General features: G+C 43.6%; 3 protein-coding genes across 7 annotated transcripts; 1 reads left to right on the forward strand and 2 right to left on the reverse strand.

Annotated features, from left to right (window-relative positions):
* Positions 1–76,129: 76,129 nt before the first annotated feature.
* LOC120956462 (protein real-time) lies at positions 76,130–99,772 on the forward strand. Of its 5 annotated transcripts, none has more exons than XM_040377939.2 (10): positions 76,130–76,582; positions 76,969–77,260; positions 95,446–95,921; positions 95,992–96,475; positions 96,820–97,078; positions 97,152–97,273; positions 97,569–97,643; positions 98,280–98,538; positions 98,615–98,715; positions 98,798–99,772. In XM_040377939.2, exons 2-10 carry the CDS (start codon positions 77,198–77,200, stop codon positions 98,972–98,974), a joined length of 2,016 nt encoding a protein of 671 aa, XP_040233873.2. In that variant the 5' UTR covers positions 76,130–76,582; positions 76,969–77,197; the 3' UTR covers positions 98,975–99,772. The 5 variants fall into 5 exon arrangements, with proteins under 5 accessions (XP_040233873.2, XP_040233874.2, XP_040233872.2 ...); XM_040377940.2 differs by having other exon boundaries at positions 76,130–76,412; XM_040377938.2 differs by having other exon boundaries at positions 76,130–77,260.
* Positions 99,773–99,903: 131 nt separating this feature from the next.
* LOC120959192 (uncharacterized) lies at positions 99,904–105,615 on the reverse strand. Its single transcript, XM_040382417.2, has 3 exons — positions 103,965–105,615; positions 102,367–103,890; positions 99,904–102,301 (listed from the first exon to the last, which is right to left on the reverse strand). Exons 1-3 carry the CDS (start codon positions 103,989–103,991, stop codon positions 102,200–102,202), a joined length of 1,653 nt encoding a protein of 550 aa, XP_040238351.2. The 5' UTR covers positions 103,992–105,615; the 3' UTR covers positions 99,904–102,199.
* Positions 105,616–108,248: 2,633 nt separating this feature from the next.
* Positions 108,249–116,791, reverse strand: LOC120955833 (CCR4-NOT transcription complex subunit 3). Its single transcript, XM_040377020.2, has 12 exons — positions 115,649–116,791; positions 114,327–114,424; positions 114,112–114,246; positions 113,515–113,968; positions 113,197–113,402; positions 112,815–113,103; positions 112,135–112,657; positions 111,929–112,014; positions 111,024–111,712; positions 110,839–110,949; positions 109,524–109,733; positions 108,249–109,367 (listed from the first exon to the last, which is right to left on the reverse strand). The coding sequence occupies exons 1-12, from the start codon at positions 115,671–115,673 to the stop codon at positions 109,269–109,271; spliced, it is 2,925 nt and encodes a 974-aa protein (XP_040232954.2). The 5' UTR covers positions 115,674–116,791; the 3' UTR covers positions 108,249–109,268.
* Positions 116,792–118,632: the final 1,841 nt, after the last annotated feature.

The raw sequence follows: 118,632 nt of genomic DNA on the forward strand, positions 1-118,632 counted from the left end.
AATCGCTCGCGCTATTTTCAAGAAAAAGTTTAATAATTTTCGGGGTCGCAGATGGTCGCAGCTAATTTTAACGACAATGCGTAGGAAAATTGTTGATCTTTCCAATGATATACGACTCACGAGTGAAATCGAGTCGAATCATAAAAAAAATCACTCTCCAAAATAAAAATATCCAAAAATTCAGCAGTGATGTTTGGTTTTCAATCATTTATGAACTTTAAAAACAGGTTTTTGCAAAATATTAAGACATAACATCAAAGTATGACAAAAAACCCTTCCAACGACACATTGATTATCAAAATCTAACCATCATATACTAAAATATGATGGTTTATGTTCGGTCGAAAAATAGCTCAAAGTTGGGACAAAAAACCCAAAGTTTACACTTTGATGGCCTATATCTCAGTAAGTTTAAGACAAAAATGTGAAATATTTTGGTTTCAACTAAGTTGAAGTATCTATTTTAAGAAAATGATTATGGTGTAAACCTGCGATGAAGTTGGTTTCTCGATTTTCATACAGGCGTTTGCCCAATGTGCAATGCCACCACCTCGAGGAGCGTTCGAGGTTCCGTGGGCAAACCACGATCGTTCGACTGTGTTATACACCCATTACTCCCGCACAATGAATCAAAAGGTGGACACGCTCGTTGCTGTTGGTGTAAGTATAAATGAAATCCGCAAACCGCAAACCACCGAAAAAATGTGCCCACAGAACCGGCTTTTGAACCCCCAAAACAGACGAATAACGTTAGAAAACGCGATAATTACTACTTTGAATCGCGAGGTGGACTGATTGATGCTTTGGAGGCGTTACGGCGTTCTTATTAATTTATGTTCAATTCCATTGCCTCCAGTTTGCATGTTTGCGCGTCTGTCTAACAGCAGTGTGAATAACTGAACGAATTATTTAGGCCTTTTGAGCTTTGTTAGTGTTGCACACAAACAAATGTGATTCTGAAACAATTCTGATATACAGTGTAAGTTTCTTCAGTCCATCACGATCGCAGAAAGGAATGTAAGAAATGCTCATCCATGCAAGAAACAATTTTACAGTCTTGGAAGGATTTAGAATGGCCTCGCCCACCACGATATAAAGCAAGATTTTTGGGGCAAGATAGTGTAATCTGTCCGCCCAATCGGTATCATTCTTTGGTTCACTGTTTCTGCATCATAAACTGCAACTGCTGCGCATGATGAAACGTGCCTTCCTGTATAGTGTTTATGTTTAGAGACTCCTCTATAACATACTTTAATGAATTTGTATTAAATGCTTTTAACAGTTTTTTTTTATAAATTAGTAATAAAAAAGTAGCTTTTCCTACACTATTATCCAACATTGTCCGGAACATGTTTGCCTACATTACCACTTCTACAACTGACCCAACGATTGATCATTCCTATGTTTTATTCACATCGATTTGCCCATCAGCAGCAGCAGCAACAACAAAAACACAAAACTGTTCCAACTCGCCCCCGAAACAATTATTACACTACCGCCACCAACATGAGCTATGATTAATTACGCTTAATTTTACCTTTCCCGATGAAGGATGAGCGTACCCGTGCGGGGACGTAAAGCGAACGTGGACGCGTACAGCACGATTAGACATTTGCTCTTGCGTTAGCGCCCGCAGCAGCGCATTCGGTAGAATTATTATTTCTTCTAAGTGCCACCAACCACTGATATCAATTGATCGGTTTGTGATGTATATTGCACCGCAGGGCCATCCGGCCGAACTGCAGCCGAACGAACGAACGAACCAACGAACGAACGAATGCTCATTTTTCATGCACTCCCTTAGGTCCTGGGGGGTAAATCGTCTCGAGCGAATAAATTAAAAAACGGCACTCATACTCTTAAAGCTTAAGACAAGCAACACGGCTTAGGTTGTTCGTGCTGCTTGGGGGCAAACGAGTTGGTAGTGAAAGATTCTGTAGCTTAGCTTACAAGCCCCTTGATTATTCAGAATTTATCACTGTGCAGAAGGCAAATGGAAGAATGAATGGGAGGTTTGATTTTCTAATCGAATAAAATATTCAACTGAATCGAAATCGCAAGCTGATGAATGAAATATGGAAAAAAAAGTTTTAACTATTTATCTATTCGAATGAAGCTTTCTAGAATTCTCTTATTGTTACACAAATATTGTATCAAGTTTTATTATTTTTAAACTGAAATATTTATTTTCAAATAAGAATGCAACATGCCTAAGTTAATTAATAGTTCATGTGAGAAAGGGGAATCAGATCAGATACGAGATTGGCGTAGGTACTGTATCGGTTCTTGGATAGGGATAGGTTTGCGCATAATTCAATGACTAAGATAGATTCAAGAGTAGTTTTTGCACCACAATAAAAAAGGGAATAGATTCAAGACCAATACGAGTTCAGGTTTAGTTCCAGGAATGTTTTAGGTACGGTATCAGTTTCTGGAACGATGTGGGTTCAGAATAAATTCCAGAATCCGCATTAGTTTAGCATCATTAGAATCTAATCATTAGAGGTTTGGGCTGAGAATCAATTAGGTGGTATCGGTTCCTGGACTGGTATGAGTTTGGCATATGTTCCAGGATTGTTATGGATTCACTATCAATTTCCATCAAGTATGATCATGATCAAGGATCAGTATGGATTCAAGATCAGTTACAGAACCAGTTTGGTTTGTAGTCGGTTCCAAGGCCGGATGGGTTAGGGATCAGTTTCAGGGTGGGTATGGGTTCAGGACCAGTTTCAGTACCAGTTATCAACTACTTACTTACTTACTTACTTCTCCGGCGCTACAACCGCTTTGCGGTCTTGGCCTCCCTTAGGAGTGTCCGAAAACGCTCACGGTCTCGCGCCTTCGTCTGCCAGTCCGTTATCCCGGCCTTAATGGCGGGCGTCTCCACGCCATCTTGTCACCTCAATTTGGGCCTACCACGCCGGCCGGTCTTTATGGGCTGAGTCGTCCGTTTCTATGCGTACAACATGGCCAGCCCACCGGAGCCTGGCGAGCTTGATACGCTGTAGGACAGTGAGGTCGCCGTACATCTCGTATAGCTCGTCATTATAGCTGCTCCTCGATTGTCCTTCCACACATACGGGGCCAAGTATCCTTCTGAGCATCTTCATCTCGAACGCGGCTAAGAGGGTTTCATCAGATTTGGACAGTGTCCATGTCTCAGAGGCGTATGTGAGTACTGGTACTATATAGGTACTATATAGTCCCAGCTTCGTCCGTCGCGACAGGTTCTTTGCGGTGAACTGCTTTTTCAGGCTGTAGAATGACCGATTGGCAGCCAGCATCCTTGCGCGCAACTCAGCTTCCATGCTATTGTCGTTGCTAACCTTTGACCCAAGATAGGTGAATTGTGGGACGACTTCAAAAGTGCGTTCACCTATCTGTACGTCACGCCTACGTAGATTCTGATTATTTATTGGTAGGCCCGCTGATGTTGCCACCATCAGTTTCGTCTTTGCCTCGTTTATCTGCAATCCGAGGCTCTCTGCCGCCTGCTCGATCCCTTGGTAGGCTTCTGCTACATAGGAGAGCAGCAAACCAATGATGTCTAAATCATCAGCGTATGCCAGGATCTGGGTTGACCTATATAAGATGGTTCCCGTAGTCTCCACCCTCGAGTTACGGATGGCCCTCTCCAGGTTGAATAGGAGACAAGCAAGCCCGTCCCCCTGGCGCAGACCCTTGGTGGTAGCAAAAGGTACTGAGTGTTTTCCATCCACCCTTACCTGGCAAAACCTGCAGTTATCAACTAGGTTACGTTTTGCATGCTTTCCAGCAGTGTTCCGTCATATTTGATATAAAACATTGAGTATAATCATCTGAACATCATTGTATTACTCTGCTTTTCTGCTTTAGACGAAGTGAAACACGTTTAATACATTGTTAAATCATTGTTAAACCATGCGGATGGATTAATTCTGTTCTGAAGATCTTCGATGATGAATGATCGGGATCGCGAAACAGTATAACACTTCAATAATTGAGATCTACATCATGGCGTAGAGGTTTACTTATTTATTTATTGATTTATTTAAAAAATAATCTGTGTGCAATGTTGTGTACCAAATTCACCCCATCTAATCGATAACGACGTCGCAGAAACAATGGTGCACAAATGAAACACAAAAACCTGCCTCTCAGTCCACCATGAAAACCATAAGCCTCTGCCAAACCATTTACACACAGCCTAACAAATCAAGCAGATCTGCTCACCAAGCCAGTCTGATAAGCACGACATGTACTGAAGTTATGAAGTTCTAGACATAACCCAAATCATAACTCATTACATTTCGATCACCATCGTGCAACGCTTCTGCACCTGAGCATTTTCCAATTCCATTCAGAGAGAGAGAGAGAGAGCGATAGAGAGCGTTGCGCCAGAGATTAGACGTTCAAAAAGGGGGGGGGTTTGTTATTGTGTGCTGCGTGATAAACATCATTCGTCTGTTCCGAAACCAAAACTAGGAGGAGAGAAAGTTTTGGCCACCGCAAGCGCCACCAAGCAAGATGCGCACGGACAAGAAATCGTCGCACGAAATCCGCACGGCCAGTGAAAGAGGATAACCCTCTGTCGACATAAATTTCGAAACTTGTGCCTGTCCAGTCCGTTTGCTCGACGTGCATTGGTGCAGGAGGAGGCGTGCTGGCAGGGTGTGTGAAGGCAACGATCGAAAAATCCATAATTTGATAATATATTGAAGCAAACTTATACAGTAATTTATAATCTACAAGTTATTCCCGTCCGGCTTCATAAAATATTCTCACTTGAATGACTCATTGGGAAAACTTAATACACCACCAACACCACCACTCTGGGCTTGCGACCCGTGTGCAAGCAAATGAAGGTATTTAGTGCCAACGTTACAAAACCGCACAAGACAGCACCGCGTTCACAGCCAATCTTACTCTACCCTGAGACCCTTGATCGTAGAGATTCTTCATTCCACCACGGCAAATGCTGTGTGTTGTGGTAACACGTAAAGAACGCACCACTTCCTGGATTGACTGCCCCTGGAGCAGAGAGAGAGAAAGGACGGAAGGAAGGAAGGAAGGAAATTCTTACCCGTAACACACAGACAACGATGTGTTGCCATACCGGGGCGACACGGGTCCGGTCGAAAGTTTTGCAATCCCAAGTCGTTCCGGACGTCCGGACAGTGCACACTGTGTCACCGTGCACTGGACACATGCATGCAAATATTCACGCACGCAATCCTTCCCAACCATCCCCAACGTCTACCAAAATGAGTCTATGGTAAGGAAGGAGAAAGTATAAACGCAATGAAGATGCTTCCCACGATGATCCCTTCTCCGGTTTGGAGTCTTTCCACACAAGGAAGCAGTGTGCCTCCAGCAGTGTGCAGTAATGCAGTCTTGTTCCTTGAGTTGAGAGAATCATGAAAGACGCCTACCGATCTACCTACCTTCCCACGCCTGCTTGTGTGCATTCTTTGCGGATATGTTCACATTTTCACTACATACACATAAGCCATACACCGACTTCCATTAGTCGGAGAATGTACAGAAAGTCTTCGAGTAGAATGAGGAACCGGTTCGACGAGTTAAGATTGCAGAAGAAGAGAGCCCCGAAGAAAATGCTTTTCTTCTTCGATAATAATAATTTACTACTGTTGCGACGACTTTTGACCAGTACATACACACACACGTGCTTATAATAGTGAATGTAAAGTATTTCATGGGGAAATACTTTACGCTACGCCTCTCGGACAGAGAACATGCGACAATTAGAGGTTGTTTTTTTCCTCTTTTCAATGTAAGTGATCATTTTTACATGTTTACTCATAATTCAATTCCAATGTTTTGTACAAGAATTCAGACTATTCCACTCTATTATCGTTCCTCATCTCCCTATTCCGCAAGCAGTCCGCATCCTTGTTTGTCTGAAGTAATGGAAAATCAAACGCTTTTCGATCGCGCCGGACACGAATGATTGCATTAATTGAAAATAACCAATCAATGCCAGTAGCAACTGGAGCCAAAAGTTCGTTCAAAACATTTACTGCCGCTCGACCTGTTACTGATTTCAATTATCTCCCGATCTTACAAACGGCTGCATGCAGAGTGCTCCAAGAGAGTGTGCCACTCACTGCTTCAATCGCCGTATCTTACCGTTCAATGGTCAATTGTTACGCTAAAAGTGCCTGCTACCCTTTCCCGCAAGCTTCCCACAAAGCAGCAACCCTTTTTGGGCCAGCTCACACACTGATGAAGAATGCAGATAGCTGCTGCTTCAGCTGCTTGCAGAAAACCCCTTTTCGGTGGCTAATACATCGCCAATACATCCGCCTGTCTATCGGGGTGGAAAGGCAGCAAAAGTTGAAAGAACATCCCAAGCTCCCACCTCCCAAATGTCCGAGACGTTCCAAACCATATGCGGCATATCAACGATACAATCAAAGCATTTCGATTTGATTTCGAGAAATTGCATCTTCCGCAAAACCCAAGCGACCGCTCAGTGACCGCACCGGTTTGCGCCGGAACCAAGACGGTGGCAAGGAATGATTTTCCCATGCTCGGTACGGTTCGATCTGTTTGCGCTGTAGCAAACCCCCTACTGGTTCCGAACCCCCTTCCGGCTTTTGTGGCGAGAAAATCGAGAAAACATTCTGATTATAATAAACATTCTTGACCGGGTCTTATCAAACCGCTGAAGCGTGAGTAAAGCTTTCATTCCATTTCGATATCTTTGTCGACGGGCTGCAGCAGCAGCAGCAGCACTCCAGCGCAGGCCATCATTACCGCCAGGTTGCTCTCCACTATTAGCCGGGTTTTGCAGATGATGACCACGTAGCGTGGTCTGACCACCAACACACCACCAGTACGAACTACTGAGGAGTTTAGCCATTTGATTTAGCCTTCACCGTGATGCCCGGTGCTGCCGCTCTTCGCCGCCCTTGCCACGGTTTTGCCAGTACAATGGTACTCACAGTACGATGCTTCGTGGTAAGGACACGGGAAGAAACGCGACGAAATTTGGGGAATAAATGCAAGGTGAGCCACAGCCACCTTTCCCCATGCTGCGTTTGTGCGGGCAGGGAGCAGATGCTAGAAATGCGGGATAATAATCTCTTCCGAAGCATCTTTCCCAAATCGAGAGCACGACGAGTGAAGAAGATATTCTGCTCGTAATGAACCAATCTTTTCCAGAAGTCAATTTTCTCCGATCGAATCCTTTTTTTCCCTACCCGCCCTGCCTTTCCATGCTATTCTTCTCCATGGCCCCAACGCTTTCATCACTATTTGCCACCTCATACACACACATGCCCACTGACACGGAAGAACGGGAAGGAACCCACGACAGCTCTTTATCCATGCAATGGGGGAGGAAAACGCTGTTTATGTTGGTGCTGCCCTATGATTCTACTGCTGCTGCTGCTGCTGCTGCTACTGGGTAGAATTTGTTTCGCTTGCTTTGAGGAAAATCAAACGCTCAAGCCCGTCGATGGGATAAAGGTAAATAATAAACTTTTATTCATTTGCAGAATTTCAATTTCATCGACAACGGCAACAACCATATACCATGCTGCAGCGCCATTTTCGATGCGAAGCCGGTTTGGTGTAGCAGCGAAATAGATCCTTTGAATGGTATGGAACAGTTTGCCTGTAACTGATTAACATGATGGGATGTTAATTAACCAACCTACAGGAACTTTCTTTCCCTCTCTCTCTCTCTCTCTCTCTCTCTCTCTCTCTCTCTCTCTCTCTCTCTCTCTCTCTCTCTCTCTCTCTCTCTCTCTCTTCTACCGTCTCAAGCAGGACTTTCCGCCTTTTGCTCAGTTTTGTTTTCTTTTCCAATCTGATTATTTAACAATGGAAGATCAAAGAAAAACTCACATGGTGTACGCTATTTTTGCACATTCCAAGTGTATTCTCGAACGTAAACCAATCTTTTTAGCTATTTTCATCTATAAAACTATTTCAACCGTATGCAGTAAATGAATGCTTTTACTTCTGTTTACCATTTCTGTCAAAATGCTTAGCTAAATTCCAATCAGAAACTAAATTCGGATGCTTTTAGTGTAAATCAGTTCTTAAACTGTAATACTTTATTTATACAGGCGACATTCAACATATCACCAAGCACAAGTAACTTGACATTGATATTAAAAATCTCTTAAGTGAGATAATGCTACAATATGATACAGGAGCAGATAGTTAAGATTATAAAATATATATAATAAGATAGGATATATAATATAATCCAAGAAGTTATCCCAAGTATGTTCAAAGATTATCACAGCACTGTGACGGGCATTATGAAACAATAATGGTTATTCAGAGTTTTACTTTGAGGAGAACTGGAAAGAATGGAATTATATTCAATTATAAAAGATTACTAACAGAATGTTTTCCGAAAGTGTACCAAAAATGTCAATAAGAAGAGAGCCATGATCACAAGCCTTTTTTGTGATCTTATACATCTATATGGACTCTCTTCAATATACAAAGTTGTGAAATAGCAATTTGTACAATTCATACATTAACAGAGTTTTTGGTTACTTCCCACGATTTTTTAGGCGTTTCTCAGAATTTTTTAGTTCAAATATGTTGATGTCTCATCGGACGATACCAATAAATCGTGGAAACGATCCAAACAACTATGGCATACGATGAATAAATCGTGAGATGAGCCCAAAAACTTGGAACTCATGAACCGCGTACCTCGGGAGCAAACTGTACTTTTATTCAAAGGAGCATGAAGTTCAAATGATCTATCTCTTCAGTTCTGTTCGATCAATTGATCAAGTACTAACAGATCCAGTGAGATGAAGGGTCACAGAGGCCATGCTTACTTACAAACGTCACAAACGAAAGTTTTGTTGAGAAAAGGTTTGAAAAGAAAATGAATTTGTAGTAGACTTTAATATGGTAATCGACCACATAGATGGTGCAGGAAAGCCAAACAAAGTACAATAGTGCTCTTGAAAGGATAATACTGAGAGAAAAATTAGGCTTTATGGGTGCAAATGATTAATTCTTACTATTTAATCTTCACCAGTGATACATGAGTATAAATTTGAATATATAATTATTGAATGGTTAAATTATGCATACCTTGAAATAAGGTCGTTTAATTCATTTAATTCATTTAATTCATTCATTTCATCCACAGTATGCCTTTAAGGTAAAACTGACTATCTTAGTCTAGCTTAAATAACTTAAATAATAACTTCAATATTTCAACGATGTGAATAAGTAGAATATAAAAAAATATATAGAAAGAGTGAAAAAATCGTAAACTACGAAAAACCAAGATAAAGTTGAAGAAAGTATGAAGAGAAATTAGGAGGATGGTTGAAAGGAAAGAGCAAGAGAAACGAAAGCATTTAACGAAGAGTTAAAGTCAAAAAGATCATGATAGTAGTTAAACCATCTGAGACAGGACAGAAAGGGATCATTATAACAATACAATGTATGTCGTGTAGGAGGAGGACGGTCATCTTTGGTTAATTGATCATTTAAAAGACACCTTTTGCAACTAGTTGCATAGGTTTGCTATTATAACATGAATTTTAGAATCCAATTTAACTGAAATCCCAACAATTCGATACATTTTAAAATCCTTAATATGAGTTTATATATAAAAAATAAAATAAATAAGTCACTTTACACATCAATAATAGTCTACATGTACTTCAATCAATTTTACCTCAAATTAACCAATAAACATGAACAAAAACACAGCCACGAAAATTCACCCACGAAAATTGACTCCTCACTTAACACTTACACAAACATGTGGCACAGCGATTTGCATTGCGCACTGTAGTATCACTATGTTGCCTTTTGCCGATTGACAGTGATTAAGATTTCATGCACAACCCGTTTCCCTATTCATGGGCCTCCCAGAACACCAGCAAGCAAACCCAAAATTGCACCAGAATTCAATGATCAAAAAGTCATTTCTGTCACGGTCGCCACACGCTGTAGCAATTTGCCTTTCGCAACAATCGGCCCTCCACCCTCGCCACAGGGGGCCACTCTTGGGGCGAAGGATCATCACCATGCAAAATCAATCTGCCGAATTTATCGCCCAAAGCCGCATCGAAGCATCGTGAACCGTTTTTTTTTTTGGTTCCGTTCGGCAGAGGGCAGAACACACGGCCAGAATACAAATCGAGCCATCGGTCGGGCCTCCATGAATAATTGATCAACTAAATCAACGACCTGATCACATTTAGACGCTGTGCCAGGCTATGGTGCTAGTCCCGGCAAATGCTACCGGCTGGCGGTACAAATCCGTACCGCGATTTTTAGCGCACTCGCGCACTCCGCGCCCCAACTTTTTGACACATCTGCATACATATGTCGCCAGCGAGGTGAGTTTGTTTTTTTGTTCCTTCCTCCATTTAGGAGCATCGTTGGTGATCCTTTCAAACGACTACAAACGTACAGCCCGAAGGAAAAGCCCCTCCCCCTAGGGGAGGATGGGGACTATAGGAAAAAGTGCCACAACCATGGCACGATGTTTTACTAATGTATTGACTACTTTGCCAACGACTACAACGACCCGCGGACGTAATGTTGTCACCTTTTTTCTGGACACCGGATAAACCCATCAGCAGCCGCGCCAGGAGGGGCAGAGGCTAGTGCGAAGGGATGGGGATTATTTTAGGACCATCACATCACACATTCCGGCACCAAAACCACACCAAACACATCACCGCAAATGGTGGTGAGAGAGAGAGAGGTAGTTGGAGGGGTTGGTCGTAAAAATACATGAATACACACACCAATGGCTAGAGAGAGAGAAGGAGAGATCTCCCGCCCGAAAAACATCTGTAAGGCATTTGGGTAACATCCGCCGTGGTGGCCGAAAAAGGATGAGTCCACCGTCCTGGATCTGCAGAAGCACACAAAACCCGCTAACCGCGGTGCTATCGTCTTATTGAAGGGTCTTTTTGCGCCCCGCGGTATGTACTGTCACTTCAATAAGTAAAGTGCCGAATTTGGATTAAGCTTCACCTGCCGAAAGCACTTGCGGCGCAGGTTTGGAAGAGTGTTAGTTTCTTTTTCTTTCTTTTTTATCTTCGACACTTTTGCTCACATCACATACGGGTCGGTTTTAACAAAACAAGTCAGGCTCTGACTGAAAAAAAAGACTGGAACCAGCGGTACCGTTTTCTTAAAATAAAACAATAACATGAAAGCAACATAGGTGAGCCAAATGTGCTCTCCTACCAGTACCGCGGGTAAGACTAGCAGTTGTGAAACCGTTGCTGTCCTCACCGTCCACCATGTGTGTGCATGTGTGTGCGAAGAGTGAATGTGAAAAGTTTGCAATTTTCCTTCAGCTGGAGCGTGGCGTAATAACGCTCGAAAAGATGCTTCACTTTTGCTGCTCATCGACACGGTCGCCATAGATGGCTGGCAACGCAAACCCAACCCCGCAACCCACACGGCTCCACACATTCGAAACGGATACGGAGTTTACTTTGTATGGAAATTTTTAGCGCGAAGTGAAATGAAGAAAGACACTTTCGCCCGGTGAATATGTTAATTCTTTTTCCCCTTCCCCTTGCCGACCACATCTCACCGCGTCCGACACCTCCACCTCAAGAGGCGAACGCCTGACGAAGACGCCTGCTTCGGTCGTTCATTCTTGACTTTTCCTCGCTCAACGAACCAAATCGCGGTGGAAGGAAGTCGCGAAATGGCAACTTTTACCAACAAAAGCGAGATCGAAGGAGCCGCTGAAGATGGTGAAGCGAAGTGTGCGAAGTTTGCGCAAAACGGGAAGCAGGGGAATTGCTTTGCGTCATTTGATGCCTGCTGCGCACACCTGAGCTGGAGGGGGAAGGAAGGCAGGGCAGGACAGGGAGGGATGGTAAATTGTATTCAAAGAGTCACTGTATGTGTAGGTGTGCGTGTGTATGAACTGCGACAACGACCGACCGCAGGATGACACTAATTTCGTTTCGTTCCATCATCGTCGGCGCGTCTGCGGTTCTTCGCCGCGTTATGCGCGAAAAGACGACTGACAACATTATGCTCCTTTTTCTTTTTACCTTCGCATAACTTTTCACGCATTAGCGATAGAGAGAGAGAGGTGTTGAGCCACGGAACAATCGTTTATGGAAATGCATTAGTCCAAAGCAGCACTCAAGTGTGTAGAATATATGGGAGAAAAAGACACCTGCTGGCTTGGGGTTGGGCAGAATATTCTCTCCAATTCTGACTACGAGCTAGATAGAAGGTTTAGTAATTAAATTTTACAAAATCCCAAAACAGCAGAATCGAAGCCAAAATTGGCATTAAAATTAGCAAAAATCCAATCAAATCTTTCGGAAACAATTCCAATCGGAAACTGCAAATCGAACTGCGCTCAATTGCAACAACTGGACACTCTTGTGTCCGTTTGGTTGACCATTTGAGCTGGTAATTAAAGATTTTTGCTCATTTTCTATAAAAAAAGGAAACACATATTCAAAGCTGCTTTACTTTGCATTCATATACAGACACAAATACACCAAAAAAAGCAACTCTGCAACACCTATCTGCCAAAGGCAAACCGGCCAATTCCAATTCCACCCAAGCATAAGCATTGTAATAGAGATAATTTTTCACAATTAGCAACTAATTGAAAATTTAGCTCAACGTCACCCACTTCAGCGAAGCGCGCTACAACCCCGAAAATGCTGTAGCGCACCAAACATGCAAACACATTTTCCTTCACGAAACGGTTGCAGAAACACGGGGACTTTTGTTACTAACAAACGAAGTAAATAGAAAGCAAGAAAAAAACTGTATACGCTTGTGGTATACATGCAGAAACAGTTAAAAACGGGAAAAGGAAATTGAAATACAGAAAATACACACTCACTCACACCCGCACCCGGTGGCGCATTTTTTGGTACAGGCGTTCCCGCTGGCGCTAAGGAGAGCAAACCGTATCACCGTTTGCACATTTACCTCCCCGCAGCGAAAGCGACAACGATCATTTCTCCCCAAATAGTCGTAATGACCGAAAATTGTAATTTTTGAATTTTCCACCAACCGAAACACATACACCCTTGTGCCCGTTCCCCCGTTTGCCAGCCCGTTCACTGCGGCGTGCCACCACCACGGAGTGGATAAGCAACAGGACACGACGAAATGCTTCGAAATGTATTCGATTTGAGATTTCCCTCCCTGTGTGTGTGTTTCCCTGAACCCCACCCCGCTCTGTGTACAAGCCAATGTCCTGGTGCTGGTGCCCGTTCTCGGCACTATCTGCTGCCGATGAATTTTGGAAGGCATTGCCTTCGCTTACGCCCGCAACCCGAAAGCGCATCGTAAAGTAATACTTAGTGCTGTATTATTAAAATTCTAATTTGCCAAACAAAATACCGCCTTGGGCGAAATATTTCGTGACAACAATTAAAGTCTTCAACCAATTACGCCGGGAGTTTATTTTTATTTCGCCCGCACCGCTCTCAGCAGCAACGGCAGCAACAGCCGCATCATTCGAGCAGAGGTAAAAGTCGGTGGCAAGTAGCAATTTGGTCATTTGACTGTTGATTTTACTTCCATCGCTTCTCGATTGGCAATTGCAGCCGTTACAGTGCAGGGAAGCGGCACAACAGCGGTCCATGATCCGATTACCGATTGTTGCTGTGTTCAGATGCAATTACCGAAGTCGCCTATTCATTGGATGTGTTTTGCTTGCGACTGTTTGATTGCATTCCGGGCTGGCTGGTGACCGGTGACCGTTGGAGAACGTCCGTTGAAAATGAATTGAAATTTCACTGTGCGGTTAATGTTAGGTGAAATGTTTTAGACATTAACAGCTATATTTGATTGCTGAAGCAAAACCTAACAGTACAAGACTCGTTGAAATAAGACAAATAAGTACTACTTTCCCCTTCTGTACTCGTAGTAGTGTAAGGTGGGCTAATAATATTTTCTAAAGTGCTATAAATGTCAATGTCTTTTTGAGGAGTTGCGTTTCAATATATCTTTATACTTTTGGGACTCTTCAATCTATTCCTTCTGCTATTTGGTGTAGTAACCAACATGATCATGGCGGCCTATACCTATATAGGCTTACGAGTTTTATTCAATATCCATCAACCGGATAATCAGGCCTTGCTACGAAGGAGGGAGGTCCAATGTAGACTTGAACCCATGCCTGGCATGTTATTGAGTCGGTCTAGTTGACGACTGTACCACGGAGCCCTCTCCTATCTATTTAAAGCTAATTTTTACTCTTATTTGTCTGTTGTTTCATTTATTTTCCCTTTCATTCAGTTATTTTCTCGATATGTTTCCTTTTATTTGATAATACAAACAAGGGGGTAGTCCCGTGGTACAGTCGTCAACTCGTACGACTCAATAGCATGCTCGCCATGGGCTCAAGCCTAGAATAGACCATCTTCCCGTAGTAAGGATTGACTATCCGGCTGCGTGGAAATGAATAAAGTCCCGAAAGCCAAGATAAGCATGTCCGCGTAGGACGTTACGCCAAATAGAAGAAGAAGACAAGCAAGGAAAAATAAAGAGCAAAGGAGAAAAGAATAATAATCAAGACCCGATGGTTGATTCTTTTCAGCTTCTATTCTTACGTGACATTTGTATTTTTTTAACTTTTAAAGAACTTCGCATAGTTTACTTTGTCATGACTTTCGTTTACGTGATTATTTTCTCTTCTTTATTACTTTCATTGGTTAGTTTTGATTAGGCACATGTACTTGTTTTATGCTTTGTTACACTTTATTAAATTTCCTTTTGGATGTTGAAATAATTTACTTCACTTCATTTATATTTAATCATATTTATTGAAAACAAATATTTGGAAATGTTTTGAATAACATTTTTTAATGACTAAAATATGTTCGCAAGTGTTCGTGGTTCTTCTATCTATTTTCTTACTTTCAATGTTTAACGATTATATTGTTGTTGATGTGAATTAATTATATTAGTGTTTTGTATTCATAGTTTTCCTTTCATTTTTACAGTAAAATTTCATTTTAAATGTTTCGTAGTCAATTGTGTGCTACTGTCACTTCCTGCGCCTCTTATAATGCTCTTGGAATTTGATCTAAATCTATTCAGCTTTAATTTAATCTGTTTAAGCGTAACATGACATGAGAAAACATCTTACGACTGCGTAATCATAACTTTGTACTTACAAAAAAACAACACTAAACGCTTCTTCACAAAACCCACCAAACATGTAATTTAATGCACATTACTTATCAACCGTGTCAGCTCGTAAACCCCACCATAACCACCACCACCATCACCATACACATTATACGCTGCTCATCGTGCGTCTAAAACAATACACACACCGCACATAACCCCCCAGCCACAACAACAACGACGATTCTTACGATTGCTTACTGCGCTCTCTAGGCATCACAACATCCACTCCCCCCCACATCCACCATCAACGTGCTGCATTGGGGTGACAATAAAGTAGAATAATCGGCAAATCTATGAGTATTTTCGCTGCGGCATTTCGGCCCAAAAAGCTACCACCGACACAAGGGAAGGCATTTCATTCAGGCCCACACTTCGGAGGGATCCGAAATTCTGCAGCAGTAGATTAGTGCCAACCTCCGGGGCACCATACCACCTCTTCCCTTCCCCGTGCAAACTAAATTGGCACTCTACGAGTGTCATCCAAAGTGTTCGACGTCGTCGTCGATAGATTCGTCGCTTCACGCACCGACCACCCCAACCACCACGGTCCCCAGCTTTGGTACGGCCAACGCCACCAAATAGCAAAGGTATCGAAAACGGTTCCGGACGGGGAACGACGAAAGATTTCGTCGATATCCCATCGACACTCGTCGGCATGAAATGCTTCCCTTGTACTCGCTTCCAGCTCCCGTCCAGGCCGTGCGGAACGATACTGCCTTTTGCTTTGGGCGGTTTTTGTCGCGCTCAGCAGTACCGGGGGAGTTTTTGCGTGATGTGATCATCTCATCGGTAAGCATTATTTTTCCATCAGTAGAACTGTAATAAAGACAAAATCGTGACTTTCATTTTCAATCTTCCTAATCATAAGAATTACCCCCACACACGTATACTGATACGTTAGAAAACAAAGCCGCCTTGTTTTGCGGCAAAGGAAAGCAAAGTCTCACACCACGCCAGAACACACACAGTCCCAAGAACTTAAATAACTTGTCTCCTTCCTCCCTCGAATCTCGTATCTGGGGAGCTCGAAGTGTGTGACAGCAGCAACCCCAAACATTGTGCAAAATGTGCACGCAAGCTCCAAAACTCAATCCAATTGCGGTGACGCAGCGACCGGGCGGAATAAAATGTGATTGCGAAGTTCATCGACGTTTGTTGGTGGGCGGGGGGGACGGGGGACGGAAAGAAATATGATTTCAATTAACGACTTCGACATCCGGTTACCAATCAGTGAATATCCGCGGCCGAAGAGCTGGAGAGTCCTTTCGAGGTTCCTTTCCGCCACCAGTACTTCCTTCCTCAAGCCCTTCACGCCTGTCGGGTGCGATAATGCTGATAAATGAGCTGCTGCTGCTGCTTTCGCTTATAATTTACTCCAAACGGGACAATGTTTCCGAAATGCTTCTCTGAATTTTGAATGTCCCCCTTTCGTTCAGAGCCTGAGGAAAGACAGGGGAAATGTCAGTGAAAGTTTCACCATCACATAAAATGTATCCAACAAACAACAAAAAACAAAAGGGAAAGCCCCAGTACAGAACAAATCTTATTACGAACGCGCAATCAGAGCTGCGTTCCGGGATTGCTGTTTCGAGCCGAAGCGAAATGCGAATTTATGCACTCGTATGCACCATGCACCGATTACCCGAACCCCTGCCAGCACCATCCCCCCCCCCTCCCTTGTGACCACTTGTACACAAATAAATCCCACCGGGCCACGGCTCACCAACCAGCAGCAGCAGCACGATCGTAATTCACTCGGGATCAATTAAAAATTTTCTCCTTTGCGAAACTTGCGCCACTTTTTAATAAGCTGATGGAAAACCAGCAACGCAACTCGGACAAAACATGAAACACACGCGGTCCTGATGAATGCGCAATGCCCAAATGTGGAGGATGGAAGGGGTAGAGATGGCCCCCAAAAAATTGCGGAAGGAGTAAGCGGTAGGGGGGAAAGACAACAGCAACAGAATCAGAAAAGTGCATATAAATTAATAATAAATTAAATTTACTTTTTTGAAGTACCGTACCGCTGAGCTGAGCTTCTGGCTGGCTGAGCGCTCCAAGCCCCTTTCCCTCTTGCCCTCAATTTTACCCTCAGCTGTGTGTGTGTGTGTGTGTTGAGAAAGTGCCACAAAATGAGAGTCACGTTTTTGTGATTCAATCTGGTTCCCACCGTTCCAGGCCCGTGTTCCCCGTCCGCCAGCAAACGCGCCGAGTGTCTTTTGAAGGGTCCAAACTTATTTACGCTTCATTTACGGGGGGACAAAGGTTGGGTTCGAAGGCGTGGGGTGTAGAGCTGATATCCACTTTTTTCCTCCTGTTTTCCCATTGATTGACACAAAAACCCCCCACAGAAACTACCCTTTTTTGTACGTCAGTGTGTTGTGCCTGCGTTGGCCATACCATTTCGAGCGACATTGCCACAGTTTCAATTTGCAGATTAAAATATAACAAAATAATATAAATCCCTCCCATTTTCGAGCATCACCCGCCAGTGGACCCCTTCATCCTTTCTCATTTATTCACTCTCTCTCTATTTCTCTCACACACAAAACACGCATACTGCTCAGTGTCAAGGAAACGGGCTAAGCACACTTTGTTACGCACGGCCCCAGGATGGGCTTACTAATTTTCGGCGACCATCATCATGGGCATGTTTTCGTCAACGCGGAGCACCAAAAAACCCATCCCGCCCCGACGAGGTAGTGGGGCATTAACACATAAACAACTCTTGCTTTCCTCATTGTGCTCCATTCTCCTGTGATCCTCATCTCTAGACGTGGCATGGCTGCCCTCACGAACACGCTGTCCCACTGGATAATTGCGGGCGGCCATTTGTACTGCCGCATGCGAACCAATGGTGAAATTTTCGAAGGTTTTGGAAGAGAGAGAGAGAGAGAGAGAGAGAAAGAGATGGAAGAGTGGTCTGGCCATATCTGACTTTTACGTCAACGAGCAAAATCATCAACTCGCTGCTCGAAGCCAAACAAACCCCGACACGCTTTCCAACGACTTAGCACCTTTTTCCCGCGCATACGAATCCCTTTTTCTCGGGATTGGATTGCGGCAAACGGCAGCGAACGAACGAAACGGTGGTGACGCGGTTGGTGCGCAAAACTAGCAAAAGGAATGGGAAAAGCAGACAGAGCAAGAGGGCAAGAGCGACATAGAGAGAGAGAGAGGGAATTAGTGAGAGTGAGATGAAGTTTAAATTATTTTATCCCAAGTTTCCTTCATTTACAGCAAAATTCAATTACTTCAACTGTGAAAACACTGTGTGCACACAATTGTACAACAACCTTCCCCACAGCTCGAGGAGTGGGGGAAGCAACGATTGGGCGGCGACTACTGACGCCGGGATGGAATTATTTTAATGCTGAAGGGGGTTTTCGGAACGAGCAGACCCTTTTTGAGTGAGGAACTCAACGGATGGACAGAGCCGGTCCCGCGGAGCCTGCATGGGTGAAACAGTCCGACCGAACCCGTCTGGCCAGGGCCACTGTGAGCGAGCGAGTGAATTAGGGTGAGACGGGTGAGCGACTTTTTTGGGTGGCTTCTGCTTTTTGCAGGCAAAATGACTTTTATGAAATATGATGATGAGTTTGTATCGCATTTTCTTCTGGCCCTGGGTGCTGCTTCGGTGCTGGGCCTGGATGGTTTGTGGTGGCCGACGACTGCGCCACTGCCGACGACTGCTCGGGAGCCGCTCCGACAATTCGCCACTTTTCTTTTGCACATTTACACACACACACAGCCAGCCACAGCAAAATGCTACTTTTGCAAACATTCATCTGGCATGCTATGCTTGCTGTGTGCTTCTTGTCGGTGCAGCATTTTAATTTCATTTATGCACTTCCGGCCAGACAGACGCGACGCGAAGAAATGTTGCCCAACGAGCTCCTAAGATGCGCAGCGGAAGCGATGGAGGCGCACGGTTATTTATGAAATTGATAGCTTCTGGAGTTGAAAGGCGAATGAATGGTTTTGTTAGATTTTTTTTTTGTTGGTGAGGGTGCCTTGAGAAATTGCATGGAAATCTAATAGAAAAGCAAGGCAACCATGTGGTTTTGAGTTTTATTTTGGAAAGTATTGCAACAATAACTGAATACAGGAAAAGTTGTAACTAGTGTCTTAACACTAGAACCGCCGATGGGACTTTTTTGTCCCATCGCAATCGAAAAAGGTGTGTTATTCCGCTTGCCGTCGTGACAAACCATTGATATTTTCAGACTTTTATTTATTTTGAACGATCTTTTGAATGCTCTAATAAAAATAATTGTATTCCATATGGTTCTTTAAAAAAATCATTTTTATCCTAGAACCGCCATATGGGACATTTTTGTCCCATAAGCAAATGTTATTGTGATGGCTGGCATCCCTGCTGTCAACGAGTGTGGGGTGTGCTTCTGCAAGTCTGGCAGCACTGGCGTGTACGCATTTTGTGACAAGGCATGTCAATACGAATAGAACAATAAAAGTGCGCGAAAGTATTTAACTACATACGTGCTTTTACTCTTGCTTACTACGTGCTTATGTTTTCGTTATATTCAATCGGCTAGTCCATAAAAGCATTCTACCGTACACTCTAGTGCAATTTTATTAGTAGCACTGGTTCGTCGTCTTATAAAGATTTATTATACCTAATTATGGAGTTTATTAATTATTTTACCACATGAAACCCTTAGGAAATAATAAACATGTCTAAATATGTACTCATAACGAATGGGACAAAATTGTCCCATATGGCGGTTTTAGTAAGGTTGAAAAGTCCGGCGGTTCTAGTGTTAAGCCTTAAGTCATCGTACGCTGACAAAATAGCAAAAAAGGATAATTGGAACAAAATCACTCAGATTTTGAAAGTTTAAAAGCAGTTCATTCGTTTCCAGGTTGTTAATTAATCATTAATTTCTTCGAAAACTTAATAAATGGTTATTTGGCGCATCAACCTTGGTCGATCTAGGGTCGATCGCTGTCTTAGATCGGCAAAGTGTGGATCGCGAGCCGCATGCAGCTCTTTGATGGTGGCTTTTAACAGTTTATACATTTCATAGAACTTTCACGCATTTTTGCTCTTGGTTTAACAATTTGGCTCTTAACGTGAAACTCTACGAACATAATTGTAGATTTTGGCTCTTTCGGTGGTAAAGTTTTCCGACCGCTGGCCTAAAACGCTGTGTAGTATACTCATGAACAGAATAGTCCGTCCTGTATATAGAGGCTCGGTACATAGAGGGTTTCCCACGACTTATTGGTTAGTTCCCATCAATTTTTGGTTTGTTCCCATATTTTTTTGGTGCGTTCCCACGATTTTTTAACCGTTTCCCAGATTTTTTGGTTTATTTTTATTGATATCCAATTGTACGATACCAATAAATTATGGGAACGAACCAAAAATCTATGGGATACAATGAAAACATCGTGGGAACGCACCAAAAAATCATGGGAACTGACCAATAAATCGTTGGAAATCCTATAAGGGACTTGAACTTTTCATGAACATGTTATTACAGGGTTTCCACGATTTATTAATTAGTTCCCGTAATTTTTTGGGTTCGTTTCACGATTTATTCACCTTATCCCATTTAAAAAAAATATATAAGGATTAAAAATTATTCCAAAATATATGTGGTGACAACTAATCAATCATGGGAACAATCCACTAAAATAAAGAAATCATCAAAAAAATTAGAAATCAATAAAAAAGCCATGCAAAACCCTGCTAGTCGAGCGTGTTGACGTCAATACAAAGGAACCGGGGCAAGCAATAAAGGAATTGCACCATTATATTGAAACAACAGTTTTCCCAGATCTGTTGAAGATTTCATAGAATTTGGAATTGTATCTTGGTCTTTCATATCAACGCAACGGAATTAGTCCTATCAACCTGAAACTCACATACAGCTCTTAGGGGGTGCCGATTGTCGAATGATCAATAAATTGTCATTTTTTTCTAACTGTGTGAATGCAACATCAACAAAATCCGCCAGTAAATTGTACTAAATTAAAAATGTACACAAATTTCTTAATAATAGAGGTTATTTCTGTACAGAATTCGATTCAATTCGATACGAGAACATGAACTCCAACCAGCGGCGGATCCAAAGGTAGGCGAACTAGGTGGTTCGCCTGGGGCCTCGTCGATTAAAGGGCCACGTAGATCGATGGTCTATAGTAGGCAGTAGGTATGAAAGTTGACAGAATAGTATGTACTAGGACCTTTGAAGGATGGACGTTGGGGCCCCGAAACTAGCGAATCATTGCCCCCCCCCCCCCCCCCTTTCACCTTTTTAGTAGGGCCTGTGGCTGATGATCGTTGGGTCCCAATGGCTGTCACTCCATGAGCAACCCCCTTCTCTCCCCCGTCATAGTTACAGTAGACTGTTCAATCTCCCAACCGCGCTCACAATCTACAGGGGGCCTCGAATCCTTAAATCCGCCACTGACTCCAACGTTCATTTGTCTATATAAAACCTAAACAACAATCATCTTGTGGTATTAAACCTTCCAAAACTATGTCATGTTTTCTTCAATATGCCTAATAATCCTGAAGAGGTCTTGAACTCAAAAACAGTCCACAATTTAATGTCCTAAAAGGGGTTGAAGAATGCTTCATTTGGTTCTAAGACAACTATTAAGCACGATTAGGTTGATAGACAAAGAAGTATTCCTAAATACACATAGCTAAATCCCCAATAAACTAGAAAGAATAAGTCATTTCAAAATTACTTTGTTGATATATTTAGGCACAATTTGGAGTAAATCTTAAGAACGAAAAGCACATAACACATCACAGTATAGTTTTTTCGCTGACCCATTGTGACGCTTTGCTAGAGTTAAACTATTCTGCTACAAAGTAGAAAGACAACCCATATCTTCAAAAGTTGAACACCTAATCTCAAGCGACTCATTAGTATCACTCACTAAAGTAAACCATCCCGAAGCTTCACCGCCACCGGCACCCAAACCCGCGCCATTTTCTTCTTCCAATTTTAAAACATAACATAAATCATGCACGAAGACCCGTAGCATTCCATTACACATGCCTCAACCGGGGAGGCCTCGACTCATTATGAATTAGGACATAATGTTCGAAACATACGCACCTGGCAGGTAACATTTTAAACAGTTTATCACCCCAAAGCGCGGCGCGGCCGGGCAGGCGTATCCGTGTGCCTGGTTTGACGTGACGGCATACCTTCCGGTGACGCCAAAAATGGGTAACGGTAGGAGAGGTAGCTCCGGTAGCACGCTAACCGCAAAGTACGTTTCAATGTATTTTTGCACCATCTACACAAACCATCACCCACCATCATCATCGTCGCCATCATCATAAAGCGCGCGGGCAGGCAAGCGGGAAGACAGCAGCAAACAGCTGCATTACACATATCACGCATCACAACGGCGTGGGCATGAAACAATGCCCGACAGACACATCTTGTGTGTCACAGGCGTTCTCGCACGCAAAATCCACCCAAAAGAACCACCACCCCGTTCCACCGTAGCGGAACGACATACGGAGCCCACGTGCGAACATGAGCCTAAGGACCAAATCATCCCCCGAGAATGGGCCCCCACCCCACCGGCCAGGGTTCACCATCTCTGGCCTGGTCAGAAGAATGGCAAGATTCCACCGGCGAAAAAGGGGCTTTCCAAAAACCGGCCCCACCACGCGCTGCTCAACTTCTTCCCTCAAACCCACGACGAGCGTTTCTTGTCCTCACACCCCCCAAAAATGATGCTTTTGGGGTGGAAGAACGGGGTGAAAGAAGGTATTGTAATTCAGCCTGAGCTACCCGATGGAAAATGTGACACCGTTCGAAATGTAAAACCTTCCCGTGAATCGCACGTTATGTACACAAATAAAGGTTGTAAAAATGAAATTTACAAGAGCCAGCGAAACAACAACGGATAAAACCCGTAACCGTTCCCCCGTCCCCCCCGGTGTGTGCTACCGTTGTTGCGAGATTGTAGGTCGTGCTGAGGGGGTACACAGGGTACCACACACAAACGCGCCCGGGTTGACACGTGGTCGAGAGGTGAATGAAATCTTCCAATACTCCCAGGGACCCGGCATCGACGATAAACATATTTTGCCCTCGTGAAGGTGACTCGCTGGGATGACAATAGACGAGGGAAGGAATGGGGATGGTGTTGACGGAATCGGGGATTGAGCTCTCATCCAACTCCGCACACACACACACACACACACATGGGGTAAAAAGGGGTTGGAAGTCAATTTAAACTCATACAAGTGCCGTTTGAGCTAGTGGAAGAAAAGAAAACCGGTGCGCTTTCGGTGTCGAGTTTAGATCGAGGGACACGAGACACAGCGATAGGGGATTTGGATGCTGTGGTTGGGCGGACCGGTTTGACCGGCTTTTCATCCCGGGCACTGTGCGCGACCGTAAGAGGGGGAGTTTTTGATATTGTTCCAGGGGATAGTAGTAGCAGTAGCAGTAGTAGAGATAGAGCTCGCAGAGGCAGCGAGAAAAGGAAAATTATGAGTAGTTTGGGATAAACACAGAGGACCTTCGCTACCCCCCCACGCCCGAATTGCTACCCCCTAAATCCCTTACGCGGTGACAAATTTTGAGCTTAAGACGCCTTTCATGCTATCTGCGAGCACTTGAGTACGGCTCGGGGAGCCCATCATGCCCCGTCACGGGCAGGTTTGCTGTGCTTTTGTCCGGGCGAGAGTGTGCAAAAGTATTAGAAAAGGACGCAGCATATCGCATGGCAAAAAAATGAACATATTCTACTTGAAAAGTCATTTAAATTTTGAAAGAAACTTGTTTCTAAGGCTCCCCTCATTGAGTTATTTTTATAGTTCTTACTATCATTTGCACATTTGTTTGCATACATTTAGGAGCTTTCCCCGAGGCAAGACGTGAGCGTTTCGGTAAGTCACCGTTTCAAGATCGCCACTAGCCACTGACTGGATCGTGGATCGACAAGTAGTCCCCCCGTCCCAACTCCTAACATAAACAAAAATACCTCAAATGAATATTTAAACAGCTCGCTTCATCGGCCACCACCACGCAGCGGTACGATTTGCGTATTTGCTCGCAGTCGCATCGACGCGTACACGCGCACGTGGTACGCACGTTTGCGTACTGTCGCCGGATCGCAGCAGGCCACGAACGGGCACGAACAAACGGTGCACATAGCACAGATTCTAATGCTCGCGCCTTGTGACCTGGGTGGGAGCTGTGGTGGAAGTGAACCAGCGAGGGGCCCACCATTTTCGATTCATAGATTCATGAAAACTGAGCCACCCCCGAGGGCACAGAGACACCGGGGGCGACCACACGGGCGCAAAAGAAAATCAAATCCTCCACTCAAAAGACTTCAACGGGGTATAGACGGGAGGAATAGGGGGCCTTTCAGAACATGTATCTTCTCACGGGCACGGGGTGTTCTTCTACTATCGTCTGAAAATTCCCCTTTGCCGTCCATTGACAGCGCTGGGATGGAATGGGGCAGCACGCACTAGGACAGTTTGCGCACAAAAACACGCACAAGGTGCTGCACAGCACCGCTACGGACACCTTACCGCCCTCCCGCAGAACAATGGCAACAATCATAATCACTAATTTATTGGTGTGGAAAGGGAATGCGGCTCCGATGCCGTTTGCCCGCCGTTTTCAGCATTGAGGCAGCGCCTCCCCGAAATGTATGCTAAAAGATCCATTAGAGAGAAATTTACGACACTATCGAGAAGGGAAAGTGTGACTCGTGTTGCTTGTAGTGTTTTGCCCGTAGTGTAGTGCTGAGCTCCCTTGAGCTCGGGTCGAGTCTAGAATCTTTCGTTTGATCTGCGCCCACCAGAAGCAGTACCAGGCCACCTCCGGTCTCAGTAAACATGCAGCCGGTAAGAGAACCTGGTACCGAGATCACCCCCGGACAGTTTTTGTATCACCTCGGTTCATTTCCACATGCCCCCAGGAGAGCGAGGGGGGGGGGGAAATGAAGAACAACAACAACAGCGGTCCCTATTTCACCGCCACCACCACCACCATCACCGGCAAGCGCTCCAGGACGCGTTCTTGAAGGCTTCGGCAGCGTAAAATGTAGGCCCTCTGGGAAGGTGTGTGGATGAGTGTACCCGCGCCGTGTGCCTTGTGAAATTGGTGTGGAAAGTGTGGAGAGAGCGAGAGAAAAAAAAAGTATCACTCTGCCCCTGCCCAAGGCCCGAGCTTATTGAACCTTTCTTGAACCAACACGGTTTGGTAGTATCAAACAGAATTCATAATTAAATCTAAAATTGAAATTTTCCTTTACCGTGTCTGCCAGCCTGCCTGCCTGCGAGGCTGCCCCGGAGGAGGTCTTCGGGGTGGCATTATTGTCCTTTCGAGCAACAGTGATAGCGAGCCAAACGGAACATGTCCAGCCAGTTCCTGCCACCATTCCACCGTTCCTATTTAAAGCACTTTGGAGCTTAGAAGGAGGAGGACCTTTTGCTCATTTATTTTCCACCTCTCCTGCTAAGTCCCGTACGGGCGGCATACGCCGCCTCCGCCGAGGGCCAATTGGGTGCTGAATCCCCTCGGACAAGACGAGCCTTACCCAGTAGTCCGTTGATTAGTATTAAGAACTAAAACTCGCTCGCTCTGCGGGTAAAACAGGGCAACTACAATCTTGCGTAACATTTTTCAATTATTGATAAATCTGGGATAAAGTTTGCGTACTAGGGATGTATACACACACACACATACCCAACGCAAGCAATGCAAGGAGGAAATTACGAGCCGATGAAGCCTCTCCCTTGGCCAACCTGTTCCAGCTTTCCTCCATTCTTCAGTTGCATTTAAAGAAAGTATAAGGATTTTTTCTTTTTTCGTTTTAAATTTCTCCTTCCACTCGCCATTAACGTGGCACATATTTTCACCTCAACGATTGGATAGGATTTTTTAGCTTCTCATTAAATTACCTTCCCGCACACAAACTCCCCCTTCCCTTAATTTGCCTCTCGACAGCTGCCCCCCCATGCTCTGCAGGAAAGCCAGAAAGGGAAAGGGCAAATATAATAATAATGTTCCGTTGGTCCGCCGGGTGGATTAAAACCGAACGGCATTGCAGTTTCGGGGCAAAGAAACCGTGTACCCACTCCCCGGAGCCACCCCCCCCTCCCCCCCCCAGTAATCGACCAAAACCTGTGGAAAGGTTGTTAGTGCGGTTATGAATTATTAAATGAAAATCAGGCACCTTTTCGTCGGTCGTGTGCGCTCCGCAACAAAAAAATGAGAGAAAACAACCGACAATCTTTGCCCCCCCCCCCGCTTCGAAAAAGCTTACAGCCGCTCAGCGCTCCTTCACCACACTTCGCTGTGCTTTTCTAGCGTGAGCCAGCCCCCGTCTGCATACTGATTTCCATGCAGACATAACTACTTACACACGTACATCTTGGATTAGAGAGAGCCTGGGATGGGATGGGGAAAAAGCCGTACAGTACAGCACAGCACACAAGTGTACGCTGCAAAATGGAAACCGACAGAAAACAAAAGGTATTTTGCAGCATAAAATATGAAAATCCCAAGGTGAAAGCATCAACAAAACATCATGATATCGTAGAGAATTATAAAATCAAATTAAAAATGCATGAATGCGAATGCAAAAACCAGTTGCCAGGCAGTTTCCAGTTTCCAGGGCATGGGCCAAGGCAAATGATACTTGGGGGCGGTGCAGTGCACGGTGGCCGCTTGTGAACGGATGAAAGAGAGCATACGTTGCTTCAATGCGTACGTTCATATGGGGACTATGTATCGGATGCTCCCACACACGGGGTTGGGATGGTGATTGCACTCGAAGGATGTGATGAGTTTTTCAAAATAATACATACAATTGTACAGATGAAAATGAAACAATTAGTGTTTCAAGTACTGAACATGTACACCTTAGCAAGTGATAAACGATGTGCATTATCAACTAACTATGCACCATTGCGGTACTGAACTAATGCTGAACTAAAGACAAATTTAACCTTAATACATTTTTGTATTTCGCAGATGAGATTCGAACTGAGGCACGAAATTCAATAAAAGAGTAAAATAAAAATTAATTAACATCATAATAGCACCCAAATGCCTTGAAGTATACAATCTAGTTTTCAGTAACAAATTATTATAATGATTACGTTTAAAAAAAAAATCCTTCTTTTTCGTTCCTCGAATGTTTGTTTAGTCTCGTATTAAATAATAAATATCTCTATCAATTCTACGTTTTAGTTATTTATTTAGTATTTTTATTAATAATTGGTGATAGTTAACTTTGTGATAACTTAATCTATACACATGGTTTCCTTCGATTTAGTTGCGTTTTTTTGGTTCGTCGATACATGAAGGAATTGGGGACAATATCCAAAAAAAGCTCAGAAATCAACCAAAATCCATGAGAAACCCTATAAACTGATGGAAACATCTAATTTATTCCAAGATTTTACCGCAAGGCCAGACGAGGTGAAATATACCGCGAAATGAACTATTTGACTGGTGAAATTTCTGTATTTCAAATAAATATTCAGCAATAACAAATACAATGTAAAGTGTACAAAATCGCAACTAAATCTATTAAAAACTTCAATATCAAGTATAGGTTAATTTTCAGTCAACATTTCATAAATTCTTCCCATTTATAAATGTTCCGCTTAAGAAGATACTCCTTTGAAGTGATTTTCGAAAGCGGATGTTGTATCTGCCCCAACCCTTTAGCTTTACCCGTCAAATATTACGCTTGTCAAATAGTTCATTTCGCTGTATACTTCACCTCGTCTGGCCGCACGGTAATAGAAGAGTCAAACATAAAGTATTGTGAAGCCTACTTCTATTTTACTTTGTCATCAATACAGGGTTTCGCATCATATAATGGACTACTTGATCCACTCGGTGGAATGTTTCAAATGGTTAGGGGATGTATGCAACGTTGCTATGGAGGTTTGCAAGCATATAGGGGAATTTGTCAAACGCTTAGGAGAAGTGTGCAAAACAGCTATGGAGTTTTGCATCTAGCTATGGAGCGCTCAGTTGTAGCGCTGTAAAAATTAATCCTAGATTTTTTTTCAAATGCACCGCGTGATGATTTAAGAGTTTGGGGTGATTAAACACACGTTTTAGGATCATTGGAAGAAAAAAGTGGTTAATCCGTAATTATATTTATTCGGACCAAATTTTTAATACGCCCTATCCGATTGAACATCCTATTCTACTATTTCTTTACATCATCAACATTTTCACAAGAATTTAAACATGATGATTATTGAGGGTATTGTCAAAGTTTTAAAAGAGATCGTTTGACATAGGCTTTAGTATTTTCTGGAATTTCAGGCTGGTTCTTAGTTGGTTCTAAATTTAACGCGAGTGATTAAAGAAGGGGGATAATTTGATTACTAGGTGGGAGGACTATGATGAACATTACTTGAATATGCCTGTTTAAATATGAGGAAAAATGTTGCCGCAAAGAAGAAATAGTAGAGTAGAGAATGTAATAAATAATATTGTTTAAATAGCAAATTCGATTTAAAATTTAATTATTATGTTGCATGACAATACCAGAAACATATGTTTAGTCACCCGAAACATTTAAATCATCACGAGGTGCTTTTTAAAAAAATCTAGGATTAATTTCTACAACGCTATAACCGAGCGCTCCATAGCTAGATGCAAAACTCCATAGCTGTTTTGCACACTTCTCCTAAGCGTTTGACAAATTCCCCTATATGCTTGCAAACCTCCATAGCAACGTTGCATACATCCCCTAACCATTTGAAACATTCCACCGAGTGGATCAAGTAGTCCATTATATGATTCGAAACCCTGTATCGTGCCGAAGTATAGCTGTCTACTTGCACGACTTAACGATATGCCCGTGATGAGTTCAAGACCCGTGTAAATCAAACCACCAATACACAGGATTCGTTAACCAGAAATCTGAACTACGAACTAATCCTTTCGTTTAACATTTAAAAACAATGTGGATTATACTTTAATACCAGCTTAACATTTTAATCACTTTTTTTTCTTGCAAGTATTAAAATTCTCCAAAATGTTAATAAAACCCACTCAATTGCGATACATTTTCTCCATTAAACAAATCACAGTACAGATACCTTTGTACCCGCAAACACTTTAAAAAATATGGAAAGAGGGATTCTGCCCAAACTGAAACATAAACAATGTGCTTTATGATTTTTTTCGTTCCATCTCATCTCCTCCCAATCAACCCTTTTTTGCCACCCTTTTTTCCCCGTGACACTATCTAACCATCAGCCGAAGAAGAACGCGGAATGCATATTTTAAGACGCTTTGCTAATCTCGCATATCGCTCAAACACGCCAAAATCCGGAATCTATTTTAAGCATAATTACACAAGAAAACACACACACAAGAAACACACCCGCACACGGAAAGTACACGGAAGCCTTTGCCTTTTTCGTCCCGGAAAGCGTCCGGAAACGCATGACTTGACTTTTAAAAACCATCTTCCGTAATCTTTGCAGGTGCTCCTTGTTCTTCTGTGTGGGGTTGTATTTTTTTTTATTATTCGCTCGTTTTGTATTTGTTGCCTCATACGTATAAGCCCAAAAGATGTCTGTTGTGCTCAGCTGCTGTGGCATGGGGAAATTCAGGTAGAGAACGAGAGCTTCCACTTAATTCAGCTCCGATTCCCACGAAAGATTTTAAGCAAAATTTCGCTATTTCGCCCTTCCTTTCTCTCTTTTTTTATATTTTTGGCTGTATTCTTGACTTTTACCTTTCATTCTCAATCTACCGCCAATGATAAGCAGCAAAACGCCGACGCTGAAAGAAGCAGACGAACTCATGCACAAAGATTGTACGATGAGACTGAGTTTGCTTTTCCACCACCGCAAGGATAAGCAAAAAAAAGAAAGAAAGACGGCACCACACCACCGAAAAGATGAGTCCTATTCCGCGGAAATAAATGGAATCCCTCAGCCACGGAAAAATACCACACCCTTCTCCTGCCAATAGCGAAAACACACGCGCGCACACACCCCGGTGTTTTGAACGGGAGGAAGGAGCGGACGCGTGCAGATCGAAAACTTTCCCCCCCGAAAAACGTTCTAGCGTAGCCCACTAAACCTTCCTACTTTACGACAGGTTCGTGAAACGGTGGATCTCTTTCCAACCATTTTTGATTCGCTACCGAATGCCCGTACCGAATTGGAGCGCCATGGAGGAGGAAGCGCCACGAGTTTTTAAGCCCTCGCGAGTGCGCGGCACGCATGGGGAGAGGTTGGAAACTTCCCGGTGGGTGGTCTAATTAAACCCAAACTAAGTTAGACGCCATTTGCCGGGTGCCAATAATCGCCGCATTCGCACTTCACTTCCCGGGCCCGCACGACAGATAGGTTGTGTCGGTGCCACGGGCCAAGGTGACGTGCGATGTAACGGGTGTGAGGGGAGGGAGGGGGGATGTAGCACCGAAACGCTTCCGACGATGAGGAGGACGACGCCGACGACCTGAATATATATGATCGCGATAATAAAACGCAAACCGTAAATAATGCCACCGACCCGGAATCCTTTAAGCTACCGTGGTTGGAAATCACTGCAACTCCGGTCCCTATCGGTGGGACAGGCGGTGCGCGAGGTCTGCAATCGCATCCCAACCCATCACACTATCACCGGCACTGGATCGAAAGTTTCGGTTCCAGACTCCATTCGCAACAGCGACGCATCAGACATTGTGCAGACAGGCTTCACCAGCAACGCCCAGGCAGGCATCACTGGCATCAGCCAGCCCTCGGGTCGGATGCGAACTCTGGCCGCATGATCCAAAATTTACATTTGACAATAACTTATCATTGATACACGAAATTGCATTTGATTTCGCACGCACACGGTCGCAAGTCAAAACTCAACTGGACGAGTCAATGCAAAAAGCACGGCACGGCAAACAAAACCCGGGACCGGGATCCCCGACCGAACGTTGCTCGGATGGCGAACGGAGGCGTGAAAACGGTCAACCCGGCCCTCGATGAAGGGTGCTAAATCCACTTGCATTTGCAACCGGGATTTCAATATTTATGGACACGGAGTGGAGTCCGGAACCTGGCAAAACCTGGGTGTATTGCCTGTGCACGGCAGTGCCGGGGATTATTTGTAGGATTTAGATCGTTCGAACTTTCACACTCTTGCTTTACCAACACGCCCCTCTGGCTCAGCCTCCGCCTCGTTGTTCGAACGATTGCAAAATCAAATTTTCAAATACCGGTTAATTTGGACCGACAGTGTAAATCATTATTTTCGGTCGATGTTTCGGGCGGAGGAAGCAGTATGAAAGTGCGTGTGTTTAGAAGAGGAATAATCGCACCGGGCGAGGCTGCTTAAGCTTGCCGGTCTAGTCCGTCTAAATTACGACAGCTTTGAGCCGGTTTGTGGACTGTGCGTTTGCGAAAGTGTCTGCTCAAATTTACAACCTAATGTGGAAGTTTTCATTGCAGCAGCTACTTTACATGAAGCTGTGTTTAAGGTGTTTCACTTCAACCCTCATAAAATCCCTGCGCAAACCACTGAAAAAATCATGTACATCGGTTTTTAAATTTTCATTTCTTTCCTTCTTCTTTCAGTGTGATTTTTACCCTTTCTTTGTCAAATCTATCCCACATGAGAATCCTTTCTTGAAATCATTCAACTTTCATACGATGTCATATTGTCGTGTCTCCCCGTTTTTTTAGGGAACCTCCCTCAGGGACCGCACACCATCGGACGACCGCACAAAATCAATCCATATCAATCCACATGCCGTAAGTAACCCTTAACCCTCCCCCCTGGACAAATCCAACCCGATCCAATGATCAGAGCAAGTGAAAGTTGTTTGCTGCTGCTTTCTTTGCCCCGACAAATCGACAGAAAACCACGTCAAACCTTTCACTAAGAACTGTCTCCAGTGCGTAGAGCTGTGTTGATCCCTAGGGGGACGCATGATTTGAGAACCTTTTTCGAGCTCACTTCGGACGGACGATGATAGGGATATAAATTTGACTTTGACATTTCGACTGTTTTTCCTTTTTTTATGACGACACCTTTCTGCTTTCTAGAAGTTTGGACTCTCTAGCCGCACCTCAAAACTGGCGTGCGACAGTGCGAAAGTATCAAGCGTGTTTGACTTCGCATCACCTCATCGTACACACGCCACACGAGCATGTGTGAATTATTGATGGATGAAAGGGAATAATATTCACCCTGTCACCCTATTTGCTGGTAGGGAAAAAGAACTGTAATCCACCGAAAAATCTTACTCTTTTCACAGTTTGGCAGTGGTGGTGGACGTAAATAAAGGCCACCCTGCTAGACACATCACGCTGTCGTAACCCTTTCAATCACACATAAACCACAACGGATGGATACCAAACACTTCAATAAGGTGCCAAATCGAGGGTAGATTTACACATTTGAAGGCTTCATTTAGTGTGGTTTGGTGAGTAAAATTGTTTGATTGCAATAGAATGATTTTCAATTGAGTTATCAAAGGTACAAGGTACAAACAAAGTAAAATAAATACGAAAAAACGGTTTGTTTTTCAAGCAAAACGCACAACAAATCATCTCTGCAATTCACTTCATACCGGTTGACTCGCATACACAGATTTATGCGATAAGCCACTTAGATTGCGGTGTTTCGTATTTGTACAACCTTTTAACCCGCGTTTGCCAACAACACCACCCCTGATGACCATGTAAAGATGGCAGCATCGCTTAAGAAACCAACAATCTGCTGCTGCTACTAATGCTTGCAGCAACATTGCGCCGATTGCACGGTGAACAGCACACGTCGGGCAAAAACAGGGCCACAAAACACACACACATTAGACCCGATCGGTCGATCGTTTTGGACCGCATCGTGCTGCATCCAGTGACCAGGGCACGGGCCGAACCGGACCGGGCTTGCACACAAGACGAATGGGATATAAATAAATAAAATAAACAGCCTGCCCTTCAGGTATTTTATCATTTCCAACTTAATTTATAACAAATATATGTAAATCGGTGTACGGGACTGTGGTGCTGAGGGGGGCTATACAACCGGACTAATGGGCGTAGCATCTAGCAACGTGGTGGGAAAGGGAAGACCGACCTTCACAGCAAAAGGGATATAGGGCGCAGGGGGGGGGGGGTGAAGCTGCCCCGGCAATACCAATATTTATTGTCTTCACTGGACCAGCATAAATCTAAGATGTATGTTTTTCTGCGGCAGAAATATGTATGGCAAATGCATAGACACATACACAAACACAAACACCCGACATGCAACTTGCTTCAACTTGATACTTCATAGCATCAAACATTACAATTAAATTAGCCAAAACTAAGAGCACAGGCTTGAGCAATTAATTCAATCTTAATTTATTCAAGATTTAATTCTTATGATTTAATGGTGTAGACATGGGTTAAAGAAAAATACCCTTTTCTTGCCTCACAGCTGTTACAAATTATATGTAAAATAAAATGAAATGAAATGTATGGCTATTTGTTTACAAAACCTGTTGCTACAGGTTCATTTCACACATTATCTGATTCAGTTAGCATACTTTCTAGAAACTTAGAAGTCGTTCATGCTTTGTTTTTGACATTCAAACAGTTTTTGATCAAACTCGATCGATGAGAAACGGTAGCTTCAGTTGCTTAGATATCCATTGCTTTGGTTTGGAATGTGGAAAATTGATATTAAAAACATCCAAGAAACCCATTATTTTATTTTATATTTCTTAAATCATTTTGATCGAGTATGGAACATTGTCTGATCGAGTATAGAGCACTGTCATGATTGTGGGTTCCACATTATGATTGTCATAATGTCTTCAAGTAATGTTTAAAATCTTGTTAATCTATTGTACAATTTTTGATAACGATTTCATCGAGAGTTTCCTCCGCCATACCATTTTAAAATTTACTTCAAAACAATTTAACAGGACAAACGAAGATCATCATCGCAACTAGTAGCTACAATCCGTAGCCACTTTCCCAAACTCGATCGAAGAGGAACGATAGTTGCAGTTGCCTAGATACAACCGTGGCTTCAATTAATTCCATGACACTCCTGCGTGCAGTAATGCGTACAATAAAGCTAAATGATCTTAAAACATCGAAGTAAACCACAATTTTATGTCATTTTTGACAATCGCTTCGATCGTTCTCGCTTTGATCGCGTTCAGGAAAGATACTGAATATGTTAAGTTCTTTTCATTTAGCTTGAAAAAAAATAGAATTTAAGAATGCAGCAGAGATTAACGATCTATTTTTTAAAAAATATCAAAAAAAAACACAGCATAAGTTGAACCTTTCTTCTATAATGCTAAGAAATGACGAAGATGAAGAGACTTATTGAATAGAACTGTTTGCGCTATCGACAACGAACCTATGGAAGAAAACCTATATCCTTAACCTCAATCCCACATTGTTAAAAAATGCTTTAAATCATAATACGTAACTAGATTTGTTTCAAAATACAGAGACCTTCACCAACATGTAACAAACATCGCGAAAATTCTGTATATATATCACTACATAAGTTCTGTTAACGCTTTATTGCTTAATACAACACTAATACTCTTCTAATTCAATGGTTAATTGCAGACCCTCTTGCTGGCTTAACCCACATATTGTCTCATTTTCATCTCTAACCGATAAAGCGTTCCGATTCATAAACTCTCATAATGTCACCTTCATCGTGAAGAAGTAATGAACTTCCTTCGAAGCCAAACAGGACACACATAAAAAAGAACTCCCCCCCGCCACAAAAGAAAAGGGTGAGTGTGGCAAGGGATGTGTAAGTGTGTGCCAGTGGGGCTATCGAATGGTCATCAAAGCTCTTAGGTCACCTCAGCCTCTTCTAATCAACGACCTGCGAATCGGGTTGGGGCTGCTACCAAATAACCGGCACCGCACCGGGGAATAATACACCATTACTTCTGATATCGTACATCTTTCAGGGATAAATATTTTGTCCATGTCCAATATCAATAAAGTCTCATTTTCAGTCGCCGAAATCTTTCGGCGTTAGATTGGAAAAAATGGAATCGAATCTAACGGGTCATCTCGCTCAAATCCCGACCATTCATATTACGACTACGACTTACGTTCGACATCCGACAACCCTCCAAATGGGGAGGGGAAGGGTGGGTTAAGGTGGCAAACTATGGCTCAAAACCACCAACTGCTAAGCGTTGGCTGGACCAACGAAGGGTGGCAGCTGGAGATGGAAATGGAACTTCTCAGATGCTACCACCCGGGAGCCTCGTTACAGTGGGGAGGCCATGTGGGTGCCGAAACTAGAACCTGCCGAAGAATTGGACAAGCTTTCGGACCTTCATTTCGGGGTGGATAGTTCCTTGGGGGCTGTTCCGTAAAAGTCGTTGCCGGTGTCAAGCTCACATTCGATTGCAGCACACGTGTGAGTGCCGTAGTTTAGCTTGCTGACCGAATGGTGACTATCTACGATCTAACCGTCAGGTTGCCAAAAATGGGACTCCCCGACAAAACAGGGTGCATAAAAAACCAGAAACACCACTTCGGTGTACCTCGTGCCTTTTCCATCGTCATCGCCGTCCCAGGCCATCGGAAAACCAACGAAACAGAACAGATATTCACACACCAAAGCGAGGCAAAAAGAAAGGAGTGGAAAAAATACACATACACAACACATAGCATCATGGTGCGCTTGGTTCCGTCCCGAATCACTTTCCCTTCCTTCGGTACAGCTATTCAATTCCCTCCCATTGCCAGTCTCCCTGTTTTGTCCACTCCGAAAACGGTCCAATGGTCTACTTTCAATCTGCCTGGTCAGCGACATACAGCCCCACCTCCCCTCACCTTGCCACACCACGCTATCGGGTGAAGAAAAGCCATACAGGAACCTGCTTATTTATGAACCAAGCATGTCGATATCCTTTTGGCAGTGGCTTTTCTTAGGGGTTCCTTTTCCTTCTGAAGTGAAAGTTATGTCCAGCACTTGGGGCTTTGCAGGAGGCTAACACACGGACCCACCCGAACTTTCGATCACCGGTTAGCTAGCTGGCACGAGCTGTGGCCAACTCGAGCTGTTTTTAGTTAAGGCAGAACTTATGAGGACAGTTTTTAATTCACGGTTATTAAGCGAAGTGAATATAATATAATACCACCTTCAATTTTCCACCCGCCAAAGGGGTGTGATATTACGTTTACGAAGCTCCTTGACTCGCTTTGGACTGTAGTTTATCCTTTTGTATCCCAATTTTGCTGAGCTTAAGGTAAGATGTTTATATCGGCAATCAGCGCACACCGAATAGTGATGGATTGTGATGAAATCTTCTGGCACCAAGCTCCGTGTATCGATGGAGCAAACTTCCATTACCAATAAACTTTCCCCGTTTTGGGCTGGGAAGCTCCGCCTTAGATCTGCCAATAATTTACGAATGTCCCATCGGTCCTCCCTCCCCACCGTGCGGTTTGTCAAGCCGCATAACCAGCAGAGACCAGGTTCGATCTGGTTGATAGACAAAGAAGATCGTGCGCCGGATCCGACCGGACAAAGTCACTTCGGTCGGCGACCATTTCAATAAATTTAAACTGCCGAATTGAGGTCATTATTTAGGTGGTACCTTTTCAAACTTATGACAGCGAGCCACTATATTTTATCAATATTTCGATAATTAAATTGATATACGACGCTAATTAAGAAGAAAGGGGTACATTTACAAAAGGACCGCTTGGGCGTGCGAACGTGAGCAAAACCCCCGTTTGGGATGGTGCAGGCGCTTCAAGTTTGAGAGCTTGTGCCGCGACGCGTCGTCGTTTTGAAATGGCCCCATCTCATCTCATTGGTCGACGTTCTATCGATATTGGCTGTACGTGCTAGAGGGTGGGAACATAACCGCTGCCAAAGCGCTGCTGCGTGGTTGAACAATGATATTGTGTTGGAGATCAGCGGTAGGTGGAGCGTTCATTACGTTAATTAGTGTAGTGCTTGATATTCCTTCTTATGATGTCACAATTAGAATAATTTTATAATATTATTTTCGTGTTTCTCGTGTCTTTCATTTGTAGTTAAAGGGATTGAAGTATAGGGATTATAAGTTAACATAATACTTAATCATTCATTAGAGCATTTGTAGCAGAAAAGCATTCTGAACTGTAGCTGAAACTATTTACATTACAACACTTGTGAGATGTTTTTCAACAGAACAGCTATTACAAATATTACACAGCTGTTGAAAAACATCTGACAATCAGTGAATATAAATAATGATGTTTCGATTGCAACTTAGCTCCACAAACAATCTACTCAACATTTTCATTTTTTTATTGTATTATTTTAGGCTTTTGTTTTCAAGTTGATGAAGATGATGATGATCAAGTTGAAAGAAACATTTCATGATATTCAAATGATTTAACGTACAATTCAAAAATAACCGCCTCCTTCGGCTTTACGCTGTCGATGTTTGTCGGTGTGTCAAATCCAACAAACAAACAATCCAAAGAAAAACTACTAATAATTATTTGGAACATATTTCTGTCCTTGTTCAACACCAAAATCGTTCCAAAACACGTTTAATACATTTTGGACAAATAACAAAACCCTACAAAACATTCCAAACGCCCACAGCCATTGCGCTCTGCAGTAGAGAAACAATTCCAACACACACAACACTGCCGCAGCTCTATCGCATGTATATGATCCATTCTACTGCATTCTACTTACGATTAGTCGTATCTATCAGTAAGCGATTACTGTAACTGCTCCCTTAAGAAACATATTTATGTACACCACCAGCCCGGTACGACTGCTATCGTACCATCTCCAGCAGCACACATATCGAGAGCAGCAGCAGTCGTCTACCGAAATCCCAGCTCCTAGTCGCTGGCCAACCAGTGTCAACCGGGCATCATCAACATGTGATTGCAAATCTCGGCCCAACCCTTTGCGATAAGAGGTATGCTGCTCGGTGGCTGATGTGCTGACCCCTGCGGAAGCCACAACGCTCGGCACCCTATCAGGAAAGAAAAGATCAAATTAACCTGCTACAGTCCATGCGCCAGAACGCGCGCATACATGCAAAAGCTTTCACAGTGACGAGGCGATGGTAAAAGACTTCAAGCGTACCTGCCATGCCATCTGGGTACGCGGTGTACAGCTCGATAATTACAGCTACAGGGGTGAATATTCCGAACTCCCGAAACTGCATCCAAATTAATCCAAAAAACGATTGCGGCACGATACCTTCACGATTAACATTTCATCAGTGGAAAAGGTGGAAATGGTATTGCCGAGAGGCAATTGAATGCCGTCGATAAGGTATTAAACTGATTCTGGTAATAAAATAGTGAAACTAGAAGGTTCTAATTATGAGCGTCCTTTCCCTAAAGCTCCAACATGGCGCTCATGAAGATATGAAACACAATTTGTCTTCCACAGGGTGTGCCAGGAAATAATTTGAGCAAACATTTACTCCACAAATTGATCATTCCACTTTCTTTAAAATTCATAGGCCATTGTTCAAATCTATCCATCTCACAGCTTTCCCCTTCCCCATTGTCCTTGCGGCCAACAACAACATCACTCGAGTTTATCTCATCTTTACCAGATCTTGCCACAGCCGCCCAAGCCTAAGATCCGAGCCTCTGGCTGTGTGCTATGATCTATTCATTGTACAACCGTATGCAACACGCCCAACGATGCACTCTCCTGCACCGCTTGGACCTGAACCTTCCCCAGTAAGTGGACGCTCCCATTGTCTGGCTAGAAGCCCAGTGCAAACAACGGCAACAACCGGTTGCTCGAGCTAGCATGAAATTTTATTTACAAACTGTATTAAGCGTTAAATTATGTTGCTACAAGTAAATAATGCTCATACGAATTGAGTCGGAGCGTTTTAGAAACGATAGTGTCCATGAAAACCGAAGCGCCAGTGTAAAAGTACCAAGCAAGTACTAAGTAGTAGGAGCCCCACCACCACCTTGAAGCTGAAGCAAGAAGAAGGCAATATTTTTCCGACCAAGATTCTTCAGTGGTTTACCGGGTTTACGTGTCCTCCGAGCCTCCGAGAGTGCTGCACACTGGATGCTGCTGCTGCTTCGCCCTCTTGCGGCGTGCGTGCTGTGTGATTGTTTAGTTGCGGTTTGAAGGTCTTTATGGGTTTTGGATTGGTGCAGGCAATGTCCGGCGAACCGATGCATACGGCCACGGGAGGTGCATGTAAACGGGTCGGGACGGGAAAAGGGTTTTCTTAGAAACTTTACTGCCAGTGGATTAAATTGTTAGCTTAGCCGGGAGAGTGTACGAGATGGTTGGTGTGTTTGTTTGAGTAAGGGTTTTTTTGCTTCTTTTCTGTAACCAATTAAACACCCGGCACGATTCAATCGTTAATTTTAAAACACCACTTCTGGCTGATGTCAAATAAATCTTCCGTGCATCATATTTATAATAATTGAAAAGGAAAACTGATAATTGGGTGCTTTTTGATGTTATGTTATAAGAAAAAACAATATAAATGTATAAAACTACATTCCCTACATAACGTGCACTTAGTTGGTAAATCAATAGAAATACATGTTCTTGACCATCTGTCATACCGTCTGGAATTTTGAGATTTGTTTTAAGATTGTTTGACTTCCACTGTTGATGTTTTTAATCATTTATTTTTGAGAAAAAACTGGTAAAAGTAATATAATTTTTCAATTTTAATACATAATCTAAGTAAAGCAAGGATGACATCAACAATCTAAGTCTAATTTTAGAACTGGTTTTAGAAAGTTGGAAGTACCATCAATTCAGTGTGCCAATGCATGTCAGCATTAGCATTAGAGACAATTTATAAAATGCACCTTTTCTCCATTTATGCAAAGCAAAACAAGATGTGCTATAATTCGTTCCCTAAACACTCTAATCCTGTTTAAAAACCGTACTAAATTGAAACAAAACAGTAAAATCATTTAAATTCCAAATGTAGTATCCCTTCCCTTGGCACCCTAAACCATCACAGCTCTAAACTTCTATTGGTTGTTATAATCACTTGCAACATAAGCACACAGCGCCCTCTGCCTGTTTGTAGCAAGCTCCAACTGCCGTGATCCAACCCCCCCACCAGCACCAACAACAATGAGCTTGATAATTGACTTTGAGTAACATTAACCGCACAATGAAGATCCTAAACCAAAACAAAAACACACGTACACACTCACCTGTCTGCCAGCCTGCACAGCACGATCCCGAACTGGAGCAACCACGGAACACAATTCACCGCATGCTATGTTGATTTTAACCAGCCAGCTTCTAAACTCCCAAAACCACCCATGGGTGTATGTGTGTTTGTGTGAGTGATTCGAGCTTGTGCGTGCCATTGGAGAGAGAGGGAGAAGAGTGAAAGAGAGAGAGAGAGAGAAAGCTCGGCCAGGCTAATCCAACGCTACTTAATATAAGAAAATTAAAACCTCCGCCCCGCGTTTGTTACATATTTGCCTTACATTTTACATACAGCGCAGCGCGGCACCTCCGCCGGCATATTGGCTGTAATCCAAAAGCCCTCACTGGAAAAGGGTATTAAAACTACCTGTGTACGAAATATATTTCCCTATATGTGTGCTCGGTAGGAGAAGATGACAATGGAAATGTTTTTGCATTCTAATGCATGCATCTGGCTGAGCCCCCGGTATCAGCAGCGGACGATTTAACTCCAAATTATGTTCCATTGTGTTGTAGTGAGTGTGTGCAGAGATTAAAAATCAGTTTGCCAGGCAGGCAGGCAGGCGACAGTCTACCCTGAAAGCTTGTATTGTCATTTGAATTGAATCTATCGCTCGTGTAATCTTTATTTGCATAAACGAAAGGTACGATTTCTTTCCTAAAGGGGAACTGGGAGAAAACCAATCATTCGAAACGATGGCAAGTAATTATCGTTGAACAACATGCTAAAACTTGGACCAAGTAAGCTTGGGATATAGCTAAACAATTTAAAGATACCGTAATGCAAAAGGATCTTATTTTGCTTGATAAATACATTATTAGCTTAGCCAGTAGATAGTTCAACCAACAGCGCATACATAAATCATCCAAAGTGTCATTAAAACAAGAAGTGATATTCATATTAAATTTAATATTTTTAGATAACTTTAACACGCATATCTATTACATGAAAAGGGGCGCTCATGCCTGCATGTTATTACCAACACAAACCAATGTCCCTAGGCAATTGTTTTCAAAAAAAAGCAGCCGAAGAAAAGCCTTTATTTCGATCATGCTGCATTCCTCGTTACATCCGCCCTGTAACCGCGCGGTGGTGATGTAGAATCAAATGCTTGCACAAGCGAACAAACAGGTACAGGTAGCGCGAGTTGGTGCAACAACAAGCGAACAAGACAAACAGTATGCGCAGCAACCCTGGAATCAACCCGGGATGTGCACATGCACACCGCCCAATAGATAATACAACGTAGCAGGCCGCTGCCATACCATTCTTGCGCACACGCTATCGCGTTTGCACTTCTGCTGCTGCTGCGCATCCCATTCCCGTACCGCGACTGCTTAACAATCTTCCTCATTTTCGTAGCAACCACCTCGTCCGTCCCGTTTCCCACCACCCAACCGGGCAAGCATAATGAATTCTTTAGCCCGGGCGGCTGCAGAGCAACATACATTCATCCCAGTAATAACAATACCGGTTGGTGCAAATTTATCTAATAAATAATAATTCCCGGAAAATTATTAGCACACCGTGCCGTTCCGTTGGCGCGTCGCGCGCGTTTGTTGTGTTTGTTTTTCTTGTAGGAGATTTTTCCCCCACACCACCGCCACCGCTCCTGGTACCGTTGATCCCTGACCAAACCCCCTGCATGGCGCTGGAAAGGCCCGTTGTTAGGCGCGTGCACCACTACTACTTCCCATTCCCCCATTAGGGCTGTGACTTGTGACTTAAAATCGCTCCACCGAATGGCTGCCCCACTGCTGCGACTGCTGCTCCCAGTCTGCAGTATTTGCTTTCCTATTTTCAAATGCATCCGGTGGGCCACGGGGGGACGGGGGAAGGAGTTTGCAAAAATGAATTTCCCCGTTTTGCTACAGCTTTATTGTGCCGCATTTGCGCAGTTTTGCGATGAAGCGCAAAAGATCATTTCGTTTATTAAAAAGATAAACACGGTAAAGTATAATTATAGTAATTTGAAATTATTCTTCACGCTTATAACACATTTCTTTTCTTTCTTTCACTCCTCCCTCTTTCGTGTGCCGTCGTGTCTTTTCTTGTTCCTAGGAGGATGTAAGCGATATCTTTGGTTATGGTCAGAGAGTGTCAGGAAGAGCAAAATGGATGCATCTGCTAGGAAGAAGTATGAATTCATTTCGAGAAAAATATAAATCGTCTCTATGAGGAAAGCTTAGTGAAAATTTTTTTTTCCAAACAAGTGGGTTTTCCATTTCAGAAACCTTCAAGCTCAAAATTAAATAAAACATAGTAAAAGCTATTAAACATTTGATTGAAGATGGTAGATATCATCATTCCATTACAAAAAAATCGATCAGACTATCGTTGCATATTGCAGGTCAAAGGTCAAATCCAAGAGGTCAAAGGTCAAAGCTAAGAGGTCAAAGGGTAAAGAGGTTGTTAAACAAAACTTACTTAATAAAAAAAAAAAGAAAGAAACATCTATTAACAGTTTCAGCTGTAAAACTTATTATTACAAACTGCTAGGTTCGTATTTTAGTATAGAGTTTTTTTACATTTTTAATGTTGTTTCTATGAAAATTATTTATTTGATCACTTAATTGTCTTTAATATTTGTGCTACGGCAACATATTAAACTATCTAACAATTAAAATTGTATCTTCAGTCAGAATTCAATAGTTTAACGCTTTTTAGTTGATATGTTTTTTAGTGGAACGCTCGATAGTTGGCTGACAGTTCAATTAAACAGCATGCGTTTGTACGGAAAACCGGTTTTATTTGAAAAAATCACAAAAAATACAAAAATCACAAACACTGAATTCAGACTGCAATCTCTAGATCAACGTCTAATATTACTGTTGGAAACTTTATAAGGTCTGAACTGTCAGTTATGTTTTCCAAGCGATGTTTTTAATACTAAGCCAAGCCGTCTTGTATACCGCTAACTATTGGGCAAATAACAGCATCAAGGCTATTAGTAAAACCATAGTCAAGTGGATCAGTATTGAATTGCGAAGATGTAAAGCTAGCACGAATAAAACTAATTTTTGGCACTACGTTCAACGCCTAAAGAATTTGGTTATATTCATTTGTTAGAGTTTCTAACCGAAACTGATAAGTAATAAATGGTTCGTTTTACACGAAGCAGCCGAGAGGATAAAATAAAAATGATCAATCCAGTCGTTAAATTGCCTTGCCATTGAAAGTACGGGATCGTTAGTTCCATTTATAGCGTGCGTCGTGGTACAGTATTAAGTAAACTGTACGATCGAACGGATCTAGCAGGTGCAAAAGTGTTAAGCTTTCCTAGTTGGGAAGATACATCCAATTCTTTCTATATTCTAATAAATAAACTATAGTAATTTAAACGCCTTGCAGACAATTATTAGAAGATGATTTGTTATCGTTTTCTGCAGGTCGCCGACTTCTGGAATTATGTCAGTGCCCGAAATTGTTATCGACTCTAAGTACTTTATGTTCTTCTCTTCATTTTCTTTGATCCTAACTACCTTTTTGAGCGGTCCTAAGCTTAAATTTTAGCTTAAGCTTATCTTACGTCATAAGATCACTAGTTATTTGCTTTATTTGAATGTTGGTACCTTTAAAGTTGTTAGTTTACATCAAAAACGCAAGGTATTCATCAATTGTTCTCAATCCGAAGTGCGAATTTTGCTAATTTTCTGCTCACTGCACCTCGACATTTTTTATTTAAATTCACATTAAAAAAAAAGTTTAATTATCTTTTTTGACAACTAATACGTTGTTTCATTATTAAAAACTTAAAACTGAAATTAAAATGGAATCATTTGAAACTCTTCTATCGCATAAATCGGGAACAGAAATCAAACTATTTACACCCGTTTCTGAAACAAAGCTACACTAAAACAAAAAAGCTCTAAATCTCAAACTCCCCGCAAAGCTTATTTATAGTACTAGTAATAATGCTTGTTTTTACAGATTGCTCACATAAATTGTGGCTGTGTTTGCGTGTCGCATATTTTGGTCTAAGCGGCCGCCGTTTTACCCCCGCTGCATATATCTTCATTTGTTTACTCCGCGGTATATGTTTGTGTGTCAACGGCAGTGCAAACTTGAGCTATTCATCTTTACATACTGTAAAGAGTGCTACTATAAATTGTAGCTAGCAAAAGGATTTAACCATATTTACATATTTCACTACTACTTTTCAGACCTTTCAGACCTTTTCCCTCAGGCTACGGCACCAGGCGCGCACCATTATGATGGAAGGCAAAACTCTCTCTCGCTCTCTCAAATTTATACTTTACCCTTACTCCTTCCCTTTCCTCTGCCCTGTACACATTTTCACGCTTTGAAAACTACGGAAGCAGAATGGAAAATATAAATAAAAACGAGAGAATGGAGAGAGAAAAAATAAAATACACACACAATTTGAGGCTATGGCAGCACAATTCGCGCTAAGCATCGACGCTAAAAAGCGCAACTGCAGCGCTTTTGATGACAGATACCCCTCGTCGTCGTCGTCGTCGCCGTCGACTTAACCGTTGCTGGCTGACTGCTATTTGCTGCACAGGATCACAACATTGCATATTGGAGGGGTACCATTTGTGGTCTATTTTGTGTGTGTGTGTGTGTGTGTGTGTGTGTGTGTGTGCGCCCCACAGCCCAAGAACATATCGTCGGCCATTAGCGCGATTTCTGGAACGTTCATTTTGAGGCAAAGCAGCTGAAGCAGGCCAATATGCAGGCCCGGGCAGCAGTAGAAGCAGTCACGAAAGGAGGGAGATGGATCTTTTACGGTGGTTCTATTACATGCCACAGTGCTGTATACCACCAAACCGGGCGCCTGTTCTTCCTCCGCTATGGCCCGCGCACACTCGTGTACAACTAACACCGAGCCCCTTCGAGCGGGATGGGTATCGCGGAACCGACCCGAAAATGGTTAGATTTACTGATAAAGTTTTTAAATACATTTTGTATTATTTATATGATGTATGAACGCTTATGTTCGCTCGGTTGTAACACTGTCGGGGTCGCAGATCGTACAACTACCACTACTACTACTACTACTACAATGGCCACTAGCACCACCTCTTGGCCGCCATCAGCGCCAACTGCGCGGTGCAGTTAGTTTTCGAAAAAGCTCAATGTTTGGACGCATTTGGACGGCCCTCTCCCCCCGAAAAAGGACTTCTTCGGCGATTCCGCCAATGAAAGATGGAGAAAACAGGGGACACACAAAACCAGGCGACCAGAGGATGAGGCCGAGGGCGCACCCCACACATTCTCGGGAAGGGAGAAGAAGGGAACCGACACCGGGAGAGCTGGTGCGAATCCGGGAGAGACACTAAGACCGGAGTAATTTATTACCCCTTTTGCCTTCGTTTGATAAATGCCAGAAAGTGGTTACACCATGCGGAGACAAAAGGGATCCCGATGCTGATGAACGCGGTGCCAGGGATAGCCATGGCCAGGCGGATGAGAGGGGAGAGTAGAACACACCTCGAAAAACCTTCCCTCTTTGCCTTCCATCAGTAGTATTAGCAGCAGTGGCAGCAGTGCCACCATCACCGCCACCGATACCGCCTCGCCAGCACAGAAGTGACAGAAACGGACGGATTTTCTTTATTTATGACACATTTTTGCGTTTCCTCTAGCGCCATCACTTCTCCCGCCATGCCAGTCCCCGTACTCCTTCTGCTCATCGAGTGCCGGAACGTTCGGAAAAGAACGAAATCGCTCCAACGGCACAGTTTTCGGAGACAAAGTTTTTAATCCAAACCTCAGAGCAGCTTTCCAACACATACATTTATATATATTTCGCTTTTACGACGGCGGGTCGAACATCAACAGGAAAACTGTCGTAGCTGACCAGGCGTCTCCTTTTCGTGCGGCGTGTCCCCGATGGTCAAATGACCAATGAAGTTGTAGGGCGGGGGAGAGAAAGAAAAAAACCCATTTACCTTCCCCCGAACCAGCGGATTGATCATGGTTTTCAGCTTCAGCAATAGGAATCGGATAAGCCGGTTCACAAATCAGCGTGGTGTGTGGTTTTATATTTTGCATTTAATCTTGCTCGGGGAGAGAAAGCATTGCATTGGTCTTAGGATGAAGTGGCAAACAATTAACGTAATGAGGAGTGTGGTAAACAGAACCATATTTTGTAGGACGCTTGAAACTCAATTCAGGTCAGTCCTGTGATTTTACTTTGATGAGGAATTTAAGTTTACCCGAATATCATTAAGTATTTTAAATACCTTCTACTTGTCTTTTGTAATCATTACACGGAGCTAGAATCTGAGCAATGAGAAACTGATTAATTCATTTACTGCTCTATTCTTGCAAATTAGTTGAATTAAACTATCTAATATGCAATTTTAAGTATTAGTACTAGGCTTTCAAGTAGTTTAATAATTAAGCCTCTCTTTTACACTATAAGCTACAACAGGAACAATTAGCATTAGTACACAGTGTTTGCGATGCAATTCAAGACTGTGGGGGCCTTCACGATTCTAGTTAGTTTTTTGTATGGAGTTTGACAGTTGGAGGCTGAAATCATGTAAACAATCCATACAAAACCACACAAAAAACTAGCCTGCGATTTTCAGTCTAGAAAATTTTAGCCTAAAAGCTAGAATTAGTTTCGAGTACCTGCTCGAAAACACAGGTTTGTTTACATTTATCCCAAGGTTCATTAAAGAGATCAGGTGGTGGAATCTGGAATCAAAGTGTATGTAGTCCAGATGGTCTCATAACATTTTTTCAAAACCATATATACAATGCAAACAGCTGACAGGCTGAAATTTCAGCCTACGAACTTCAAACGGAAAGGGCCCCTGTGTTGGAGATTCGTTATACGTCAATTATATGGCAGCGGCACGATACTTCAATTCGTTGACGATACTCCAGACTGCATATTTTGATTGCATTCTGCAATACACTTTCGCTTAACCAAACGACAGCAGTAGTAGTTTACATACCCAATTGACAAGGCTATGACCCCGTGGTACGATCGCCAACTTGCACAACTTAAGCACATGCTCAACATATGTTCATATGCCCCATATGGATCGACCCACCGTACACAGAACGGACACATCCTGCTATAAGGACACCAACAAGTCACAGCTTACCAAGCTCATTAGCGGCTTTGGGCAAGGTCTAGATCGGTTAAGTGTCTTTTCTCCAATGATTAAATTAAAATAAATAAACATGCAACGAATCCGTATTTGTTTACATGTTTTCAGACTAAAATAATATGGACTGAAACCCTAAGATATCTTTTAAAGGGTTACTTGCAAACAAATCTACAATCTTTACCAGTTTCCCAGGTACTATTTCACTGTTTAGCCGGTTGCATCAACCTCCCGGCCAAGTGGACGTAGCAATGAAGTAACTTTTCCCTCAGTCTTCATTTCCAGCATCATTCGGCAGCTTCAGTCTCGTTGGTCATTCGAAACTGGACTTCCTTTCAATACTCTGATTGTTGTCTAATTTTGTCAAGATGTTGTGGATGCCGGAGCAGACTTATACGACGTCCACAAACTACCGCACGAAGTCTTAGACGAGCATTTTAGACGCTACGAAGTGCAGTTCTTCGATCGCACACGCTTCTGGACGAAGTTGCTTCATTTTTGCTTTTGCTGCTGTTGCTGCCATCACAATTAGAATTCCACTGATAGAGATGTCAGATCTTTTCTACAAACTCATCGAATACTATTATTGAAAATGCAATCAACGTTTAGCTAGTGCAGATGTAGATAAACAACTTAAAAACCGACAATTTTTATTCATTTTTTTATGTAAACGTTAGTTTGTCGTGTATGAAATTATGCAATAATTTCAGCCATCAACAGTCAAACTTGAGTCCATTTTCAAAACTAACTGGTATCGTGAAAGGTAAAAGAAGTAGTTTTACCGTTATGCTTCAAATTACGGACAGCTTCAAATTCCGGACATTCGGCATGTTTTATTGAATTGCTTCATATCTATTCCCTTGCCATACCGCTTTTCAATTTTATATAACGGCCATGATATGCTAGAATATATAAAAAAATGTGTATGACCCTTTAGTAGGCCCTGATGCTACAGTAAATAAATATTTTCTCTCGGTCAGTTCACCACCAGAGGCTTTCTTCGCAGTTTTGCTTCAAACCCACACCAGTGTTATTTCTTCGATAATTCCTATTAATCGCATCCACGTGCATTGAAATACATCGAAATTCATTGTGAAAGTAGCTGTCAGCGTAAAAACAATAGTGTTTTCTCATATTGTGCTCTGAATTTCACCAAAACACGTATTTAACACAGTCCGGAATTAGGAGCAATATTGTTTATCTCGATTTTAATTCCGGACAGCCGAAGTAAATTGTGATTAATTGCGTAAAAATACGTCTTTTGACAGTGATAATGACAAGAACAAAGATTCAGTGATAATAATAAAACAACGATATTTGAAGGTAGATGTGCCCAATGCCTTAATGGCCGTACAGGAAAGATCTTCGAATCGCACAGCAGTACTTCGGTTCAATGCAAGAGGAAAACCGCACGCAAACCCCATTGTCAGTAAGACCGTGGTCCTGTCGCCCCAGGCAGACAGTAACCCTCAAAATGTGTTGTCCGGACGTAAATATAAGCTAAAAACAAGAAAAGGTGTAGTGTGTGTGTTAATATGAAGATTATAAATGACATTTTGAAGCTGTCTCATACTCCGGATCAAAACGTCCGTAATTCGTAACAGGAACTCGAGACTGTCCGAAATATGAATCAAAATATCGTTGCAGTTTTATGAGTTTTTGCAGTGTTTCGAGCAGCATTATTTCCGGTCTGGTGGTACAGTCGTCAACTCGTACGACGTAACATACCCGTCATGGGTTCAAGTCCCGAATAGACCGTGCCCCCATACGTAGGACTGACTATCCTGCTATGGTAACAATAAGTCACTGAAAGCCAAGCTCACTTCACTAGTGGATACAGGCAGGCCTTGACCGACAGTGGTTGTTGTGCCAAAGAAAGAAGAACAAGAAGGTTTGCTTCAGTAAAATGAGTTATGCTGGGGTATTACGAATTAAATATGAATAAGTGAGAAATTGTTACGTTCCAAAAATGCCTTATGTGTCCGTAGTTCGAAGCAGTACGATATGTGGGTTGCATTGTGCTGATTTAGTTGTTCCAAAATTTGTTCCAATCAATTAGGTTATAGGTTAAGAAAGCTTTTCTTTTAAATATATCTCTTTATAGCCATAATTTTAACGCAAAAGTATAATATGACCGCGCAAACCAAATGCATCCTTTACCAAATCTCCAATCAACCCAACCACCAACACGCTACGACAGTAAAAGCTTCAACCCTACAGTAAATGAAGCAATAAGTGAGAAACCGTACCGCCAGTACCTTTTACCTACTGGGGTCTCTCCCCCCTTGGAGGCAGCTGGCAGCTCCCCGAAGCATTCTTGAGCGCAACCCGTCCAGCGACGCCGCTGCGCCCAAGCGACCATCGTAAAAACGGAAGGAATTTTTATTTCCTTCCCGCAGCGTCTTGGACGCTGAGCCCATTCCCCCTGCAGCCAGTCTCACCAAACACACCTCAGCCATCGGAAAACGGTGCAGGCAAACACCGGCAAAGTAAAGCCCGGTTACACAAAAATGTATGTGGCCATGTGGCTGTGTAGAAATTCCGCCCGTTCCTGTGGTCACAAATCTTGGATTAACGTGTCCCTAGGTGATGTTCTTGGGAGCAAATAATTAGTCTCACTTTCTCTTTGCCATCGCGCCACCACGCCCCACACCTTACAGAAGGTACGAAGTGCCGGTAGTGCCTTGGCCACAGTGTTTGTTCTCCCAGGTTCGCTTGCTCTGTTTATAATAGAGTTCGAGTTTTACCATCATGTCAAATTTTTGCACCAGGTCCTTTTTTGTGTTCTTTCTTTCTTCATTTACGCTTTTTTTCTATTCTATATCCCCTTTTTATTCATTCTCGCCGCAGACAAGCAAGCAAGCGAGCCCTCGTCTATTGGGAGGGTCATTTTGTTTGTTAGCGGTAGCGTTTGCTTTCTTTGCCCGCTCAGTACACTTTTCAAACTCGAGTGTTTTATAATAATCCTTATATATTGCACTAGTCGTCTTCCTACCACAACTATTTCCTTTCCTTTTGCCGGGCCTGTCGTCCCATTCCTTTGCTTACTCTCGTCATCTTTTCCGCCCTGCTTGAGCTTCTTGCAATTTCAACTGCTTTCGAGCTACTGCTCGTGGACGCTCTCTCTCTCTCTATCTCCCTCCCGCTGAATGGTGCAACTTCATCAAGTCTCAAGTGTCCCACACAGAGGGAGCTACTAAAAATGTAAAGTTTTTTCATAATTTTCTTCATTATCATAAAAATATATGAATTATAGATAAACTAAATGAGCAACTTACTCTTGGTTGCGCGCACCGGGCACCCCCGTCAGACCTCACGCCACAGGCCACGCCATCCCGACCCATTTGGACACAGTGGACATTTGGCAAGTCGTGGTGAGCGCGTTATCGGTAAACCACAACGCGCGCGCAAAAGTGAGGCAGTTACTGAGGGGGATGGAGGAAAGAGCCATTGCCAAGCACTTGGGGGAAAACAGAGCGTAAAAGTGAATAGTTTTCAACCATTTTGCAAGTCCACTCCAGTGTTCCAATGGAAGGGAACGGTGTGTGCAATAGAGAGCAGCAGAGAGAGCAAAAAGAGAGCGTGAAACTTCTCAACTATGATTAATTAATAAGATGTGGCAAATTACTCGCACCTCGGCTTCCCTCGGCACTTTTGGCGCAAAAGATTGATCTGGCGCCCGGTGGTTGTTAGCCAGGGTGGGAAACAGTGGTGCGGTTGTGCGGTGTTGGTAAGTGGTCAAGTTTTGCGCCTTTCGCTTAGCACTAATCCTGGGGCAATTTCTTTATCGCTTGAACCAGCCAAAGTGCATTTAAAGTTGGCGCTCGGCGTGGGCCAGATGGGGGAAATGGGAGATCGTAAAACTAAAAATGGTGTCTTTATAAAAAAGAAGGATTTGATGAGGAATAATCACGTCCATTTGTTGGTTACAAACTATCCGCGAGGGGGTTTTAATTTAAATTTTGAACTAAAAAATAATGGCTGCGTGAAACGATTCTTACAGGGTTTTCCAGGAATTCTCATAGCTGTGGGACACTTCATTGACTCTTTCTTGTGTGAAATGAACTTAATGTAATGGGGATTGGACTATATAGAATCCTGTAGGAATTTCCAAGGAGCTTGTCATAAAATGGTGCCATAGGGTCCAATTTCCATCATATGAAGTTCACTTCTTATAACTAAGAGTCAAGAAAGAGTCAACCTGTCCATCACAACTATGAGAAACCCTGGAAAACCCTGTAACGAGTTCATAATGATTTTTGGATATTTCCCAAACTTTTTGGAATAATTTATTTCAATAATCATGTGACGAGGTCAATAAATCATAGGTCTAATACAAAAACAATAAGCAAAACATCCAAAAATGCTTCAGAATCAACCAAAAAACCTTGGATAAGTTCTGTAAATGATTAAATATTCAAATTAGAATAGCAGTTTTTGATAATTCTGTAGGTTTCTAGAGCATTAAGTGTTGCTTCTTATGCAATTCTAATAACAATCCTACTATACATTCGATTTCCTCAACAACTGAGCTCATCATACAACATTTCATGCTCCATAATGCTCAAAGCGATAGCGTCACTCAAGCAACACACCATTCTTTTAACCAAAATTTTCTCTTCCAACATCGGCATCTTTGCTAAGCAGCACACCGTTCAAATACGTTCCCATTTTTTACACATATAAATTTGTTTACCGTCGTAATCCAATCCCATCCCAACCAGATGCTGCTACAAACTATGTGTCACATTCACTCACACACACACACACACACACAAATCTCGTCCCTGGCGTGCATACAACAACCGACATCAGCATTCACCGACATTAGTAGTAGTTTCGCCATCCGTCCGCCCGACAGGGATAACCGTTAAGTGCAGGCTCCTGGTGTGGGGCGGAAACGGGAGGCAACGAGAGCAAAAGGGCCACGGGGGGGGGGGGGGTGATGGTGTGGCCGGAGAGAGAAAAACATCTCATCTACATTCACGCTCGCTCGGCGAATGAGATGTAAATATTTTTCCCTTCATATCCTTGATAAAATCTAAAGCATATCAGCCCGGCCCCGCGCCCGCGGAACACTAACAACCCACTGCTGCCTCCCGTGCTCAGCGTAAAGCTGCAAAGAAGCATTAGCTTCGCTCTACGTTTCACATTTCTGCTACATATTTTTCACGTTCCCCCGCTCCAGTTCCAGTTCCAGCTCCTGGCCTTCGCCTTCTGGTTTGAAATGGGCGAGGGGTACGCCTTGTTCGTGCGCGATCGTCAGCGTAGCTTGTCCTTTTGGAGAGATTTTTTTTATCCCTAAACCATCAACCAACCATCACACATACCTACACACATACACACACGTGTAGCTCCCCCTCCATGCTTGCAAACTTCAACGATGGGAAACGGGAGACGGGGAGAGACAAGACAACGAATGAAGCAGCTGACATGCACGTTTATTTTCCACTCACCCGGACGAGACTCATCATCACATGGCGAAGAACCTTGGCGTTTTCCCATCTGATATGGCTTCGGTTGGGCATATGAGAAAGAGAAAGAGAGAAAGAGAGAGTGAGAAAGAGAGAGAGGACACGGAGGGGGGGACAAAAAACTGGCAGCAACAGCAGCACAAATGGATCCTGTGCCTGACGAAGCCTCGTGTGGAGACAAGAGCCCATAACACTACTGCCAGCAGAACAGAGCAAGACAACGATCGGAGTGAGAGAGAGAGCGCGTAAAAGAAGACTAAAACTGTGGGGCGAGAGGGAAGCAAAATGGAAGATTGTTGGATTTGCGCCTTCAGGGTGATGGGTGATGGGATCAGGGCCCCGGCCACGAGTGCGGACGAGTGCAGTAAATTTTGAAGTTGGCTTGAAGCTTTTTGCATTTCAAAAACATCGCCGTAAAGTGTACGTCGCAAAGGCGCAAGGGCCTGGGTGCAATCGTGCCACGAGCGTAGGAAGGGGGAAGAGGGATGGAAAACGGTGAAAAACACACATATCAAACAACTTCAGCATGAAGCAGGAGACGGTGGAAAGCTCAACAGCGGAGTGTGAGAGAGAGAGAGAGAAAAACGCAGTACGATCGTTGACGATGAGTGGTGAAAAACGGAAACCTAGGTCCTAGACACGGTGGAGGAGAAGCAATAGCGCAAGCTGTGGCAAGTTTGTTGAGAGCAAAACTAAAAAAAGCAGCGTGAATGTGGAGCTCGGTGGCAAGAAAAAATACGGGACGGTACCGTTTGAAAGATTAAATAGAGATAGAAGGTCTCGGAAGTGATGGAAGCACTGCTAAGATTGGATAGCAAATGTGTGGAAGAAATCTTGATAGAACCACACACACACACACACACATATATATAGGGAAGGGAAGGGAAAAAGGGTTGCAGAAAAAGCACACAAAACGATCGTCAACAACGAACTGTCAGTCGGGCGAGATGCGCACGCTGGAGCGATGTGCGCCTTCTGTTGAGTGGAGAGCGAACCGTGCGACCACCAACGAACCAACCAACACAGTAGCCGTTGGAAACTAACGCAGTGGAAAACTGGGCAGTGGAAAAAACACAAACAAACAAACAAACTTCTACACGGCGTATGAGAGTGTGTATCAGCAGCAAAACAACGGAAAATGCTCATCACATTGCACCAGAATTCTTTACTTTCGTGTGTTTTTTGCTTTTTTCTCCCACTTCCATTTCCAAACCGTACAAGGACAAGACGGATAAAAACCCGGAAAGGATCCATCCACGAATCAGCCCGTCCGTGTGCAGCCGTCCGTGCTGGAAGGGAATAAATATTAAAGCAAACTGCATTTTAAAACTGAAATTATACATAAAATCAAATGTATGGCTGTTTCTTTGAGGAGTTTTTTTTACGCTTTTGGAAAGATAGACAGAGGGAAAATTGTGAAGAGTAAGTTTTGTACTTTATTATTGCGAGCTCGATACTGCGCTTCGTCTCTCGGTGGGCATCCCGTTCTGTCTATAATAAAGAACGAACAGAACACGACCGTTCGTTACATCTGGCAAGTGTCTCGACGGTAATCAGCCTGGAAGGCAGTTGACATTTTTGTTGCGAAAATAGCGTACAGAGCTTGACAATATTAAAGTTATTTCTATGTATAATAATTTGGAATTTGGAATTGCTACTATCATGACAGTCAATGTCAAGTAATGAGTAATTTGATATTTTTTTTAACATTTCAGAGCAATTCTGATAGAATAAGTAGTAATTGAAGACATTTTTCTGTATTATGTTAACTTTACTACTTAAATTGCATGCTTTAAATCTCGTCTAAGTTCAATTGTTATCAACTTCATGTATCTTGAAGCATTTTTGAACATTACTTTTAATTTCTTGAAATGTTACATACACACAAAATATGTAATATTTCCTGAAATGCACACAACTACCTACACTCAAAGCCGTCATGTAACGAACGACACACACATACGGTCCCGCATGCAACTGTCACGTTTCACTCGAAGCTGAAGCTTTTCCTGGAATCGGCTAGAACTCCCGTCTCCATCTGGAAACCATCTGGCTGCTGAGCATCTCTATTAGCCCCTCTCTCTTTCACTCTCTCTCACACATACACCTCCCCATCGCGTTCATACGTGCCCCCATCGCGAAACCGGAAACTCATCCACTATATCCCGTTCCCATTGCAACTTCAACGCTCCAAAAACCGAAACGGAATCAGTTTGCCAGTAACACGCCAACACGGCGGGCAGGGAGAGAGAGAGCGCAAGGGAATGCATCCAACCGCCCGGCATGCGACAGTCGCATTCGGGACGATTAAGAAATATGTTAAAAGTTTACGGCAAGATTTATTTCCAACCAGTCGCTCGAATCATTTTCGGTGCGCTGATCTTCGGTCCGCTTTTCCATCATTCTTCCACTCATTGCTGCATTCGTCGTACGTATCTCCCCTGCTGGAGACACACTGCTGTGGACTGTCGTGGTGAAACTATTTCCTTCAATTATATACCCCCGCCGGTCGTTCCGCGCTTCCCAGTTGGTGCCACGTTTCAGTCTGAAGGGACTGAGAGATTCTGTCCTTCGCCACTCCACCCGAGCGGCGGGATCGACGGCAACGGGAGCCATATTGATCGACACACAGACACAAACAGCCACACTGTCGACGGAATGGCACTGCAATCTTACCCATTTGTGGACCAAGTCCACACATTCGCAATTGCGCTGCAACCCTTGAGTCTGACTCTGGTTTTCATGTGACGCTCTGGCTCCTCCTCTTGGTAAAAACTCCGAACCCGGACCGGAATGCTCCATGATCGGTGCAAATCGGGAGCGAGTCGGGATAGTTTTGCTCCCCATCAATCCCGGGCAAAACTCCATCGTGGATCCCGTTGGATGGGAGGTTCCTTGAAGTGTGGAAAACTAACTTATGATTGGATTTAGATAGTTTCATCGATCGTTTGCCAGGCGGAATGGCTGTGTGTGAGTTGTGTGTGTGTGTGGAATGAATCACAACATTGCGATGGATTCGGTGGAGTTGGGTAGAGCTCCGTTTAATGGATTGAAATGTTTAACTTTGTCTTTCAAACGCGCTTTAAAAACAAAGGAAAATTGTTCCATAAATCTTGTCCCGTTAAATTCAATGGATTTTAAACATGGAATTGGTGGAATATTGTTAAGTTTGAAATCTAAATATAATCATTCCTCCATCAATTATACTCATCTCATAAGTTTTCCTTGTACCTCATTTTTTTTTAAATGATTAAACCAACCATGCGATCCTTTAACGCTGTGCTGCGTGAATTGGGATTTATATTTTAAGGGTTTTTTTACCTCACACACACACAATACCCTCCCAAAAGTGCTTCAGAGACATTCACTCGTTCCAATCCCGAAGCAGACCCTAATTATCGTGCATGAAATCCATTTGTGGAATGCTTTTTTCTCCGGTTCTTCCTCCCCGACTGGTGAAGCAGGGTGAAAATTTCCAATTGTCTCATCCAATCGTTAGTTCTGTCTGTCTCGTTTCGTGGAACAACAAATTTTGGATATAAAAAAAACACACACACACACAGACACTCATACAAAATATCAACGAAAAAAAAAGCGGAAAATTCTACCCTTTTTATCAGGCTCCCTTCCTCACAGTCACTTCCACCCACCAGCACAACAACGGACTCAACCCGCTTCATTCCGCAGGTGTCATTCCCAAGAGGAAAAGCGAAGAGAAAGCGTTTCAAACCGAACCAGCCGAGCCACCAGCCACTGGGCCCCGTTTTCCAGTGCGACAGAAATTATGATTATGATTTCTAAAGATGTCGTTTAATTTATGATTTATTGCATTAGCCATCCGAAACGGGGCCGATGCCGATCGGGCATACGGGGGTAGGGTATGACGGGAAAGGGGGAATGAGTAGGTTGGGTGCCGTGAAGAGGGATGTTGCATAAATTTTTCGGGACCCCGGAAACGGCACGAAACAGTGAAGGGGAGGTGGTGGTGGCGCACCGAGGAGGATGATGACGAGGATCATGGAAGGATTTTTCCCCGGGAGCGGAAACATTTCACCGTAGTAGCGTGGGGCAAAGCGCAATGCATTCATACCAACAAACTAACCCATGTAGGGGGGGGAGAGGGAGGGGAGGGTTAGAGAAAGAGGAAACCATTCCGAATAGGTTTGCAAGGACGGCGTAGTGGTAGTAGTGGATGGACTGGGGTGAGGTAGTTTTGGGGATGATATTTTTACGGGTACGATTGAAAACTACGAACAGATACGGTCGAACAGTGAGCACCGACGCACTGAGCAGGGAAAGTTGGCAAATAAGCACAAAATCCGACCTGCCTCCCATTAAACAAACACAAATACCAGTGGAATGTGAAAACACTACTCGGTGATGAATGTTGCGATGAGTAATCACACAATTGGTGTTTGTGAGCGAAACCGTGGCGAAAGTTGTTGTGGGACATTTCGATAAATTTTGAGGACGAATTTTGAATATAATTTTCTTTGAAATTTCTCCTTTAACTCACAGTTAGTTGCACATAAAAGCATGTTTTATGAACTAAATATTATGCTTTAGAACTTTTCTCTAAGTTTTCATATGCTTTAATCATACAAAGTGTGGATCAGGTGTTACAGACCCAGAATGTTGGTGAGATTGACGATAGATTGTTAGCTTACTCCTTCATATTTACTTCCTCCATGGTTAGAGAGCAGGCTCATTTCGGTAAGTTTGAAGTGTAGTCATTGAACTAAGCAGCTCTATACGAAACTGTATACAGTAGTTTAGTGTTCTTATTAAACAATGATAACATTCAGTTAAGGTCTAAATCACAACGCCTATAGCAATTTTAACATGGCACATAAACTTCCAAGGTACTTTCACAATTATGCATCCTAAAAATGCTTTAAAGTATCTGTGAGTGAGCCAAAAAAAGTTGAAATTATTTGATGCTAGTTGTATTTGACTTAGAAATAACAAATTTAACTACTTCGATTAGGTTATTTGTTACCAAACAGGAAAATATAAATAGGAAAACAAGCCTTATGATGCTGAGAGCGGTGAATACAACGGAACACCCTAAGCTAAGTGCTTAACTGTATTCACATGCTACAATGTAATTACCATTTACCATTTAATGCCTTTTGATTCAGTCTCTTATAGAATCTGGAGCTTTAACATAAAGGAAGTCAAGTTAGTCTCCCATCTGAAGTGTGTTATTGTGTGCTTTAAATTTGATTACTATTCTTAGTATTAGTTTATCCAAATTTTTAAAATGCAATCAAATTTCTCGTATTTTCACGTATTTTCATATAAGATTTACATTTATTTTTACAGGATTATCTACGATTTTTTGGGGCATGTCCCAGTATTTTTTGGTTCAATTCTATTGATATTCAATCGGACGATACCAATAAATTGAAGAAACGAACCAAAAATCTATGGGATACGATGAATAAATCGTGAGACGAGTCTAAAAAAACATGGGAACCGACCAATAAATCGTAGGAAACCCTGCAAGCAGATATATTTCACGATAAGAAAACTTTATTACGCCAGGAACACTAATGTCCTCTAAAGACATCGTTTAAGGTGAGAAAGTGCTTATGGCAATGGCAAAAAATGTATAATTGATCATCATATTGCATAACTTAAGGCGCTTAGCAACACCGGGCAAGGGATAATGTTTAGGGATAGCGGGGCAAAATGGGCATGTGGGGCAAAATGGGCAGTTACGCTTTTGACATGCTTTTGACATACGGCGCTTGGTGAGGCTATGGTGTTGTATCTGTCGCCTCAATAATGGTAACAGGCACAGCTTCAAAAAAATCGATTTTGTAGATTAAAACGTGTAAAAACTGTGTTCATTTTGATACCATATTTTTGGAAGAGTTTTAAGGCCTTTCCTGACCAGCAAAACAAAAAATAGAACGAAAATACATTTCACGAAACGTGCGCAAAAGCATAGACCATTACCTAAGCGCAGTTGTTGTGGTCCATTTTGCCCCAGTGTTTTGTCATTTCACAGTTTGTTTACATATGCCCATTTTGCCCCAGACCTATGCCCATTTTACCCCGCGTGTCAAAATAGCTTCTCGTAAAACATCAACTTTTATTTTACACTGTTTTCATGATTTTAAGTTGTTTTCATTATATGTGGCAATTTTAACCCATTGATAAAGGGTGGAGGCATACAATAATGAAAGAAAAATTGTGTTTTGTGGCATATTCAAAGGAATGTTCAGCAAACTGCTTAACATGGCCAAATTGCCCCGCTTTCCCCTACTTATGAAATTTGTTTCTTCTTTACATTTTATTCGTCATCGCGCTACTAAAATGCTTCAAATTTACAGTGGAAATCAAACAAAGTAAAATTTGTTAAACATTTTAGATCATTTCTTACCTCATCACAGAATGGTGACGTCCGATTTCGAACCTTTTCAGTGCAACGATCTACTTTCATTGCGTTATATTTGTCATAAGATGAGTCTTCTCGAAACAATGCTTTGAGGGGTTTAGAAATTCAAGCACAAATAAACATACAAAAGTATTTAAGCAAAAGGTATTCCACGAAATAGGGAGCAATTAAAACAAATCAAAGAAAGTTCAAAGCAAAATTCAATCCAGTATCAATAAAAGTTACAAACAACAAACCCCCAAAGACAACCCAAATTTATCGATATTAGCTTTTAAGCAAATACAGCAAACTTTGCATAAATTATTGCTTTTAATTTCTTCCCCAGCAAACTAATTAGCTGCCTCCCTCCGCACCCCTGCCCCGGCTCCGAGTGACACAGGTACATCACTCCAGCGCAAGGAAGGCAAACGCTATTCATTTCCAATCGTCCGTGCAATAACTCTGAAAGTAAACAACCAAACAATATACATAAAGTTTGATGGTTTTCCCCTTACCTGGCTATCATGAGCCCTCCCTACCTCCATCCCCCCGTCTCTCCCCCTGTCCTCTCTCTCTCTCACTGCACTTTATGATCGTATCTTCTTGATTAGGAAATACATACGAAGACATTGTAAATTTCAACCCCTCAATAAGCGTCAATAAAACCGTGTCCTTAGCTTTTCCACGTGCACGGCGGGGGCTCCGAGGAGCGAGGGAGCGACGTAGAAAACAACTTTCACTCACAGACAATAACCATTACTCACTAATGGCTTCTCCCGCCGTTTTCGTTAAGTACTTCTTGTGGCTCCACTCCCGTTACTTTCTTCCAACACAAGTCACCCATTATCACCGAAACGCAGTCGCAGTCCACCCAAACGCTTCTGCTGATTAATAGCAATTCATACACACACATACACAGCCACGTACATTCACGCACCCTCAGCAAAGACAAAACGGAAAGAAATGCGCAAAAAGGACGACCGACAACAGAAACAAACAAACAAATGCACGCACCAAAACTACGCAGAAGCCAATCAAACTAATATCAACGGTCCAATAAATCTGCCATCATTCAAACCAGTAGTCATCGACCCTTCGAGGTTTGGCCGCGGGGTTCATGCGCAAAAAAAAAAAGAAAACAAGCATACAAACAACGAAGTCCAGAGTCCTCATCATATTGATTCCTTGGCACTTTTACTTTACCACTGACCTGAGCATCGTTGCTCTTTACAGTTTTCCCCTGGCTGCCGTCTTTATATTGAGCTGCACAACGGCATGTAGCGTGCGCCTGGAGCCTGGATTGGCTGGGTCGGGAACTGGGTGTTTCTTCCCTTCTAAAAGAGGGGATAGAGAGAGAGCAGGAGAGCGAGCAGCAGAAAAAAGGCGTCCAACATCAGCAGCGGCCGGAATCGATTACGCCGGACGCGGACATAAAAATAAATATGAAAATCATACCGAAAAAGGAAATTAGCTTTGCGTTCGCAAATTTACGATCGAACCAATGCGGAACAAAACACTTTCTTTGCTAGGTGGGTGGGTTTTGGGGGGGGGGAGGATTTTTTGCACCCAACACTCCTCACTCTCCTGTTGCTCTGTATACCCACCTGTTTCAGCGGCTCGGCTCGGCCTGCCTAGATCACCCTGTTCAACCTTTTAACCGTCGTTTCGGTTTCTATGGCGACTTTCTCAGCGGAGGTGCTGGGTCGAGGGGAGGCGAATAAAAGCGGGAATTTATGCGCTCGAACGCAAGCGGTGTTCAATTTTCCTGCCCAAACAACCAACAACAGCAAAACACCGAAGGCCGAAATCAAGCGAAACCGAACACGCCGGGGCATATCATCATTAACGGTGCGCGCCGGGTGAAAACGGACCAAACGTCCCGTCCCGTGTTCCGTCCATCACCGTTAAAGGGCAGATCCTTTTTTTCTATAGTGTAGCCGTTTTTCTACTCCTTTTCAAGAAAGATCTCCCTTCCCATACAACCCGCTCATCAGTTTTGGGGCTATGGTAAGTTCATGTTTTTGCCCTTCCTTGTTCCCCAATCCCAGCCAGAGCAGCGTAGATTCATTTTGCTATTTTTCTCCCCCTCCCCCCACCATAGCCACCCCCACTTGCCCTTCACTCCACTCTCGAAAGTCATCATCTTCATCAACAACCCGGCGCCCGGAACCCGGAAACATCTCGCCTAGAAAACGACCACACCGAGCAGGGTAGGAAAAGTGATGGTGGTGATGGTGGTGTGCGGCTTTGCTAGGAGAAGAAAGCAGCAAAATCCACCCCAAAAATAAGGATCGCGCCCACACACACACACACGCACCCAACACCACACACAAACCGACAATCCGCCCGCCGCAGGCCATTTTTGACGTGAAATATATTTTTTGAAGCCTTATTGTCGAATTCAAATCAAATCAAAATGAAGAAAAGGAAACTTTGGTTATAATCGTAAATATATCGCCCCCATCGCCCCCGCTCCGATCACTTCCCTCCCCATTTCAAGCACAGACCGGCTCGCCGCAGCGGAAAAACACGCAGAGTCGAAGGATACGCTTGGGATATCCGGGAAAAGCGGTAAGGCGGCGGTTTTTATCCATCCCGAGACGTGTCGGGATCTGTTCTCATAACTTTCCCCAACCCGCCACTGTTCGCTTTTTCCCTTTTTGCCGCTATCGCTTATCGCGTCCCCGTGCCGCAACGAGGGCGAATAAACGGACGGGCGTCGTTGTGTGTTTTTCCTTTTTTTCCCCGCAAAATTCCAGTGGATTTTGGGATGATGTGAGGAGGGAAATCGAGGGGTTGTGGGGGATGCCCAAAGGGGAGCAGAAACTTCCAGCGCCTCGCGCAACTTGAGCGAATCGCTCAAAAGCGAGCCGCTGCGGATGGTTGTTTGTCCCGCTGAAGGATGGAACCGATGGGACCTATAAGAAAAATATATACCTATAAGACCTATAAGAAGAGGCCTGCGATGCCGGATGCTGCTTATGCAAAGGGTAGGAATCGTATTGTTGAAGCCCGGAGTCCACGGGGTTATATTTGGCGCTGCTTTTTGAATGACAGCAGCAAAAGGTATGGACAATATTTTGAGCACGCTTATTTTACATAACAGAGTGCGTGTGTGAACGATTTTCCACCGCCCACTGTGATGGAAAACCTTAAACAAAGCCCCGGTTACGCAGTGAGACGGCGTGGAAGGAATTTTGCCCCACCCCCCTTTTTTCCCAAACCCATGGTTCATTTCGCGGATTAACTCAATGTTTATGAAACAGGAAAAATCCACTAAAATCCACCATCAACATTTACCATTTTTTCCCATCCATTGCTACAGCCAAGGCATGCTGCTAGCTGCTGCTACAACCAACCAACCAACCAACCCACCCGTTCGTCATGTGGTGGTGCGCATGGAGCGAACAATATCCATTCGGCAGCGAATATTTTCCCTTATTTTCCTTTTTTTTTTTTGTTTTGCTGGATTTGATGGAAAGAAAATTGCTCGAGGAAACTCACAGCAGCAGCAGCGTGCTCTAACACCCGCCTACTATATACGGACGAACCAACCGAACCACTTTGCCGCTTCGTCCTTCCGTGCTGCCCCCTTCCACTCCCCCCCCTTCCGTCAACCCATCACAAACTACCCATCAGTCAACTCAAACACACAGACACACAGAAAGAGAGGGTCGGATGAGGGGGGGTTCGTTGCTTCACCAATATCTAAATAGCAGGCGTCTCTTTCCTTTTCGTTTGCATTCGCTCTCTCCATCTCAGTTTTTTTGCTCTCCTGAGTACGATTGCGCTCTTTTGCGCAAAACTCTCGAGCATAAACTTTCCGTCATCCTGTGTTCATCCCCCATCGCCCCCCCCCCCCCTCCGCAGCCACATCACTCAAACCCCCGTCCCAACTGGAACAAGGAAGCTTATTTGACGTACCGTGGAGAAAGCAGCATCCAAGCAATCGCACTATATACACACAGACACACACACAGACACACACACAGTACGATTGCTGAGCAAAGACCGAAGACGGGCCCCGGCAGTGCCGGCATGGCAACCAAAATGAAGCCCACCACTACTACACAACCATCACACGAACACGACGAAGACGTGATGTGATGTGATGTGATCCGGTTTCGCCTCCTTCCCTCCCCCCGATACCACTGTGTTCATGAAAAACAACCACCCCTCGCGGCCCTTCCCCACATACCCTCACACCTCACTCCAACGCCCTCTCCCAAAGCGTTAGGAACCAATGTTTGTTCGCATACACACGCACACACGGAGCACGAACCGACGGATGAGTTTTTGCTGCTATTCCTGCATCCATCACAGCGCAAAACCCTCCCACCCGGCGGGCGGACGAAACGGGGCAAGGACGAGCAAGGACGAAAGCGCACCCCTTACCACCACCACCCATTCACCATCTGTATCAAGTGAGCCAAGGATTTTCCTTGCTCGATTTGCCGTACCACACACACACACACACACATAAACACTCCACTCCCTTTCCCCCCTTGCTTTGCGCCACATCAAGTAAGAAAGAGAAAGCGCACCACGACCCAACGGCCGCCACGGGGAAAAAAGGGGAAAGGGAAAGTGCCGGGGGATGGGAGGGTTTGTGGATTTGTGAGATGAAAACTGAAACGGAAAAACAAATAACGACTCGTGGCTTCGTGGGGGGAGGGAGGGGTTTGAAGTGATAAGGGAGTGGAAGAAAGAGAGAGAGAGGGAAATTTGCCGAAGCGCAGTGGCAGAGTACGCTCTTTCCCTTTGCGTCGATCTCATCTCTCAGTCAAAAAAGAGGGACGACGCTTCGGATGTTTCGGGGGACGACGCTGACAAAACGCGAACATCTCGTCTTGTGTCTTGTGCGCCATCAGCGGCATCATCAGCGAATGCTTTCTGCTATCCTGCTTGCACACCGCGATGTACAACACCGCGCTTTCCATGGGGCTTTTTAGTCATTTTCCAAGTGGCGCGACCACTTTTGCCGCGTCACAATGTAGACACAAGCAGACAACCAACCCGCGCGAAGACGGACGAATTAATATTTTCACAAACACACACTACCCATATAAGGAGCACACACACGCACACACACACATGCTGAAATTGGTGGAACTGCGGGTTTAAAATTTACACCGCCTACTGGCGTGTGTCAAAACGCGCACCAAGCACTCATCAGCGTCCTGTCAGCTTCCTGTGACAGCCGTCAGTAGGATGGGTGGGTGGAGGAAGGTGTATGGGGTATCTTCATCACCAAGGAAGTCCTTTTCTCAGCCTACTCCTTTACATGCTAGGCTTGAAAACGAATAAAACGGCAGAAAAACGGCAACGATATCATATCAAGGCAACAACAAAAAAAGACAAAAGCAAGATGAATTAATACGACAAGTAAGTGTCCCCTTGCGCAAAACACACACACACAAAGGGAAAGAAATTACGATGGCGCATGTTTTTCTCTGCCCGCGTTCACACGTGCTCTCACCCCGAGCCGTACGCGACCCTTTCAAAATGACGTTCGTCGGGTTCGTCGCCGAGGCGGGTTTTTTTTTTGGTTGCCGTCATTTTCACTTGACGGAGGGATACAGGATTTTGCACATTAATCTTAATGCGTTTGTGTGGTTGTGTGTGTGTGTGTGTGTGCGTGTGTGTGTGTGTGTATGTAAAAAAATAAATAAAAAGGGGAATCAGTGCCTCATCGTTCAGGCTTATGGCTGGTGAGCCATTTTTGTTTCCTTCTTTTCGCCATAAACTGCAATTATCAAATCGTACAAATGTCGTACCGAACAGTCACATTAAAACATCCTTGTCACACATTTCAATCAGAGCCCGATCGAAGCAGGCAACGCCAACAATGCGTTGCCAACTGATCAGAATCGCGAAGGCAAATTCGTTTTTGTTCGAGTGCCGATTCGGGGTCCCTCGCTTATCTTGAGCGCCATTTCCTGTCCTGTCCAATTCGTCCAGCAAGCGCATCAATCTTCGCGGAAGGCGTAAATTATTATCGTTCTGCGTAAAAAAAAACCCCCACAGCCCATAACATTCGTCGTCCATCCCGCGGGCGGCTTCATCACTTTTCCCAATTCGAAGCGCTGTCCATTACCTTGAAATTTTATACTCCACCAGCGAGCCATCGAGCGGGCGGCAGCGCAGGGGGGTTTTTTGGGTGCCTTTTTTCCCCGCTCTCTGCTCAAGGCTCTTCAACCCCAACCGCCGGTAATTACCGGCTAATGGTCCGAGAGTTGGTGTTAAATCAAATAAATTACATTTAATGATCATGCCGCTGCCAGCAGAACTAATTTTCGCAACCCTCTCGCACGCGCGCACTACCATTGGGCACCACTTGGTCGACAGGGCACGTGCTATCTCTGTCTCGCTCTCACTTTTCCCTCCCCCCCCCCCCCCGACTGAAACCACCTTGTCGGAAAAACCGATTGTCGCTGACACATCCTACCAGCGAGGAGGCCGCCTTTGCCTCCCAACTCCCTGGCTAGATCGCCCCTTTAGATATTTGGGAAATGATGTGTCTTGTGCCCACGCTATGTGTGTGCTTGTGTGTACCAATCCGTTTCAGGGTCCTTCTTCTTTTTTTTCGAGCTGCCTGCTGCTACTCCTTGCGAATAGAAATACATATTTTATCGCCGTCTGCGTGGTGGGAGAAAGCGAAAAACCCCACGGTGAAGTCACGGTGACGGAAGCTGTTTCTGCTGGAAAACTTTTCCATCGGCGCGTCAAAACGCGCACCCGCCCAACAGTCCCCTCTTCCGCTCATGGCCAGTCTTGTGTGTGTGTGTGTGGCGTGGCTGGGTCGTAAATTTTGAGCCACCAGTCTTATCTTTTAATCAAATATAAGAACGGCGTTTGCCCGCGTGCTGCGGAGGGCCGTACAGGGGAAAACCGTCGACCGACAGTCAGCTGGCGGTGTCAGATGTATCGAAACGAATATTGAAGTTGAAGCGGAAATTTTTGCGGGCTGAAGATTAATGGGACGAACCGAAAGGATTGACTGGGCCGCGCGGAAGGTTGGAAAAGTTGGAGCAATTTGCACCGAACATCGTTTAAATCTGGATTTGTTCGGTGAAGGTGAGAATTGCCTATTAGCTGAGTGGCAATTATGTTAGGATGGAAGAATAAATATTAAAATAATTTCTCGCAAAACGAATACATTTTAAAAAGGTTTTTTTCTTCTTCCATATTTTATATAAACGAAATAAACATAAAATATGCAACCACCCAACGACGGGTGTAAATTGGTCTAGCTCATCCCACCCACCCCCCCCCCCGGGAGACTAAAGGGATGCTGTACGATAAGCCTGCGGTGTACGAAGGAGCCTCCGAAGGACGACGCATGGTTGAAATTTAAGACCCTCATGTTATTATTCAACAATTATGATCCACCATCCTTCCCCGGTCCCAAGCAGCCCATTACCACTTGCCCGGCGCCAAATTCCTACAATCATTAGAGCAGTAGGCGATGGTGGAAAGAGCTCGCGAAAGAGAGAGAGAGAGAGAGAGAGAGAGAGAGAGCGAGAAGGCAAGATAAAGTACCGAACAAAAATCTACCTTCCCCGAGTCCGAGCATCAAGTCGAAGACGCGCGTCTCCTTTTGCCCCCGGTGTGCTGCTCATAGCGCTCAGTCTTCGACCCTCGTCAATCTCGTGCCCCCCTCTCTCCACCACTTTCACTCCCACCACCTCTTACAATCCCATTGCTCCATGCTCTCGCACCGTCACATCACCGACGACCGAACACCGAAACATCATCGAAGCAGGCGCAGCAGCAGCAGCAGCAATAGCAACAGCAGCCGAGTTTTCCCTTCGCATTAGACATCATTTCCATCTCAGTCCCTCCGGGTTTATGCTTTTTTCCGTCTAATTTATATTCGAAATTTATGTCCGCTTACAATATCACCATGGCGCTCTGTCCGCCCTGTGCACCACCACCAACACCACCGGACGGACGAAACAGGACGAAGACGAGTACGAGGACTAATACAAGCTGCCGTTTCGTTTTTCCCTACTCATAACTTGTGTCCCCCTGCTTGTACTGTTCTCTCCTCCAGCCTCCCCCACCCCCCATTGCAGGCTTATCACCGGCATATTCAGCGAAACGGAAACCACCACCCATCAAACCCACCCCCGTTTGAGCATCCTTCCCCCGACGGAGAGAGGGAGTGAGAGTGAGATGGTAGGGTGGGGTGAGAGAGAAAGATGGCGGCCGTCTCGCTGTTTTCTAACCCGTCAGGCGTCCATCAGAGTGGGCTTCGCTTCTTCCATTTCGAGTTTGTTTGACACTTTGTTTCGTTTTTCTTCTCGGGTGCTTTCTGGTAGGGGAGAGCGGGGCGAAAGGGTCATCTGCTTTATTGGCAAATAAACAATGTCAAGGTGCTTTTGAACATTGTTCAACTATAAGAAACATGTGACGGCTAACTGATGCCTTTCTGAACATTGTTCAATCGCAACTATACATTTGCTTTACCCAACTTTAACGTACATTTACATTACCCGGGTTCGTTTCTTCGATGTTCAAGTTATTCTAATTAAATTGTTTGAAACTTCATTTTAATTTATTTTGTACGAATTTAATAGTCGTTTATGTTTTTTTGAACATATCAGGATAAATTGTCGGCAAATAAATTCAAACTGTTTTTGTATCTGAAGGCCCTCAACAAAAATCTAAATCCCATAGAACAAACAGATCAACTTATCATTTGTTAAGTTTCGATTCAACAATGTTCAGAAAGGCTTCAGAATTTCAGTTGGCCGTCACATGTTTACTTATGTTATTAACACTGTTTATTTTGGCTCGAAAACGGTGTAACACGTTTAAAATGACTTTTGATAATAGAAAAACATCAAATACAATGTAAGATATACAACATTTCAAAATAAATCAAAAGATTTATAAAATAATAGTTATTTATTTAACATAAAATAATTGTTCAAAACGATGTTATTTTGACCGTTTCTAAAATAAGCTTTCATACGAATTTAGCAAATAAATATAGAAAATAGGATGTATATCCAGGCGCATTACATTTATCTAAAATTAACGTAAAAAATAAGCATTTTAATTCAATATAAAGTTTTTTTTAAATTAATGTTTGTGAAATGTATCGTTTGGGGCAAAATGGTCGTTCCAGCTAAGGGCAAAATGGTCGGAATGTTTTAACAGCAGCAAAATGATGACGCTGTTGTGTAAACAAAGGTCGCTACAATATATTTGTTTTACATAAATAAAACTATGCTGTTTGTATACTCTATGAATATAAAAGATCACTTCCAACACGAGCATTATTAAAATAAAAATATAAAATTTTAATCTCTACCCTTACAATTCTACTTAGGATGCCACCAGATGTCCAATGTTGTGGTTCATTTTGCCCCTTTGTTTTGATATGTTTTAACATTTTGTGTGTAAACAGTTTTGCCCCATAGTGAGACCACAGTACATAACATTTCCATGACTTTTGCTGTTGATTTTTAAATTTCATTTTACACATTTTAATTTGTTGTAAATTTATCTGCTTCTAGCTGTTTTTCATGAATTAGACGTTGAAGCATCGATTGCCGTCAAAATATCAGTGTAAACTAGTTTACCTAATGAGATACAGAGTAAACATTTACCTTAACAGTGCCATTTTGCCTCGCTTTCCCCTACACCGGTTTGCGTTTCCCCCAAGAACAAAAAAACCCTCGCCCGAAATGTGTCCTTTCGTTGTAAATGCAAAAATAAGAACAAACAAAACAAAAAGGAGTCATTCCAGCATTTCGAGTGAAGATCGTGATGCAGCAGCAGCAGAAAGGAAAGAAATTTTGCGAAAAGGAACAAACCCGCACACAAAATCACCTTTCGCTCGATTTCATTTGTTTTTGCTGCTGCTACTGCTGCTGCTGTTGTCATTGTTTATGCGGCCATTTCCACAGCACCTACACCTTTTGGGCCATCGGCCCATTCGGCCAAAGGAAAGTAGAGAAACGCTTGGAAAGGGAATTTTAGCTTTCTTTAGTAAAGAAGCGCTACAATCGCTCGCCGTACGCGGAGCCCTCCCATGCAAACCAAACCGTGCCGTGGGGCGTGACGAACCGTGCCGCAATGGCATCTCGCAGCATCTCCACACTTCAAACGGGGGGAAGAAGCATTTGTGACAGGCGGTTTTGTTTCCGATTGACCGGCATTTGATGGGGAATGTTTTGCAAACGCGCGCGCGCGCGGGTGTATGACAAACAGTGAGTAAATGGTTTGACGCTTTTCACACCAAGAGCACATTAGTTTATTCGGTACCGATTGTACATTAGAATGGTTAGGGTGGGTCTGTCTCCCTCCTCGTCCATCGCTTTGGCTGGTTAAGGAAGGTGTCGCTTCTGGTTTTTTGGTGCAATAAAATTTAGCGTGACACAGTTTGACGCACTTCATGGCGAACGGTTTTATTCGACTGAATAGAAATCGTGCTTGAAATTTAACATGAGCCCAATTTGTAAATAAAGAACATTATTTTATTATTTGCTGTTTTCTTTAACAAATGGCTTATTTTAGTTAAAAATGCCCAACAATAATGGTGAATTTAACAAACAATTGCTAGTTATTGTGCATGCGATATACTCTATTTCATAAGCTCAAGTTTGATTAATTTTTCTGTTGCAGAACGAATATTTTGTTATTGCTGGGCTAAAAGATGTTTGGAAAAGATTTGAAACGTTTGTTCCAAACAGGTTTTTGTTGATTCATTCCGGTTAAATACGTTAAAAAATTTTCACGCTCAAACCATCAAAAAGTCCAATCAAGTGTTTTTGTGGGCTCCATTTAAGTATAAAACCATTATGAGGTAATCTTAATGTTGTATTGCTGTAACACACTTTCAAACTATTTTCCGGGTCAGTTTCTAATGTTAACGGCATTATAAAACAATTGCGTGAGATTTTTGCAATAGCTCAACAGTCACAAATAATGACAGCTGTTGAAAAACATCTTGAAAGTTTTGAATATTGCTGTTCCCATTGAAACCTGACCCGGAAAACAGCGTTTTCCATTGATTATGTCATGAAGCATTTTCAGAGTGTTGCTATGCATAATTTCCCATCTTTTACTCCTTCTTCTTCTTCTTTGGCACAACAACCGTTATCGGTCAAGGCCTGCTTGTACCACTATTTTATTACCATAGCAGGATAGTGAGGTATGAGAGTTCGGTCCATTCGGGGCTTGAACCCATAGCGGGCATGTTGAGAGACCGGCTGAGATAATTTCTCATCAAAAAGTGTAATATTCAATGGTCATGACTCTATATCTATCTTGAGGCGGTCCCGTGGTACAGTCGTCAACACAAACAACTCAGTAACATGCCCTTCATGGGTTCAAGCCTCGAATGGACCGGCCACCCGGAGCAAGGTTTTGACTATCCGGTTGCGTGGTACAAAACTAGTCTCGAAAACATGTATAGGCCGGCTTGTCTGCGTAGGACGTTACGGCAAATAGGAGAAAACTCTATATAATGTGTGATTATCATATGTTATTAAGTACATTCAAAGCACATAAATGGTCTTATGTTATCAAGTAATAAATGCTGTAATAATAATAATAAAGTAAATAATATATTAAATAATAAAAATCAAGTAATAAACTCAATCAAGTAGTAAATCAAGTATTGGTATGCTGATTGTAAGTTATTTTGAATAATTTGTATTGAAAAATGGAGTAAATGGTAAATAAATTTTTAATTTATGATGGAAATTGCTTAACTACCTATATTTCTGTCTATCGTTATTTTAAAAACTTATTTATTTGGTCTGATGTATCGAGTTTATAAATACTGATTTCAACGTTAAAGAATAGTACTCCAATTGTTCTAAGTATATTGTTTTACTGTTTTGACTATTTTTACCGATAATTTCCATCTCCAGAGAAAGTAATGAATAATTTTTAAAAGATATGTGATATTAAACACATTAGTAAACTAATCAAAACCATTTACAATAAAATTCCCGCTTCTTACATTCTCAAATTTGTTTCAAAAATCATCAATTTCGTTGTTTTCTTAAAAGTGATAAAAAAAATGAAAAACACATCTATACTACCATTCAACAGCATCATCCGCTGATGAACAGTAACGAAAATGCTGTAGCAAGGCTCCGTCCATCCATTGGAAATCGTTGCGTTCCCTCAAATCGTCATGATTCCATCACCCCTTTCGTGCCAAACCGCACACACACACACACGCACACCACCAAAACCACCGAAAATTCCACCAGTCCCCCATTCTCGAAACATTCTTTTTATGAGCCATGGCAAATTTATTGCAAATAAGTTTTGCTAACGGCTCATCGGTGTGTCACAATTCACACTGCCGCCTATCAGACACTGCCAGAGTTCCGTCATCTCGAGGCCGGGCCCCTTTGTCGAGCGTTTTGACGGAGAGCATACACTTCTCGGCAGGACCGGCATTGAATTTGATGGCGAGATTCGGCCCATACCAGGGAGGCAATTTTGTCGATAGGAACTATTGTTGTACGGTGAAAGAGGGGGAATTTGTGCTGCTATTTTTAGTAGTGTGTGAGGTGAGAATTGATGTCCTTTAAGAACATTTACACCCTTGGTTTAAAACATGATTTTTTTCATATCAACTCGATGGTGGGAAGATGAGAACTTTCTATTAGAAGGAAAAGAATGGAGTTTGCTTAAGAACAGAATCAATCTCACGTACAGAAATTATCTGATAAAGTTCGATCACGAATGATTTAAACTTAAACGCACTTTTGGAATTAATCATAATTTAAATCTTTGCCTAGAAGCTTGAAAGTTAACATGTATGTTTTCGTTCCGAGTATCACTTGATCCATAGTCCAGGATTAAGTTTACAGGGCATTGGGAACGACAATTCTGGTTTTTTTTTCATGACCCTAGGTAGAACTCCTTGTTGAAGGTATGTCCTAAGGACACGTCAGAAATATGAAATTTAGCGCTAAATATTATACAGTGGACGTGTTCGAAACTAAGACACCCTTCCTCAACTATCTGCTATAAAAAGTAACCCCTGTAGCTTGCATACTAGCGTGTAGCTTGCATACTAGATTGTAGCGTACTTGTATGCAATTGGACACTGGAAGAAGAGTTTAACTCTAGAAGGTCATTTTTTTTAATATTTTAATGAAAATGTTTTAATGTTCTCTTTGATTACAATATGGCAACATGTATCTAAAATATTCAAGCTTGGCCCAAGTGCCACAAATCCACTAGACTAGTGGTCTGCAACCTATGGTCCACGGACCACTTGGCGTTACCAGAAGTGGAATGTATTTTTGATAAAGAATGAATGTATTTTTGCCGCGAATGTATTTTTGATAAAGAAGAACGCGTTACTATACATCTCAATGTGGCCAGGGTTTTCTTTTCAAAAAACGTTTCCAAGCAGAAGAATTCCACTCTAATGCGATGGCTGAAATATGACCCTATCATGACGTGTAAACTGTTAAATTTATCCAGTATATTGTGTAAAAGGGAATAAAAGTCTAATATCAATCAGAGCTCCATAGCCGGTCTCGTAGTACAGTCGTCAACTCGTACGACTTAACAACATGCCCGTCATGGGTTCAATCCCCAAATAGACCGCGTCCCCATACGTAGGACTGACTATCCTGCTATGGGGGGTAATCAAATAGTCACTGAAAGCCAAGCCCACAAGCACAAGTGGGTACAGGCAGGCCTTGACCGACTTCGGTTGTTGAGCCAAAGAAGAAGAAGAAGAAGAAGATCCAATCAGAGCTCCACTATATTGCAATTAAAAATAGTAAACAATGAAAATAAATAATAATAAAATAATAATAATACTATGCAAGACTATACATATCGTGTAATTGTTTTCCCACAATTAAGATTAAATTTTCAACATGCTTGTCTAAGATTTAACCATATTTTTCATCAAAAACTTTGAATTAAGTCTTCCAAATGGATGCCCTCAATGGATGTGGGCTGCGGCAAAAAAAAATGAAGCAATGATCGTAAGCTTCCGCTCTGACCGGTTGACCGCCTCGGGCTTATTATCTTTGCTTCCTTAAAGTACATGAACAATCGCAGTACTTTCTTACAACATGCCACCCCTAAAAATTACAACAGAGGACATATTCCCCAAAAACACAAATTATAATTGCTGAATGTTATTTTTCTAATATTATCCACATTACAGAGGCGCAATACTTCCAATTTAGCTCTATAGTTATTTCCGAATTGGGCTCTTTATGGTTTATCGCTGTTCTACTCGCCAAAAGTATAACCCCTACAAGACCGAACGGAATCAATTCCCATCCAGACCAGCAAAAAAGACCGTAGTGATAGATATGTTCCTACGAAGTCGCAAATAATTTGAATGACGGCATCCAGATGAAATCGGCTAAATCTAGACAAGATGATTTGCCGAGATGACCTATCCAGGCTTATGAATAAAAATGAGATATCCAACCTGTAGTAGGGTATGACTACCAAACGGTGGATTTTGCCTCAGCAGAATTTTGCTTCCTAGGCATAATAGCCTATGCCTTCTTTAGTAATAAATTAGTTAGTAAATTAGTTAACCACCAAACGAGCAAGTTGGCTTTTATTTGCTCTCCGTTTGAACTGTAACACAACCATTAATTTTAAAGGCATCTATACTGAGATTTCTTAGTCATCCAGATTCCTCGGGAGACGTTCGGAGTCATCCAGAAACTCATTATTCGTTTTCAATTCGTTTTCAATTCGATCAGATTCGTATAAATTCGTCAATTTCGACTGTTTCGTAATTGGGAACTCACCCCTGATCTCGATTAGGAGTCAAATACAATTTTCCCTGGTGTAGCTAGAGTGGATCCTCGACTCTATTCCGAATCCCACATCCCTGCTACCTGCTACGTTGTAGCAAACTATCTATGGCACGTGGAAGCGTTAGAGATTGATATTACAATTCATTCTTGTAATAATAAAAATTTACGCAGCGATGTATGCAGCGTATTTTTACAAACTTCGCCTTGTAAAAAGTCATGCAGCGTTGTATCTTCGCTGCAGTATCGCTACTTACAGCTTTGATCCGTTTGAGTATTCAAGGGTATATTTTGACTGATACTTTCGAAGCTTTTGCAACAATTGATACAATATATTCCTAAATAATCAACTGATGCACGATAATTGCAGAATATTTGAAAGTAATTATCTTCTTTCGATTATTCCGGCTGTTGGGTGTAGCTGCTCGAATACCATTAACCGCACTTTTGAAGGGCAAACTGTATTTCGAGTTCAATTCTGCGGAACATGTGTGTGCGCGCATACTCTTTTCTACCATAGAAACACAAACGAATGCATGTGTGCGTAGCAGTAACGCAACCCAAACAGATTACGTTTCACACACACACACACATACTTACCATGAAACGTCAAACACAAAATATGAAAGGCAAACAGTGCACAAAACGCCCTTGCGCATTAGTGCAACCAGGTCTGCAATAGATTTCAAGCGGAAAGGGCGATATTTACTCCAGCATGGTCTTGAAGACACGTTCTCTCTCTCTCTCACACACTCTGTTTCTCCCAAAAGAGAACAACATCGACTCGCATGAGTTGAAATTATGGAGAAACCATTTATGCAGGGTTCGAAGTACGGTTTCACATCAGCATAAAGTAATTTGATATGTTTAAGTTCATATGCTAATTAGACGATGGAAAGTACTGTCATCCTCGTTTGGCATTTTCTTATCAAACTCAGGCTGTGACACAAGAAATCCTGCCGTAAATGTTATAAGACAGGCGAATTATTGTGTCAGTTTTCACATTTTTCAGCCAATTCATTGATTTACTGAGCTTTATTACAAGCAATTAAAAATTGTTCATCATTCACGTTGTTTTGATACATTGCCACCACAATACACCTACAATAAATTAAAATACTTCTATCAACTTTTATAGAAAAAATCCACTCCGATATAAATTGGAAATGAGCATATCAATTATAAATAACAGACATCTTATGTCATTCATTTATGAAAAGGAGACAAAATGCTGAATATAATTGTTTATTCAATGTTGAAATAACATTTTAATACTTTTTAATCAACGCTGCATGTGGAATTGAGTCCTTTTTCCTGGTCTCTCTTCTTCGTTCTTCTTCGTTTACGGGCGGTCCCCGAGATGCACGAATAATAGGGACCAAAACCGGCCGCAAAATACCGCGTACCTCGAATTTCCGTCGAATCTCGTGATTTCCATCCAAAATATCACTAATTTTCGTAGAATTCTGCAAGTAAGGGGTGGTTTCGAGCCATAAATTAATTATTTGATATTATTCTGACTGAATGTAATAGTTTTTAAAGCTTTTGAAATGGTTTTTAACATTCGATCAAATTGGGAAAATATTTTTTGTTTTTAAACTGGTATGTTCTATCAGTTCAATTTGCTCAAAGAACTGTCTAATTTAGAAAACAGCATATCTCTGAATCCGATGAGAGGTAACGTGCATACTTTTTTCTTATTTATATAAGTATGTATAAGTATATACTCCGTGTATACTTATTTCTCAGTAGACAGTAAAAAAAACTATGTTGAAATTCTAAAATATATATTTTTTATCAAAAAAATAGTCAACCATTATTGAAGTTGTTCTACTAAAATAAACTCAAACAAGCACGCTAAATAAACTTGTAACAAAAACAATTGTGCAAAAAAATTGTAATCATCATTTAAAACATTTAAAAATAATGTATAAAATCTCCGCAAAACCCCTGCAATAGCTATTTCTGTCTAACGATCCCTTTCCGTATAAAAACCATTCCGCTCTCTCGCTCTTTCTCACTCTCTCTACAGTATACCATCGCTTAATCGCTCATTTACACAGAGAGAGAGAGCACACAACCGTGGTCCGTGTTTTCGTTTGATAGCAGAATTTTTAACCGTGCGACTCAGGTCATTTTCCTTTTACAGTCGCTTGCAGACGGGACGGCAAATCGGACCATGTGTTAATCTGCACCTAAAACAACTGGAGTGCTGTGTGTGTATGTGTGTGTGCGCGCGCGCCCGTGTGTGTCTCTCTGTCTGTGTGCGTGTGTGTCTTTTCGTGTGCATTTCAAAGTTTTCCCTCCTGCCATTTTCACCCAGCTCTGTGAGGTCTAACTCGGAGGTCTACTTACAACGGTACTTACATCTTGCTGTTTTCGCGGGCGGTAGAAAAGGTCTTGCAGGTCTGTACGGTTGGTACATCGTGTGCATGTGTGTGTAAGTGTTTGCTTTATTATCCACCGAGCTGTGAAACACGGTGTGCTAACGTGTCAACAACAATTGCCAAAACCGCGCCGCTTTTAAAGGTAAATTGTTGTACCATTTCTCGTGAATGGTTTAAAGTGCTGTTCGCCACCACCACCAAATAGCAATCCAAGAGCTCCGTGGTTTTTTTTTATAATTCACGCCCGGTACATTGCGCTTTTCCTCTCCCTGGGTCTTTATTGGGCGCTGTGTGCGTGCGTGCGCCTGTGTATCCAAGTAAGCGTGAAAGAGTGAAACGGAAGATTTGTTGTGTTTACCGTTGAGGGTAGGCGCAGCGAAGAAAAGGAAACAAAAAAAAAGTCTCAATCGAAACCCATCAAAGGGTTGCTGCTGCTGCTGGGAGCCGTGAACCAAGCAAAACCGGTTCCGAGCAGGGCGGAAGTGAAGCAAAATAGAATCATTCCCTTCGTTTGTTGTTGCCTGCTAGGGAAGCGAAAGTGTTTCGAGTTGCAACGGTGGTGCGTGTGAGCGCAAGAGCGAGAGAGAAAGAAAAAGGAGCGGAAGTGGATAATACGCCTTAAGCAGGAACAACCAGCGAGAGTTTTACTTGTAGAACGAAAAGAAAACACCCCAAAAGAACGTGAACGAGAGCGTGCGCAAGCATCCAGCAGCATTCGGTGTCAACAAAAGCGACTACTAAAAGAGCTCCAAAAGCAATGGTGCAAAAGTATGAATCTCCCGTCCGGATCTACAAGTATCCCTTCGAGCTGGTCGTGGCGGTAAGTGCAATGATTTCGTTCGCCATGCTAAACTGTACTCCCCTTTGCAAACCTGTAGCTTTAGTTGGGCGGTCATATACGCTGACGTTCCCGGTTTACACGTGCAACCAACAAGCGATCGAAGAGCGATAATTATAACGGCAAATTGACCACCACCACCACCAACACCAACCTGTAACCGATCGTGTGTGGTCATGTGCAAACGCTTGAACGCTGAAGGACACTTAGCGGCAGTATCGCAAAACTGGCTGGCCGGCAGTGGGCGGCTGATGCGACATGGTGCAACAATAGCCGATGACCTGTTTATTTTTGTATTTCGTGCCCGCCACGGGAAAGGTGTGACCGATCGACCGATCGACCGAGCGACCGACGAAAACAATTTTATGTGGTTTGAGTTAAAAGGAAAAATTGCAATCACACTAGCACCCCCTAGCTATGGGCGAAAACAGCTGATAAAGGCGCCAAACCATGCCACCGGCAAGCTCACTCTGGTTCACGTGGCCCAGTTCCGGCCCAGTGCGCAACATGATTAAATTAAAACCATGTTACCGCTCATTGCTTCAGTCTCATAAATCAAGCGGCGGTGGTGTGGTGTCCACCGCTAGACTGTCTGTAAGACAATGGACCATTTGTTTACCAGCGCTCTTCTAGCCTGCTGTGATGCGAAGGATTAGTTGAAGTGTTCGCAATGACCTTCGCTGCACCTGAACCGTGCGGTGCGGTGTAGATGCCACTCGACGGTCGGTGCTCGACTTTGGTGGGCGCAAGTGGGGTGCTCTCATGGTCCGGGTTGGTCGGTGGTGGTGATTGCGGGTCAAAAACGCTTTCTTGTTTTGTAACATGTTGTGTATGCCACTGCTGTCTTCATGTACTAACAACAATCAAGTAAAGTGATGGTAGACTTATGATATCAAGAAACAGTCAACATGTTCTGATCAAAGATATGCAACACCAATTTGATAGACACATTTGTTGAAAACCAGTTATTATTATACGAAGGGCAGTATGTCCGGTAGTCGAGGTTGTTGATGTACATGTTTCTACAAGGACGTTTAGTGGTTTGATTCCCTTCTAAGCTCGTCTATGCATTACACAAGGATTGTCTGTCCATATCTGGGGGTACGTATGGCCTTAAATAAGTCCAATAAATGATCTGTCTAAGGCCAGGGCGACGGCCAAATAAAAATAAGAAGAATGTTGTTCTATTATGAAATGCTAATGTTGGAGAAAACTAATATTTTTTAATTAAAATTTAATTTAACTTATTTTATTTCACACAATAATACAAGCACACTTTATACAATAGTTTACTATACGTCTTTTAATTATAAATAGTGTATCGATTAATTTATGTGAGGATTTTTCACTTAAAGACAATAATGCTTGCTCTTCAATAATCTTTAAGATGTATAGAATTTGTATTTTAGTTTGTTGTATATTCTTGTGGTCAAAATAGCTTCCTTGAATATTCAACACACCACCATGGTTGCGTGGTACGCTGTGATAGATATTCAACGAAATTATTGATATAAACATGTGGACAGTTATTCATTGACCTGGTAAACCCTGTAATGTAATGGGAATTTGTCTCTCTAGCATTGGACAAATCCAATTGGAATTTGCAAGGAGACAGTCCAAAAAGTTGAATCCGGAGCCGATTCCGAAGTTGAATCCGGAGCCGATTCCGGAGTTGGTTTAATCCAATTATTTGATACCGGAGCCAATTCCGGAACCGATTTCGATTCCGGAGCTGATTCTGATTCCGGAGCCAAATCCGATTCCGAAGCCGATTCCGATTCCGAATCCAATTCCGATTCCGGAATCGATTACGGAAACTGATTCCGGACCTACTATCCGAAATCGATTCCAGAAAACTTCGGAGCTAGCCAGAATCGATTCCGACAAAATCTTCATTTTTCCCATCACTACCATACTTTCCATAAAAAAAGAGTCAAGGAAGTGTCCCACAACAGTGAGAACCCTTGGAAAACCCCGTATTTATGAATAAAATAGAAAAAGTTTGCCTAACTGCCATTATTTTACTAAATTTTATTTCGTTTTTTAAACATTTCTTCTTTAAATGCACGTAAAGAGATCATATTCCGTGGTACTAACAGTACTCATACTCATAAAGTAAGAATTATTGAAGAATCATAAATCATATACATTTTCATAAACGATGTTATTTACGTTATACCAGATTGCGAAAAATTGTTGTATGCAGATGATATGAAAATGTTCCTACCGATATCAGATCAAACCGATTGTTTTACTCTTCAAAATTGTTTAACTCGATTTAACTCATGGTGTAATTCAAATTGCATGCGTCTCAACATATCTAAATGCTGTATTATATCTTAAACTAGAAAAAGAACTCCCATTGTTTACGATTATAAAATTGATGATAGATCAGTGCCGCGTAAAAATGTGATTCGCGACTTAGGCGTTCATTTAATTAGCAGACTAACGTTACAGAACCATTCTGAAGCAATACTTTCAAAAGCTTTCCGTTTGTTAGGATTCATTTTGCGTGTTGCGAAAGACTTCAAAGAACCATTCAGTATAAAAGCTCTGTATTGTGCAATTGTCCGTCCTACCTTAGAATTTGCTAGTATTATTTGGACTCCGACACAGCAATATTTAATTGATAGGCTAGAATCGGTTCAACGCAAGCTCACTCGTTCATTGTTTTATCGTCTCCCGTGGTCTCGTAATTCTGTTTGTCCCTCTTATCGTACAAGGTGCCTGTTATTTGGACTAGAACCTCTGCAACATAGAAGAAAGACGGCACAGTGCTTATTTATACACAAACTTGTTAGCGGATCTTTAGACGCCCCGTCAATTAAAAGTAAATTGAACTTTCAGGCCCCCAGTAAAATGTTAAGAACCAGGACATTATTCAACATAGAATTCAGATCGACTAATTTTGGATCTAACGATCCTTTATTAAAAATGATAAGTGCTTATAACTCGCTAGGAAACAATGTCGACTTGAACTCAAACTTAAACAATTTACGGACCTTTTTACATAGCTTAGTATGACGCATCCACAGTTTATGTTGTTTTTTTTATTTTAATTTGGTTGATTGACAATTTAACTTCTTATGTTTTTCGATGCGTTTTTGTTAGCACTGTTCTTTAGCAATAATTATAGAAATAAGTATGTTATGTAAGCTTATGCCAGCTGGATAACTTTCGGAATAAATAATAATAATAATAATAATAATAATAATAATAATAATAATAATAATAATAATAATAATAATAATAATAATAATCATCATATTATAAGAGTTGCATACATTTTATGATTTCGGTAAAAGTAAATAGGCCATAGACAATACTTTACCTTATTTTGACAGATATTGTTTTTACCGATTCATTGTAAACAATAAACTTCTCGTAAGTTTACCTTCCCTTTTTACAATAGACCCTGTTTGTTTTTTGCTTCTCACACATTCTAGCACGAACAATCAAACCCCTTTCAAGAACACGAAGCCCCAATCGTCAGATGAAAGCACTAAAAAATGCGCCACCGTTTGACGTAATCGGATCGTTTTCATGCTAGAACAGTAAAACGCTACACCCCAAATACCGCCACAGAGACACGGCGCCACATCGATATTGATTAAAAAAAACGAAGAGCCACGCTTTCTGTTAACTGCGGGCCACAGCGCTCGGGGAATGATATTGGTAGCCCAAAAAAAAACAACGAACAGTATCGAAAAACAAGCATCATGCCGCTGCCTAGGTGGTTGGAATTCTATCGCAGAACTTTGTTCGCTATCAGATTGAATGTGGCAAGACAGCACCAGATGAAAGGAGCAGTTCAATGTAACGCTATCTCAGGTACATCTCTCTTTGGATGCATGAACTTAAAGCTCCAAATACCAAATACAAATCACCAGAACAAAAGTTGCCTGATAAGATTAAAATTGGTCGAAAAAAAGACAGCTTTCCAGAAAGCTTTTCCACTAAAACATACTTATCCGGATAAACCTTGGAAAAGCTTTCGTTTATCTGGCCACCACCACCTGCAAACCGTGTGCATCCTTGCTGCTCTCCATCAGCACACACTCCACTGTTGGGTGTTCCGTTGGCAACGAACCCGAGTGTTTCCCGGTGGTCTCCCGCGAGTACTTTATCAATTTAATGCTTTACTAGCACTCTAATCCTAATTTGCTGCTCTTTCGAGTTCGCGTTTATATCGCGCGCGCGGTCCTCGGTCGGTGTTAAAAAGTTTCACCGCACCATCCCCCGCGCTCGTTTGTCTGGGGGTCGTCGGTTTTGATGGATTTTACGTGACAAATCTTTTCGGTGGCAATCGTGCTCGAGTTGCTCCTTGGCTATCAATGGCCCGGTGTAATGTGTAAAGTTTGGGGACGTTGTTGTAATGGAGCCAAATCTTTCTTAAGAAGTTTGGCACTTTATGTTGCACCGGAGAGAGGTTTTTATTGCTTTGCCAAGTAGCTTTAGGAATTTTAATGATTTAAATTACAAATTATTGTGCTCGAGATTGTAACACAAAAGAACGGTTAGCAAACGTTTCATTTTTCTAATATATTTTTATCTCGACATACTTGTTTGTAAATAAGATCTGCTCTCTTCTTAATCTTACATCTGCAACTATTTTTAAACCATCCCTTCTTATGGTGGTGCACTCCGTTCTACCCTCTGCTCCACTGGCTTTCCAGGAAATTCCTACTTTCCAACGAACACAAAAAACAACATTAAAATTCAGTATTTCACCCGATTTGCCGCAAGGTTTTCGCCACAGTTTTTGCTTTATGCTTTGATATTAAAGTGAAAATGCATCAACCAGCGTGTTTCTTCGTGCCATTCCTTCAAAGGTTTTCAAGATTGCACCATGCGCTCAAACAACAACAACAACCACAACACACACACACACAAACGGGGTGGACCGCAACGGAATATCGCACAGTAAACACAACGCACAGTAAGCGTTGAATTCGCGGCAAAACCCGAACCAAGAGCGAACGAAATGTGTCAGTTTGTGTGCGTGTGTGCGCGCGCACACCAAAACACACCTAGTGCACAGCATTTTCCCAACATTCGCCAGCTTTTTCCTCGCGTCTTCTTTTTTCCATTCTATTGCCACTCGGCAAGGTCCCCGCGGCGTGGCGAAGACGAGGGTCTGTGTGTGCGGCCACAGTCTAAAATGTCGAACACTATTTTGTGGAATGTAATACACACGGCTGCGGTATGGGGCGGCGTAGTGTGTGTGTGTGTGTGCAGCAAGGGAGGGAAAGTTTCGCAAAAGTAATAAATTTTAAATCGCATCACTACTGCGGCGCTACGCTGTTTTTGGCTCGCTCGTGGACGGCCGTGTAATGCTGCTGATGATGATGATGATGATGTTAAAGGAACTTCAATTATGCATGCAAACGCCTACTGCCTACTGTGTTGTTTCGTGCCAATTCCAGCTGTTCACATGTTCGAGATGGTGAGAAAGGGCCGTTTCGACCAATGCGGTGAGCGGCGACAATATAGCGGTAGTAGTAGCAGTAGCACGTGCAGTACGTACCCATCACCATACACGCGGTGCAGTATTATCTCCCACCCTGTGTTCGGTCAGCTGTTGAAAGATGGGGGGGGGGGGGGGGGGGGTTCCATAGACGGGCCTGTAGCGGTAATGAAATTGCAAAGGTCAACAAACGGCGCCGAAATCCGGCGCAATGTTTTTATAATCCTCTGTTGTTGGCCTCGGGTGGACTGCAGCAAGTGTGTACCAGCTTTTTGGCATCGTGCCAGCTGGATGTCAGGTAGTTTACTTGCTCTATCCTTTCCTGGCCGAAATCTGTTAAAATTGATAGAGTAAAATGAGGAGTAAAGGTGTGCAGCTTAATCGTTCAGGATGCTTTGCTAATTTACTGATATTTTAGTTACTACAAAGAATCGTAAGAATAGTGAAGACTGCTTACTATTTAACCCTTCACTAGTGAAAATGATTTAAGCATGCTTATTTCTTCGAGTTCTTTATTTTACAGATAAGCAAAACACAAAAGTGGCGCCTGCTCACTTTTCCCCCACTTTACTATACGTCTATTGATTACACTAGAAGCTATAACTATACAACTAGTAGCGTTTTAGGTGTATTAAATAGAAAATAAATAGACAAAATAATACAGGATAATATTACTATGCAGGTTTATTGCGTGTTTGCTGATCAGTTGCAGGAAGGGCATAGTTTGGGGGCCAATTTTAGGATCGTAATTGGTTTAATAATCAATTAGACCGATATAGGTTGGGGATCTTTTCATGGCCTTATGGGTTTAGTATTAGTTCTGACACAAACATGGATTGGAGAACAGTTTCAGAATTCGTATAGGTTCTGCAATGTGAGAACCGATGTGGGTTCAGGAACAGCTTCTAAAAGGAATTACTTCAGGATAAGTATCAATTCTTGGACCGGTGTGAGTTTAAGACAAGTCATGAAATCAGTTCCAGGACCGAAATAGTTTTGTGATCCGTTCCAGCAATGGTATCCAGGAATGGTATCCATTCCATGGTTGCTATGGGTTCAAATTCAGTACTTAGACCGGTATGGGTTAGGGATCTTTTGAGGACCTTATACGTTCAATATGGGTATCGGAACAGGTATGGTTTGAAGAAAAGATCTAGAACCGGTATCGCTTCAGTAATAGCTTCAAGAAGATGAATTATTTCAGGATAGGCATCAGTTCTTGGACCGATATACATTCCAGACAAGAAATCTGTTCCAGGAACGAAACAGCTTTGTGATCCGTTCCTGGTATTGATGGTAATGGTATTGATTCGGGAAAAGTTCGTTATTGGCTTGGGATCCATTCCATGAATATGGGCTCAGTTTCAGTTCTTAGCCCGGTTTCGGTTAGAAATCTTTTGAGGACCTTATGGGTTCAATATCCAGAACAAGTGTGAATTGGGAAACAGTTCCAGAAATCGTATCGATTCTTTATAATTTACAGGGCTAGTATGGGTCCTGGAATAGTTCGAGAAATGCTGTGGATTCAAGAACAGCTCCTAGAAAGGAACAATTTTAGGATAGGCACCAGTTCTTGGACTGGTACGGGTTCAAGACATATCATGAAATCAGTTCCAGGACCGAAATAGTTTTATGATCTGTTCCAGGAGTGGTATTGATTCGGAAAAAGATCCATGTACGTTATAGGCTTGCGATCCATTACATTAATATGGGCACAATGTCAGTTCTTAAACCGGTATGGATTGGGATTCTTTTAAGGATCTAATGCGTGCGAACAGACAGCGTCCACGGGCCTGCCCACGCCCGAATGCAGAGCCGATGGCATACGATTCTATCTTCACCATTAACATGAGAGGGACAGAGCTTATACCCCGAACGTACCCGAAAGGTATGCATGCTTCACTCATCAGGATCTAAAGGCAAGGACAAGGCAAAAGAGACATAGAAAAATTTCCTCACGGCTACACATGTCCTTTTGATGCGTTGTCTATGCGTCTCGCTCGGTATCATAGCGGCATACGGCAGGTAAGCAGTACAAATGCTGCTACCTGATACGCACAAATGTTTCTCGAACACAACTATTCGGTTCGGCTCGGTAAACTTCACGAGGACGCCGGAACAAAAGGGCGCAGACTTTTTCATGATTTTGTATGACTTCGGCTGTTTTGGACCTCGCGTGTAGGCGCAGACAATGGGTTCAGTATTAGCTCTGGTTCAAATATGGGTTGGGGAACAGTTTCACGATCCGTATGGGATCAGTATTAGTTCCGGAACTAGTATGGTTTGAGGAACAGATATGGGTTCAGTAACAGCTCCGAGACATTTTTCTTCAGAATAGGCATGAGTTCTTGAGCCGGTATGGGCATAGATTTGGGACAAGTTCCCAGTGTGGTAAATGCTTGGGATATATTCCAGGACCGATATAGCGTCAGTATAAGCACCATGATTAGTATGTACTCAGGATCTATTCTAGAATCAGCATAGTTTCAGGCTCCATTCCAGGACAGACATGATTTGGGGATCATTTCCACAACCAGTAATGGTACTAATCAAGTTTCTCTTGACATATTTCTTATTTTTTTGGGGTCCCTGAGAATAGCCTTGAAAACTCCTCTGAATCCCGTTTGGTTCAAAATAGCTGCAATATTCCACACTAAATTGTATTAAATCACCCTGGTGCTATATATATTTCACTCACTGTATAATCTTCAGTTATTGCATCAATTCGTTCCTCATTCTGAGACAATTTCTTCATAATTGTGCCCAAAAGGCCAACATAAAATGATAACCCATCCAAAAGCCCTTATGCTCCCGAAGGTCAAACAAATGTACAGTTTAACAAATACTTACCTTCCCATGTGCTGCTACGTGTGAGCTACGATCATAAAAAAATGAGATTGCGGCCGCCCGCCCACAGTGTGCTGAGGTGGGTGTGCGTGTGTGTGTGTGTATTTTTGGAGCCATCCGAATGGCACCGAGAGCTGCAAACACAAAACACACGAAACAACTCACCTGGAAGAGTGCGTTGATACGACGGCGTGGGGTGAATGGCGACAGTAATGGCCTTTCATGGTACACACTTTTCGCAAACGGTCGCGGCACATGCCGGGGTAGCATCTTAGGAATGCCGTTAGCTTAACCGAACCGCACTGCAGGACCACTTGCTACTGTGTGTGTGTGTGCGGGGAGGGGGGGGGGGGGAGGGTAGCACAGTCCTCAGTATGATAGAGGGTGGAGTAATTTTATTTGCTTTGCAATCTTGCTTTCATCGTTTTTTAGTGTTTTTTTTTGTTTTACAACATAGACTTATAGAGGCATTTTTTTGTGTGAAAGCTGGGAGGGTAAAATCTGTAAAGGGCTTTCAATTTCAATATTTATACGCAAGTAATTGTGTTTATTTTGGCATTTTCAAGGTTTTTAATTTAAATATTCGAGTTTGGTGACTTTACATTATATTGTTTGAATTGAAATGGAGCAAACTCTGGTAACTTGAAGAGTCTGATTTTGTTCGATGTTGAATTATTAAGATTGTACCAAAGAATAAAATCTGTTTAAAATATTCATTGAATTCTCCATTATTATAAGAATATTTTATTATTTTTTATGTTTCATTATATGATGTTATTTTATAAACTACCCAATATAAATGAAATAAAAAGTAGAAAAAATCAATTAAAAAATATATGATACAAAAGGCAATTTAAAAAATAGCCAAATCGTGGAAAAATAGCTCCTTTCCTAGAACTATTCCCCACAAAAGTAACTAAATAATTAAATTATGCACAAACTCTGCCGATAATGGACGTTAATGTTTCCCCATCGCCCGACAAACCCACCGCAGCTTTGCACCAGCTTTACCTATGCCGGCGTCAAAGTCACACTTCCAAAACGTTACGAAAGCCATATTAACAAGGTATAAGGACTTTACGTAACAATGTTATGATTACCTGCCCAGTGTGCATAATCGCTGTGCTTTTTGCGCTGTCCTATTTGGCCCCACACACAGTAGACGGCCAAAGCATGCAACAATTTGCCTAGGGCCTTAATCGCTAGGGGGAAAAGGGTGTAGAACATGAAACGTAAACAAAAACCAAACCAACTGCACAAACGTATACAATACACACATGCACACTGGGCTGGCTGGACTGGTAGTGTTGTGTGAGGCTATAGATAGATTTGCGGTGTGCGGCCCAGTGCATCGCCCTTCCCGTTGTAGGGTTTCTGCAACTTCTGCCGCCAAAAGTCTGTATTGAGGAGGGGGAAAGTGTGTGAAATAGGTAGCATTTTTGGAGAAGCAAAAACAACCACCAATACGTGGTCAAAATATAGAACAAACATGCGCAACCGTTGGTAAAACGGAAGCAGTATGGTGTATTCTTGTGCCCTTTGGGAACTGAAGCAATGGATGGGGGGAAAAATGCGTCGTAATTCGAAGTTTTCCCATTTCTGCAAGGACTAATAAGAACAACTACAGGAATAAGGAAGGAGAGACTGAACAGTGTAAACAAAACCTATGAGGTAGTTGGAAAATATGACCCTCCCGCATGTTGGAGCTTGTTGGATTGTTCACATTTGATGTCGGCCGGCCGACCATGGTCATGTCACGAACGGTGTTTGCTTAGGCCAACTTTCCCCATAACGCCAGCGAGACAGTTTGGCAAAGCCCTCGACATCCATTGTCGAATGGCCACCCTTATGTGTCCCAAATTGCGCACAGAAATTGGCAAAAGAAAAATACAAGAATTTAAACGGTGGACGATTCGCCCTCCTTCCCATTAGGTGTGACCCCCTTTTGGATGATGACCTACAGCATAAAGCCGAGACCTTCCTGCCTAGTGGCTTGATCTTGGCAAACAATGATAGATAATTTTGCTTGTTTGCACACTCTCACACAGTGAGCAACTCAGGAAGAAATGGCAGAATTCAACGACAACAGTGCAACACCGCACGAAAAACCGCACCGCTTGTAAAAAGGGACGCAATGTGGTCGCAATTTGCTTAATCTATTCGTCCTTGAGGTCGAGCGGCCCCCTTTTGGATGGTGGGGTCGGGAGTTTATTAACGGAGCTTATAACTTTGAATAATGCAACGGTTTAATCACGGTTGCCTGCGCCATTCAAAACGGTGGTGCAGGTGGTTAAATCGGTCTTTTTTTCCACCTCCATGCCCATTATCAAAGTAAGTCATGAATTTTTAGCTTTGTACTTTTCACATAGGCCTCCTATTTTAAGAGGTGAATACAGAGAGAGAGGGAGAGAGAGAGTGTGTGAAAGGCTCTGCTTAACAACAGGTGCTGTGTGTGTGTTTTTATTCCCTTCAATCCTTCTGCTTGGTGTGCTTCTCATCCTTCGATTGAGAGAGAGCTTTAAATGATTGATAGTTAAACGGGATGGGTGCGCTACAGGAAATCGATGGGAACGACTGGGAATGGGCCGTTGTTGTGCCCCCCCCCCCCCCCCCCCTCCCTGCTCTCAGCATTGGCAATCAAGCGCTATGTAGAGCTTCCGTTTTGGTATCGCGTTCCCAAACAGCGGTTCTGCCCCGGATCGATACCGTTTGCTTTCCACTGCAATGGTGACACTCAAAGTCCACAGCACCGTCCATTAGTTGTGGCCCAGCGGTGTATTGGGACAACAAGAACAACAACAAAAAAGCAGCGGATATAGAAGTATAGAAGAGCACCCGGGCTGGAGCTGCTGCTGGACGCCGTGCCGCCAGGCCAGTGTTTCGGTCAATTCCGCCTGATTGGATAATCAACGTTCAAAGTCGATGATTAGCTGCTGGTGCTGCTGGTATTAGTAGTAGTAGTACTAGTAGTAGTAGTAGTAGCAACTGTGTAGTATCGATTCTGCCCGAAGGAGGTAGACCACCAATGAGGTGGGGTTCCTTGCTTATCGACGCCGCTAACTAGCGCGCCCCTTAGTGCCGGTGACTGTTTGTTTGCATTTTTTGAACACGCAACAACCGTCCCATTTCCTTTTCGTTCGAGAGAACACATTTTCCCTTCGCTTTTGAGTGGCCTGGAAACCTTGCCTGGTGGCATGTCGATACTTGCTAGAAATCGATGTGGATGTTTTTTTTTGGGGGTGGGAATAGCAGCTGCTGCACAGGAGGGAGGGCACTTCATGTGCAGTTTGTCCTCAAAGCTTTGTACGCTAGCGGAGAATGTCGTTGGTACGTGTGTAACAACAACGCACCAGCCAATCTTGGAAATGGAAAGGACAAGTCAAAGTTCAGTGTGACGTCGTCGCAATCTCGGTCGTGCCACCCCCTGTAGCTGTGGTTGGGTGTGTGTGTGAACGTTCAAATCTGGTGAAGGTGCTTAAGGTGGTTCCGTCCATTGGCCCACTGTGGGTCGTTGAGAAGATTTCATCAAGTGGCACACCTGTACCCGGGTCGAGATTGAGACTTGCGACGGTCCCTGAACCACGTGCCTATGATTATGTAGGGGGGGAGGGGTAAATTACACACCACGCTGCAATGATTGCAAGTATATAAATTATAGATCTGTTGACACCGTAAGGTTCTACTTTGTGAGATTGTGGTGGGTTGTGCATTTATCATTTGTAAGGGGTATATTGATGGGGAGAGGTCATGCAATTGTTACAAAAAGCTTCTTAGACTTACTTTTACTTGCTGTTCTATTATATTTCCATTCTATTTTAGAAAAAAATGGTGAAATAGAATCTATAATTTGATGATGAAATTGTAACATTTGAAAAGAACCATTAAAAAGTCACGCTCATTAAACGTCACGTTAAAATAGAAGGCACAAGTGGAGGGGTCTTGAGACTGTTCCAGAATCGATCTGAATTGGTTCGTTGATCCATAACGACGGAAAGCCTTTTTCGTGCCTATACAGATTGAATAACTGGTCCTGAACCTTTCCTGCAACCGTCTCCAAATTCAGAGCGATGCAAGATCTGATCTTTAATATATCCGCAGTTCAGGAATCAAGTCCGAACCCATGTCTTTTCTAGAATTATTCCCTGTCGAATATCGGGCAGCAATGATAGTGATGAATAGTGATGATAGTGATGTATTGTAACTGTATTTATGGAATTGGGTGCAATATATTGACACAGGCACTTGCCACTCACGCATTAATACGCAGGAAGGTATCTGTAACAACTTCCAATGGACTGTTTAATGTGCAATATTCCTCAATTTTACATTTATCTGAACCTACTCGACGAGATTGGAGAAATAATTCAACATTCCACCAACGATCATCAATAACAATACAATCGCTACACTCAGACACCTATTCACTCTCCTAGAAGGTCGTATAGCTAACACAATTTCACAAAAAAGATTGTAAAAAGAAGACATCCAACTATCGCCGCATTACTTCGCTGAATGCCGTTGTGAAAGTATTCCAAGTTCTTGTTTATAACCCTGTATTGTCTACAAACTATAACTACAACAGCCCAAATCAGCGCGGACTTTTTGTCAGAAGGTCAACAACGACCGGGCTGGTGCAATTTTTAAGCTACAGTAAGCTCAATTGATCAGATGGATGGCATATGAAAAGGCCTTAAAGCTGCTTTCAACAATGTCGCTCTGCTCGTCAATGCTTTACAGACTTGGCCTACCTCATGGTGACATGGCTGAGATCATATCTGAAAGAGGGAACATAATCATTTAGGTTGAGTCCCAACCTGACTAGATCTCTTTGTGCTTCCTTCGGTTTACCTTTGTTGTTCTGAGGGCCTTTGTTGTTACGCTTGTCTATGGTTCACCCAGAGGACAATCACCTCCTATATGCGGACGACGCAAATTCGGGGCTCAGACGATCATCGAAAAGCGTGATGCGCTTTTCGATTACGCACTAAACGGGCAAACGCTGAAAAGATCAGATTGTGACAAGAACCTAGGCATTTGAACCTAGCTTGATCATGGCGCAAGAATGCAGCCAATTGCTGTGCCTTGTGCAGTGTGCTAGCCCTCTCGTACTTGGACTCTAAGGTGACTAGAGTCAATCTAGCATAGACCAACCCTTGGAGCTTTGTGACTGCAATCACGTCTTATTGTGTAAAGGATTACTCGGAGTGCCACAACTAGATCTTCGCATTCGACATGCCAGATTCGTTTTCATCATTGAACTCCTCAACGGTAGCATTGACTGCCCGGCGCTGCTATCATCCATTTATTTGTACGTGTCTGCAATGGTGCTTTGTGCTGCGTTTTGCGAAACTATTGCAAAGCCGTCGACTAATAAATAAATAAATTACTGGAATAGTACCCGTGCGGTGCAGCATCTGATCCTCCGGCATTCGTCGCCAGCTTGATCTTGTTATTTATTTGTAAGGGACTTGGCCGCAAAGTAATTTCAATTAAGTTATTGTCCGCTGATCATATGCCACATGTCTCAACTTTTGCTTACATTTGCAACAATGTCCATCTTCATCCACTTAGCTAGACCGGGTAGGACAATTGGCCTAAGCCTCGTCATTCAAAGATACTTGGCACTGATTCGCGCCTTGCTCTTTGGCATTTTCAACCCATTTCTTTTTCATCGAAATAAGTGGACTGAATCCACTTTTTATAACGTGATGTTTAAAAATGGCGCTTCTTACTCTTTTCAATTGAGACATGACACACAAAAATATCCTTTCAGCCATCAATCAAGTTGAGTTTTCACGTCGCGCTGTGTTTATAACGCAACCCTGACAATAATAGTTTGAAAAACGATATGATCAACAAGTGAACAATGTTGAACGTGTCCATCAAACCACTCCGAAAAGCAGAGAGCAGAGACGTCTCCCTTCCTTTCACTTTCATTGCACCAACCATCGCTTGTTTCAATCGGCTAATGCAACATATATTGATCAAACTAGCGAAAAGGGGCGGTTTACTGCGGCCTGTGGCAAAACGGTCACGGAATGCCAAAACCAAACGGTCCGCGCGATCGCAACAAAGCCTCCACTCTTGGGGCCTGTATCCGGGTGTGTGTATGTGTGTGTTTTTTTTTGCGATTACACTCAAGACCTACCACAGAAAGAAGGCACATTTATCAGCGACACACGACGACGACGACGACGACGGCTGTTCCGTTCCGGCTGCGCATCCGCCTAGTGGAAGACAATGATAATGAAGCTGAAGCTGGCGGCCTGTGTATGGCGGCGCGCATGGCTCCACCACGTGCCCCCACCACTTGCTGATGGCTTTATACCCTTTATCACCGGACCGGCGGCGTGCCATGTTGTCAATGACAGTGAAAAGTATCATTTTTCCACACCCACCACGCGCCCACCGTTGGAATCTTCCCGCAAACGGAGCGGAGATTCTGCACCCGCTTTGGTGGGGAGATGTGTGGTTGTGGTTTTATGCCTCGCTTGATGTTGCCCACCGCACAGGTCCTTGATGTGATGGTGTCCACCCAGTGGGAGGGGGGGGGGGGCAGGATGGGAGCAGCTGGAAACGACGAATGTTATTTATAAATTGATGAACAACGTGGGCGATTTCTCGAACGATTCGATGAGGGCAGGAAATAAGCCACACTTGACTTGGCAACGGAAGGTACCCAACGGGAAAATTGGATCCTTTGCATCTGCTTCTTCTTGTTGGGAGTGGGCCCTAGGTGGCAATGGGTGTGTAGTACGTACTCCCCTGTTCAATTGATGGCGTGTTTTATGAGCTAAAGCTATAGTTAATTTATCTCCAATCGAACAAAACACTTCTCCTGCCCGTTAATTGTTCCCTAATTGATTGGCCATTGGACACGTTGGCGACACAGGACGAAGAGTAATGGAAAAATCCCTTGACAGGCTTAGGATAACACTGTTTAGGAAGGTCACAGTTAGGTTGTCGCTGCCTGCAATCGATCTCTTTCAATTCAGAGCCTACGCTTTTCCTGCCCGTTGCTATGAAGTTTTCTCTCTTATCACATATCCTCTCGGGGTCTGAAGGTCACCATGAACTCTGTCCATCCTTCATTTTTTGTGCTCCACTCCAAACCCTCAACCTTGTCCTTGCAATGAAGGCTTGATTGCAGTGGGAATGTGTGTGGCTATGTGCAGGAACTCCTCCTGAATGATAACGCCCTTTTGGGGAGGGCGTCAACGTGTTCCTCCCCCATCCCCAGTGGGGAATGCTGAATTGCCGGGAATGCGTTCCGGGAAGCAACGGCCCACACCAATCCGCCTGTTTTGATTGACACAGTCCGACGCTGACGACGGTTATTGACAAAACTTTTATCATAACTGGTGCCTGGCTGGTGCGCTCTACCGCCCGCCCGGGCCCGCCAACTACTGCCACCGGCGCTTGATGAAGGTTAAGGGGCTGCGAAACAAATGGAACCCATTCAGGCCAAATGTACGCGTTAGCGAAGTCGGTCCTTTTCGCAGGCCATTCAGAAGACTGCCACTGTGTACCGGTGGGTAGCTGTCAACCCACGCACCGAAACCCAAGGGACACTCCAAAGGGGTGGGGCCTGGGAGGAGATTATGTCAACTGTAATCAGCGTGAGCTGGTGCGGGGGGGCAAAAAGGATGCTTCTGGGCTCTACCGGTGCTTCTGTCCTTCTGAAGCAGAACCACACGCCGTACGCTCCAGTGAGCAGTGCGAGATGCACTCTCGTACGGCTTAACTTCACTTCACCGTTAAAGGGTGTTTCGGTCCATATTGGGTCGTTTGAAAGGTTTTATAAATCAGAGAATTGTCACCATCGGTGGTATGGAGCAAGGTGTATTCGTCGTTGGTCTTTTGCAGTTGTCTGTAAAAAAATAATAATTGAAGAATTCTATTCCTTTTTGTGAAACATCAGTTATACCAATATTTGTGCAACCATATTGTAAACATTGAATATGCATATCATAAACCATACAACGTTGAATAGATCTTCTCTTCTTTTAACCATTTTTCTGATGTTCAAGATCTAATTCTAATAATTTACATTTTAATCATCCCTGTTATACGTTATTGGTTAAATTTCTATCACAATAATGATTGTCGTGGCCTCCAAAAACATCATGAAGATTGTTGATTATATCTTCACAAAAAAAAACAGAAAAAAGGATGAATATTAGTGATGGGCGGGTCGACCCAAACCTACCGGAACGGATAGACTTAGTAGGTTCGCCAAAGTATATGCGATTCCGACCCGTGGGTGCAACGATTTCAATAGGTTCGTACGTGTTAGGTAGGTTCTTACTAGAGTTGGGTAAATACATTTTTTTCCGGAGTCGGATCGATCCGACTCCGGTACACCTCGGAGTCGGACTGGGAGTTGCTCCGGACTGTTTAGCGGGGGGGTGGGAGCACACGGGAAAAACTCATCGACACCGAGTTCGGATAAATAGTTCGTGTAAATTGTTACACCTTATCGTACATATTCGATGCCTTACTTGAAAGTCAATGAGCTCATCAAGTTTTGTCTGAACGATAATGGATAATGGAATTAGCAATTGCAACGTCAGCCTATTTATCACATTCGCCGTTTGTCAAAAAACCCTAACTATAGAGAACAAATTCCCTAGGTAGTACGCAATTGTACCAGGAAAGTCATACTGTATTACTACTGACGTCATAGACACCCATCAAACCTGTTAAAGCTACTAAACTCGTATCAAGGCACTGAACCTACTGCACCTATTGAACTCGTTGCACCCACGGGTCGGAATCAATTCCGGCCTAGCTGCACCCGACTTCGGGAGTCCCCGAGTGGAGTCGTTTGACCCATCACTAATGGATATGTTTTATTTTGTCCAACCTGCCAACTCCCAACAAATCAAACTCTTCAATATTCTGTAATGACATAGTCTGTCTTTAAATTTTAAAGGCAGAAGTTTTGTAAGAAACATTCAAAAACGTTTGGCGGTTGTAGTCTTAAAGGAATCCATATTATGAGCTATATTGTGTCCTGTAGGATGCAGTTGCAGTTAGTTTGAACAGATCGATGCCGAACAATAATTACGCGGTATTGGTGAAATTGTGATAAAAATATATTTTTTAGTAAAATTTGATAGCCACAGATACTGAAACAAGTGTAAAGCCTTTTTAAAGACTGTCCCTCAATCAGTTCGGATTATTTTTTCTATATTCTTGCTATCATACACTATATTTGAGCTTGTTTACTAAGCTGACTCTTACAAAACGGCCATGAATATATTATCTAAAAATTGCCTTTTTTATACGCCTATAATTGATGAAATTATAAATGGAGCACCCTGTACCTGCAAACATTCTATTGTACCTAGCTGCCGTCAGCTGGTGGTTTATGTTGAATTTGTGCAAGCAAGCACTAACACGCTGGTAGCAGATTGATTAAATTTAGTTTTTATTTATCTATTTTAAACTAACTGGAAATAACGATACAGCACGGTACGGTACTTCCAGCCCAGCACAGTGGGTGGCTTAAACACATACTATTGATAGTGTACAGCAAACTGTTTGTTGATCGTTACAAACATCCAAACAAGTGCTAGTTATGATAAAATTGCACCTTCCGGGGCGAAAGATAACGTTTCGCTAGCTCACGTGCCGCGGAAGAGCTTCTTCAATCACCTGAGAGCGATATTTATGTGCCGTGAGGCGTATATCTACAAATTAATAAACATCTTCAGATAGCAGTTTGCCAATAAAAGTCCCTTTAGATAGCTATTTCCACCTTCTTTATCACTGAGTAAAGAAAACAACATTCTTCACCCTCTTATTTAATACTTCATGCTTTTCAACGCTCTTTTTTCCCCACAACCAGGCCTACGAGCGTCGCTTCCCGACCTGCCCGCAGATGCCGATCGTGCTCGACTGCGAGATCATCGAGGACAACGTGTTCGACAACGGAGCCCGGCGTGACACGAAGCGCCGCTGCAAGATCGCGGTCGAGGCGCCGTACCTGATCAAGAAGATCATCGGCGTCGATGTGGTGTACTTCATCCAGCAGAACTTCCTCGACATGAAGACGCGCACGCTGAACATCGAGGCGACGAACGAGTCGTTCGCGACGCGTGTGGAAATCTTCGAAAAGTGCCGGTACTACGCCCACCCGGAGAATCCCGACTGGACGTGCTTCGACCAGACGGCAACGCTGGACATTAAGAACTTTTTCGGCATCGAGCATTCGATGGAGAAGATGGGCATGAAGCAGTACACGCAGACCACGCTGAAGGGCAAGGAGATTATTGAGTTTTTCGTGAACGAGCTGAAACAGGAGGGCATCACGCACGTGGATAGGTAGGTGGAAGGTGTTTGAAAATGAACTCAAATGATACTAATTATGTGCTCTTATCGTGCTTCTTTGTAGATGGGTTGATGATGCGACCGTCACGTCCACCACAGCTGGTACAGCAACCAACACAACGCCACCGGAAAAGCCACCGCTCTGCCGGGACAACTCCATCCTGGACGCCGATTACATCGCCAAGTATCTCGGCCAGCTAACACCGCTGCAGGAGTCGAAGCTGGTGCAGCTGCGCAAACGGTTCGAGCACGGCACGTCCGAGCACCCGGAACCGGACTACCAGACGCTGTTGCGGTTTTTGCGCGCGCGCGATTTCAGCATCGATAAGGCGACGGGCATGCTGCAGGAGTCGCTCCAGTGGCGCAAGGAGCAGCGCATCGACAGCATACTCGGCGAGTACAAAACGCCGGCCGTGGTGGAGAAGTACTTCCCGGGCGGCTGGCACCACCACGATAAGGACGGGCGACCTTTGTACATACTGCGGCTCGGCACGATGGACGTCAAAGGATTGCTCAAGTCGGTCGGCGAGGACGAGCTGCTCAAGCTGGTACGTGAGAGGGGCATTGACCGCTGCGGCTGGCGTGTGCTGGCCATTATCTGTCCCAAAAATGGGCAAAACGTGTCGCGCAAAGACCTCCTCATTTGACTCTGACCCACGGGGCTGGCGCTTATCATTTTCCGCCTTTGTGCACATGTGTCTGGCCCCCAAGACACCAGTCACTCTCAAAGTAATGGGGTCAAAGGGGGGAGGGCGGGTTGCGAACCGCTCTTGATTCCGGCTGTTATCTCCCGCGTTGGTGTTGTGGAGCCGCCAGCAGTACACAGAAAGTTTCTGAAATTAATTTCTGTTTCCCTTTTTTTCTGTAACCTCTTTTAATCGTTTGCGCGCAGACGCTGCACATTTGCGAGGAAGGCTTGCGGCTGATGAAGGAAGCGACCAAGCTGTTCGGCAAACCGGTCTGGAACTGGTGCCTGCTGGTCGATCTGGACGGGCTGTCAATGCGGCACCTGTGGCGGCCGGGCGTGAAGGCGCTGCTGCGCATCATCGAAACGGTCGAGAAAAACTACCCGGAAACGATGGGGCGCGTGCTGATCGTGCGTGCGCCGCGCGTTTTCCCCGTCCTGTGGACCATCGTCAGTACGTTTATTGGTGAGTTAACAGCAGAGAAAGATATGCATAATTTCAGTCACTAAATCTATTCTCCAATGCCGGTTTTTTGCAGATGAAAACACACGCTCCAAGTTTCTGTTCTTCGGTGGGCCGGACTGTATGCACGCGGAGGACGGAATTGAGCAGTACATCGATACGGACAAAATTCCCAGCTTTTTGGGCGGCTCGTGCAATGTAAGTGTGGCAAATTAAGCAGACTGTATTCCTTATCAGATTGGCAAAACAGCCCTGAGAAAGCTGATCGCTTGATTTATTGAAAGTTTGAAGACACAAACGCTTTGAAGACTCTATCCTTTGGTATGAGCTGTGCCAATACCGGATGAACCTTTCTCTTCCATCCCTCTATTTCCTTGCTTTTTCTTTTTCTCCCTTCCTTTGCGCTGCAAAACTCTATTTGATACTGATACTAACCACAACACTCCCACTGTCACCCACAAACCCCCACCCCAATTTGCTCAATTCTGTGCAGCCCAGCATACCGACGGTGGTGGAAACGATACCGGCTAAACTGTACACACGCTGCTTTCTGGGCGCGTGTCACTGTGTAAGATACTGTGTTTGTTACTTCATTTCCCTTTGTTTTTTTGTGTTCGTTCCCACCCGATACTCCTTCACGAAGATTTCAAGCTAATGATATGCGAAAAAATTATGGAAAAATCAAACATCCACCATGCTCCGTTTTATGTTTTCGTATGCTCATTTAACGCCACACAGCCTCAAACCTAACATTAGCCGTGTCGTGTACGACGAGTATCACCGAGTCGATTGTCCGATTGTTGCATTACCACAAAGTGTGTGTGTGTGAATCGTCCCGTTAGCTCGTCCTCATTTGATTCGTCCATCGTAAAGCTTTCACCGCCACCTGCTCTTTCCCCTCATGCGTTTTGCTCCGTTGCCACTGCAATTGCATACTCATTGCATTTTGTTACACTTAATGGGGGGATTGTGTACCATCCATGTACATTTTTATTATAAAATGCTCGTCCCACCACATCGTTACCGTCACTTGAAAGGCGCTCTTTAAAACTGCATTCCACCATTGGATCGTTTCGCTTGTGCTCGATACATAACCCCTTTCAAAGGCCGTCCAATTTCATGCTCCGGTTTTTTTGGGTATCAATCTTTTTTAGTATTTATTATTTACCACATTTTCATTTTACCCTCCCATTTCTCGGCACAGACACTAATCCACGAGGGTGGTTTGGTGCCGAAGCATCTGTACAAGTCGGAATCGATCGAGGAAACGAACGGCGCGATCCAGGCGCACGATCATCACGGCCTGTACAAGGCGGTGGACCTGAAGCCGGGGCAACTGTTCGAGCTGCTGATACGCAACACCGACCCGAAGAGTGTGCTCACGTGGGACTTTGAGGTGCTGAAGAACGATACGCTGTTTGCCGTGTTTCACACCGAGAAGGAGATCGAGCAGAGCGGGAATGGTATGGCGGTGGCTAAGGAATGAAGTTAAACGATCGGCTTTAACCATTTAATGGGGCATTTTTTTTCTTCTTTCAGATGACTTTTCCTCCGTGTTTGATGGGCCAGACTTTAAGGAGGGTACCAGTTACAAGAAGATCGAACAGAGTGTCAAATGCCGCCCGAAGGAAGGTGTACAGGTAATTGAGATCGCGTTTAGTATTTTATTCCAACTCTTAATTAATGCTTCCTTTTTTTCGTATTTGGCTTCCACTTCCAAAGGGCTCGCACGAAATGGCATCGACCGGCACGTACGTGCTGCAGTGGATGTGCCCACCGTCCTGCGATGGGCCAGCGCAGCTAATGTACTTCCACGAGATCCTCAGCTCGGCCAACTACAAAGGCTCGATGACCAGTCTGCAGTCGGGCTTCTCCTCCAACAGCTTGCAGTCGCGATGATGAACGCTACACGAGACTGAACGGCGAGGGTTCACTGCCCTCCAATCAGTAGTACCACATGCCGACGGCGGCGACGGTAGCGGTGAGGGTTGCTCCAGGAGCAACCTGTAATGTTCAAACAGAAACCAGCCAGCATGCATGATGCGTGATCGCGATCGTGAATCTCTTACAAACTGAACGTGAATCTCTACTTCTACACAAAAAATGGCAAAGCTATAGTTGGAAAATGGGAAGTTGAAGGCAAACTCATACACACACATACACAAAAGGTTGTAATACAATGGAAACCAAAAGCAAGGAACGTGAATCGAATCGTAATTGTAAAAAGCTAAAAGTTATAAACGTGTCTAGAGACAGAGCGAGAGCGAGAGAGAGAGATGGAAGCAAACAAAAATCACTTTACACGCTACCCACACACAACCCTATATACTAAGCGCAACATTTTGCAATGCAGCAAACACGAGTGAACGAAAGTGAAGCATAATCAATTAGTAGGATAATAATAGTAATACAACACAACCCCCCTCCCCTCCCTCCTCATGCCACGTAAACAAGAAGATCTCGCCCGTTTAGATACGGCAGCGGAAGCGTTTCGTTGTATTCGTACGTACGTAATCGAAGATATTAGACAAACAACACAACCAGCACAGCAACACAACAACATAAATATGAATCTCTCAAGATGCTACTTCCCTGCCGTCCTTTCTCAAAGTAGGCTGAGTGTGTGCGCGCGACGTATGTACGTGCGCGTGTGTGTGTGTCCCCATGTGAAGCGGACAATAATAGTAGGAATTTACTTGCAAACAAATACGTACGTGATGAAGAGGTGTTGAACGCAAAGGAAGAACAGGAACCTAAACGCAGCCAGCATTCTTGCGCAGCAGTTAGCACGTGAAGATGATGTGTGTAGGTAAGTGCAAACGTGTTTTATTATTAAGCAAACAATCACAGACACACCAGCCACGGAATAGTAAAGATATGAGATATCAGCTTTTAAAATCACGATGCCGTTTTCAATGTTGACCGTCGTAATAGAAATAGCTTTCATAGACTCACATCTACATCTCTATATATATAGATAAAGTTAACCCTTATATACGCTCAACACTAGAACGCTATCGACGTGGTGTGCTTAAGGTGTGTGTGTGTCTTAGGGCAAGGGGGTTGCGGGGTATGGATGATTTAAAGTTTAGAGAGAAACCGTTGTGACCGAGAAGAGAGAAAAGGGAACCTTTTTTTGTAAATGTATGCGCAGCAAGGTTACTCAGCAAATTGCTAGGTAGAATCAAATTTTATTTGAAAAAAAAAAAAACAAAACAACCACAAGCAAAGCATCACTACAGAGGAGCACACAGCCGTAAAGGCGTGCGTGTTTTGTCCCATTTTTTAAAACAAAAGAGAGAAAGCTTAATATTCGCATCATTGCTGGTAAATGGCGAAGAAATAATAAGGAGGTGTGTAGGAATGTTAGAAAATAAGCAAACAGGTGATAATTAATTACGGCTAATTTTCGTTACAAACGCGTGTCCGTGTGTGTGTGTGTGCTGTAAATGATTTTATTTTAACGTACTTGTGCTGCATAAGTGGGAAAGATCGTCTGAGCGTCACGCGAAAGGGAATGGATGAGCGGAATTTCATTTAACAATTAAAGGGCCACAATGTACTGCTTCGGGCACGTGCATTGTTAATGTTTTTGGGGCGAACGTTTTACACATTAGAAGTGGTTCTTTGTTTGTTGTGGTTTTATTTTGCATTAGTTCAGCAAATATCATCATCACCATTGAAACATTTCACCCCAAAACGTATCTCGCATTGTTTGCTAGCGAAGTAAGTTACTACACCGATTGTGCTACACACGTAGCTTTGATGGCAGCTCGGTTTAGCTCTGCAATTATTAAATTGGGGTATGCAATGTAGCTGATTACCGGGGAAAGCGATTTCTTTTACTTTTACCTTGCGAAGTATGTTCAAATAGTGAGTAGAGCTGAGAGGTGAGAATACTATATATATATTGTCGTTAAAAACGTGTGGCGAAATTAGCTCAGCACAGTCGTGTGTTGTTTGTAGGTTTTTTGTGTAAGAAAATACAAAAAAGAATAGAATTTTTTACACTTACTGCTAGTTTGTTAATGGGTAGCATTTTCACCTTTTTTTGTAAAATTCAAAAACTACAACCACACAATAGAGTGTAACCACATACGAGATTGATGATTATTGTACAACTTTATAGACGGCTTTTTTTCCCCAATTGGTGTTTGTGCGTGTCTCCCGAAGAAGGAGACGCTGGAGAGGAGTTTGTTAGATTTGCAGCGCTGATTTGTTCATGTTGTTTTCTAAGACATTCGCGCAACCAAAAAGCAGACAAAATAAAGAAGCAACAACCACCAAGTGATAGGAAATTGTCATCCAGCAACAGTAAAAATGCAACAACAGGCAACAACCAAAACAAAAAATGGCAAAAGTAAACGATGGTACACAAAATCATACATATTGAATGCCCCGCCATCGCCCCCCCCGTATGTATGTGTGTGGCGATGGATGGTGGCAAGATACGGTTTTAGGCTCAGTGGCGCGTGGAATAGGAAAGTGCAAGAACACAGCGTGGTGGGAAGATGGAGAGAAACAAAACGGCCCGTAAACACAATTTATGGAAGTATTGTATTGTCGACAACTAGCATATATACTGCAGATAATAAACAGAATATATCTATTGAAATTGCAGCATCGTCGAGGTTGAGGTTCCTTTTTGCTGTTCAATTTTTCCGGCAAATTTCGCCTCAAAAGTGTCGAAATTTAGCAACGCAGGTTTGCATTTGTTTAAGCGTTTCCTTTAGCTGGACGGTTTATTTGTGCAATAAGGAGTGTTTCTTCATTTGCTCACTTGCAAAAGGCGCGTGCTTTTTAAGCAATGCATTTCGCAAAAGCTTCCACAAGCATTTTACAGGCTTTTCTAGGAGTTCTCACAGCTGTGGGAAACTTTTTTGACTCTTTCTTCCATGAAATGAACTTATTGTAATGGGAATTGGATTCTTTAGCACCCTTGTTTGACCAATCCAATAGGAATTTCCAATGAGCCTGTCCAAAAAGGGTACCACAGAGTCGAATTTCCAACATATGAAGTTCACTTCCAATAAGAAAGAGTCAAGGAAGTGTCCCACAGCCATGAGCAACCCTGGAAAACGCTGTAAGGCAATTTAGTTATCCTCAACATATTAAACACTTGAATTAGCTGTAAATTAAATTTTTCAACGATTTTACAACCGAAAGCTTCTCGATGGCGGCTCCTTTTTCCAGCGTAATACCAACACAGTGCGTTATGGTGAGCTCCTAAAATGAGCGAGAATAAAATCAATTAAAAAGAGGACAATCACGATGAAGATGAAGTAACTTACCATCAGATAGAAGCAATTGTTAACGATCGAATCGAGCGAAACGTTCGTCAGCGCCCGCAGGTTCACCAGCACCAACATCCTCAGATGGGTCAGCTTGCGTGTAATTAACTCCAACGCCTCATCCTCTAACCCACGCTTGTTCGACTCGAGATGCAACCGCTCAATAAGCGGACAGTTCCTCACAAGGTACGATAAACCCTCGAACGAAACATTCGGACAGTGCGTGAGGTAAAGTTCCCTCAGCACCGGCAGGTTCATCGTCAGCAGCGACGCATCGGACATATCCCGACAGCTATACTTCAAGCACTCCAGCCGCTCCATCTCCTCAAACCGCACCACACCATCGTTCAGGATTTCGCGCTCTCGAAACACAAAGTTTTCCAGATCGAGCACGCGCACCTGCCGCATACACGCCATCAGCGTGCGCACGACCACAATGTCGCGCATCAGCGTATCGTCGTCCACGTCCTCCAGATACAGCCGATCCACGCACGGAAAGGAGCAAAATATGGCCGGTGAAATGAGTGGAAATGTTACCGCGAGCGAAAGCTCCGTCACACCCTCGAGCTGCACCGTTTCGTCCCAGGCCCGGACATCGTACAGACACAGCGTAAGCCGGCGCAGATGCCGCAGCTCGCTCAGTGCCTTACAGTTGTTGATGCTTTCCGCAATCAGCTCCAGCTCCTGCAGATGGAGCAGCTTCTGCGGCAGCGCGTCAACCGCCCGCAGGGACAGTTCCGAGCCGATCGTAAGCGCACGGAGCTGCGGCTGCTGGTCGTACAGCTGGATTAGGGCGTCGGAAAAATCGTCCTCATTGCCGGCACTCTTCACATTTAGCCGGTGCAGCTGGAGCGACGGGTAGGAGTTTAGCAGCGTCAGCAGTGGTTTCATCTCCTCCACCCGTACCGTCAGCTCGCGCAACGTGCGATGATGATCGTCCAGCAGGGGGCGCAGGTGGTGTAGCTCCATCTCGAACCGTTCGAGCGCTAGCGACACGAGCCTTGCGCCGCTCAGGAAGGCGACACTGCGCAGGATGGTGTACGAGGGCAGATGCAGCCGGAGGCGGGTGAGCGATTTGAGGGAGGTTAGGGCCATCTCGACGTTCGCTGGCACGGGCCCGTACAGCGATTCCGACTCGCTGACGATGCAGAGGCTTTCGAGATGGTAGAGCGTGGGGAACGCGGCAAGAATGTCCCCCGTAAGTTCGGTACACTGGATGGTGAGCGTTTTGAGCGAGTGTCCTTGCTGGTTGAAGAAGCGCATAAACTCTGGTCGGGTGGGTAGGTCCCCGTTGGGAATGGTTAGCTTCAGGTTGGTCCAGGGGTATGGTTTCACCGCTTGCTCCTTCAGGACCGTCTCCATGGCAATTAGCTGATGTGTTACGGGATGCACCGGGCGAACGTGCAGTAGGCCCTGCTTGGGCAGCACAAACGTTCGGATTACATCACACCAGGCGGAGCAGACGAGCGAAACGACGCTGACGAGCTCGTTCACCGGCAGAAAGGTGAAGATTTTTTCCAGCAGCTGTAAAGAGTGTTTCCCAACAGGTAAGTTTTACCTAAGAACTGTTCATTTGATTTGTAAAACTATACACGCACCTCGTTCGGTAGATCCGCTAGCTCCATCGCTATTCCGGGGCTGCTGGTGGCAACTTTAGCTTTCGCTTTTTACACGGTCCGATCTGATTTTCGTTCGGTCCGACTGCCCCGTTGGTAGGAATGTGATGGTCCCGTCCCGTTTATTTGATCAATACTTTCACGGTGGATTATAAATAGCCGCATCATGTGACGACGAACGGCAACAATCGCACATTACGCTGGCCGCGCCGCAGTGACATTGACGTCCTCGCGTGGAATGGACCGACCGAGTGGACGGACGGAGCATTCTCCATGCAACAAGTGCAACAGGTGATGAGGTGCGGAACGGTGCGGCTGCATTTTGGATGGGCGTGCGCACTGCGCACATTCCTAAGGATTCCCAACATTCCCAGTGTCACTGTGTTTGTTGTTGAAAGGTGCGCTGTAAAAAAAGGAAGTGAAAATGGGATAAGATCAAGATTACCACGAACAAATTGATGGATTTGTGTTTTTACAACAGATTTTATTCTTCTTCTTTTTCTTCTTCTTCTTCTTCTTCTTTGGCATAGCAACCGTTGTCTGTCAAGGCCTGTCTGTAAAAATCCTACTGGGGCTTGGCTTTCAGTGACTAATTGATTCCTCCCCATAGCAGGATAGTCAGCCCTACGTATGGGGACACTGTCCATTCGGGGGCTTGAACCCATGATGGGCATGTTATTAAGGCGTACGAGTTGACGACCGTACCACCAGATCAGCCCATAGGAAAAGGTTGATGATCTATTTTAGGATTGATAAAGGTTCACATCCAGTTCCAAGGCCGGGACAACTTCGGAAACAATACCAGGAGCAATATGAGTTTTAGATAAGTTCAGAATCTTAATCAGAGTTTTGGGGCCAAGATAGGTGTGGGGTATGTTTATGTTTCAGAGTATGGATATGGTAGGAGTCGGCTCCTGAACCGGGATGGGTTCGGAATCAATTCCAGGATCGTGGTAGATTTGGGGTAAGTTTCAGGACATGGACATTGTTGCGGTCAGTTCTTACACTTATAAAGATTTAGAATTTATTCTAGGACCAATATGAGTACGGAAGCAATTTCACGTTTATGATAGGTTTCAGGATCGTGATTTAGGAGCAGGATAGATTCCATGTTAGTTCCGGGATAGTTTCAGGACACGGATCAATTCCCCGGACAGGTATGGATTCGGATTCATTTACAAGACCTAAAAAGGCTCGGCATCAGTTCTTGGATCGGGCTGGATTCGTAATCTATTCCAGGACCGATATTAGTTCGGAATCAGTTCCAGGAACGGCAAAGATTCAGAATAAGTGCTAGTATCGTTCATTATTGGGTTTAGGACCATGATTGGGAAGCGGTAAACATGATTACTGGGAAATGATCGAGAACAGTGCCTGGACCGAGATGGATTCGGGGTTCAGATTCAGAAGCAGGATAGGTTTTGGTTTAGCTTCAGGGCATGGATATGATCAAGACTAATTCCAAAACCATAGATTTGAAACAAGATATGTAATAGTGATAGATTTAAGATCAGTTTTAGGATCAGGATAGGTTTGATCAGTTGATGAACCGAAATGGATTCATAGTGCAGGTTTGAGAGAACTCCCTTTGAGGTTCAGCAAGTAGTTGGGGAGCGTCTCTAAATTACGTCGCCCAACGCTACCAAAACCGGGCCACCAAATTCAACGAAACAACATCAAACGCACTTTAATATATAGAGCTTTTATTTCGTTAATAATTACTCAATCAGTTTATCTATAATTATAAATCACATTTTACTGCAGTTGTTTTGTTCATTCATTTATCGTCATTCGTGTTTAAAGGAGATTTTGTTTGTGTGTGAGTGTGTAGGGGTGTGTTTCAATGTGTTTTGTCCTCTTCCTCTGTGTTTCGTTTCTCCCCCTCAGAGTGTTCTCCTCCATCCTGGAGCCTTAAAGGTTTCTACTTTAACTGAAACGTAACTCTACACTCTTCTTCGTTTTCTACTCCTTGTTTTTCTCTCCCTCAAACACACACACAAGACTCGCTCTTATTAATCGAGCGCCATCCTGTACGCAACACGCAGGATACTTAAGGATGTCCAGGCGCTGCCAGGGGGAAAAAAACAGAACGTTTTCCCTAACCGCATAGCGATTTCTAATTAGCTCACACAGAAACGGCATCATCAATCGTGGCAGTTGCTTGGTATGTGTGTTTTTCTAGCAACAGGATTGTATTGGGTTTTTTTTTTCTTTGTGTCCTCTCCCTTCTTTCTCACTTTGTTTTGTTCTTTTTACTCGTTTTCTCTGATTTTTCCTCTATTTTTCATTTTCTACACCTTTTGTTTGCTTACTTTGCTGTTGTAATAGTACGCTTCTTCCCTCCTTCTATCTTTGTGTATCATTCAATTGTTTTTTTTTAACGTTGTGTTGATAGAATTAATAATTTACTTCCTTCGTTTCCGGGCAGATCGTCTTTCTGTTGGCAGTTTTTAGCCGAAAAATAAATCTGCACTGCTTCAGACCCCAACATCGTGACCCCAACACACAGCGAGAGAGCACAACAAACAAGAGATGGGATTTTTTCGTGAAACTTTGTATTTCTTCCTTATGTTTTTTCCGTTTGTTTGCTCTCTATTTGCTTGTTTGCACTCGGAATCAGTTCTTTTTTTTAATTTACTTTTCGTTTTTGTTTCGTTATTTACTACTGAGCGTTTGTTTTACTTTTATTACGACGCCCCTGTCCCTTTCGGCACCAACAACAGCACTGCCATTGTCCCCACACAAGCGCAGGCATTGTGTTTTGTATCCTTCTCTCTACTTCTCCACCAAATTCAACTCAAAGCCCACAAACAGAGACCGCGCGCACAAGCGCCACCACACGAGACGGCCGCTCGCGCAATAGTAACAAACGCCTTCCCATACTCCTTTAGTACTATACACCCTCGGGCTTATTTGAAACGGAACGAATCACTACACTTCTGGCCCAAGAGACATACACGCTACTCTCTTTTTTTACACACACACACACACACACACACACACATACGTACAATCAACTAACAGATGAAAGAAGTTTACCCGATTCGCCCGCGCTACCGTTTCCTGTTCCTGTGCCGTTGCTGTGTTCCTGTGTGCAGCGCTTTTGCCTTCTCACTTATCTCCTGTAATTATCTACACCCTGTTGCTACCCCTCGTCCGTATCTACCACGCCACGCCGTAGATGGACAGCTTCGCGTTTAAAGACGCAATGGACGCAGCAAGTTTCATCTTCGACGGGTGGCTTCGCGTTGTCGTAAGTTGGAAGTTGCTTGCTGAGTGATGAAGGGTGATGGTGCTATTATACACAGGCAACTCAAACTCCCCAGGCTTCTCTATGGGCGTGTGTGTGTACTGCTTAAGTGATTAGCTTTCTTGTTTTGCTGCACTTTTTGTACAAACGATTCAACTAAGAGCTTGTTCGTAATTAGCAAAGAAGTTAGACAAAAATGTTTCGCTCTAAATCGCTCTTTAACTCGTTCTCCAAATGGATTTGGACATTTAATTTAAAAGAAAAACCTCTTAACGAAAACAGGAACCGTAAACAGCAACTTGAGCATGAGCAGCTGCGAATCTTTTGTGAATGTTAACACCAATTTTACGCAGGCTTAGGTGGGTGTTGAAGGATAATGGATGAGTTGTTTGCTGAATGAACAACAAACTAAGCAGCGAATCATCATGTTTTTAACCCATCCCTAAAACGGCTAGCAATGGACTTAAGCGCACAGATTTTCCTTAAGGACGTACGCGTTCGACAGTTTGATTGATGAGTGAGTGTGTCTGAGTGCCCCGCTTACGTATATGGGGGCTTCTTGTTTGGGGTGAAGAATCGAGAAAAGCCCCATCCTTAAGGGAACAGGGTTTGTCGTGTCGTGTAAGATGGTTCTAGCAGTTACTTTTTACATAGCAATGGTGATTTCGGCGCAAATGATGGATGGGTGAGCGCGCGCGTGCTGAGCTGTGCAGATGAAATAATCCGTTTTTTTTAACCATTAACCCTTCCTAAAACGGCAACACGAACGAAGGCGGCGGGAGATGGCAAACGTGCACATTAACCGACCGATCGATCTGTGTTTTTTTCAGCTACAAAATATCTCTTCAATGCTTACTTCCTCAATGAAACGCGCTCGTTTAGGAAAGGGGATGATGACGATGTTTGTGTGTTTGCATACTTTTTTGTTTTTCTCTTACTTTCTTTTTGTGTTTGCCGCTAATTTTTGCCTGCTTACTTGGGGGTTTGTTTTGTTTTGTTTTGTTTTTTTACACATATTTTTCTTGTTTGCTTCAGTTTGAACTTTTAAAATCTATTCTCTATCATCAATCAATCATGGATTATGTTATGGTTTTACGTTGTGTATGTTTTCTTTTTTCTTTTTTCTTTTGCTTCTAAAGGTTTACGATTTCACTAAAACATTGTTCGTAGCTGGGGGACCGATCTCTCGCGATGAGGCACACCACACACAAACTCTATTCACACCAGCGCCAATTGACATTCCCAAAACGTTCAAGAGAAACAACGAGATACAGGTGGCAGCCAGCGTATATGCCTCCGCTGCCGTTTGAAAATGCATAAGTGCATCCGCATCCACACGGCTGTGCCGGCGGCTTCCAAAATCGTGCCGCAAATACGGCCCACGGACAGACGACGAGCACCGCTGATTTATGTACAGGATGGTGGAAGCTTCCTTTTTTCTAAAAAACAAAGAAAGAATGAAAAGCTTAACGAAGAGAGAACCAAAGGCAAACATTTTTAAATCGGAGTCTTTGCAAGTTCCACACGGCGGAAAGTCGTGGGATGTTACTTTCAACAGGGTGAGGGACCCATTTCAAAGGGAAATGCCGTTTGTACAGGTATGCGTTTACGCAGAGTATCGATGATCATTCAATCTTCACCATTCAACTGTTGTCGTGGATATTGAACAACGAAACGGAGGCTCTTTTTGCAGTATGGGAACGTATGCATTGATTGATACGGTATGTCGGTAGTAAGAAGCGCGTTGCTTGTTGTTTGCCGCCGCTTGTTGCTTCCTTCAAGTACGATAGACTTCCTCCACCGAAACTGTACAGCGACGGCATTATTTTTCGTTTTTTTGTTTTGTTTCTCTTTGTGTGTTGGGTGTGAGTGGTGGTTGCGGTTGTTTCGCCCCCGTTTGGGGTTGAGGGGGGGTGGTTTTTTGGGGATTTGTTTGTTTTCAGAACATTTTATAGTTTTTATTGATCAATTTTTTTCGCTTCATTTTGTTTTTTTCCACATATTTTTTAAAAAAGGAGTTCCGTAATCTGTAAAGATCAATTCAGGTCCCTGTCTTCTAAGTACTTGTATTCAAACGTAAACCCTTCCTTTTTACGCTGGCCCCATTTTTCATAGTCAAAATAGATGTAGGTTCCCTGGAAAGAAGAACAAAAAACCGAAAGAGAAAAATAATGTGTTGTATTCAATATATAAAACGAAGCAAAAATTGTCGTTCGCACTAAACACGAAATGGACTAGAGCGGTTTGAAGCGGTAAAAGGTAAGCCTAACATTGCCGCATTCGTGTCTTACCTGCTCGTATTCTTCGTTGATCACTTTCGGTTCTTCGTGGCGTTGAAACCACATCATATATTTCGTATGAAATCTCCAGCTCTGCTTTTTCAGCGCCTTCGCGGCTAGATATTGAGCCTTCGTTCCCTCCATGTAGTAAAACACGAAGAAGAGCGTTTCCGGTGACAGACGCTGGAAAAACTCAACCGTTTCAGAATGTGGAAGTTGTTGCTGAAATGGTAGGAAAAGAGTAGAGCATTAACATTAACGAAACATTCCTTTATGGACAGATCAAATATTTATATAAAAGTTTATCGGTTAACATGTTACACACTAGCTAGATCTGTACCTTATCAAAGTGTGGCCAAATTGAACCATATTAGAGTATTACCATGTATTAGAGGTAGTGCTACAAAATGTCACTGCTAATGTCATAAAAAAAATCTGACTGAAACAAAATCAATGTCAGCGTCACGTACTCAATTGTGGTGACCAAAGGTGATACTCAAAATCGATTAGTGAAACCAATTCATGCTTCGTGACATTTTTGCACCCATCGCTTGATCAGTCACTATGTCATGACTTTTTTTAAATGTGATCAGTTCTGCAAAATGTCAATGACATAGTCATGACAAATTCCAATTTAAAAAAAAATCATGTCAGCGAGCTCTACTGCGATGATCAGAGGTGAGACTCAAGCAGTTGGTGCGACCATCACATGTTTCGTGACATTTTGTGCGACCAGCTCTTGGTCAGTTACTCAGTGATCATCACGATGGTCAGATATGCGGTGCTTGCGAGTGATTCCAAGAAACAAAATGAGCATATTTTCTCGCTCTGTTTGACCAGACAGCCAATCAAAGCAGACAGAGCGAAAAAGATTTTTTTTTTTTGCTTGAGACCACACGCCAAGTATGCCGCAACAATGTCGCGATTTCAAGAATGTGATTATCACCGATAGAAAATGTCGTGACCAAGTGAGGGACTAAGAATTGGGTGCTAAACAAAATGTCACCAAGCATGTGATTGATCCACCAACTGATTGAGTCTCACCTCTGATCGTCTCTGATTTGTGAGCTGATTTAAGCTTTGTTTCAGTCATGAGTATTAATGACTACAACGGTGGCATTTGACAACATTGTACACAGCCAGAAAAACATGATTATGCTTGATTTAGCTCAGCTTGTCAGAGTTTCATGTTTGACTCAAGCACTCGCATGTCGTTTGCAGCACGTCATAACGCACTTTCATTGAGTATCGTGATGCTCATGACATTTTGCAGCACTGATGACTACCTTTAATCAAAACATCTTCTCTTGCCTAAAATCCATCTTACCTGTGGATAGTGCGGTGGAGTTTGGACAGGTTGACGTTGCAAGTACGGCCTTAGCCTCTCTGAATCGCTTGGTGTTGGCAGATGATAGTAGGCGGCTTCCATGAGTTGGAACTGGCAAAAGAAAACAAATGTTCATCAGCAATCAGCGTTCCACAGAACAATATCACCATCCCCATCAGTATTACTTGTATTTGATGCTCCTTCTGCAGCTTGGACGTGCCCAGCGGTGCCACGCCGAGTAGCGGCGGTATGCAGGCCTCGTGCGTACCGGCCGACGGCTTCATGCCTCCGGGGCCGCCGCCGCCACCGCCACCACCACTGTTCACGTTGGCGGCGTTCGAAATACTAGAGTTAGTGTTGATGATCGTGTTCGGTCCGTTCGTGATGGCGGCAGTAGCCGATGACGTTGGCAACAGGTTGTTGCCCGCGTTGGCTCCCGCCGGCACGCCGCTCGCATCGACCATTAACGACTGGCCGGCGCCGCCGCCGCCACCGCCACCGGACTGTGGTTGGGGCGTTTGATTCGAAGGAACTGGCCCAGCCTGTCTCGAATCTGCTGGCTGTGGTTGTGGTTGCTGCTGTTGCGATTGTTGCTGCTGCTGTTGTTGTTGCTGTTGCTGCTGCTGCTGTTGTTGCTGCTGCTGTAGCTGACCAGCCGCCGCGACAAATGCGGATGCTTGTGCTGCTGCTGCTGCAGCTGCAGCTTGTTGCGCAGTGGTGGCTGCGGCTGCCGCGACCGCCGCTGCACCCTGGGTATTCGACGATTGTTGCTGTTGGCTCTGCTGCTGCTGCTGCTGTTGCTGCTGCATTAACGCGTTCGGGTTGGCGGTTGGGCCCGTTTCGAGAACTCCCGTTCTATTTATCACTTCTTGCGCTACACCAAGACGTACGAGCGAACACGAGAAAGAACACGGAAATAGCATCAGTGAATCATTTACATGCGCCAACACACACACACACAAACACACGTGTTACACAACACGGCATCATTGTGTTTTGGGTGGGTGTAGGGAGCGAAGGTAGGGAGCAAAGGTAGGGAGAGGAGGTAGGAGAGAGTGTTGTCAGTACAACAACAAACACCTACACTTACCGAGTGCTGTGGGACCGTTCAACAACTGTTGCTGCTGCTGCTGTTGCTGTTGCTGCTGCGGAGGTGACATCAAGCTAGGTGACGCTCTGAGTAAAACACAAACACAGGGAACAAAGGGCACAGAGAAAAGCCGAAGTTAGAAGAGAACGCCGTTACTACAGACGCCGGGAGCGCAACGCGGTTACACGTCGCAACGGTTCACTTACCTGCTACTGACTGCGGAATTGCTGGGAGAGACACAGTTATTAATAACGTTCGCCCCGCTACTACTGATGGTAGACGCGGACGATGTACTCATTACATGATTGTTGCTCTCCGTACTCGATGCCGACGACAGGGCATTGTGAAGTAGCATGGAATTCTGACCGGGAGGAATCTGCTGCTGGGCCTGCTGCTGCTGCTGTGCTTGCTGCTGCTGCGCCTGCTGCGCCTGTTGCTGCTGCTGTTGTGAAGATGCGTTCGACTGTGTCGAAGACGGCACACCACCACTACTGCTATTCGCGGCGGCGACAACGGCTGCAGCACTCGGTAGACTACTCGGCGTTTGCTGTTGCTGCTGCTGCTGCTGCTGACTAAGCTTAGTTTGAGATGTATTAATAATCTGACTGAGGCTGCTAAAGACATTCGATGAATTCGGTGCTTGCGTTTGCAGTGGCCCGCTTGTCGACGATGCGGACGATGCGCCAGCACCCGTCGTGGGCGTGCTGGGTTGGAGTATAGAACCATTTTCTAAAAGAAAAGAGAGAAAAAAAGGAACCATTCCATTAATGCTACACAACTCCAGTAACCGGTGCTAAGCAACAATGCTATCTCTTTCATGTGAACACACAGGGTGCGCATCTTCTTTCTCTCTCTCTCTCTCTCTCTTCCACTCGAATATACTCACTGGGATGTTGTTTTGCAACGGCAGCAAAAGCGGGCCCGATGATCGGTATACTGTTGGGCGGCTGCGGTAGCACCAGCATGGTGGGTAGCGGCGCGGCAGCATTCGCGTGGTTTTTGCTCGGCGTCGAGCTGATTAGCCCGGTCTTGGACGTATTGTTGTTGCTAATAGTGGTACTACTACTATTATTACTGGTGCTATTGCTGCTACTGCCGTTATTGTTGACGGCATTGCTGACAGCGGTGACGGACGGGTCCACCTTGCTAGCGCGGATTGCGGTCGGTTTCACCGGCTGCATGCATATTTCGGAAGCATAAAACAAAACAAAAACAACATACTTCAGTCGCATTAAACCAAGATAGACAGGGGGGCAGCTGTGACTTACCGTAATCTTCGTGCCCTCGCTCTTCGAACGCTTCTCATTCAGATTGTTGTTATCGGCGGACAGATCGCTACTGTGATTGTGTAACGTGCTGGCACTGTAGTTTAGCACCGGTGACTGCGCCGGACTAGTTCCCGATATTAGACTGCTTGGCGAACCTGCCGTCTCGTTGCTGTTATTGCTATCCGTACCGGTCGACACCGGGATGCCTACGATGGGAGGAGAGGAAGAAAGAACATCTTACTCAATCTCAACCCCTTGCAAATGGAGCATTTTAGGGGGGGGGGGGCATCTTTAGCCACCGAAAAACAAAAAAAATACCAGAGATTTCCACGTCATCCAGCCCGATGATATCGTCGTAGATGTACTCGTTCTCCTCAAAGTCGGGCTCCTGCGACGAGTCGATGTAGTACTCGACGTCCTCCTTGATCTTCTTGATCTGCTCCACCTCGACGCCGTCGTTGTCGAGCATCCGCAGCAGCGTCTCCAGCTTCGTGACGTGGAACTTGTGCCGCTCCAGCTTGCCCTTCAGCTCGTCCATCTTGTCCTGCTTGTCCTTGTCGAGCTTTTTCTTCTTGCCGGCGAGCAGCGACTCAACCTCGCACTCGAACTGATCGATCTGTATCTGCAGCGAGGTAATGGACGACGTTAGCCACGTGCTAATCTCTTCCTTTTCCCGCTGCGCCGGATCCATCTTCTGGGCCGCGCCAAGGCCCTCCTTCGAGTAGGCTTTCGTTTTCGTTTCCCGTTCGACCACCTTAAACCGCTCCATTTGCTGTCGGATCCGAGGCCCGGGGTTGAAGTTGGGGTTGGGGGTTGGGGAGGAGAATAAAACATAAAGAGCGTATAGAGAGTACTGTGGGGTGGGTGGGTTCCGTGTTTCGGCACACCATTTTTTTGTTTTGCCGACACACTTACGGTTTCTATGAGCCGACGGTTTTCCAGCAGAGCGCTTTTATCCTTGATCTCGCCGGATGCGATCCATGATTTGATTTGATCGCGCAACCGCTGCAGCTTTTTAATTTCCTTCTTGAGATCTGCTTCATACTTTTCCTGCATTGCAAAGGAAGCAGAAGAATTATTGGGGGGCTGCACAGTAGCGACTGGCCATTTGTACGGAGAGACACACAGACCTTTTGATTGCTGTTGGTAGCATTGTGAACCTTCTGCCAGATATCTTCGAACGTTTCTACACCCTCAGTGACTTTCTTCAGGCACCGATCGATTTCACCTGCAAGCATGAAAGAAACATTTTGTTAGAGTATTGTGCTTAGATGCTTAAATCTGCTTTTTTTACGATATTAAAAATCATTTTAGTGAGAATATAAAAATATTCTCGAATGTTAGAAGTCCAATGTATGACTCTTAAAACCAATTAGAAAAACATAGCAAATGGGAAGGAAATGCTAGCCCAAAACTAAAAATACTATTCGATAAATTGAACCGATATTCCCGCACAAGAGGAGGATGGAGGGAGAAGTGTGGTGGTTGGCAAATGTTTATGTAGCCTTTTGTTTATAGCAGCACTACATGTGATTCGCCCGCCAGCTGCAACAACTGACAGTGTGGTCGCGAGCGTCGCCGGTCGCGATCCTCTCGTCATTCATATGTGTCATTCGGTACCGTTCGCTTTCCCTCCCTCCCGCCACACGAGCCGTGCACAGAGCTCCGCGAGACACACACTTCATTAGCATCAATTTCTCTGTAACCCCTTCGCCGGCCTGGCTAGATATGTATATCACACACATATATCTTCACAGCTCGCCCTAACAACCCCCATCGGTTGCTCGGTGTATTTATGCCATCTTTGGTTCGTTTTTGCACAATATTCTACCCAATTAGTTTTCGCTCGGTGGTGCGATCAAAGTAATCCAACGTGTTCTTGGGAAGGGTAGAGTGATGTGTCCAATAATGGTGATGGATTAGATGGAACAACAACAAAAAAACTCCTAACTTTTACTAATTTCAAAATGCCAATGCCACAGTCCCTGCTTTTCCGTCCCTTCGGTGTGCGTTCCTACACACAGATTACGTTTCACACCGTATCTCCATGCAAATTGTTATTTTGAGACAGAAATTGCACAATCATCTGATTTGAAAAGATGCAAAATTATGCGACCGAGCGGAGCCGGGGGGTGAGGGGAGATGAAACATACTCCAACACTGCACACACGCAGAACGCGACCCGGTGTTGTCACGGGGTTGTTCCAAGATCCGAGGTGCTATCCCTCCCACCAAACGGCCCTGGTTCGATTGTGAAAAACTGTTCACATTGAAATTGTCACTTTCTCTACTGTGTTACACACACGGCCTACTACTGCTGCTGCGTTTGCCAGTGCGTGCGCGAAACCAGGGCAATAATAATCGCACCGAAAAAAAACTACCCAAACGCGCTCACACACACACAGTATACACACACACAGTATACACACACACGCGCGCGCGTTATTCTCACCTTGCAACTTTCGCGTCGCAGCCATGGCTATGTACACATCTGCTCACAGATATCAGACATAATCTACTCATGCAAAACGGGCCTCCGGAATGGTTCTGGCGCGCGCTTCAACAACTTCCTGTCCGCCGCCGCACTCCCGTTCGCTCCAGATTCTTATGCTGCTGCTGCTGCTGCCGCTGCTGCTGCTGCTGCTGCCGCTGCTGCTGCTCCACTCTGTTCCACCGATGTCGGAACGGAAACGCTTGGGGGTAATTTTGAGCTCCGCAGAATGTACTCCTTTCGGATGCAATCGTTCAGCTCGCTACCCTTTTCGTTCCCTGCTTTTGCACTGTGTACGGTTGTGGTCACACCGAGAGGACAACCGATGGCGAATATGTATGGGGCGAATGAGCTTCTGCTCCTGCTGCTGCTGTTAGTGATGATTGGGGGGGGGGTTTCTTTTTTTCCTGCGCCTTCCTAGATCCAGCATCTAATGCCAGCCATGGAGGAAAAAGAAACGCGTTGTTCCGGTACGGCAACAAAAATGGTGCGGGCGGGGGGGGGGGGGGGGGGAACGAGGAGCCCTGTATGCCGAGAGCTTCCGCCGGTGCTGGAAGTTGACGAGACGGATGGCCGTGTGTGTGCGTGTGTGTGTTGGTTGCAAATCGTGGATTTATGCTGCTCCGTTTCCTCGGGGTTTTTCTTTTCCGACGGACCGCAAACACAGGAACCACGGTAAGTTTGCGAATCAAAAGAGAGCGAGAGCGAGAGAGCCCCCTCCTCCTCTTCACGACACACGGCGGGGCCGAGCGGCTAAGGCGACGTTTGTGTGTATGTGCGCGGCGCACGTACGTACGTGTCTACGTTTGTGCGTGTGTTTGTGGTGCCTCACTTTCAAGATGGCCGCAGCCGTGCTCATTCAGCGAGTGGCGATCTGTTTCAACCTTTGCACACCGAACCGTTTCGCAATTCGCGACTAGATTGGACCGATTTTAACGCGCACGCGACAGCCCTTTTCCCGGAGCTGCTAATGCCTGGCACTGTATTACTGGATGCCGTTAATTAACGCACGATTTTCCATTGACGATTAGAGTACTCTTCTTCCAATTCGGAGCACTGCTTTCGGAACTTTGCCCAGCGAACATTTCGGGTCGCTGCTTCCCAACAAACATTCGGGCGCTGTTTTGTCAAAAACAGCTGTCAAACCAGTTGGCCGCGCAAAGGGAATTCCCATGCAACGGATATGTTTTGTTATTTTTTCGGTACGATGTTCGGTTTTCCCATTTATTTGTTGCGGTAAGCTGCGATTAGATGAGTAGGAATGGGTCTGATTAGTTAAATTTATTCAAAAAGGAGCTACATATTCACCAGATTCAACTATGTTAGCAGAAAGCATTGTTTGGGCTTCAGGTAAAGCCACTTTATGGTCCACAGAAATAGTAAGTTTGTACAACATTTGCGCTTAAATAATCAATTGTAAAAGTAGAAGATTTGTTTAAAGATCGGTGTACATGGCTGATTAAAACATATCTAAAGCACAAGGAAATACAGTAGAGCGTCGATTATCCGGGCAGCTCGGGACCGGACGGTTGCCGGTTAATCGATTTGCACGGATAATGGTCCAAGAAAAGTCAAACGCATATAAAACATATGAAATTCACTAGTTTTATTATTAATTCACCTAGAATCAATCGATTAATCGTTAGTAGAATATTATTTTAATCAATAACTGTAGGTTTACCAACTGTTCATGAACAAAAATGAATTTCGAAAATACCCCTAGACACTACAAAGCTGCACAAGAAACTGGTTACCCAATTGATTATCGCTGCAAACTTTCGCCGTACGTATGAACAGCTGTCAGATATATGCGCACGGTTAAGCCGCCCGCCGGTTAATCCGTCCCCGGATAATCGACGTTCTACTGTATTAAGGAAAAAAGAGGAAATATTAAAACACACACGACTTGGCAGTTTTAATTATGACGCTTGTATTCAAATTTGAAAGAGAGCTCTATTTTTATTATCAGTTAAAATATGTTGCTCACTGCCAGAATTTATTGCTGGTAACAAACTAATTTAAAACAAAATTATGCAAATCAAAAACCGTGCAAAAATGTTCTCTGGATTTTGCAATGTGTCCGTTTTGTTTCGCTACAGTCCGATAGAGTGCGCCGTCAAGCTAGAAAAGTAAAACTTGCATTACTTTTTCAAGATATTTTTTGAATAATTGCAGAGAAGCTCGTTATTTTTTATTTTTTCCACAACGAAATGTGATGAATACATAAACGAAATGAGCTTAAGCTTTATTGTTAGCCACTTTTTTACTTAAAACTAGCTGTCACTATGGTACAATATAATATAGAATATGGTCACAATAACACTACCGCACTTTGGACATGTTTAAGTGTAAAATAATAAATTGCTGACCATTTTCTCAATATTATGAACAATTGAGATTGTTGATTTAATTTATTTTAAATGAGAATAACATGCTTAGTTTCAGAAATTGTAGCGTCAGAATCAATGGTTTTCATTAATATATTAGCTAAGGCGATATTCATATTTTTCGCAAGGGCTCCTTCCCTTCCAACCGCTGGCGCACCAAGCGCACTCGCTAGAGTTATCTGGATTCGATGGAAAATACGACACAAACGGAAATTTATATTGGGCAAGCAATTACACTTGCACTCGGCACCCTGATCCTTGGCTTTAGAGAACGACAGGTTGCCGACCAGCATGCTTTCACGCAGATGTGCCTCAATACTAGTGAAGGGATAAACAATTCCATTTATTCCGTTCGATTGGAATACATATTGACCTCTGGTTACAACGACAGCGTGTTATTTCGACAAGAAGAGGTAATGCAACGGTTATCTATCATTACCATTTTTGTCAAATGAAAAAGATCCTTCGGAAGCCAGTAGCTAATTTGCCCAGAATGTGTTAAATTAAAAGGTAAATTGCAATAAATAGCATTCTCTTCATGTTCGCTCGTTTAAGAAT

The sequence above is a fragment of the Anopheles coluzzii genome, chromosome 3 (assembly GCF_943734685.1).
Source record: "Anopheles coluzzii chromosome 3, AcolN3, whole genome shotgun sequence".
Taxonomy (NCBI): Eukaryota; Metazoa; Arthropoda; class Insecta; order Diptera; family Culicidae; genus Anopheles; species Anopheles coluzzii.

Coding starts and splice junctions, on each gene's coding strand:
- LOC120956462 (XM_040377938.2), top strand. CDS start 77,198: ATGGTGCAAAAGTATGAATCTCCCGTCCGGATCTACAAGTATCCCTTC. Junction 96,476..96,819: donor AGGACGAGCTGCTCAAGCTG/GTACGTGAGAGG, acceptor GTTTGCGCGCAG/ACGCTGCACATTTGCGAGGA. Junction 98,716..98,797: donor GCCCGAAGGAAGGTGTACAG/GTAATTGAGATC, acceptor CCACTTCCAAAG/GGCTCGCACGAAATGGCATC.
- LOC120959192 (XM_040382417.2), bottom strand. CDS start 103,991: ATGGAGCTAGCGGATCTACCGAACGAG. Junction 103,891..103,964: donor TAGCGGATCTACCGAACGAG/GTGCGTGTATAG, acceptor CACTCTTTACAG/CTGCTGGAAAAAATCTTCAC. Junction 102,302..102,366: donor ACAATTGCTTCTATCTGATG/GTAAGTTACTTC, acceptor CGCTCATTTTAG/GAGCTCACCATAACGCACTG.
- LOC120955833 (XM_040377020.2), bottom strand. CDS start 115,673: ATGGCTGCGACGCGAAAGTTGCAAG. Junction 114,247..114,326: donor CTACCAACAGCAATCAAAAG/GTCTGTGTGTCT, acceptor TTTGCAATGCAG/GAAAAGTATGAAGCAGATCT. Junction 113,969..114,111: donor ACCGTCGGCTCATAGAAACC/GTAAGTGTGTCG, acceptor CGGATCCGACAG/CAAATGGAGCGGTTTAAGGT.